The sequence below is a fragment of the Chelonus insularis genome, unplaced genomic scaffold (genome assembly GCF_013357705.1).
Source record: "Chelonus insularis isolate UGA/USDA-ARS -01 unplaced genomic scaffold, ASM1335770v1 contig_334_pilon, whole genome shotgun sequence".
Lineage (NCBI taxonomy): Eukaryota > Metazoa > Arthropoda > Insecta > Hymenoptera > Braconidae > Chelonus > Chelonus insularis.
Window position 1 is genome coordinate 1 of NW_023276502.1, and position 115,231 is coordinate 115,231.

At 29.6% G+C, this 115,231-nt stretch overlaps 10 protein-coding genes across 25 annotated transcripts; 5 read left to right on the forward strand and 5 right to left on the reverse strand.

Annotated features, from left to right (window-relative positions):
- Positions 1-13,924: 13,924 nt before the first annotated feature.
- On the forward strand, positions 13,925-14,984 carry LOC118066179 (uncharacterized). Of its 2 annotated transcripts, none has more exons than XM_035082014.1 (3): positions 13,925-14,221; positions 14,364-14,707; positions 14,829-14,984. In XM_035082014.1, the coding sequence occupies exons 2-3, from the start codon at positions 14,365-14,367 to the stop codon at positions 14,921-14,923; spliced, it is 438 nt and encodes a 145-aa protein (XP_034937905.1). In that variant the 5' UTR covers positions 13,925-14,221; position 14,364; the 3' UTR covers positions 14,924-14,984. The 2 variants fall into 2 exon arrangements, with proteins under 2 accessions (XP_034937905.1, XP_034937904.1); XM_035082013.1 differs by having other exon boundaries at positions 13,926-14,226.
- Positions 14,985-16,127: 1,143 nt separating this feature from the next.
- Positions 16,128-21,918, reverse strand: su(f) (cleavage stimulation factor subunit su(f)). Its single transcript, XM_035082031.1, has 13 exons — positions 21,639-21,918; positions 21,331-21,522; positions 21,168-21,200; positions 19,508-19,605; positions 19,110-19,263; positions 18,757-18,990; positions 18,261-18,644; positions 17,928-18,174; positions 17,719-17,788; positions 17,534-17,630; positions 17,186-17,444; positions 16,914-17,048; positions 16,128-16,742 (listed from the first exon to the last, which is right to left on the reverse strand). The coding sequence occupies exons 1-13, from the start codon at positions 21,660-21,662 to the stop codon at positions 16,528-16,530; spliced, it is 2,142 nt and encodes a 713-aa protein (XP_034937922.1). The 5' UTR covers positions 21,663-21,918; the 3' UTR covers positions 16,128-16,527.
- Positions 21,919-22,181: 263 nt separating this feature from the next.
- On the forward strand, positions 22,182-23,974 carry EMC6 (ER membrane protein complex subunit 6). Its single transcript, XM_035082017.1, has 5 exons — positions 22,182-22,349; positions 22,500-22,660; positions 23,108-23,200; positions 23,327-23,346; positions 23,519-23,974. The coding sequence occupies exons 1-5, from the start codon at positions 22,310-22,312 to the stop codon at positions 23,547-23,549; spliced, it is 345 nt and encodes a 114-aa protein (XP_034937908.1). The 5' UTR covers positions 22,182-22,309; the 3' UTR covers positions 23,550-23,974.
- On the reverse strand, positions 23,468-27,225 carry LOC118066180 (excitatory amino acid transporter-like). Its single transcript, XM_035082015.1, has 10 exons — positions 27,037-27,225; positions 26,763-26,957; positions 26,609-26,690; positions 26,320-26,518; positions 25,695-25,917; positions 25,348-25,629; positions 25,029-25,262; positions 24,778-24,972; positions 24,375-24,509; positions 23,468-24,299 (listed from the first exon to the last, which is right to left on the reverse strand). The coding sequence occupies exons 2-10, from the start codon at positions 26,840-26,842 to the stop codon at positions 24,074-24,076; spliced, it is 1,656 nt and encodes a 551-aa protein (XP_034937906.1). The 5' UTR covers positions 26,843-26,957; positions 27,037-27,225; the 3' UTR covers positions 23,468-24,073.
- A 679-nt stretch (positions 27,226-27,904) lies between these two features.
- On the reverse strand, positions 27,905-31,685 carry LOC118066183 (uncharacterized). Of its 2 annotated transcripts, XM_035082029.1 has the most exons (7): positions 31,662-31,685; positions 29,600-29,769; positions 29,088-29,201; positions 28,892-28,955; positions 28,556-28,824; positions 28,307-28,464; positions 27,905-28,224 (listed from the first exon to the last, which is right to left on the reverse strand). In XM_035082029.1, the coding sequence occupies exons 2-7, from the start codon at positions 29,628-29,630 to the stop codon at positions 27,961-27,963; spliced, it is 900 nt and encodes a 299-aa protein (XP_034937920.1). In that variant the 5' UTR covers positions 29,631-29,769; positions 31,662-31,685; the 3' UTR covers positions 27,905-27,960. The 2 variants fall into 2 exon arrangements, with proteins under 2 accessions (XP_034937920.1, XP_034937919.1); XM_035082028.1 differs by lacking the exon at positions 31,662-31,685 and having other exon boundaries at positions 29,600-30,079.
- Positions 30,231-71,776, forward strand: RyR (Ryanodine receptor). 9 transcript variants are annotated; one of them, XM_035082021.1, is made up of 54 exons: positions 30,231-30,465; positions 31,686-31,848; positions 31,955-32,271; positions 39,338-39,442; positions 39,917-40,015; positions 40,773-40,787; positions 41,285-41,362; positions 41,832-41,907; positions 41,976-42,088; positions 42,175-42,374; positions 42,734-42,916; positions 43,108-43,279; positions 44,842-45,011; positions 45,098-45,222; positions 45,366-45,736; positions 45,824-46,155; positions 46,333-47,441; positions 47,523-47,731; positions 48,027-48,126; positions 50,415-50,613; positions 50,687-51,060; positions 51,143-51,368; positions 51,687-51,813; positions 51,911-52,209; positions 52,282-52,815; positions 53,085-53,317; positions 53,411-53,513; positions 53,571-53,744; positions 53,873-53,988; positions 54,082-55,443; positions 55,535-55,689; positions 56,149-56,317; positions 56,444-56,942; positions 57,031-57,121; positions 57,228-58,797; positions 60,552-61,573; positions 61,654-62,025; positions 62,211-62,323; positions 62,803-62,896; positions 63,020-63,268; positions 63,448-63,468; positions 63,745-63,765; positions 64,352-64,763; positions 64,889-65,293; positions 65,442-65,658; positions 65,777-66,632; positions 66,712-66,911; positions 66,996-67,242; positions 67,309-67,877; positions 67,985-68,045; positions 68,123-68,401; positions 68,494-68,650; positions 68,728-68,893; positions 70,503-71,776. In XM_035082021.1, exons 3-54 carry the CDS (start codon positions 32,218-32,220, stop codon positions 70,666-70,668), a joined length of 15,369 nt encoding a protein of 5,122 aa, XP_034937912.1. In that variant the 5' UTR covers positions 30,231-30,465; positions 31,686-31,848; positions 31,955-32,217; the 3' UTR covers positions 70,669-71,776. The 9 variants fall into 9 exon arrangements, with proteins under 9 accessions (XP_034937912.1, XP_034937909.1, XP_034937910.1 ...); XM_035082018.1 differs by lacking the exons at positions 48,027-48,126; positions 63,448-63,468; positions 63,745-63,765 and adding exons at positions 48,642-48,741; positions 51,486-51,515 and having other exon boundaries at positions 67,967-68,045; XM_035082019.1 differs by lacking the exons at positions 48,027-48,126; positions 63,448-63,468; positions 63,745-63,765 and adding exons at positions 48,642-48,741; positions 51,486-51,515 and having other exon boundaries at positions 53,586-53,744; positions 67,967-68,045; positions 70,503-71,775.
- On the reverse strand, positions 34,012-37,498 carry LOC118066184 (high mobility group protein B3-like). Its single transcript, XM_035082030.1, has 2 exons — positions 37,013-37,498; positions 34,012-35,620 (listed from the first exon to the last, which is right to left on the reverse strand). The coding sequence occupies exons 1-2, from the start codon at positions 37,045-37,047 to the stop codon at positions 35,131-35,133; spliced, it is 525 nt and encodes a 174-aa protein (XP_034937921.1). The 5' UTR covers positions 37,048-37,498; the 3' UTR covers positions 34,012-35,130.
- Positions 71,777-72,758: 982 nt separating the features above from the next.
- LOC118066177 (solute carrier family 35 member F2-like) lies at positions 72,759-77,660 on the forward strand. Of its 4 annotated transcripts, none has more exons than XM_035082008.1 (8): positions 72,759-73,145; positions 74,226-74,341; positions 74,488-74,681; positions 74,804-74,966; positions 75,550-75,706; positions 75,888-76,104; positions 76,266-76,408; positions 77,116-77,660. In XM_035082008.1, exons 1-8 carry the CDS (start codon positions 73,027-73,029, stop codon positions 77,324-77,326), a joined length of 1,320 nt encoding a protein of 439 aa, XP_034937899.1. In that variant the 5' UTR covers positions 72,759-73,026; the 3' UTR covers positions 77,327-77,660. The 4 variants fall into 4 exon arrangements, with proteins under 4 accessions (XP_034937899.1, XP_034937900.1, XP_034937901.1 ...); XM_035082009.1 differs by having other exon boundaries at positions 76,266-76,396; XM_035082010.1 differs by having other exon boundaries at positions 76,266-76,396; positions 77,131-77,660.
- Positions 77,661-79,992: 2,332 nt separating this feature from the next.
- Positions 79,993-84,763, forward strand: LOC118066176 (uncharacterized). Of its 3 annotated transcripts, none has more exons than XM_035082005.1 (6): positions 79,993-80,176; positions 80,694-80,981; positions 81,290-82,047; positions 82,587-82,709; positions 83,259-83,394; positions 83,535-84,763. In XM_035082005.1, the coding sequence occupies exons 2-6, from the start codon at positions 80,695-80,697 to the stop codon at positions 83,587-83,589; spliced, it is 1,359 nt and encodes a 452-aa protein (XP_034937896.1). In that variant the 5' UTR covers positions 79,993-80,176; position 80,694; the 3' UTR covers positions 83,590-84,763. The 3 variants fall into 3 exon arrangements, with proteins under 3 accessions (XP_034937896.1, XP_034937895.1, XP_034937897.1); XM_035082004.1 differs by lacking the exon at positions 79,993-80,176 and adding an exon at positions 80,239-80,527; XM_035082006.1 differs by lacking the exon at positions 79,993-80,176 and adding an exon at positions 80,239-80,527 and having other exon boundaries at positions 83,541-84,763.
- LOC118066178 (methyltransferase-like protein 9) lies at positions 82,903-112,919 on the reverse strand. Its single transcript, XM_035082012.1, has 6 exons — positions 112,514-112,919; positions 101,306-101,517; positions 86,544-86,756; positions 85,731-86,121; positions 85,547-85,660; positions 82,903-83,331 (listed from the first exon to the last, which is right to left on the reverse strand). Exons 1-5 carry the CDS (start codon positions 112,736-112,738, stop codon positions 85,574-85,576), a joined length of 1,128 nt encoding a protein of 375 aa, XP_034937903.1. The 5' UTR covers positions 112,739-112,919; the 3' UTR covers positions 82,903-83,331; positions 85,547-85,573.
- Between the last annotated feature and the right edge of the window lie 2,312 nt (positions 112,920-115,231).

Below are 115,231 nucleotides of genomic sequence, written 5' to 3' on the forward strand. Positions count from 1 at the left end.
AATATTGCACTAAAGCAAGTAACTCAAAAAATAAACATATCTCTCTGATAATACTTGCTCCAAGAAAGAATTTAATACGTTTCATTTTCCTGCTAACTTTTGTAAACAATGTCTATACCTTAGCGATAAATATGACTCATAACAGTATTCTTCTTCACACCATGCAGACCTTTCAATTCCACAATGAGAAATTATTTGTGTAATTTTTTGTGTCTGCTGACGCTGTGGATTTCAAGAAAACAGTTATAGATAATGCTTTGTAATAAGAGATTTAGTGCAGCATTATGTAGAATATTAGTAAAAGTGAAAATAAAGTAGGTGCTAGTATTATTTTGAATGAGTGTTGACCTGGAAGCAATGTCAACTGTTGACTACATATTTTCGAGTGCCCCCACATTAGCACTTTGTTTTGAGTTCAGTAGCTGATAGCAGTCAATTTTACTTCCAGGTATACGAACATAACAGTCGTCATCAATAGCACCATTGTATGCCACATATATTTATGCTTTTTCTGGTGTAGTTAAAATTTTAGCTCTTCCAATTATTCTGCCTATTCTTTAAAATTATTCACCCCTAATAAATTCAGGTTGACCACATGACACCTTCAAATTCTAGCATATTGTAAAAACCATATGGGTGAGTTTTTAAAAAGCAGAGAATTATACAAAACAAAAAAAAATCTTCTAGGAAGCAGATTTTATGTAAGCATTTAATAACTAGAACTCTGTGACTGAGATGCTGTTTTATGATTCTGAAAAACATATCGAATTTGTTTTACATATTTTTATATTCTTAATCTGTTTAATCTAATCTATCATCTAAGTCGGTGTGTTTATGTAACAAAAAACTAATTTTTCACATGGGTGCTTTTATTTTAATCAATTATTTTATCTAAAATACAGTAGTGTCGTCCATCTTTACTAATTTTTTCACACCTTGTATAATTAAAAATTTTTTTCTTAAACTTAATAATTTTTTAATTATTAAAATGAATGATTATATATTAAATGAATTATTTATAAATATTTAAAATAATTTTTCTTAGAAATTAGGGTTGTGTTACTAGAAAGCTATAAGCCATAAAAATGATTACAAATATATTTGAAAGTGCTCGCAATTATAAAAGAGATAGGCTAAACTTTTTAATAGTCGTTTTTGTTTCAAACGATAGTATGCATAATCTGTGAATGAGAAACAGGAAAAAAGTCAAGACTTTATTGCTTTAAAGTGGCGAGAAGAAAAAAATCCTGTGGGTTATGACCAGAGAGCATATATTTTCCATTTCAACGGGAAGATTCATACTCGAAGCTGAACATCGATTTCCCGTCTACAGAAATGATATACCGGTATGAAAACCGGCTGCAGGCAGAGAAAAGAATAAAAGCATAATGCTAGGAGGAGAGTATACATACTGGAGAAATCTTCAACTTTGCGATAAGAACCTCCAGTCAGAAAAATAAGATAACTCTCGTCTATTATTATTATAAAAAAAAAATTAATTTTCTACAAAGTGGGAAGTATTGTTGAAGTTTATAGAAGCGAATAAATTGAATTTAAAAATAGTAGTTTGTGTCAACAATGCATTTGAAGATTTTTTAATTTAAAAAAAGGTTTATTTCAACCTCTTTTTTTAATTACTCTATTGGGGGAAAAATTAACGGTGAATATGTAATATTTTTTGAACTAATCAAATCAAATGAATTGGAAAAATACATTTTCATTGGTTGATTCTAGTGTTTCATTAAATTGATTATTTTTTTTTTTAAGAGCCTCAAAAAATAAGAACATTAATCCACTGCCACATTGCATTTAAATTTAACGAAATCCCGAATCAAATATCAAAATACATTTTATTAAATTCAACAAAATCTTTTATTGCGAATATTTCAAATTCTTTTTATTGATTACATGAACATTTTTTAGCATAGCAAAAAATTTTTCTCAATGTTATGTTTTTTTTTTTATTTAAAATTAAATAAATTTATTTGAAAATCATCAATTTAAATAATTTCTCTTCATTATTCTAATATAGCAAATTTGTTTAATTTTATAAATTTTTATTCCAAATTGTTAATAACTGCCGAAAAAAGATAATTGTTGTTACCTAAAAAAGTGCAAAGCATTGAAAAGCTTCGATGAGAAAAAAGCTAGCCTGATCAACAACACATTTCACAATGACATTTTCGAAATAATTCCATCAATTTAACGATCAAATAAAAAACCTATTATTTCCTTTACATCAAATCAAATGTTTTGTGTAATTACAATCATTAACAAATTCTATATTTAGAGAATTGGAGATGGTGAATTCCACTTTTTCACTGTTGTGAGAACTTTTACACGAACATTGTTGTTAATTGAAGAAAAGTCACATCGGAAAAAAATTGAAAGTGAGGTAATATCAACTTAACTTTCGCAATAAGAGTGTATGTAGCAATGATTCTACGAATGACTATCTGACAAACGTTAAAATGACCATGCATAGAGTTATGAATCTAAAGAATTGTGATGACAGTGAAGAGATCAGATACTACAAAAAATACAATATATGTACAAAAGTACACGGTGAATAAAATACTGAAGTGTCGGTAGAGTGTTTGGTAAACTCGTCGTTACCATCGAAACCGTAAGTAGGTATAGAGCTCGGTCATTGACTACGATGTCTCTATAGCCAGCTAGGGGACGTGAAACGTTGGTTCGTTTATAAGTCGCCTTCTCGAGAAGCCCTGAGTACTCTTACCGTGCCACTGTAACGAGCGCGTAAAAGTCAGCTCCAATACCCACCAGAGTAGAGCACAGAAAGTGCCGCAAAGCAAAAGGGTCGAGTCGAAAAAGTCAAAATAAAAATAAACAAAAAGAAAGGAGAGAAAAAAAGGCAAATAATTGAATAGGGAAAAAGAAGTAGAGAAAAAGACTTGATGAATTTTTTACATTCTCTTCTCGTTGAAAAGTTGTCATTCTCGGTTGGTCGACACTTCAAAATATGTCGCATCTACCTGATAAACTAACGATTGCCACTCAACTAAGAACCTCTTAGATAACTTTTCATATTTTTATCTTACCCTCAATGAGTGCTACTGACATCATCTAATCGAAAACATACTTTTAATTTGCATTTTTTATTCTCGAGAAAAAAATTGAAGCAGGTGGTTAAAAAAGTTTATATGTTTTTGAAAAATAACATGTAAAAAAATATAAAATGCAATTTATAAACTGTCATTTTTCTTAAAAGCGTAACTGAATTGTTTCGCCAAAATTGCATGGAAAAAGAAAACAAAAGGAAAAATGGTTTATATTGTTACCATAGTATAAGCGCCATTTTTTTTCATTTTTATTATTTATAACATATGTTGAATATATTTTTATATTGTTGTTATGGAAAAATGACAATTTATTTTTTATTTGAAATATTTTTTAATTTACATTCACTACCATGCATTTTTTTTTTGTAAAACATTCTTTATTGAACATAAAACAACAGATACAACAAATTAACGATTTATTTAGTTAGTCTTCAATTTGTTATTTGAGAGGAGGAGCAAGTCTTGGCTGAGTAGAGCTTACTTTCTAGCACAGGTGTGCAACGTCTGCTCAATTGACTCACCAATCTCTGGACTAAAAAAATTATCCTTAGATGAAAAACTTAGATTTTAAATAAAGACAATAGACAGGCTGTCTGCAGGGCATGTGTCGAGGACTAAAGTTTTATAACTAGAAAAACCACTTTTTTTTCTTTGCTCATAAAAATTCATCTGTTTAGGCTTAAATTGAAATCAATATTGAGTTATAAATCCTTAAGTTCCCTACCAACTAAAGATTATCTCTAGACTTTACAACAGCATTTAATCGTATTGTTCTCATGAAATTAAAAAAATTTGCAATATTACTTAATATAACTTGTAAAATATTTTATTCTTGTAGGAAAAAAAGGTAATATAGTTAAGTGAGTATTACCACAAAGCTATTTCACATCATAAACTTGTTAAAGTTTTTTAACAAAATTTTTATATTATAATTAAGTTTGGACTGAATTTTGTTGAAAAAACAAAATGGTTGTTCAAACTCATCTTTAACTTAGCTGATCAGCTAAACGTCTTTTAGGATGTTCACTCTGCAAATTTCTAATTTGTAAGCGTTTTTTCAATGCACTTAAAGTGTTTTAAAATGACGTCATCTATCTAATTAGCATTATAGTCACTTCTAATGCACTTGAATATATTCAAAAAGTGACTACAATGCTTATAAGCTTTGCTTATTGTATTGGAACATGGTCAAATAAACAAGAAGTTCAATTATATTCAATTAATAAATAGAATTGATTATTTATTCATTTTAAAAAATTTTAAAAATGCTATTTCTCTCTGTTCTAACATTGATGATACAGCCAGTTCATTAGGATGATGTTCAAATCTGTCAATATACCTATTTCTCACTACTTGAGACAACTTTTTATTTTAAATCTCGAATTTCGTTCAATAATTAAAATTTTTTAAAACACAGACCATTTTGTATTTTCTCATTTCTCTCAATTCGTCATCATATGATCGACAATGCATATCAACCAGCGAAAAAATATTTTTCTCATCATTGAGAAGTCTATAGAGTGATGGTAAAAGTAAATTTATAGCGACGCGAAAATCCCGAGAATGCAGTTTTATTGAAAAATTGATGGATATTTATTTTTATATTCAATTTTATGTAGGACGTAAATTTTTTGCTGTACCTATTCAATAGAGAAACAGTGGTCCATCAAGAGCTTATTCACTGAGTCATGGTTTTATTTCAAGCGTGGTATTAGGTATTACAACCAAGAAGCAATGAAAAAAATTAAAACTTAATTCCAAAAAAAGGACTGAAAAATTAAAAAAAATATATATATTCTTATAGACTTCCTCATATAAAATTAAAAGCGAGAGATTAATTAATTACTTGTTCTGGCCTAGTAGATGTAACCTTCATTATAGTCCATCATATCATCTATGTATAGTCAGAGAGAAAACCTTCATCTCTTCAGAGATCGCTAAAAGAAAATTTTTCAAGGGGCGTCATCATTGGCGCGCCTTTTCAAAACGTAAATCAAAAGATTAGAAAGACGAAGGTGCGGTGAATATCATGCATGCAGACATAAGAAAATACCTGGATCAACCTGTTTCAAAACCTGTTGAGATACAGACAATACTTCCCGCCACATCATCTACCCATCAACCGACGTTTGATTTTCACTCTGCTCCTCCTATATATATATTATACATTCCTAAAATCTCATACTAATTTTCTTTTTGAACCATCATTTATAAACGCTTAGAAATATCGTGAATGTTTATTTTCACACCCTTTAATTTTAATAAATTTTAATGGACTTTTAGGAATCATAAAACATGATTTATTCTACTAGATTAATTTTCATAATTCATTCATTGCTTTTTTTTTTCTTTTCATAAAAAATTTTTTTAAATATAATATGTTCCCCAACCACCATATGACTGAAAAGAATAAATTTTTATGTAATTTATTCCCTTTGTATATTTATTAGCCTCAAAATTATAATTAAATGTGAAATTTGATTCAAGTGTAAACAGATAAATTTTATTACTAGTTTTTTTTTAATCCCACAAAAAATAAAATGGTTTTTCTAGTCATATTGACTTGCAGACAGGCTGTCTATTGTCCTCAGTTAAATCATTTCCCTCATGAATCAATCGTTTACTTTACTTCATTTGTTCGTACCTTTTTAGTAATAAGGACAACTTTTAATTTTACAAGGGGAAAATATTCCTCTCAGTACAGAGAAAAAATACCCCCATAAATGGAAACGAGTTTTTGCTTTCTTCTATTTTTTTCTCGTATTTTTCTGTTGTCATGTATCTGAGTGAGACAGTGCTACACGCAACGCAACGCGTGAGAAAAGGACATAACTAGTCAAAATGAAAGCAATACATTTTTTATGGGAAAATCTGATTTTTTTTCACTGACTAATTAATAATTTATTCAAGTTAAGAATATAATATATTGTTTATTTAATGTTAAAATAAATAGTTGCATATTGACTGGACTAATAATTTTTTTCATGTCTAAAAATAGTTCTGACAGAATAAAAACTTTCTCTTTTTCTTGAGAGGTAATATTTAAATGAACAAAAGCATGCTTTCAATTTTTTGAAGCTTAACAATTGATCATTAAAAGGCCAAAGTTACTAGGATGGGCCACTTAATCGATTGGCCAGTGTAATAATTGAGTACATTAGCTATCGAACTTTATGAGATCAAGTGGTAATTGAGATTATGATTATTCAATACAATAGTATGTAGAACGGATTACTTCAGGCAGAGAAAATGCACATATATATATATATTCAGATTATAGTACACTCAGTGATAGAGACCTTCGCTCAAATAATTCTTCGTGAGAAGCTTAGCTAATGCAGAACTAGAATGAAATTGATCGTTTGGTGTATAGTTATGATATATACATGACATCTAAGTTGCTTCAGTGTGGTAGCAATTATTACACACGACATAGAAATGAAATACCTGTATTTACAAATACATTTATCATATTAAAACTGTTTTACTCGTGCATTCTATTCATTTTATCTATATTATGCTTGTAACAATTAGGTCATGACTTGATATTCACACACTAACGAATCAACATTCCTAGGCATCGATATTTTCTCATAAAAACTTTAATGTGCATGGAAAATCATTCCAATTAGAGTAAATAGTTGAGATATGCAGGGGTATAGTTAGTATAGGCCAGTTAAAAATACAGCAAAACAAATTTGTTAATTTTCTTTATGCTTGTTTAGTTAAAATTAAATGACAAATTATTTTGTCTTACATTGCAAATATTTTTTACCTTTATTTTTGAATATATTGGTTGTCAAAATATTAATCCGCCATTTTATGAGATAAATATTATTATTTTTTATAAATGGGAAAATTTATTATTTATCAATTTTATATTGTTAATTACAATCATTATATTTTTACTAAAGACTTTGGGCAGTTCAATCAATAAAAAAGAATATACATTACTATTATTACACTCATTCCAAAAAACTTTTTTTAGTCCCAATTATTATTGATTTTTTTTTAAAAGGCCGAATAGACTTGATATAAAATTAATGCTTAATATTTCAGTAGCTTGGAATTAATGATGTACTGTCAATCTCAGTTTATTTGTCAGTTAAAATGAAAAATATTGATTAGGTTTACTAATGATAAAAACTAACTAAAGTCATTCTTTTCCTGTCAGTACTGATTCAATTGACGACTAATGATTATTTCAACACATAAATAATCAGAGAAATGAATTTAATGATATTAAAAATAAATCTCTCGTGCAAGAAGATAAGATGTACACACTAATGATACACATAAATATCACTGAATTTATTTATAGAAATTTTTGATATTTAGTTTAATAAATAAAAAGCCACTGTCATTGACATTTATCTAAAAATATTCAAAGTACTTAAGTGTCATGACAACTATAGATATCAAATTTTCTATTATAAAATATAAACTATCAATCAATAATACATTTAATTTTGAAAAAATAAAACTTTCTATCTCATCATCACAAAATCTTTGAATGATGAAACATTTATTGGTAAACTTAATATTTTTGTTGAAAGAAATAGAAAAAACTTTGTCATATATTTATCACATTTTAAAATGTACGTTTTAGTTTTATTAATTTACCTAGATGACAAAAGATCTACTATGAATGCATAACTAATAACATAAAGTTGAGCATAATACATAAACTTTCTGCAATAAAGTAACTTCAATCCTATTTGAAGTTTAATCATTCCCACCAAACATTCAATAAACTGACAGTGGGAAATTGAAACTATAAGTCAAATATAATTTAGAGTTTTCAGCGATGTAAATAGAAACGAAGAAAATAAATAAATAAAATATATACGAGAGAGTACGAGTTGAGCACAGAAAATCGACTGGTTACCAAAAACGTCTATTTTCTACCAAGTTTCTTGCAATACTCAAGGCGCAGTTTTTATTTATACATGTTTTCCTCTACTAAAGCTACGCAAAAGCTACTCGAAATGGCAAAGAGTATTTACCAAATATAAATCTATCTATCCACGTGCTCAGCTTGTAGTAAATTTCCTTGAGACATTTTCACTTTTTTTTCATTTTAAATATTTTTTTTATTTCATAAAATAATAATAAATTTGCAGCTAATAATTATAAAATAAAATTTAAAATTAACAAAAAATTAAATTTAAAATAACTCAACATCAAAATTTTATAAAATTTCACTAAAGTATTAATTGAATATTTATTAAATTTCTAATTTTTAAAAAAAAAATTAAAACTCGAACCGGTAAAAATGTTAAGAATAGTAAAAAGAATGTATTTTTCATTCCTCAGTAATGACTACAACATTTATTTTTATGATGATCTAATATTTGAGTTTGAGGTGATAAAATATGATCCATAAAAAAAAGCATTTATTAGTTTACTTAAATTTAAATTTCTCTTGAAATGCAACGGTTAAACATGGTTTCATTATTTCTTGTAGCTAAAGAAGCAACACACTTGCACCTGCTGAAGGTGAACATATAATTAAGTTCTTAAGTTCTTAAAGCCATTCCCTAACAGAAAATTAGACTCACAATGCGAGAAAAGAAGGTATAAAAAGTCAAGTCGATCTAGTCGGTATGTTTACGAAGGAATTAGGTGGTTTTGGTCGACTTTTTAAGTTTCATCTACTTCATGTTCTGTGGTCAGGTGCACCACCTTTCTTTCCAGATGACCCACAAAATTGAAAAAAAGAATACCTGAACCTCTTATAATATTCTAAGGGATCTTATGACAGGTGCTGGATGGATAGACTAGAATATTAGATGCGTCGATGATAAATGGTAGAATGTAGATGATGGTTGAGAAAGATGCAGGTATATGGGATTTACTAGACGTAGGAGTACGGTTTAGTTCCGGCTAAGAGTATTTGGTTTCGAGTGTTTGTTTCGCTTCATCAGAGCTAAAGAAAAAAACTACTACGGTCGTAGATCCCAACTCTTAACTTCTGGCACTTGCGCTTATTTAAAAAAAATATTTAGTACAAAATAGTCCAATCAATATGCAATTATTTATTCCATAGAAAACATTCCTTTAACATTGAAAACACCAAGTGTTTTATTTTAAACACACTTAGATTTGAAGTGATTACAAAGTTATTTATTAACAATGTCGAGGAATTCTTATCAATTTACATAGTTTCCATTTTGGAAATCCTACGAGAACGAAGCTGGAACATAAATAATTTTACATAACCTAGAAACTACTCGAATGAGATTTATAGCAAATAGAAAAAAAATACTTTGAGAGAATAATGCATAAATTGTCTTGGAAGAGAAAAAAAATGTATATGAATTTTGATTCTGTAGCTAAACAATCGAGAATGCAAACTACAAAAGCAGCAAGGTCGTTGACTGCTGGCTCAGCTCTTGCAGTGGGCCTGAAACCATGGCACAGCAGACGCGACTTCCACGACTATTCTGGTTCCTTTCTCTTCAAGACGATACCACGCTTGCCGATACCATTGGAGTGGCCACGTCACAAACTAACCACTCGTTTTAACATCACCAGTATCACTATGTATACTGACTAATACTACTACGAACGGCTACGTCATGAAGACAACTTGTTATCTATAAGGTCGTGAAAATCAAACTTGACTTTTACAATATTTATAAACTTGATTGTCAGTTTATAAATATAAATACTATCATTTATTCAAGGCTTGTTTTTTTTTTTTTTTAATAAAATAAATTTCCTGGAATGAATAAATAATTGAAATGTAAGAAAAGAACATGCTGTAGTGATATAACGGTAAAGAGTGTACGAACCGTGAGACCAAGAAGAAATAGAGCTTTACAATTTAAATTATCCTGTTATTGTTATATTTATGATTAGGATTAGTTTAAAAGAAAATTATTCAATATTGAGTACAAATTAATTCAATTATTTTTCAATTATTAATTTTTTTAATTTAAATAAAATGAATAAATAAATAAAGTTAATTTATTTTTGTTAGAAGTAATATTAGCTAATTAAAAAATAGATTTCTATTTGATAGATAATTATAAAAAATATTATCTGAATAAAATTGCGAATAGAAAAAATTTGATTCAAATATAAATAAATACGTGATAGAAATCGGTATAGTCACTTTATTTTAACACCACCACTTGACATTTTAATTATAACTTTTCCTACATAACTCTAATTTGAGTTGCTAGTATGAATTTACGTGAGATGAAACTGTACGCGCGTTCATCTGTCACAATACCCACAGTAAAATAATCAGCCGTGAATTTTTGATTCAACAATCACCACCATTTACTAGCTATATTATATACATGCAATAAGACAGCTGTCATATCCACTTGACAAATGCTACTTTATTATTTTTAATTTTATAAAAATAATTTTCCTTACTTTTTAAGTATTAATTAATTAATTTTTATTCAAAGCCTTTTGAATTTCATTTTTTCTGTTAAATAGCTAATTAAATGATAAATATACCTTCCTATTCAAATTTATTTTAAAAAAATATTAAATAATAAATATTTATTATTATAAAAATATGCTCAAATATTTAATTAGCAAATAAATTAAGTTTAAATAACTTTTGATAAAATAAGATGACTTATTTTTTTAACATTTATTAAAAATAAAATATTTAATTGTTGAGTCTTTAATAAAATAATCCTATACAAATACTGCCATTGAATGTATGTATATAAATATGTATAACGAATTTCATTAAATTCAAGAGAATCGAGTTTACATATCCAAATCTCCGGTTTATTATTAATTATCATCGTTGATGATCATTATTTCTCATTAACAAAACGACAAAAGTAGTATCATCCATGTCTCTTTCATTTTATCCTCTGATATGATGAGTGTAATTCGAAATATTGCTTAAATTGAATCACCACATTTTATCCGATAAAAATGTCTCTATTCAACACCATACGTAATGATAAAATTATAGGATAATGTAAACAAATTCTCTTTAATGAATATTTGTTGCATTAAATGCATGAATTAATCTCTATAACACAAAAAATTATTCAAACACGTTTTTTCAGGATTTCAAACAAATTTACCACATTAATTTTACTATTGTGAAAGTTGAATTAATGATTATTATTTTACTCGAGATACAATTTAATGAAAATAATTAATTTCGTGTTATAATACTTGGTTAAGTTGGTTTTTTATTTATTAATAATTGATCATTTGTAAAATAAATGAATGAACAGATATTTTTAATTGTTGATAAACATTTCGTAATAATAATTTACTGCTATAAACTTATCTAATTTTGTCGAGAAATAAAAAAGACTATCTCAACGGTTTTTATCTTGACATCAGACTGTCGATCTATGCCGCAGGTGTTTGTGCTAATGTGTATGTAGTAGATTCAAATTTATATTTTTGTATCAAGAATTCTTATAAAAACAACTAAAATCGAATAAATTTTTTATAAAATTCCCAATAAACTGATTATTTTCAATGCAAATAATTTTTTTATTACATAAAACTTCTTTTTTAGCTTCATTATTCAAATGTGAATAAACTAAAAAATAAAGTGTCTCACAAATTATTAGGAGCAAGTTAATAAGGTGTTATTCAATTTTAAAGATTATAAGTAAACAACTGATATGGAATTATTACTCATTTATAATCATTAATATGCTTTATGTTCATTTAATATGATAAGCACCTTCTAATTTTCGAGTCTAATCGTAATCGAAATATTTAAAAAATTTTTAACGTTTATATCCTTTTCAGAATCTACGAGATAGCATTTTATTAAAGGATACTTCATTGTCTAATAATTTAACGAAGAAAATATTTTGAATGTTGGTAAGGAAAAAAAAATTGGAATGTCATAAATAAACACCATTTCGATAACGAGAAATAAATTTTTTTAATTTCGCATCATGTTGGTCACAGTGTTTATAGCGTTCTCCAGCTTGTTTTGTATACTATCGCTCGTTTCATCACCTTTCTTCGAACTGCCATCTTTATAGAGCTCATTGTTTTACTAATTTTACTTTTTCACAACATGGCTTCCCTTTTATTGTCTTTCTTTTTTTATCTTTTCGTTCAATCTAAACCAAATACAAACATTCACTATAAACCTCATCAAACTACCTCAATTTTACCGGAAAATTAATCGGCTGTTTTTTTTTTCGGTAACATAGATAGTCACTAAACTTTTATTCAAACACGATACGAGACACATGGGACCAAAACAATCGAGATAGCTAAAATAACGATAAAATATACAAATATAAACACAAGCACTCACCTTGAACAGATGCGATAATTAAAATCAAGCAGGTCCATAGCATCATCCTCATGGTACCCATTTGAAGAGAAGTTGTATTGAAACACATCACTGTTGAATATAAAAAAAACACTTAGTGAACAACAAACTCACAAAATTATTTGATTGACTTAAAAAGTTTTTTTTCGCAATTAATAATATCAATACTGTTTATTTTAAACTGCTATTTGTTTTTTTTTTACGATTCGTCAAATAATGCGGCAATGTTTAATCTTTTCACTAGACAAATACACGATTACGACAAAAGCCGACTGTCTGGAACACGAAAGCCAACTAGTTAGGTCGACGCGCGAACACCGTCTGACGCGCGCTTTACTTTCGAGACAGTTCGTGCGAGCTCGGATAAGCCGAACTTTGCCGAGTCTGATTCTCTGATTGTGGCCGACCAACGGCCCTTTTACCAATCTGTATATCTCATCACACGTAGATACTCGCGCCCCCTGTCGTGTTATAACACGTTGTGGGATACACTCACGCACGTGTATTATATTATCGTGACCTTTTTACGTCTCCATTTATTTCGAATAAATAAAAGTACAAGAATCTCAATCACTCTAATCGATTTTAATGTTCCATACTCATACGTCACTTGTCTTTGACTATTTTATTTAATTTGATGAGTGGACAAAAAATTATTGAATCCTACCTTCTATTGTACAACAAATTTGTGATCGTATCTCGTTGAATTACATCGATTAAAATTATTTTGATAAGTCTAATCTTTCTGTTGTTTTAGAGTATCTTATAATTTATTATAATTTTATTAACTGAACTACTTTTTTTATTTAATTTCTAATTAAAATGTTAAACCACTTGACTACATGTAATTTTAATTTTTGCAGGTAACATTGGAATTTATTTTCACACATGAATGATGAATGTTTTATTACATACTCTATAAAAATAATGAACTTATGAGAACAAAAAAATCATGAAATTTGAGTGGAAAATTTGTAATATTAGAAGAGACGTTGGATAGATTAATTCAACACGTTTAGCAATAAGGCCAAAGCCTATCTGATCTGATTGTATTACTTGCTGAAGATTAATGATGATGAACAAGTGAATTAGATAAAATTTTTTCAGGAAAATAATATTTACTCATATTTTCATTAAAAATAGCATCTCTTAGACATACTATATACATCTAACTCAATATTAAACTTGCCAAGTACTAACGATTACTATTTTTATTATTTTTATATATTAAAAAAAATATGTAATATAAATTCTCAAGTATTTGAAGTAAATGAAGAGATTTTTTTTTACATCTCAATTGAATTGAATCTAAAATTGAATTTACTTCTTATACTTATCAACATGAAAGCAATATCAAGTTGGCCTGATTAAAATACATTATAAATACTTATGTTCATGGAATATAAAAAAAATTAATCAGTAAATCTTCACTAGTAAAATGGGATAAGAATTTTTAAAAGTATTAAAACATTTTTTCATTAAAAATAAATCTTTATATCACATTCGTATGAACACAAATACATAATTTAAAATTACATAAAATTGAAAAATAAATCAATTGAATTTACTTGTAAAAAGAAGTTAGTCAATTTATATACAAACTAGAAAAAGCTGAAATAAGATGAGCAAAAAAGAAAGCGGCATAAAAATATCTGGTATTACACAAGCTTACAAGTAGATAAAAATGAAACTTATCAAAAATTAATTCAACACATTCACATATCGCTGATGAAATGGAATTCTAGATCCAACGAAATTCAACTCGTAAAAAAGATGTGTGTGGAGTTTTAGTAATCAGTACAATTCACAGCATTGACGTGTCACTTGACCAATCACTATTCAAGTAAGGTATTACGATAATAATTATAGTATTAGTAATTTAAGATATGTGAAAAATAGAAAAAAAAATCCATTTACTTGAGATATTGTTCCGCATTATCGATAATTTCCTCGATTAACATTGATTGAGATTCATATAATTGCAGAATGTGGAAACGACTGTGGATTATAATTGCACTTGTTATAATAGCCGTAACCGCAGAACCTGCGGTTGACAACGAAGAACATGCTGATGATACCAGAGAAGTAAATAGAGATCAGATGGATATAAATATTCCAGGAATTGACAAAGAATTACCTTCTCCAGAAGAATTCCTTAAAATGTTAGACTCAATGTCTAATTTATCAGATGAAGAGAAAGAGAGTTTACGAGAATATATTTCTAAAACTCCTGAAGGTTTAAAAAATATCACTGCTGGTGGAGAAAAAAGTTTTATGTATCAAATGTTACTACTCTTTTCAATGCTTACAGTAATTTCAGTGATTTTTGGTAATTAAACATTTTATTATTGACTTTATTTATATTAATTCAACAAAATTAAAATATCATATTATATAACTAATCATTTATACTATACATATGCTTTAATAAATGCTAAATTGATTTCCAGTTTTCTTTGGATATAAATTATACAAGAATCTAATTGAACGAGACATACGTCGTGAGATGAAGAAAAAACAGAAGGAATTGAAGAAAAAGAAATGAAAATAGCTGAATCATTGAACAGATTATTGCAATTTTATTAATAAAGTTTGTTAATAATTGAGTTGGATCAAATTCATTTATAGTTCAAAAGTATGTCTATATATATATGTTTACAATTAATTTAATAGAAGAAGAAGCGTTATTGCAGTTTACTTATATTAATTTTATTATATAGACGTTTTTTATCAGAACCACAAAGTAAACTTAATCTTAAAGATTTTTTCTCAAGCTACCTTGTACATAGTTATTCGCTCCACAAAGCTAACAGAGTTCCCTCTTAACCGTTCATCTTATCGAAATTAATAATGAAGCAGTGGCTAGAAATTCGTAAGCACTAAATAATTGTTATTATACTCATCGGTACGTATCAACATGTTGAAACTTTTTAATAAATATTGAAACTGCTGACTTCATAGAACACTGATAGCAATCATTCTTTTTAATGCTCAGAGAAATATTTGCAAATATTTAGAAATGATTTATGTTCATCACAAGTATTTTTAAATTAAATATTTAAACTCTTAAGATTTGAAATAATAGGAAAAAAATGTTTTATACGGTATTGATCAACATTCACTAATTGTTCTAAGTGACAAGAAGAGTTTTACATTGACTATGAAACCTCATCTTTAAATAACACGTAGACTACACATTTCGAGTGGTATAATGGCCAATCGATTGGTAGAGTTCGAGAATTCTACTGTAAATGGTGTTCAAAGTTTAATTGCACCCTTATCCAGTCGTTATAATTGGCGACAAACTTGCAGTTGTCGCCGAATAGAATTACTGAGCTTGCATCAATTGCTCGCTTACGTGTTCAAACCTAACAGTAAGTGTCGACACAATTATTTGTCCGATAGATAAATTTGACAAAAATATAGAAGTTATTATGCTCTGGTTAATTTTTATTGTTCATTTCCGTAAAGTGCAATAGAAAAATTAAGAATTTTATTATTTTTCATCACAACAAAGTAGAATATCCGATGAGTTTCTAATAAAAAATAAAACATTTCACAGAGATATGTTATAAATAACTTTTTAAATGGAATATTATAAGTTTTTAACTAAGAAAATCATCAACTTTGTATTGAGAACATTCGAACATGAAAAAAAAATTCTTATTATAGATGTCTTTAGGAAAAATTCAACTCAGGGATTCATCAGTATTAATTTATTTGAAAATTGAGAAAAAATTTACAAAATGAAAAAGTATGGTCAACATTTGCATTTCTATTCAATTAAAGTTTAAGTTTACAAAAAAATAGTTTTAATCCATTCAAGCACACACCACTGAAATACTTGTCTCCATCAAAATTAATTTTATGGTTTATAAAAAATTTTCGGGCAAGTATTCAAAGAAATTCATCACATTTTCTATTTTTTCAATGTTCTTAATATTATTATCATCACTGTTATCAGCTTAATTATTATCATTTCCACTATTATACCGTTTTTTTCACAATTACTATTAACAAATTGAAGCTCAAACTTATACATAGTTCTCAGTAGTCCAGCTTTTATCGAACAATTTTTGTGTTTTAGAACTACGTTATAAGTTTTTTTGTATAGAAAATTCATTGTCGATAATTAACACCGATAGTTTATTATTTAACACGTTTTTGCTGTCTTTGACGGTAAATGTCATTCACAGGTGGTGGTGGTAAGTCTTCATCTTCACTATCTTCACCACCTAAACGAGTTCGTCGTCTTTTTGATCCAATTCCAGTACCATCATGACTTTCATCGACAATCCAGTGTACGGATTTAGCCAAATCAAATAGTTTTGTGTCACATCCATTATCAGCAACTGGCAAAGGTGCTGCAAAGAAATTTCAATTTTATAGTGTTTATTGAGAGATAGCTTTTGTAAGTTGAATGTGACGAAAATACTATTTATCTTATTAAATAAATATTTAAAAAATATATTTTATCTTCGACTATTCAGAATATTAATAAATTAAAATAAAATATTAGATTAATAATATATTACCATGATCGGGAAGTTGAATTCGACTGAACACATCCATTAACATGTCGACAGCAACGAAAGGACCTCGAAAACATCCTGGAGGTGGGAGCATCGTACACAACTGAGCTGCAGCTGGTGGTAAAGGAAATGTACCTCCTGAACACAACAAAAATTTGAATACTTTAACATCTTTCCGATCACTTATTGTTATGAATTTTACCGATTTCAAGTTGTTTCTTATGAATATAAAAATTATTGATGCTCAGATTATGAACTAAATTTTTATAACAAACCTGAAACAGGATGCTCTCCAGGTAATGGATTAACCTTTGGCTTATATGGAATCATTTGAGAAATATCTGGTTTTGGTAGAGCTGCTATAACTTCTTCAGTGTCTGCAGGTCTTGGTAATGGACCTACGTTACTTCTGCTTAAGCTTGAAACTGCGATATATCCAATTGACCTCAACTCCATTGGTGAACAAGGATAAAGATCCAGAAATTTATATCTATCAACTAACTGAGCAGTTTCCTTGCCTTCGAATTCTTTAATCTGTCATGAATGATTTCAAAGTTCCAATATTATTATTTGATTATGTAACTTTTTTTTATCGATTAAAGAAAAAAATATAACATATTTACCTTTTCTAATACTGCACTCCGTCTTTTTTCCACTTTAACAATACTTGCTAAGTCACCTATATTTGATTCAAACTCCAAAAAACGGTTCCAAATATCACTATAATAAATTTTAGTATTAATTAATATTGGTGTAAAAAAATAAAAACTATATATCCTCCAGAACAAATTGATCCTTGAACACTTACACTGATTTTTCCGGTTCTAGACTGCCGGAAGATAAAACTCTCTCGAATAATACTCGGGTATTGTTGTCTTCTGCAATGAAGATATAATTTTTTAATAATCTAATGTTACAAATATTACATTTTTTTTCATTCCTCAGTATTCCTTTATTTAATTAAAAGATCTAAATACGATTGAAATGAATAATTTATTGTCATGTCATAATTTTTACCATTTAAATGCGATAAATAGTCAATATAGCATAGAATATAGTCAGGATTATCGCCAAATTTTTTCAACCCCAACTCAAAAATACGAAATGCAATATTTTTATCTTTGGTACAATAATATTCCATTAATGCTGCTGCTACATAAACATGATGTCGACATCGTGAATCTTCTCTTGCTCGTTTAAATACTGTTCTTGCTGATTTTATTCCTTCTGCTCTTCTAGCAAATTTCATGTATTGTACATAAGCCTAAAATGAAATTTATAAATTATTTATGCTTAAAATAATCTTTTATCATATTATTAACAATCCATGCTACATAAAAACTTCTTTACCAATGTAGGATCAATATCAGGGATGTCAAGAAATTTTTTATAAATTTGATGGACTTTTTCGTATTTCACTCGCCCTTCTTCAAAATCCGCATGAGCAAAATAAAGCAACATATTTTTTGATAGAAGAGTATTAGTAGCTCGTTCAAACATCGTAGCTGCTTCATCACTCAAATTTTTAGCAGCGTTCACATCTCCTTTCTCTGTAAGAATTTTTGAACTCAATTCTAAAAAGTGAGCTGCTTGATGCCAAACAGCTGGATGATGACCAAGGCATAATAAACACTGTTCAATCGCAAACATGACTCTTTTAGCAACTAGAGATGTGTCTTCAGTTCTCAACGGATTACTCCGTTCCCACGCAATGTATTTTTTCCACAATTCAACCTGTTAATATAATAAATAATAAGCTAAATTAATAATTTCTGTTTTATAATGATAAAAATATATTGTGCCATATCATAAATATATTTCAGCAAAATCAGCTGGATTTTTTAACCTGTTTGATTTCTTCTGGATGTCCAGTTGGTGGTACACTAGGTGCACTCCTATTTAATCCTCGTGTAACTGCCTCTAACTCTTTAGCAACTCGCCTCGCATTCATGTAATCTCGAGACCTTTCGATGGCCATTTTCTCTGCAATTATTGGATTAATATTTTGTTCAAAAGCCATATAATCTTTCCAAAGTTGTTCCATATTAATCATTGGATTAATAACTCCTCGTTGGTATACCTAAAATATGAAACAGTTACAACTCTCACTGAATTATTGCCAAATTTTGTTCTGAATGTTTAATTGTATTTTCTAGTCAATAATCAAGAACCTAATATTGATCTTGAATAAAAATATACCTTACGGACGGCGCTAATTTTCTGGTTCTCTGCATATGAACCTACAGCTTCTACACTTTTTAAGAAAGTAACATAATCATTCCAAATACTGTAAGAATGAATATCCATCCCGATTTTATCCAAAGCAAAATCGTAGGCTTGAGCCATCTTCTCTCTATAAAAATATTATTACCATTGTAGTTATAAATAATTAAAAAAATATTAGGGAAAATGATTTAGATGTATGGAGTTAGGCTTTTTTTTAATTAAAATTTAACAATGTCTTTATAAAAATTTACGATAATGATGGAGAGTTTCACAATGCATTCGGAAATATAAGCTTAATTAATTTAGAAAATATTTTTGAATAAATAATTGATCAATTCTAGATCGTACAATCAACTTTTGAATGAACTTACTTATAAGTTGTAAGGCTGGCTTTGGTTTCTTTTACGTAAGAAAGATACAATTTCCACAATTCTATATTCAAGATTTTCATTAGGCATCTTTGGAAAAGCTGTTAGGAAACAAAAAAATATACAAAATTGCAAAAGTTCTAGAAATTTATTTTATTACTACGGTAAAGTAAATTTGTTTACTATAAAATAAAGTACTATCGAAACTTTTATTGTGCTTCCAAATCATCAGAAATTGAAGTACAACATTCTTACTTATTTACTTACGTTTAGAATGAAATTGAAAGAAAAAATTTGATTGAATAACCAAATAACTATAATAAAAATTATTTATATGATAAATAAATAAGACCATTCTAGAAAGATAATAAATATATTTGAATTTATTTATTTTTAATTGTAACAATATACAAAATAAAATTATTTTTTATTATTGATAATAAAAATAATTCGGGTGAAATAATGATGCACAAAAGCATTGAAAAAATGTATTTATTTCATAAAATAATTATGTAAATAAATTCGCTTTTAGAACTTTAGTATTTCATTCAAATATACGTTAGTAAAAATTTAATTCATCAATTTCGATGTAGAGGTAAATAATTTGATTCTCTTTAAATTGAACAAGTTTTTATTTGATTTTTTAATTATCAATGAATATGTTTCAATTCAAAAAAAAAAGAATGTGATTTAAATAATTTGAGTAAAATTACATAATTAATTAGTTGTCAAAATAATAAAAAATTTATGCAAAATATATAAATATTACGGAATTGGGTTTGATCTAAAATAACTGTTGATGACAAAAATCACCAGACTCTTGATAGTACGATGAAAAAGAGTAATTAAAATTCTTCGACCACGATGATAAAGATGTAATACACTCATATACAAATCAAATAAAAAAAACTATATATTGAAATGAAACCAAGATAGGAACTTAGTTTTCTTTATTAATAATTGAATCCTATTGATAAACCAGTATCCACACGCAAATGAAATGGAAAGATTGAAAAATTGATTTTCATATGACCAATCACTTTATTCTAGGAAGGAATACAAGGCTGAAACATTCAGAAAGTTATCTTCTTTGGAATTTAAAAATCACGTTTGATATTTCTATAATGTTCAAATGTTTTTATCAAAAAATATACGTTTAATTTAAAAGTATTCATCAAGTAACAACTCCAAAGAAATTAACCTCCCAAATGCATTAAAAGATTATCAACAATCAATGAAATAAGTGGCTTGTGGTCAAGATAAATTTTTTATTCACCTTACACAGAATGTAAAGTGCTTAAAATCACAAATACGGTTGTTCTATAATCAATGCTAGGAATAGCTGTAAACTATGATTTATATTTTTATTTATTTATAATTTTAATATGAACTTCGAGCATTTATTTATTAATAAATAAATTATTTTATAGTCTTTATTGTTTAATTAAAGAAAATAAAATAGTTGAAAGATTTATTTAATCAATCAACCATCTATCAATTAAGTTTGCTATTCGCATAAATAATTATTTGAAATCGTAGTAAATATTTAATTTGAGAAAAATATCTTTAATTAAACAATAACTGAACTAAACATACATATCACTAAAATTTATTAAAACTCTATGGATTTCATTAGTAATTTGTATTTATAGAGTAAACATACCTTCTCCACTTTTTCAAAGTTGCGCATTTTCATCTGAAAAAATCGTAGAAAAGTAGAAAAAAACTATTAATACTTTTTTTGAAATGATAGTTTGGAATTTATAAATAAAATAATCATTTATGTGTTTAATATTTTTATTTTCGGTGTTTAGTAATTGAAATACCTCTTGTTCAATGTAAATTTTCCAATAACGTCCAGCGGAAGGAAAAACCGTTACAAGTTGTTCAAAGACCGGTCGAACTTCGGTAATAGGTCTGTTTTGTGCTTCTCTGATTAGAATACTCCATGCTTCTAAATCGTAAGGTGATTCATCAACAGTCTTCTGTGCACGTTGGAGTTTTTCATTACCCCAATCCTATTGAAAGTAATACAATTTTATTGACGCTTATTTTTTATAAAAAAGAATAACGATAATCATTGATTATTAAATAAATATCAACATCTGTACACAGATGAATAACATCAACTTACAAATTCTGTTTTCTCTTCTGCCATTGTGTATTTTGTGAGTTTAATAACAGTCAAAAACTATTTTATATCCTATCACAACACCTATTGAATGGATAAAATAGATAAAATTAAATGAACACAACTGAAAATTAAGTAAAATCCTATTTAGAAGCACATTTGTATGAAAATAAGGGATACTAGAAAATGAGAAAAGTATCAAAAACTTGATACATAGTAAATAAGCCTCTCAACAAAGAAATAGCCTAAAATTTTACAAAACTTGTGAATACTAACGACGTGTAGCAATTGCAATTCTATAGTTCGCCCCTTCAAGTACAGTTTATCTGCACATATAAATTCTGTGATAGTGTAGAATTCTACTTCAGCGCCCTCTGATCAAACGCCATGCATTGTTAGTCAAAATATGCGTGTCTTATAGTATTTTTTGCTCGGGCGTTGTAGGCAGTGTCCACAACTTACACACTGTCGATAACTTACCCATAAACTCTGGTGATACATTTAAAACAAAATATCGACTTTATCGATACGTTTTGACCTACATTCTCATCAACCAGCTGATTTTCGACGGAAGTTGTAAAACTTTGCGGGTCCACTGTCAAAACTGTTTATAATCATTAAATTACAAATACAAGCTGCGGTTTTATTATAACCTGAATAATTAGAAGATAATAATGTCTGGAAAAAATCTAAGTAAACAGGAAAAGAACGGAGGTAGGAATAATCAATAGATATATTCTTTTATTCTATTAAAATTTTTATAATGTTTGAAGGTTAGAATTCATGAAGTATCAGTCAATGTAAAAAAATATAAATAATGAATTAAATAATTAATAATATGGTAATTCATTATGATTTTTTTAGACGTTGTGGCGTACAGTGAAGCAGCAGTCAGAAATAATGCAGCAGTGGTAGAATATTGTAGAATATCAATGGCAGCATTATCCGGTAGTACTGCAGGTTTACTTGGATTGACTGGATTTTATGGTTTTGGATTCTATATTTTTGCTGTCATAAGTTTATGGGTATATTTTTGATATTTATATTATGATTTATTTTTTAATTCTGATATCTCAGAAATATTTAACTTAATACTAAAAATACTCAACAAATATTCAACAGAAAAACATAAGCAATAGGCTGTAGAATATTTTTGGCAACTTTTTCCCTAATTATTACAATGAATGACTAGTTATTTTGCAATTAGTAAGATGATTTTAAAAAAAAATTGAAATTCATCAGACATGCATGAACTTTTCTATCACTTTTTTTCAATTGTTCACTGCTGATTCATCTTTACATTATTTATTCTATCATGCCACATTGATTATTCTATTATTCATTCATTCGGTTTAGTATACTTTCCTTGATAAACATAATTCATAAAAAAAAATTAACTCTTCACTTAATTTGGCGGAATTGCTTATCATTTTTATTTGTAGAATATTTTTAATAATTATTATTATTTTTAGGCAATGCTATTACTCAAAGCAAGTGGTAATTGGAGGCAATACTTCATTAGTCGATATAGTTTACTGACTAATGGTTTCTTTGGTGGTTTATTTGTATCCTTATCAAAATTTATAGTTTCACTTAATTACTGCTCAAATATGCTAATTATATTTAAAATGTGAAATTTTTTATCAAAAATTTTTCCTTGACACAAAGTATTTGTGATGGTAATAATGCAGACATATGTTCTATTCTGGACGTATCCTTTTTAAAAATTAATTAATTATTTTAAATAAAAAGAAACTTTCGAGGTTTCAACAGTTTATAATATAATTTTCAAATTTTGAATGAAAATGAAGAGAATTAACACACAACTAAAATTATTTTTTCGATAATATTAAACAATTTTTATTCCTTAATTATGAAAATAGATTCCTGTACGGTATGGTACATGTTTATTGAGTGTTGGGAATTTTGTAGTTAGTTAATTCACCCGAATGAAGAGGAGAAAACGAACACAATATTTGCTGTGAGTGATTTTGAAATTTCCCATGTTTTTAATTACAAATTTTAAATGGATTATACTAGAAGACTATCAACTCTATTTACAAACTGTTTGAAAAATTCAAGTGGTCACTGTTTTCCTATTCTAAACTAAAAGTTGATTCAATGAAAAATTAGGTTATAGATGTATATCATAAAAATATAACTATAAATAATTTATTATTAGATTTAAAAAAAGAGCTGAAAAGTATCGTCAAAGCATTTAAAGAATTATTTTATATCTAGATAGATTAGTATCATTCGCGTTGAAAGTTTGTACTTTACATGCTCCTGTATCTAAGACATAAACTAAATGAATAAATATTATTGTTTGGATAAGTGAACATGGCAGCTTCATTATTGAATACATCAATAAAAAAATACAAATTTTTTGTATTACATAACTTGGATCCGCGTAAGCGACTAAACTTATAGGAATATAATTACATGTTGGTTTCTGATATATCTGATAGTTGAACTAAACATGAGTCTTTACGCTTTGGACTACCCTCAATATCCTCAGAATATTTATTTTGAGACTGACCTGTCTCTAAAACATCAATTCTTTGCATTTCGTCTAACTTATCAAGTTCACGTTTACTGAGGTGATATACTATTCCAGCTCCAAATCCATCACCAAGTACATTTACAGAAGTTCTTAATCGATCTCTGTCAATAACAAAATGAATTTTAAAAATAACATCATGAATGAAAATGAAAAAAGAAAGAATTTAAAACACTCACAGTAACCAATCAACTGCAAAGAGAAGAGGAACATTATCAGTTGGTAACCCTAAAGCAGCTAGGACTAATAATATTGTAACTAAAGCAGAACTAGGAATGCTAGCTGCTCCAATACTTGCTAAAGTAGCAGTCAAGCTAGAAAATTGAATGAAATTGATAAATTAAACATTTTTGAATATTAAATAAATTTATAAAGAAAATTAGTATGCACTTTTTGTGACATTTTATATCATTCAAGTCAATTTAGACAAATGAAATCAACAAAAAGTGGTTTTAAATAATGTAAGAAAATATTTTGGTATAGAAATAGATGTATGGTTTTCGTGAAATTATGATTAAACGTTAATTTTTAGCTCAAAATGTCTTTTATTATTATAACTATTGAAAATATTAATAAATTTACCTGACTGTTATAACGTCACCAAATCCCAAATTTATTCCATTCATTTGAGCAATAAAAATAGCTGCAATAGCTTCATACAAAGCAGTTCCGTCCATATTAACTGTAGCCCCCACAGACACAACGAACCTTGTAACTCGGGGATCAACTTTATTATTTTCTTCTAAACATCGGAAAGTAATCGGCAACGTAACCGCACTGTAATCATTCAATTTTTGTATTCTTCCAGATATTTTTTAGCAATGAAATTGTACCTGGAAGCCGTGGCAGCTGCTGTAATCCAAGCTGGAAGCATTCCTTTGAAATATGTCGCTGGATTACGTCGAGTTATTACCCAAAAAATCGTAGGAAGAGTAATCACACCATGTATTAATAATCCTAAAGTCACTGTTATTATATAAAAACCTAACATTTTTGCTGTTATCATTATATCAGCAATAGACATGACTTTGCCAGCAATAAGACACATTAAACCAAATGGAGAATACCTAGAACAAGAAATTAACTATTGGATTATTTAAATGTTTTATGAAGCTTATTTCAATTTATGCAATTTTTAAAAAATAATATTACCAAAGAATAACAATACTAAGAATTTTCATAGTTATTTCATTGAGTGCATTGAAAAATTCAACCATGATCTGCGCTTTTGGACCTAATTGACCAACAATGATTCCAAAAGATATGCAGAAAACAATTAATCCCATAACATTCGTTCCATCTCTGTAAATTAATGAATGCTCAAAAATATAGTCGACTTTATTTTTTTTTGCAACGGAAACGACTGGCTTCTTCACGTAGGTTGTTTGAACTGATTGAAAACTAGCTTGGACCAGATTATCCGGCACCATGTTTCTAAAAAGTAAATAAAAAATTTTGAGTTGAATAGTTAAAAAATTAAAAGTAATTCGTTTAAACACCTTCCAATATCTAAAATAGCATCTAAAGTAGAAACTCTTGATGCCTCTGGAGGTGATGCTGGTACTGGAACAGCGACAGAATTTTTAATTCTTGGATCTCCTGGATGAATCAATAGAACTACAGCGATTCCAACAATGGCAGCTAAAAGTGTTGTGACAATGTAGAAGGAAAAGGCTCTAAATCCCATCTTTCCTGAACTTTTTGCATCCATTTGGGCCATACCTTCAATTTGAAAATGAATAATTATTTATTGCTAATTATTATTTTTAGATTAAATCAAATCTGAATATAAAATTCATTTAGTGTTGGATGTTTTTGTTATAATAAAATTTGTTTTGACGCTAATTTTTAATTTAACCACATTAATACACAAGTCTTAAAAGTAGGACAGAGCTTCATGTAAGTACAATAAATAATAGCCCGACAGAATTAGTACTTTTAATTAGTAGGTTCACCCTAGATGTTGAATTACATCGATCTAGATTTCACAATATTTATCACTTTTATTTAAATTCGCTCTAAGTTATATAAACAATTTAAAGTCTAAGTTGAAATAACATTCTTTTGGAAAAATTTGATATGTTGGTATATTTTAGAATGATACAGTAGAATCAAGATACTTACCACTGATTAAAGAAGAAATAATCAGAGGAAGAATAAACATTTTCAATAGACGCATCAAAATCTCTCCAGGATAGCTTATGAGCATGATACTTTGCGATGAAAAATCACCCAAACGTCCAAGTAAACCTAGACCAACTCCTGCCATAACTCCACCAATTGTCAGAAACAATAACGTATTTGATTTTATCCAATTAGGAAGCTAAAAAAAATTATAAATTAAATTTTAATAATTGAGTTATTTAAATTTTAATCAATCAATTTAATAACATAAATAAGTATCAAAATGTACCCTTATATTTTTCTGCGATTTTGACCTTTTAGATGATACATTTTCTGGAGTCATTTTATATTCTACAGCATCAGTTTTTAAGCTGAAAGCAATTTCCGATGTAATTAATTTTTTTTTTTAAATATATAGTTTGTTAGATTAAGATAGTATTTACATATCATCTGGCTTAGAACTTGGAACCGCATTACCACGAAGAACGGCTACTGCTCCAGATATTCTTTCTTTCAACGACATTCTGGTATTTCTTGACGAAGTTCTTATTATGATATAAAAAAAGGTAAATTGATACGTGTCATTTACTATCAAATAATCATACCAGAACTGTAAATCATCAGTTTGCGATCACACTCTGTAACACAAAATTGAAGAAATTTATTTTTCTTAATAGTTAAGCAAACGTTGCAACAATAAATTCAGCATACACTCACTCATGATTGAAATTAATTATTCTTAGTATCACAAGACGCAATTTAAAGATACACCACAATTTAGCATTATCAAATTATCAAGAAACAATTAAATAAGTAATCAAGTGACAGATTTAAGTTAGACTTTGGTAGACAAAAATATCACACTGTTTGGGTCTTCCATCAACTAACTAATGTTCTTCACGCAGGAAGCTGATGTGAGTGAAGAGAATAGGGAGTTATTTAGATTCCATGATGAGGTCAACGAAGAAGAGAAGGGACTCACAGGAAGAGGTCACTCATCAGATTACTTTATCAATCAGGGCTAGTGTCCAACATTTAAATAAAAAAGTCGACCTTGCTTAAATCATATGTATGTACTCTACATGTCATTAAATAATTACCAATCATTTCAATCGAACTGGTTGCATTTTTCATGGACACTATTCATAAATTCAGAGGCATAGTGTTAGTCTCTTGTTGTTGAGGTGTAACTTTAAATGGCATGATTTTGTGTAATTGAATGATTGCAGACAATAACTAAATATAATAGACTTGTTCAACCTATTGAAAATTAGCATTGAGTAAATTATGTTGAATATTTTAATCAAATATTCCACTAAGAGCTTCACAGAATATTGCAGAATATTGTATTGGAAAATAGGATGGCATTACAGACAGTGTAGATTGAGGAATCATTTATTTAAAGTAGGAATAATCATAAAATAATTTAACTTCTGTTTATAAATGATAGACTGGTATGAATTGAACAAGAGGAATGATATTAAAAAAGATCACGTCACTTCTGTTTATACAGATTTATTATTATACAACAAATCTTCATTGACGTAATTCACATATGTTATTTAAATAAATAATTCCCATTTATTATACTTGTAATACTTCATTTATCATATCAAAATAAGAATAAAAGAAATCGACCTCTCAGAAGGTATATATTGTAGGTTTACTTGAATTAGTAGCTAATGAAAGATTTTTATGACTGATATATTCTTCAATTCCCTTAGAATAATTAATAATATTAATTAGTGATCCTTCTTGAGTAACATTCTTTTCGCCAATTGAAAGAATTATCTCTATTATATAAGATAATATAATAATTCTTAAATTAAAAGTTCCTATCCCAGCTAAAAGGTATTTCTCAGGATTCGTTTGATCTTGACAAATCAAAGGACTTCCCATGAAATCCTGAAATTGAGATAAACAAAAAATCTGAATTAAAAAACAATCATTTTTTTAAAAAGATGAATTAAATAAAACGATGACTTACCAAAAAATTTTGATCCTTAATTTTATCAGTTATTATTTGGGAATGAAACTTTCGTGAAATAATAAAATCTCTGTCAGTTATTAATTGTTTTGGATTTAAGCTATTCACATTTAGATGTCCATTATTAAATGACGTATCATATTTAACTGTTACTAATTCTAAAATTCAAGCATGAATATAAATAATGGTCAGTATTAAGCCTTAAAAAATTAAATTTTATGAAAACAAAAGATTTTTGATTTAACTTACCCCTTACTGGGAAATCTCTGCTTACTTCCCGCATCCATCTGAGTAAAGAACAATTGTTTTGATTGATGTTATTAACGTCACTCGCTATTTTAATAACATCCACCAGAAAAGGGTTCTCTAAAATTAAAAAAACATAATCATTTTTTCCATAATTGTGAATTGAATGTTCATTTCCAATTTCTATAACTCTTCTTTCAATACAATTTGATAGGACCCATGAATTAGCGATAGAACAGTTTGTTTGAATCACTAAATCTTGTGAAGAAAATCTGAAATAGAGGACCTTTAAATAACTATTTTAAAATAACTCATATTTCTATAATTTTTTGTCCATACCCTTGAATCGTTAATGCCGAGGTGATTACAATTCGTGGATGAATGAGAGCTCCATAGCCTAACTCTGTCGAAAAATTCCACTATTTTATTGACATCAATTATTAAGACATATTTTAATTGATGAGACAATATTTATTATTACGATTGGTAAAATTTTTCATGCAAAATAAAAGTAATGATATCAAATTATACTCACTAAAAACAGGTTCATCTATATTTTTGATCACCACTAGCCATGAAAATATTTGTAGATTGTCTGAAGGATAAGTATCCATGTATTTGAAAGTGTAAGGTGAAGAATTACAACATTCTGACCATTGAAAAAGAAATAACATTAAAAAAAAATTACAAAGCATATTTAGTTACTAATTTAACGAACTTATCGAACATTCTCATATGACACTAGTTAACTGAATGTTTTTTACTAGATCGAGCAGGTTTTATTCTTTTCAAAATAGAAAATAAATTTATATTCTAAAATGTATAAATTACAATATTTATACAACTGTACCATATTCTATTAATGATTGAGTTTTGCTGTATAATGTACATAAAAAGCAGATAATAATAAGATATAATGTTAATAATATGTCTATACTTGCTGAATAAACGACTTTAATATGATTAAAATTTTATTTTTTCAACACATTATCACAATTTGAGAATGAACATTTAGTTCACATGGTTAAATTTAAGAATTATACTTACTGTACGTGCAATCAGTCACATCCATCCGCATTTATTGAGGTCTTGTCATTTAGCCGATAAATCTTGTCTCGATGCATTTGAACTACTTATTTCATTTTTAATCATCCACATGATTGTATTGTTTCATTGTATCATGTCTTGAATTTCCAAGTAATGAGACTCTGAATAAACTTTTCAAGAGTAAATTATAATATAATAAATATCTAATGAACACAATCATCTAATAAATTTGTAACTGTGCGTAAAACCTGTACAGATGTGTCAGTCAAAAAGTAAATAAGAGAGAATATTTCATGTACTTAAAAAATACTTTGAACTATAAATACTTTCATCGTGGGATTTTATCCTTCAAATAACTTTACTTTATAATGTCTCTAGTGTGTTACAAATAACTCTACTGAGTTTGCTTCATTTGATGATAAAACACATGCAGTAGCCATTTTTTTTTTGGTTATAACTTGATAAGACCATTGAATTATAGACAGCAGTATACATATATTTCATTAATTTGAATGAACTCGATCAGGGCCAAGGAAAAACCAGGGTGGGTGAAATACCCTGCTTACTGTCTTCAGACCGACAAACGTGCGGCTCGATTGCTCGAAATAGCTGAGAGCCACTTGGTCTACAACTCCCGTCTTTCTTCTCTCATGCTTCCATGCTAGAGACACCTCCGTGGTATCCGCGGAAATTTTGGTTGGGCTATTTTTCGGCCAGGCAGAGAACTCTCACAATCATTGTTTTCATTAGAAGACGTTTAAATTATTAAAAAAAAAAGATAAAAAAATGAATTGAAACAGAATTATCGAGAGATAGTAGTGAAAATGTCTTTTAGAACAAATTAGTGCTATATAAGTGTTGAAAAGGTATTTTGGTTAAGTTAAAAAGATTTTAAAAATTCCTCAGGCAAAAAATGAGTGTTGTGTGTGGTTTCATTAACTTTGAAGTTATTTTTTTAAAAAAAAAACGTGATGAGAGAACAAATTAAATGTGTTTTAATGAAGTAAATAAATTTATTACACTGTGCAAATTTTTTGTTCACTAATGATTGAGCTTTTTATTATTTTTTTTAAATGTTTTTTTTATTTCATAATGTGATTTTCTGATTAATCATAACATAATTAAAAGTTTGTTTGCCTGAGAGAATTCTAGTCGTTTTGAAACTCTGACGAGAGCTTCGGAAGTACCGAAAATAGATTTGTTACAGACCCACATCAGTGATTCATTTCATTTAATACCTCAGTATGAACGTTGTAAATATATTAACAATTTATTAACTAATTTTCAATGACTGCTTATTAAAATAATCTTCAGTAATTCTGGTTTTTCATTTTATTAATAGTCCATTCTCAGCTAAAATAATATCAATTATTGAAGAGTTAACTCAATAATCAGAATTAATTTTCGACTCTAAATATATAACTAACGGAGATTGGTTCTAAATTGATGAGATTCTTAATTAATTACTACAAGTTTGCTGACAATCTATCAGCAATTAAGCTGAATTCATTATAAAAAAAATTTTAATGTACAAAGATTTGTTTTTAAAAAATCCATTGTTCGAAATAAAATAAACAGTTGAACATGTGACTTTGACTTTGTCTCAATATAAATGGAAATAGTTATGTCTACCATCACATGTTATCGCTCTATTAAAAAGCACCATCTACAACTTAATACATAGTTGATGTTTGTTAATTGGAGTAGCAGGAAAATGTTCCAAGTGTTTTAGTAATTAAAAAAACATGAAAAATGTTTAAAAATAAATTAATCTGATCATTAAGTTTTTCTGAAGCTGATCAAGAGATTTTTCATTATAAATTATTATTTTTATATCAACGACTATTGTTTACTTAGTATTTTTAATTCAATTGACATTTTGAATTTCATTAAATATTCAAAGTAACCTGCTATCTATAATTATTCATAATCATTTAATATTTACAACTGAGTACATACTAAAAACACAAGGCAAGTAAAAGAATGCTCTTTTTTTTTTTTTAATTGCATGCTTGCACTTAACTTTGGCAGAATGCCAACAAGTCGATATAATAGTTCTCACGTTGCGTTTTATTGCGTAAAACAGGAAGTGTCAGCAAAGAAGAAGCCGGTGGGTCGGTGTGTAAGCGAAGGAAATTGGCTACAAGTGAGAATATCTACATAGTGTATTCGATTTTCCGACAATTTTCTTTATCCACTTCAGAGGAAGTTTTGGTGACTACCAACAAACCGAGTGAACGAATAAAAGGGTAAGAATATATAACATTGAAACGCCTGCGCAGGAATAGTGGAGTAAAGAAGGGGTAGAATTTGCAAGAGAAAATTTACAACGATCTCATTCCTCCTATCCAATAGAAACCCTATTCACTGGGAAATTCCGCAGCATATCTCGTCAGTCGGTCAAAAGACGTCTAAACGCGAGCAAGGCTTCGCACAAGTGGCTGCAAAACATGCGGACATGCGGTTGGTTTACGTGACTCGTGTCCAGTAGTGTTATTGTAATTATTGGATATCATACGCTGAAGATTTTAAAATAATTGTGAACAGTGGAGGGAGATCAAGGAGAAGGAAATAAAGTTAGACGTCGGCAGTTCCTGAAGGATTTTTAAACTCCAAGGATGGCTGACAGTGAGGGTGGATCCGAGCAGGATGATGTATCATTTCTTCGTACGGTAAGTTGTTTATATAAATGTTGATTTCATTTTCTATCATTGTTGTAACCTTTCACACTAACTCCCGTTTCTTTTTACAGTTTTTTAAATGAATAAAACAATGAGAGATTATTTTGATTGGATTTATGTAACAAATTAATCAACACTAAAAGGATACTCATTTTTAGAATGAAAAATATTTTTAAATAGCATTTAGGTTACATAGAGCTTTTTTTTTCGAAAAGCATTACTATTTATATTTTATGGAATTTTTTTTATAACTTTCCATTTAAAAATAAAAAATAGGGCTCATCGGGTATTTACTCACATCATAATTTCTACTGTTTTATTTCTATCTTTGAGCAGATAGTGAATTAAATTAGAACTATTTAAAATATCTAGAGTAGTTTTTTAGTCAAAGAAGAAAAGAAACCCAGTTGAAATTTTCATGAAAAATAAAGTCGATGAGTACTTTTAAAGCAAATAATTTTTTATTCTAGTTTAAAATGATAAAATAAAACGTGAGGTCTGTCAGTTCACCGAAAGTTGAATAAAGTAAACAAAACTGAGCATGAATTGAATGACTGTTAAACAAAAGTAAATAATTAAAATTATAATCACAAAATGACAACTAATTACACTGAAATCAATGAATAATAATAACAAAAATATAATCAATATTATTGTATGAATTCAACGTTGCAACTACGTTTGAAAAACACAAGAATGTTTACTAAACTCACATAACTGTTTCTCAAAACATAAGTCAATTTATAATAAACACAAAATTTATTAAATTCAAATAGTTTAGTACTCTTTAATAAGAATTATTTAATAATACTATTTGTTCATGAGAAATCAAAAATCAATATAACAACTCATAATATTTATACACATTGTTTCATTCAATACTGTTTTTTCATAATTTATTTATTTCATGCTGATATTTAAATTTGATTAACTCCTCACACGATAGAAGGTCTAGACAATTCAATCATTGTGATAATGACATATTCAACAAAAGGAAGATTAAAAGTGAAGATGTCATGATAAAATTCATAAATATAAACAAAATGCAAAAAACTGATCAGTATTAATGTGAAAATACGCGGAAGCCTTTCAGCGTATTGTGATGACCGTGACCCTTGGTGTAAAAAAGAGAATTATCAGCTCGACCCAGTCTTTCATTTTTTTCAAGGTGCAATATGGGACAATGCACACAATCATGTGTAATCATTTCTATTTGTGGCTCTTTTGTCTTATTTTTGTGTTACTGACAGATCCTGTATCACCCTTAGTTTGGTTTTTGCTCAAGATAGAATAGGGAAAATATATATCGACCCTTAAAGAAAGATGATATGGAGGTACATGCATGACAGGAGTAGAGAGAGCGATGTATACATCATTGATTATGAGGGCTAACTTTTTATAGAAGACAGATATTTTTTATCTGACGTAAACATATCGGAGATTTTATATAAACTGTATTTTATTTATTTTATTTTACTCTTTCTACATTATATTTTACATGTTCTCCATTTTATTTTTTTATCCATGTAGCTTACGTGGTATTTTTTATTATCGCAATTAGTCTTTTAATACATTTTTTATTTAATAATGTCCAAATAAAAATATACCAATGCTTGTTTCATTTATATAACATATTTTTGATGATTTTTTAAAGCCAAAATTAACTAAAGTCACCAAAATTAATTACAATGATCACAACCAGTTAATTAATTAACTTAATTATGCGTCTGGATGATAAAAAATAATTGGAGTAATTTGGATGTTAAAGAATTGGTAGTTGTAACATTTTTCTACTCTTTACTTGTTGTGTCTGTTTATGGACTCACTTATCTTGCGTATGTAGGATCGTAAATAGCATTAAAAGGGCTATAAAGTGTAACACACTAGTTACTACAGAGCTTCTTTAGCTTGATTCATTATCTTCTTAACAATATAAGTAATTACTATTTTTACAATTGATACAAATTTTTAAAATTTTAAATTACAATCGAATCTAATATGTTTACCAATTAAAAATTAAATTTCGGTTATGTAAAATGCTTTTTAATTTATTCATAAACAAATCTTATTACACTCTTTTATTGGATCTCGATGGAAACTCTCGTTTTAGATATGAAAAAAACTCACATAAAATATTCAAGCACGTACACACGCTTTAACTTTTCTATTGATGTGCTTCGAAAGTTACTGAACTGTTTTTTCAAAGAGTTATGACTATTCAAAGATAAAAATTCGATTTCTACAAGTCAATAACTCATAAAGCAATGAATAAAAAAGCAAATTAAAGAGGAAAGTTTATTATTCAGTATATTTTTACATTGGCTTTGTGATTTGACTTTAATCCAATACTGTGCTTCAACACAGAAAACATTCCATCTGAAGCTTCAACAAATACTTCAATGATTACTTTTGAAATGTGATTTAAATTTGAACTATGAAAACCTGATCCTATGAGCTTCTATTCAATTTATCATAATAAAATATAAAATTAACAAAAAAGTAGACAATCCAGTTTGTTAAATTCAATACAGAATAAATTGATCGCGTCAATTACGTTCAACTTCATCAACACTACCTTTGCAGTCTATTTTCAATATTTAATTTTGTCTATTTGTCTATGAAATTATTTATTAGAATTCTTTATACTAGTTTCTATGATGATAAATAATAAATAAGAAGAATAATCCTACCAATTTATAACTTTCATTTTACTATTCAATGAGTTATAGAACATGCATAGCCAATTTACCTACATCAATATCTAGACCAGCACCCTGTTTTGCTAATGATATACGTTATCCAATAAATTCATGAATGAAATATTTATATTCAAGAGATGCTCCATTATTTTTACTCCGTCTTTTTTCCCTTTTTTTTATTTTTCGCCAACATTCTTGTGCTTTGACTCCTCCTTGCTTTGTTGACATATTCTTCTTTCTCTTTAGCTGACATATTCTTCCAGATTTTTCCTGCTTTTTGAGCCACTTCAGCAACACATAACGTTCGATTTTTAGAATACATTTCCAGATAAAATATGATAAAAGGATTGGTCAGACGTCGTTCTTTCTTCTTTCTTCCTCTTTTTCCTCCTCCTGTTGATACTTTCAATTCCTTTTCTTTTTTCATCTTTTTATTCCGCCGTCGTTGTTTTGGTTCTGAAGCAGGTTTACATGTACATCTTCCTGAACTTGAAAGTGTTGAAGATTTTTCCGGCTGTTGCTTCTTAGATTCTTTTTTCTTTTGCTCCTGTTTGTTAGAATCTTGCTTTTTTGAATCTGGCTTTGATGAAGAAAAAAAACCTTCAGTTTCTACATTTGTTGGACCTTCATCTATAATTTCCCTGCGCAAAAATAAACCGTCAAAATGTTAAAATGAAATAATATTGCTTTTATTTATAATGAAATTATTTTAATAATTAATTATAAATAATAAATTCTTTAGAAAGACTAAATATTTATGCATTTAATTAAAATTAATTAAAAATTAATTATTGGAAATTATTGATGCCAAATTAATGAACATTATGAATGATTGCCAGCTCGTTAAAGCTTCTATTGTATCTGGAATATTGTCGATATTAATTACAATTGTTCTTACGGTTTAGAACAAATTTTTTTTAAACTTTTATAAAACCAAGCTTTTGAGCTCTAGTTTAGAATATTTTTTTATGACTGGCTCAGTGCCAAAATTCGTTTCGCTTCAAACACATTGTCTCTTGATTTATTCGTGTCTGTCGTCGTCGTTGCTGTAAGCTCGGTTGATTGATCGATCCTATCGGAATGCACTTTCAACATGACCTTGCTTGTTTATTTTTGATCAATTTGAATCCACCGAAGAAGAAAGAATTTAATGTTGTCAATATTAAATAAGGATGATTGATTTGGAAAATCTCGTACGTTTTGCCAATAATTTCTATTGTTATAAATAAACTTGTCATTCTGTAAGCAATCAACTCTACGTTGTTTAAATACTTGACATCATTCATTCTTCATCAATTTGAAAAAATCAATTTCTTTTTCTCTAACTTTTTAAGACTTACTTTAAAAAAAAACTTATCAGTAAATTTTATGTTTTATTAAAGTGATTAGTATATCAATAGATAAATAGATATTATATTGAGTCATTGAATTCATGTATATATTTATGTATGACGATCAAAACTTCGGTGTTCATAGCTAGTTGGAAACTATATAGAAGTAAATAACGTTGCATATTTATCAACAGAACAATAGAATAAGTTTTATACAGCAAAGTAACACGTGTACGTCAGGCTATTTTAAAAGACCTGTGAGTTAAATACTTTCAATATATACAACACCAAGTGCTACATAAAAAGCATGTAAATTTTTCCACCAACGATTAAAAATTGATTGATCAAACAGAAAAGCTTTTATTAGTTTTTAATCCTACATTTAAATGTTTAGATAAACATCTGTGGAGTTAGATTGAATTTTAAAAGAGTTTTCTATCGACTTAATCTACTTTTATAACTTGCAAGAGATTAAGTTAATTAAATAATCTAGTTTCTTTGCATCAACAACTCTTTGCTGAAAAAAATTCTTTAATATTTGAAAATATATAAAAACAAAAAAAAACTAATGATTTTTATAATACTAATAATTTATTTATTTATTTATTTTATTATATATATTAGAAGGTTATAAAAATGACATAATGATAAAGAGATCAATAAAGCAAATAAAAAAGTGAGAAAAAGTTGTAATGAACTTACCCATAATCTCGTCCATCATTTTCATAATCGTTCATTTTAATTTTTTTTCTACAAATTTAGGTAATAAAAGTTCATTAAAAAATACTTGAAAATTTCATCGAGATAGATGTTTGATCTGTACACTCATTGATTTAACGAAACAACTGAACCTTCAAGCTTTTGTATAACCTTGACTCAGATGCATTAATATTATTCACACCCATATTTTAAATAAAATAGAAACATCGATTTTGCATTGGTATTAATATACTAGCCGAGATGAATTAATAGCATCAATGATAAAGATGATATTGATTAATAGTGAATCCATTTTAATTTTCCATTTATTTTTGTGTGATAAATTTTTTAATTAAATGAATTGAAGGTAGCAGTGGACTATTAATGCGTTGAACCTATTGAACATTGTATGAATGAGTGAAACAATGCATCAGTTATTAATCCTTCTATTTTATGTATGTATGTGCAGACAGATTGTCATGTCTTTATTCATATATCCATGTGTGAGTTTGAAATACACACGACATTTTCTAGGAATCTAGGTCAATGCTCGCTCGGACGATTGCTCTTAACCAATGCTCAACATCCATCCCCTTGAGCCTTTTTATCATCGATCACCTATTCACAATGTAATATTTCAATTTTAATATAATTAACTCATCCATTTTCTTTTATCTTTTAATTTACATATTAATTATCATTATCACATGTTTTATAGCGATTATATTATTGGTAGTCCAGAGTGTTGATGATGTTTCATTAGCTTAGAGATACTTTATATTCATCAATTTATGTAAAAATTTAAAAAATCATTTAAATGATTGCTAATTTATTTATTCACCTTATAAATTTTATTGTGAGATAAAACTTCTTAAGTCAATTAATTAATTTTCCTCAAGATGTGAGGTCAGTTACCCTAACTTGGATGGAACTTTACTCATTAACACTCTGAACTACAAGTGGTACATTTAGTTAACTAGAATCAAACAGAATAAGTAAAGTGTCAATGACTAAAAGATTATATGAAATGATAATAAACTACTAACATGATTTATCACACTGTCAGAGCTTCTTACTTACTGAAAATGATCATATTTTAAAACGAATATCACAGTTTTACTTTCGTCTTCCACAAAAGTTTTTCACTTTTTTATGATAGTCATTCTTTATCGTTGACAGCATTATTCTTACTATAGAGAATGCGAAAAAGTCTGTTTTTCTCTTGTACGTCCTTGACCTGCATTTGTATAATCTCGGAAGTTCTCATGTGTTTCATCGCTTCTTACCCTGGTCTCTTTTACCCTGTGTCGTCAATTGAATTATTCACGTTTCACTGTACTCGTTCAGTAGCTCTAACAATCGACCGATATAAATCTTCGTGCATTTTTGAGACAAAGCACATTAATGTCGAGTATAAGTTTTAGCAAATAATTTATGTATTCATTTCGAAACATTCATTTTCATGGCTTCTCTATTAACTTTTATTTCCATTGAAATTTTACGTCGTTCACTCATCATATTTCTGCCATAAACCTAAAAAATAAAAAAAGATGGTATTAAGAAAGTTTTGATTGCATCAGATTAAAAGCTTTTAGATCATTATAGGTTTGATGAAAGAGAAAAGAGAAAGTCTAAGTAGCATAAGCTGCCAAGAAGTCGCGTGTCATCTACGATTTAATAATCTGCTTTCTCTATCATAATGTTCTTTTTCTCTACAAATTATTTATATATGCTGATTTTTCTATGTTAATAATTCAGTAGAAAACTCTTTAAAATTTTTTATACCAATTTCATAACAGTACTTGATAGTTTAATTTATTCACTGATTAAAAATCACATTATATCATTATTACATAAATGTCTACTTATTTTTTGCAGATTAATAATCATGTTATTACATTAAAAAAATTATTTTAAAATTACCAAATGTTGTAATTTTTTCTTTCTTTTTGGAAACAATGAATCAATTAAAGTCAATAATAAGAATAATGCTAGTAAAATAAGTTGTCCATTTTTCTAGACCACCTTACACAAGCTGGCTAAATTCCTTTTGGCACAAGATACTCACACATACCACAAGATTCATTTAAATCTAGATCATATTCATGAAATTTCGCAAGTTCCGTTGTTGTGAATTGCTATGAAACTTACAATAACACAAAGAACAGAATTTCAACATAATATGATTCATATTTTTTCGTTAAATAATCATCTTACATATTCATTGTTATCTAACAATAAAATTTTATAACAAACTTGTAATATTTACGTAAGAGTCAAAAAAAAAGAAAAAAAATAAACAAACCTTTCTTTTAATCTATTTTACAGGAAGATATGGTATGTTTATCCTGCACGGCCACAGGGGAAAGGGTTTGTCTCGCAGCAGAAGGATTTGGTAACCGACACTGCTTCCTCGAAAATATTGCTGACAAGGTAAGTACAATTAATTCCGTTAAAACATCGGTTGCTTTGTAAGCATACCTTTAATTAGCAGATTCGTAGGTAAATAAATAAATTTTACTATGTAGACTTAACAAAAAAAATATAATTACAAATTACGAACACGTGTTGAATAATAATATTTACAGTCACACTCCTCTAATTTCTAAAGCTCGAGAAACGAAGTTCCAAAAACGGTTATTTTCAAAATATCATAATCACTAGCGTCCTGTAGAGGTCATATCAATCAGAAATTCTAACCTACTGGCGTAAAAATGGAAAGGTCAAGATGCTGAATTTGATATTGATGGAAAATTATTTGCTAGATTTTTTTAATAATGAAGAAAAATAGCTTTGAACCGATTTATCATAAAAATGAGATGAATGAATAAAAAACAGATATCTTACATCAAATTCCCATTCAATATGTGTTCTAGGTTACTATATTTATTGATTTATTTGTTGCAGAACATACCACCTGACCTTTCACAATGTGTTTTCGTGATAGAACAAGCTTTATCAGTGCGAGCCCTCCAAGAGTTAGTCACAGCTGCAGGTTCAGAGACGGTAACGTAAATAAATTTCTACCAGTACTATTCGACCATTTTCAACAATGATATATACAATACAATATAATAATTATTTAATTTATACACAATTCTTTATCAATATCGAAGGCTTTTCGGGATGTGGTTATTGTAATAATTGTTTATAATCATAATAATGATTGTCTAAGCTTACATGGTATTGTTATATGAAGCTCACATGGCCTTGTTATTGATACAGTTGTCTAATACTGTGTACGAAATACTTCTGGTTTAATAAATACCATTTTCATTAATTTAATTCAATAATATCAAGTAGTATATGTGATGAAACAGTTACAAGACAATATAGTGCATCGGCGTGTTGCATCCACCCTTTTATACAATCGCATGTGTCAATGTCACCATCTATAGGTCAATGGGACGTACACAATTTGCATCAACACTCCCTTACAAGCCATTCACTTGAGATCCACTTAATTTTTTTTGTTATTTACATGTACATAGAATATTGACAACTATTTAATTAACACTGAGATCAAAATTATACTAATTTATAACTTTCAAAATAAATAAATTCTACAGTTTAATTTTCACAAAACATTATCAATCTTATTGTCTAAGGAAGCTTCTTTTTGCTTCATTGATGTCTTGATTGGTTAATAATTATTTACCTCAGTGTTAATTAATTGAATCATTGAACCCCAAAATCCTGATGACTAAATTAATGATTGCATCTATCAGTAATTTATTTCGATATGTGTTTTTTTCATTTCCAGCAGCAAGACACCTTAGTAAGTATTTGATATGCACGAATTGTATCGTTCCTACTTAAACTCAGCTTGTGTATTTTACGTCTGTTGGTTGTATCTTGTATAATTCAATTTTATCTACCTAATTCCTTTAATTTTTTCTAGTCTATTAGCGCAACTTACCAGACACCTCTGCTTACACACTGTTAGAAGTAGATTATTCTAAATAAAAAATCTACTGATGACATCAATAAAATAATAGACTTATTTTTATATAAAAAATTGATTTTCATTATTCCATTAATCTCTTTTCTTATTGGTAGTACTAATCGACATTAGTCGACATTTTTTGAACTCTATAACGTTTCAAATCGACAAGTAAATTTATCAAGTATTGGGCGAGTATCAGTTATATAATATGAGTACGTCCAATATTTAATTTAAAGCAAACAAGGTGTATTGATTTGATCAATGTCGGATTGGTTATAAGTTAATTGTAGAGGTTATTCACTTTTATTGATTGTTAATAACATTTTTAGGGAAAAGGCACTGGATCAGGTCACCGAACTTTGTTATATGGAAATGCAATTTTACTTAGGCACCAAAACAGTGATATGGTAAATATGAAGTCATTATTAAAGTATTTTTATTTATACTCATGGTACTGTGAATAATAATTATTGAAATTTACAATAATGAAGATTGAATGCAAAATATATTTTTGTATGTCTAATTAATTTGTTTAGTCAATCTATCAATCAATATCTAATAAATTTTTTTCCTAGCTTATTAAAGTTATCATTGAAATATTTCTATTGTTAGTTTGAAATACTTCAACGTCGAACAAGAGCTTTATTTTTTTAAATATATTTTACTCTAATCTATTATATTGAGTCTACAATAAATAAAAAAATATTCGCATCTCTGTTCTATAGAAAAAATAAATAGGTTCTTTCGGTCAGAATAAATTAAACAAAATTAAGTTTATCCAAGCAATATTTGTTATAAATTGAAAAATTCGAGCTTTAAAAAGCTAGTGATCTATTCTTTATGTATTTTATTAATTATCATTTTTGAACTTTTTAGTATCTTGCGTGTTTGTCAACAAGCTCATCAAATGACAAATTATCATTTGATGTTGGTCTACAAGAGCACTCTCAAGGTTAGTAAATTTACAACTTATTATCATATTAAGTCGATCGATTTTCAACTAATTCTCTTTCTGTTCAGGAGAGGCTTGTTGGTGGACAGTTCATCCTGCATCGAAACAAAGATCTGAGGGAGAAAAGGTGAGAGTTGGAGATGACCTCATTCTTGTTTCTGTGGCTACTGAAAGATACCTAGTAAGTGTTTCCAAATTAACATCATTCTCTCTCTTTTTGTTTCTCTATACCTTGATGCTATGGTTTTTTTGCATTAAATTTTTTAGCACACAACGAAAGAGAACAATCTCTCAGTAGTAAATGCCTCCTTTCATGTTACTCATTGGTCGGTTCAACCTTACGGAACTGGAATAAGCAGAATGAAATATGTGGGGTATGTTTTTGGTGGTGATGTCCTGAGATTTTTTCACGGAGGCGATGAATGTTTAACAATTCCATCTTCTTGGAGTCCTTTGCCTGGGCAAAAGTATGTATATTATTTTATTTAAATATTTATTCAAATTTGGTTAGAAAGGAAGTTGATAGAAGTCTTCTTTTGACTTACTGGTCTATCTAATTTAACCAAGCTTTTATATAATAAGTCTAGCTTCATAAAAACTAATAGTTCTAAAGTTGAAAATAATCGTATTCAAATTTACAGTTTTAATAAAAGTAAAATTGCTAAAGTGTATTTTATTTTATTTATTGCTATTCAAAAATTCAAGCATAAAAAAGCTACAGAAGAATTATTGAGTTCTCTTGATTCGGATGTAAAATAATACTCTCTCAACCTATTTATTGATTCGGTTCGAGGTCAACTTCTTTACCCCTATCGAAAATTTACAGCATCGTCATTTATGAAGGAGGCAGTGTGATGAGTCAAGCAAGATCTCTTTGGCGTTTAGAATTAGCTAGAACTAAATGGGCAGGTGGATTTATCAATTGGTTACATCCAATGCGAATAAGACATCTCACTACTGGACGTTATCTCGGAGTTAAAGAGAATAACGAACTCTATCTGGTCGATAGGTAAGATTTAATTCAAGATAAAAAAGTAAATAGTCTCATTCTAAAAGTGTATTTTTGTAAACCAATATTCCAAGTACTTTCGAACCTCTTGAGTTATCACTGATTGAAATTCAAATCGAACCCAGTGTAGAATGTCATTGAGGGATCAACGACAATAGAATAAATGTAGATATAGTTATTTTAATTTATAGGGATGAAGCAACGACCGAGACTTCGACCTTCTGGCTACGTCAGGAGAAGGACGACCAGAAAATAATACTTGAAGATAAGGATCTTGAAGTAATTGGTTTACCGATTATCAAATACGGAGATTCAACTGTTATTATGCAACATGCAACCACCTGTCTTTGGGTTTCATATAAGGTAAGAATGCTATCATTTTTTTATTATAAAGCTATTGGGCTCAATGACACACATAAGAAATGTTTATAAATAACTATCTTCTAAAATATTTATTAAATTAATAAATTAAGCCTAATTAGTTGAATATTTTATTATCCTGATAAAATAGACCAAGTAAAATAAATTCTAGATTTAATTCATTCTTAATGAGCTTCTAAGGGTTTTTCTTTTTTTATCTGTACTTACTTTTTTATTATATTTAATTCCTATAAAAGATAGACTCATTCATTATTTTTTAATGTAATATATTATTATTTTATAATATTCAATAAGGTTATATTCAATTGGTGTATTGCCAATTGAAACATTCACATGCTAACCCAGATATGTTATTTCCAATTTCCTTCTTTTTCATCAGGGCTACACGTTGCGCCCTAATGAACTTTCTGCTTCGGAAATTTAGTTTATCTCCATGATCGATTTACCGCAAGCTCATAACGTATCTATCCATAATTTCAAACGAAATTTATTCTTCAAAATTTCTTCAATACAACATTTATTGTTATTGAATTTATTTCATGTTTTTAGCTATTTTTTTTACCATATCAGCCAATTTTTTCAATAGAATTTAAAAAAAAAAACGTATTACATTTGGCCATGACTGAATTTTAACATCAATAATAAATCATTGCAGTTCATGTAAAGCAAAAATCTTCACAGGAGTACGAAGTCATTATTCCACAAAGGCTAGCATTGATCTTCAATAGACAAAGCTCGGCAATATCCTCTCCTAGATTTTCTAGAGTTTACGTGTTTAGCTTTGTGACATTGTCTCTGTTTTAGAGTCTGTTGGTGAACATGCTAGACATCGAGCACACTTGTTTCTTCAATAATCTAAGCTTAAGTCAATCCCTTTACTGTACATAGTCTCTAGCTCAGTGGAGAATCTAATAGCTTTATCTTCTTTCTGCGTACAAACTTCTTGAAGTTGAATGAATATAAATTGTGTTTCCTTCCAATAGCTTTGAGGGTATGTTTTCAGTAAAGAAGTGGCACATCTTGGGAAAATTACTGCTTTTCTTTGTGAGTTGATGTGGTAAAGATTTCATTGAGCTTAATAGAAGTTGGGTCATCTACTAGAGTATTTTTCTAGACTTAGCTTTAAATCCGATTTTGACTTATTAAAGGATGCAAATTCAGAATTCCTGTTCAAGTTATTTACTTCAATGCATAGCTATCTGATAGCAATTTTGACTCATTTGAAGTTTTCTCATTAATTATCAAGTTTTAATGTCAATTCTCTGAAATCATGATTTATAATTGTATTTTCGACCTTCTTTGCTTCATCAGCATATGTTAAAGTACTCATAATTTGTTCTTTATTGTTTCTGAAGAATTAAGATGTAGATATTACATGCTTTCAACTACTTTGATCGTTCAAAGCAACAGCACTTGAGGCTCTATTGTTTAATTTTGGTGTCAATTATTTTAATATGTTTTTTAGTATCCATTATTTCCTTCTTAATTATTTTAATAATTTTTACGTATTAATGCTCTTCAAATTTGCATTATTTTAATTTCAGTCTTATGAAACAAAGAAAAAAGGCGTAGGAAAAGTAGAAGAAAAACAAGCAGTCCTGCACGAAGAAGGTAAAATGGATGATGGTTTAGATTTTTCAAGATCTCAAGAAGAAGAATCGAGAACTGCACGAGTTATTAGAAAATGTAGCAGTCTTTTTACTCAGTTCATCACGTGAGTTATTTAGAAAATTTATTATACCTTTAAAATAAAGTTGATTAAGTATTTTTATAAAGTTAGAGCTGATTAAATATATTTAGAGGCCTAGAAACGCTACAGATGGACAGAAGAGCATCTCTTTTTTTCCAAAATGTTAATCTCAATGAAATGGTCATGTGCTTAGAAGATTTAATCAATTATTTTGCTCAACCTGAAGATGATATGGGTAAGTAGTTTGTTTAATATTCGCTAAAAATTAGTTTAGTAGTAATGTTTTAGAATAAAGGAATACCTGAAAAATAACGAATCAATCAAACTAGTTATTAAGTCATGAAGGAAAATTAACTTTTTTTTTATTTCATAATTTAGAGCATGAAGAAAAACAAAATCGATTTCGAGCTTTAAGAAATCGTCAGGATTTGTTCCAAGAAGAGGGAATTTTAAATTTGATTCTCGAAGCAATCGACAAAATAAATGTAATAACGTCACAAGGTTTTTTAGTCGCTTTATCTGGTGATGAAAGTGGACAAGCATGGGATCAGATATCTGGTTATCTTTATCAACTTTTAGCAGCTATAATTAAAGGCAACCACACTAACTGTGCCCAGTTTGCTAATAGCAATCGATTAAATTGGTTATTTAGCAGACTAGGATCTCAAGCTTCCAGTGAAGGTACCGGTATGTTGGACGTACTCCATTGTGTTCTTATCGATTCTCCTGAAGCTTTAAACATGATGAGGGTAAGTTAATATTAACGAAAGTTTAAATTAGTATCTTGGAAACATAACAATTTATTAACATGATAAAATAAAAATTTTGACGTTTAGGATGAACATATCAAAGTAATTATTTCTCTTTTGGAAAAACACGGAAGGGATCCTAAAGTATTAGATGTTCTTTGTTCTCTCTGTGTCGGTAATGGAGTAGCAGTACGTTCATCACAAAATAATATATGTGACTTTTTACTCCCTGGAAAAAATCTCCTACTTCAAACGCAATTAGTTGATCATGTAGCTAGTGTGAGACCAAATATTTTTGTGGGAAGAGTAGAAGGATCAGCAGTATATCAAAAATGGTATTTTGAAGTAACAGTGGATCACATCGAGCAGACCACACATATGGTACCACACCTGAGGATTGGATGGGCAAATACTTCCGGGTAAAAATTAATTTCAATAAAGCTTTGATTAATTTTATTTACGAAGTTCTAGTACTACATTGTAATTAATACAAATAAACATAAATCGAATGATTAAAATTAAATCTGTATTATGTTACCTTAATTATCTTAACTTGATACAGACTTCCATTAGTTAATTAATGTAATTTAATTTAGATATGTTCCATATCCCGGAGGAGGTGAAAAATGGGGTGGAAATGGCGTAGGAGATGATTTATATTCTTTTGGATTCGATGGATCGTTTCTGTGGACCGGTGGACGCAAAACTCAAGTTATCCATGATGCAACGGAACCTTATATCAAAAAAGGAGATGTTATAGGATGTGCACTAGACCTTACAGTTCCAGTAATTACTTTTTCCTTCAACGGTGCACACATTTCAGGTTCCTTTAGGAACTTTAATCTCGACGGAATGTTTTTTCCGGTCATCAGTTGTTCTTCCAAGCTTTCCTGTAGATTTCTTTTAGGTGGAGACCACGGAAGAATGAAGTTTCAACCTCCAGAAGAATTTTCTCCATTAGTAGAAAGTCTCCTACCTCAACAAATCTTATCTTTAGATCCTTGTTTCTACTTTGGAAATATGAACAAAGTTGTTTTAGCTGGTCCGTGGCTGGTTGAAGATGATACTGCCTTTGTCCCTAAACCAGTTGATACAAGTATGGTTAATTTACCAGCATACGTTGAACAGATTCGTGATAAATTGGCAGAAAATATACATGAAATGTGGGCAATGAATAAAATAGAAGCTGGTTGGATTTATGGAGAACAGAGAGATGATATGAGAAAAATTCATCCATGCATTGTACAATTTGAAAAGCTTCCAGCTGCTGAAAAACGTTATGATACTCAATTAGCAGTGCAAACATTAAAAACAATTCTAGCTTTGGGATATTATATTACAATGGACAAACCTCCTTCTAGAATAAAAACTTTAAGGCTTCCAAATGAACCCTTTTTACAGAGCAGTGGTTATAAACCAGCTCCTTTAGATCTTAGTGCCATAACACTCACTCCAAAAATGGAAGAGCTGGTTGATCAGCTTGCTGAAAATACACATAATCTTTGGGCAAAGGAGAGAATAAGTCAAGGATGGACATATGGATTAAATGAAGATTCCGAGATGAGAAGAAGCCCGCATTTAGTGCCTTATCCGAAGGTTGATGAAGCCATTAAAAAAGCGAATAGAGATACCGCTAGTGAAACTGTAAGGACGCTTCTGGTTTATGGATACATGTTAGAGCCTCCCACTGGTGAACAGCATGAAGGTAATTATTTTTAATTTATTACTTCTCCTATTCGTTTTATTTTTTTTTTTACGTTTATTTATACTTCACAATGAATTTCAGCTCTTCTTCTTGAAGCTAGTAGACTTCGACAGCTATTTTTCCGAACATACCGCGCTGAAAGAAATTACGCCGTAAGCAGTGGCAAATGGTACTTTGAATTCGAAGTTCTCACCGCAGGACCAATGAGAGTAGGTTGGGCTAAAGCTGATTGCATGCCAGGAAGTATGCTAGGAAATGATGACAACACTTGGGCCTTTGATGGGTACAACGTATGTTAAAATGATAATTATCTTACTCTTTTAGATTCATGTTATCATAAATTCACGCTATCAGTTGCATTTGTTTACCAGCAAAGTAAATTGGTGAAAAAAAAACTAGTTAATAATTCGGCCAAATTTTTCATTTAGATCGCAATTTATATTGTGAATTATTAGCTTTTTTCCGAAGAAGCAATAAACGAAATAAATTGCAAAAATAAACCAATCAATAAGTACGAAAATTGAAATGAAATATTAAATTAGCTGATAGTATGTTATCAAGGTTTAATCACGTGGTAAATGATAGGTGACCAAAGTACACGGTGGTAGCTGCGAATCTTTTGGTCACAGATACCAAGTGGGTGATGTAGTTGGCTGTTTCTTTGACGCTACGGACAGAACGATCAGTAAGAGTCCCCTGAAATTTGTCAATAAGACAAATGTTTTTATTTAATTGAAAACATTTATTTTTTCATTTTTTTCATTTTTACATAAAAATGATGTTTTTTCATTTTTCTTTCAATGTTAATTCACGTTATTTTCATAATTTATCATCACTACTGTACATTTATTTCGCTTTCTGTTCATAATTACCTTTGGATTGAATTTTTGCACCTGCCTTTCAAAAGAAAAGTGAAACATAACGATCAGACTTGATCATCATTATTTGTTTATCTTACATTGATTGATTAATTTGAAGTGTCTTTTGAAAATAAAAAATGATATTGAGTAAATAGAAAAAAGACTGAACAATGAGACCAACAGTTTAATTTACCGGTGAATAGATGATAATTATCATAATTTTTATTATTCTTATTATTATAATTATTGTTATTATTATGATTATTATTGTTATTATGATTATCGTGGAGGCAAAATTGTTGGACACCGGTTGAATTGCTTTTAAATTTTTATTTTAAAGGAGGAAAAAGTATACTCGGGAACTGCCGAAACATTTGGTAAACAATGGCAGGTTGGAGACGTTGTCGGTGTATTCCTGGATCTTATTGACCGAACAATTAGTAAGACGGAGTCTTTAAACCAACGCTTCAGCTGCCATTACAAGCTACATTACAATATGAGTGTAGAGATAGATTACTGGATATCGAGTTTACTGTTTTTTTTTTCTATCAAACTTTTCATAATATTTCCAAGATAGTTGAAACAAAATTTTATATTTAATTATTTCTTAAAATTATTCCGATCAAAATTAATTTTTCATATTTTTACATCTATCTGACACTATGTATATATTTAATAATACTTCTAACACTCTTTTTGTTTTTTGCATGTTTTCATCTGTTCATTAATACAGAAAAAACTCAGTATTTTATTATAAATAAGTTGAAATAATAAAGTAGAATATACATTGTTGCAAATAATTATGTTATTTATTTTAAATCGTTTTAACTTGTTGAGAATTAAAAAAAAACAATTAAGAGAATTCATATAAATATTATTTGTAAATTATCATTAAATAGGACTAAAGTTTATTTTAATTTAAGTATATTCAAATAGTATTCATGAAATTTTGTATTAAACATAGTTCCATTTAATTATTCTCTCTAAATACAAAGATTGATTCAGTTTAATGTAATTAATAAAAGTCAGTTAAGTTTAAATCAATTTAATTCATATCAAATGTTTTTAATGATTTTAATGAAAATAAATATTTATTTATAAGAAATTATTCAACTTATTTACGATAAAGTAAATTTTTCTGTAAGAATAACTACTTTTGAAATTATATCAATGAAATCATATAAATATATTTGAAAGTTTAATAATATGTACTGTTATTGTTCTTATCAAGAATGATTAATAAACTAATCGATTCATGAATGAAAGTTGATTAATATTAATAATAATATTAAAAAGTCAATTCATGGAATCATTATTCATTTGTTTTTAAAAACTTTTAATCATCAGATATCCAGTATTCTACTCGCTTTTACTCTATTCAGTATAATTAACTATTAATTAATGAGTGGACCTCAATTTTCATTGTAAAAATATAATATTCGATTAATTAACTATCATTAACAATTTATCATTAATACACGTTAATCATTATCATAAAATTTCATATATTTTAAATTATGGAAGTCTATATCTATTTATACATAATTATACTCCTACAATTTTTCTCCTTTTCTTTTTGTTTAGATCAGATTTCTGTAGATTCTTAGATATTCCTCCGATTTTTTTATATTTTTATTGCTATTAATGTTCTGCATGCTAAAATATGACTTCATTTACTTTTATTCTTAGATTATTCATAATATTACAAAGAGAATGCATGCATTGATTTTATCCTTTAAAAATGATTTTATAAACTCCTAGCTATAGTTGCACTGTTTCCATCAACGTAAATAGTCGTGATGCCTGTTTTAATTTACTTCTTTTAGAATTAATTTCTATTTTTTTACGCAGATGTAGCCTTATTGTGATGTTTATTATCATAATTATTTGTTGTTTCTTAATAAATCATCAAAGACTTGGCTTTTTTAATTTACAAACAATTATCAAGACTATCTAAAATATTCAATTAAATCAATAAAAATAAAAATACATTGTTAGATTTGTTTAAAATGTGCTAAAATCAATTTTAAAACAGCCAAGTTGTGTGATATATCAATGAAATTACAAGTAACTATGTTATTCAAAATAATAATTAATATTTATCTGTAATTAGGCTTTTCTCTTAACGGAGAACTACTTATGGATGCTTTGGGTGGAGAAACTTCCTTTGCAGATGTTCAAGGAGATTCTTTTGTTCCTGCTTTTACTCTTGGTGTAGGTCAAAAGGCAAAACTTACTTTTGGGCAGGATGTCAACACTCTTCGATACTTTACTACTTGTGGTCTTCAAGAAGGATATGAACCTTTCTGCGTGTAAGTATTATTAAAAAGTGCATTTTAAATAATAGAATAATTATTTAATCATTATTTATTTATTTATTTTTAGCAATATGAATCGACCAATGACATTTTGGTTCACTAAAGATCAGCCAATATTCGAAAATACTGATGACATGGTTGACACAAGAATAGACGTGGCAAGAATTCCAGCTGGTTCTGATAGTCCTCCATGTCTTAAAATTTCGCATAATACTTTTGAAACTATGGAAAAAGCCAATTGGGAATTCTTAAGATTATCATTGCCAGTTATTTGCCAGTCAACATTTATCACTGAAGCCGAAAAGAAGCAACGATTGCATGAAATTAAAATTCGTCAAGAGCATTTATTAGCTGAACAGCATGAACAGATGCAAGCCGCTGCTCCATCAGCTCATATGGAACAAATTATGAAATCTGGATTCAGCATGAGTGACATTAAAGGTATAATTACATAAATAAAAACTATTATAAAAAATAAACAAGTTACTGTCAAGTCATTGATTTTATTAAATTTATCTAATAGGTTTACAAAGAAATTATTCAGAAGATGCTGTTGAAGAAGCAGAAATGATGAAAGAATCCCCTATTCCACAAAGAAATAAACCTTCAAGGCCACCTCGAAAGAATTCGCTTTATGAGTCTAGGACTTTAAATAATATCAACGATACAGAAATTATGAATGGTTATGATGAAATGAATGGAGATCTTAAAGACGACAAAAAATTAAAGCGAGGAAGGTCGCCATTCCGGTTAGTTATCAATGTTATAAATAATTTAGTCATAATTTAAATTAGTATATATTAAATATAATTATTAACATTTATAAATAAAGCAACAATTATTTAACAATGTAATTATATTATTAGTGGGCAAAACGAAGGCACGGAAAAGGCTTCGTAAGTGACTTTTTTAACCTGAATGTTATCAGAATATTTTTGTTATTGAATGACGGTGCTTATTATGATTATTATATTTTATTATTTATTGTTTTAATAGTGTCGTTTAAGTTTTGAAAGCTTTTCATAAATCTTTGTATATCATTTTACTTAAAAAATCTTTTTTTACAGGTTCTTCTCTCGAAAAGCTAAATCTCCAGATGCAAAATCGAGGACTCCAGAACCCCCTCTAGATATGTCCAAAAGAGGCGTATCAGTCAGCCAGCTATCGAAATCTCCACAAATCCGAGTATCAACTGTAAGTTTATGCTAATGTTTTCTCTTTCAATAATCTCTGTTTACTTGGTAAATATTTAATTCAAATAATAATAATGATGATATTTTTATTGAAACAGACGGATCTAAAAGTAGTTCCACCGCAAATACCAGAGCGAAATGCTCCAAAAGCCATGTCAGTGAATTTAACAGGAACTGGAGTGGAATCTATTGGAAATGAAATTTACGATCCGGAATGTTTGAAACTTATGAATGAATATTTTTACGGAGTTCGAATATTTCCTGGTCAAGATCCTACTCACGTTTATATTGGATGGGTTACATCACAATATCATCTTCACACAAAGGATTTCAACCTTTCACGAGTGAGGAAAGCTTCAGTGGTGATTGTTGATGATTATGAGCGACCTGTAGATCAGTAAGTACGCAATATTTATTTTATAATGATCAATAGAATTCTATCATGAAATTATTTTAATAAATTAAATAGGGTAGACCGGCAAAGCTGTTATATGGTTCGAGCAGATGAACTTTACAACGAAGTAACACAAGATGCTTCAGGAAAAGGAGCATCTCAAGGAATGTTCGTCGGTTGTTTCGTCGATACATCAACAGGAATGGTTTCTTTTACCTGCGAAGGCAAGGAAACAAGTCATAAGTTCAGGATGGAACCAGATACCAAACTCTTCCCAGCAATTTTCGTTGAAGCCACAAGCAAGGAAATCCTACAGATTGAACTTGGAAGAACTTCCAATACCCTCCCACTATCAGCTGCAGTTCTACAGAATTCAGAACGTCACGTAATTCCACAATTCCCACCCAGATTGAAAGTTCAATGTTTAAAGCCACATCAATGGGCACGAGTTCCTAATCAGTCTCTCCAAGTTCATGCATTGAAATTGTCAGATATTAGAGGATGGTCTATGCTTTGTGAAGATGCGATTTCAATGCTTGCTCTCCATATTCCCGAAGAAGATAGATGTATTGATATTTTGGAGTTGATTGAAATGGACAAGCTTTTAAGGTAAATTATTGTTTGAAAGTTCGTTTAAGTACTTTTATTCAATTTATTCATTATTATGTCGAAGTTAAAAAATATTAAATTATTTCCATCGAGGACAAAAAAAATTGGATTAAGTTCAACAAATAATTTACTGCTTGTGAATGAAGTATATTCTATTAAGAACATACTTTATAAAAGTATAAAGACGTAAAAAAATATAAAAACTTTTTTATAAAGAAATTAAAAATGAATTTTTTACTCAACAGAAGATAAATTATATTTTCTTACAGTTTTCATGCGCATACATTAACGCTGTATGCTGCTTTATGTTATCAATCGAACTATCGAGCAGCCCATGCCCTTTGTCTCCATGTCGATCAAAAACAACTGCTTTACGCTATTCGAGCAGAATATATGTCAGGACCTCTTCGTCAAGGATTTTATGATCTTTTAATTGCTCTGCATCTTGAGTCTCACGCGACAACAATGGAAGTCTGTAAAAATGAATACATTATACCCTTAGGTAATGTTTTAATTAAAAATACAAAAATGATAACTTTGCGATTATATTTATTTATAAATTTCTTATTAATATATATATAATAAAATTTTGTAGGTCAAGAACTGAAGGATCTTTATGAAAATCCAGAAATGAGGCATAGTTTACGATACTTAGAAACAGAATCCGTTCGGCCACAGATGAAAATGACTGAAATCAGGTAAATATATAATCCTCTGTGTAGTAGAAACCCCTTTACTAATAAGATGGCATCAAGGCATTTTTCTTGCAGTGAAAATCAAAATATTGAGAATATAAGAAACCTCTACAGCCCATTCTTCCCCCTGGATATTGTTCGAGATTATGTCATGATGGCACTTAATGAAGCAGTAGAAGTCAATCAAGTTCACAATAGAGATCCAATTGGTGGCAGTAATGAAAATTTATTTTTGTATGTATTTTAATTTTTTTTTTTTTTTTCACTAAAACATTCTTCTAAACAACGTTAAAGACTCATGTCTATTTTTTCATTTAAAATAAAAATAATATAAATACTGATTGATAATCTAATTTTTTCAGACCTTTAATTAAACTAGTTGATAGACTTCTTCTTGTTGGAATGCTGAGGAATGAAGATATTGAAAAGCTTCTGATTATGATCAATCCTGAAACCTGGGATGCAACGTTTGATAAAGGTATGGTCATTTTTTTTTTTTTTTAAATTCTTATTAGATAACTAATCAATAGAAACTGTAAACTATTAACTGGAATTTTCTATCTAATTTTAGAAGGCAAAGATGAACACAGAAAAGGTTTGCTCCACATGAAAATGGCTGAAGGAGCTAAACTTCAAATGTGTTATCTTCTTCATCATCTTTGTGATATTCAACTTCGTCACAGAGTTGAATCAATCATCTCCTTCAGCCACGACTTCGTGGGAGAGCTTCAAGCAGACCAACTTCGTCGTTATATCGACATCAAACAATCAGATTTACCATCTGCAGTAGCAGCCAAGAAAACACGAGAATATCGTTGTCCTCCTCGCGAGCAGATGAATGCTATTTTAAGCTTTAAAAATCTAGAAGATGATGATCCTGAGAATATTCCTTGTGGAGAAGAATTAATTACCAAAATGAATGAGTTTCATAATGAGTTAATGTCTTATGTGTCACTTCATGCGCTTCAAGAAGCCGCAGATGCTGCCAATGAACCAGTGGAAATTGAAAAACCTGGTGCAATTCGTAGATTATTTAATTTCATTAATGCTGTGAAAGAATTAGAAGAAGAACCTAAAACAGAACCAGAACCTGTCAAGAAAACACCTGAAGAAGTATTCAGAAAAGTTCTAATATCAACAATTGTCTCTTGGGCAGAGGAAACGCAAATAGAAACACCTAAACTTGTGCGAGAAATGTTCAGTCTCCTAGTACGTCAATATGACACGGTAGGGGAGTTAATAAGAGCTTTAGAAAAAACTTATGTAACAAATAGCAAGACAAGAGACGATGTTGCTGGAATGTGGATTGGATTAAGTCAAATTCGAGCTCTCCTTCCTGTCCAGATGTCTCAAGAGGAAGAAGAATTAGTTAGAGAAAGACTTTGGAAACTTGTTAATAATCACACGTTCTTCCAGCATCCTGATTTAATCAGAGTTCTTAGGATTCACGAGAATGTCATGGCGATTATGATCAATACCCTTGGTAGAAGATCGCAAGCTCAATCTGATGCTCAAACTCAAGCACAAGCGGCTGAAGGAGGAGAGGTGCCAGCAAAAGAGAAAGACACGTCACATGAAATGGTTGTAGCTTGTTGTAGATTTTTGTGTTACTTCTGTCGAACTTCAAGACAGAACCAGAAAGCAATGTTCGATCATTTTGATTTCTTACTAGAGAACAGTAATATTTTACTGTCAAGACCTTCTTTGAGAGGTTCTACACCTTTGGACGTTGCTTATTCATCATTAATGGAAAATACAGAACTTGCTTTAGCATTGAGGGAACATTATCTAGAAAAAATAGCAGTTTATCTTTCAAGGTGTGGATTGCAATCGAATTCAGAACTTGTGGAAAAAGGATATCCAGATCTTGGATGGGATCCAGTTGAAGGCGAGCGTTATCTTGACTTTTTAAGATTCTGCGTTTGGGTTAACGGTATGTAAATAAATTCAAAATAAAATTAAATGTTTTTTAGTAAAAGACATCATTAAAAATATCTAATTTAATTGTTATTTAATTTGTCTAGGTGAAAGTGTTGAAGAAAATGCGAATTTAGTAATTAGATTACTAATTCGTCGCCCAGAGTGTTTGGGTCCAGCTCTCCGTGGTGAAGGAGAAGGTCTCTTACGAGCAATTATTGATGCTAATAAAATGTCTGAACGTATTGCGGATCGTAGAAAGGTAAGATCATTTAATAGAGAAAAAAAAAGATGAATTATCTACTCAAGATCATACACAGTTAAAGGATTGAGTTCATAAATTCAAACGTAAGAATGTCCTTTATTTTATTTTTGTATGTTTTTTTTCCCCTGTGCAATTAAAATTCCACATAAATTGTATAGTGAATTAGAATAGATTATCTTCGTATCTTCATAGGATCTAGTATTGTAGAGAATGCACGAAGCACGGTTGCAAAAATTTGTAGATTCGTAATTAAAACAATGTCATTAGCCCTAGAGTATAATGTCAAATCCTTATGTAAATAATTAAAATTATAAACCCTACATTTAATTGGAAATAGTAAACAGTAAACAAATCCTGAATGATCAATCCTCATGTATGTAGAGTCTTTACAAAATACACCGATCCAAGCATGGTAGACTTGCAACTAATTGATTATCAATGTAGCAATTCAAACAGGTTCATGATGAAGTTGAGGGCAATTCGGTCGCACAGTTCGAGCATCCACTTCCTGAATCTGATGATGATGAAGATTATATAGATACTGGAGCAGCTATTTTGAATTTCTATTGTACATTAGTCGATTTATTGGGCCGTTGCGCACCTGACTCATCTGTTATTGAACAAGGTAAAATATTATTATTCAATTTGTACCCATAATACAATCCCAATAAATTCCTTGCTCAAAATATCAGTGATACATAATTTAATCATTTATCCAGTCAATTTGATAAATGGTAATTGTCATTCACAGGTAAAAATGAATCCCTACGAGCAAGAGCTATTTTAAGATCACTTGTTCCTCTGGATGATCTCCAAGGTGTTCTGTCTTTACGATTCACTCTACTGAATCCGGCTGCTGGTCAAGAAAGACCTAAAAGTGATACTCCTTCAGGTTTAATACCTGGACACAAACAAAGCGTAGTTCTTTTCTTGGAGCGAGTATATGGAATTGAGACAAAAGAATTATTCTTCAAAATACTCGAAGAAGCTTTTCTTCCTGATCTCCGAGCAGCAACAATGCTTGATAGGAATGATGGATATGAATCAGACATGGCCTTAGCAATGAACCGATATATTGGAAATAGTATTCTTCCTTTGTTGATCAAACACTCCAAATTTTATAATGAAGCTGATAATTATGCGAGTCTTCTTGATGCTACACTTCATACAGTATATCGTCTCAGTAAAAATAGAATGTTAACCAAAGGACAACGTGAAGCAGTTTCTGATTTTCTTGTCGCTCTAACTAGGTAAGAACGATTAGTTTTCGATTTATTGAAATTTAGATTAATTATACTACAGAAATATATTTATTCAAATTATTGATCACTTTTACAGCCAAATGCAGCCAAGTATGCTGCTTAAACTCCTTCGCAAGCTTACAGTAGATGTTTCTAAGCTGTCAGAATACACAACTGTTGCTTTAAGAGTAAGTATTTATCTAATAATAAATTTAGATGAAACAAAATTCGTTCTAAAAATTTTTTTAATAATAAAAAAATATGCTTATCAACTGATTCTGTATCAATTTTTAGCTGTTAACCCTGCATTATGACCGTTGTGCTAAATATTACGGTTCAACTGGAGGCCAAGGTACCTACGGAGCATCGAGTGATGAAGAAAAGCGCCTTACTATGGTGTTATTCAGTAACATCTTCGATTCCTTGTCAAAAATGGATTACGATCCAGAGTTATTCGGAAAAGCTTTACCATGTCTTACTGCTATCGGTTGTGCTCTCCCACCTGACTATTCTTTATCAAAGAATTATGATGATGAGTGGTACAGCAGTAAATCCGCATCTACTCAGTCTCCAGATGGTCCTTATAATCCTCAACCTATCAATACATCGAATGTTGTGCTCAATAATGATCTTAACCAAATCGTTCAAAAGTTTTCTGAACATTATCATGATGCGTGGGCAAGTAGAAAACTTGAAAATGGATGGACTTTTGGAGAATCATGGTCTGATGCTAATAAAACTCATCCAAGATTGAAGCCTTACAGTGTCTTGAATGACTATGAAAAGGAACGTTACAAAGAACCTGTAAGAGAAAGTTTAAAAGCTTTATTGGCGATTGGATGGAGTGTGGAGCATGCTGAAGTAGATATGGCCTCAACAAATCGTAGCTCATTACGGAGATCATCTAAAAGTCAGACTGATGCAGCGAATCCGTTTAATTATAATCCTCATCCGGTTGACATGACTAATTTGACCCTTAGCAGAGAAATGCAGAATATGGCTGAAAGATTAGCTGACAATGCTCATGATATTTGGGCGAAGAAGAAAAAGGAAGAATTAATTACCACTGGAGGAGGAATTCATCCGCAACTAGTACCTTACGATCTCCTGACTGATAAAGAGAAGCGTAAGGATCGAGAACGATCTCAAGAATTCTTGAAATACCTTCAATATCAAGGCTACAAACTTCATAAACCAAACCGTGGTGGAGCAGAGACTGAAGTCGGCGGAACTGGGGCATCAGTAGAACTTCGATTTGCATACTCACTTTTGGAGAAATTAATCGCATATTTAGACAAAGCTACAATTAACATGAAACTTCTGAAACCTTCTGATACATTCAGTCGTCGTAATTCTTTCAAAACGTCTACTCGCGACATCAAGTTCTTCAGCAAAGTAGTTTTACCACTGATGGAAAAATATTTCAGCACTCATCGAAACTATTTCATCGCCGTAGCCACAGCAACAAACAATGTTGGAGCAGCTTCATTGAAAGAAAAAGAAATGGTTGCTGCTTTATTCTGTAAATTAGCAAGTTTACTTCGATCAAGACTTGCAGCTTTTGGTGCTGATGTGAGAATAACTGTTCGTTGTCTCCAAGTGTTAGTGAAAGGAATCGATGCCAAATCTTTGGTGAAAAATTGCCCGGAATTTATACGTACATCTATGTTGACATTCTTCAACAATACAGCAGATGATTTGGGACATACTATTTTAAACTTACAAGAAGGGAAATATAGCCATCTACGAGGAACACATTTGAAGACTTCGACATCACTTTTCTACATCAACAGTGTAGTTTTACCGACACTAACAGCTATGTTCGATCACTTAGCAGCTTGCGAGTATGGCAGTGATCTTTTACGTAAGTTGAAGATTTACTTTATTTCTTCACCTTTTCACTACTTTTTTTTTCATAAATCTCAAAATGGTTTTTTGATATCTTATGCATATACATTAAATTGAATAATTAACAAAATTACAAATTAAACATTTTCATTCACTTTTTGAATGATTTCACTGTATAAAGAAATAATGTTGATCATTGTTCCTGTTTTGTTTACTTCTATTTCACTATTTTTCGTCTTTATTTTCAAATAAAAGGCTGCTATCCCAACTTGTATGTATCGATCATCAATTGGTTGTTTGAGTTTGCAAACTAGAGGACTTCCGATGAAACTCTAAAAATTGAAATTTTTCCGTTAACTACAAACTATATGAAAATAAATTAACAAAAAATATTAATTGAATGTTTACTAGTAAATGTTTATCTGTAACATTGACAAATGGCAAATGATATGATCTTGAAATAAGCCAATCCTTATCAAATGCTAATTGATTGAAATCCAAGTTTTGAGCATCAAATTGTCCGTCATTGAAAGGTGTAGGATATGCAACAGTTACTAAACCTATTAATCATTATCACTTACAGTTAGTTGTATTTTTGAAAGAAATAATTTTGATTATAATATAATTACCTGTACTATTGGAAGTAGTACTGTACTCTCGCATCCATCGAGTATACAAACAATGATTTCCAACAAAAATTTTGGTATTGCTAGCTAAATTTATTGGTTTTATTTTATCTGTAAGATCGAAACTAGTTTCCAAAATTAACAAATTATAACTAATATCAATATCATGAAGATCTTCCGGATCATTTTGATGAATAATTTTTGCAACTTTTCTTACTACACAGTTCTCTAAGATTGCCAGAAATCCGTGTTCTTCACAATTAGTTTCAACAACTATGTCATTTTCTGTATGTCTATGAAAAATATTAATTAATACTGACACAACTGAATTTTATGTCAATAATTTTTCATTCAATCATACCCAACAAGTCCTAGTGAAGAAGTAAGAACTACTTTAGGATGAATAAGTGAACCATAACTTAATCCTAAAGTTTAAAAAAAAATAACTTGAATAATTTTGGAAGGTAGATGTGTAATTAAAACAATCATAAAGGCAATTAAAATATTAAAAAAATATTTGAAAGTTAAAATTTTCGATACTTACTAAAGAGTGAATCTCTAACATTTCTAATTACAACAAGCCATGGATATCTGATTAAACTATTTTTATCAATATCACGATTTACTTCTTTATAAAAAGGCCCACAACTTTGTACAAAATGAACAATAGTTAGTATTAATAAATACTTTGATAATGTGTACATTGTTATAAGCTGCATGAATAAAATAGCGCGAGATTAGATAGTATTTGAAGAATAAAAAATAACTCTTGATTTCTTGAATTTATACAGCGAAGACGGTATTTCTTGCAAGTTTTTTTTTCTTTTTATTAAACAAGCTATGTAAATACCAACCATCTGGATGATGAAAAAATATTTGAACTATTCTATCATCAATACCTATTCTAATTGTAATGATAAAAAAATTAACATTGATAATCGAAATTATCAAATAATTTGCAATTAATTCCAATATAAAATCACAAAAACAGATTAATGCCAGATCCACAGGTTTTTTAAGTGTTTAGTTTAAAGTTGATTGAGCTGAAATATTGAATTAAAATTTGTCAGTATAAATATTCTTATCCGTGCATAAATAATTCATAAAAAATTTTTATAAATATATTTGCTTTTTTTGGTTTCAGTTGATGAAATTCAAGTGGCGTCATACAAAATGCTAGCATCTCTGTACACACTAGGAATTGATTCTACTCTAACTCACGATCGCAAATATCTTAAAACTGAAATAGAAAGAAATAAACCGAACTTAGGTTCTTGCTTGGGTGCATTTTCTAGTTGTTTTCCAGTAGCCTTTCTCGAGCCTCATCTCAACAAACACAATCAATTTTCACTTTTGAACCGAATTGCTGATCATTCCTTAGAAGCTCAAGATATAATGACCAGAATGGAATCCAGTATGCCAACATTAGAAACAATTTTATCAGAAGTAGATCAATTTGTTGAGTCAGATAAAACGTACAATGATGCACCTCATGTTGTGGATGTTATATTACCTCTATTATGTTCTTATCTACCGTTTTGGTGGGCTCAAGGTCCCGATAACGTCAATCCCACTGAAGGAACTTATGTTAGTATGGTTACAAGTGATCACATGAATCAATTGCTGAAAAATGTTTTAAAATTAATTAAGAAAAATATTGGAAATGAAAATGCACCTTGGATGACACGAATTGCTGCGTATACTCAGCAAATTATTATTAACTCATCAGAGGAGCTCTTGAAAGATCCATTTTTGCCGCTTGCTGAAAGAGTAAGAAAGAGGACTGATAATATGTTCCATAAAGAAGAATCGCTTCGAGGATTCATTAAATCTTCGAGCGATGATACTTCACAAGTTGAAGCACAGATACAAGAAGATTGGCAATTACTTGTACGGGACATTTATGCTTTCTACCCATTGTTGATTAAATATGTTGATCTCCAGAGAAATCACTGGCTGAGAAATAATATACCAGAAGCAGAAGACTTGTATAATCATGTTGCTGCGATATTTAACATTTGGTCCAAGTCACAATATTTCCTCAAAGAAGAACAAAACTTTATTTCTGCTAATGAAATTGATAATATGGTGCTCATCATGCCTACAGCTATTAGAAGAACAGCAACAGTTACTGATGGTTCTGCTCCTATTGGCGGTGGGAAAGTGGTTTGTATCTAATTCTGAAAGTAATATAAAATAATGATAAGAACGCTGTTATAAATTAAGATTATTTTTTTTTTTTACAGAAAAAGAAAAAACATCGTGACAAGAAACGAGATAAGGACAAAGAAGTGCAAGCATCACTCATGGTAGCTTGTCTGAAACGTCTTCTTCCTGTTGGTCTAAACTTGTTTGCTGGTCGTGAACAAGAATTAGTCCAGCATTGTAAAGACCGTTTCTTAAAAAAAATGACCGAGGCAGATATTGCAGAGTTTGCCAAGACACAGCTGACATTACCAGATAAAATTGATCCTGCTGATGAAATGTCATGGCAACATTATTTATATTCCAAATTGGGACAAAAGAAGGATACAATGGAACCGGTAAAGGCTCAACAGCTTGATGAAGTTGTGACAAGAATTACTGACATGGCTAAAGTACTTTATGGGCTACATATGGTAAGTAAATATAGTTTATTACTTTTCTTATGCTTCTATCAAATTAGATGTATCAGATCATTCCTCACTGATTGTTTTATCTTTTGAACATTTATTTATTTCAATTATTCATTATGTTTAAGTATTTTTCATTATTATATATTTGTATTCACATTTTTATTTTTTTCATGTTCTCTGTCGAGTAGATTGATCATCCTCAGCAGCAAAGCAAGAGTAGTTACAGATCTGTGGTCTCAATTCAACGGAAACGAGCAGTTATAGCTTGTTTCCGTCAAACTTCCTTACATTCCTTACCCAGGTATCCTAACTTTTTGTTTTGTTCGATTTATTTGCAGTGATTTTTTTTAATTTACTTCATTACTTGTTTGTGAATAAATTATGTTTTCATTCATTATACAGGATTTGCGCACAATTCTAAAAAATATTTCAATTAAATTCAACAATGACAGAAATAACGTTTATTATTAAAAGTTGTTTAATTCTAAACTATATTTAAATCAAATTATAATATTGATAAATTTCAAAGCAGTAATATGTAATTGATAGTAACATTGTAAGTTGTGTGTGCATGATTACTAACAGGCTACTAAACCACCACCGTTGAAAGACGGATGGAAGCGTGTGTTGTGTGCGGCAAGAAAAAGAGCTGCTGTTGCATGCCTACGTAGTGAACCTTTATATAAATTGAGAAGGTAAGGAATTTTTTATATTAGTTTAATTTAATTAACTACAAATAAAGTATGACAGTCTTAATTTGAGATTTTTTATTTTTGATAGACATCGAGCAATAAACATTTTTGCCAGAACATATTATGAATTATGGCTTCAAGATGAAAATGTTGGACAAGAAGTGATGATTGAAGACCTTACGGTAAGTTTTATAAAATAAAATATTTTAATGATTATTCACATAAATTATCATTATAATATTCTAGGAATGAATGTTAAAAAAAATGATGGAGTATTTTTTTAAAGAAAAGATTTGTTTTTTTAGCAATCATTTGAGGATGCAGAATTGAAGAAAATGGATATAACACAAGAAGAAGGTAAACCGGATCCTTTAACCCAATTAGTAACAACATTCTGCCGCGGAGCCATGACAGAACGTTCAGGAGCACTTCAAGAAGATCCATTATACATGAGCTATGCTGAAATTATTTCGAAATCCTGTGGAGAAGAAGAAGAAGAAGGTGAAGATGAAGAAGGCGGAGGCGGTGAAGAAGAGAGTGGTGCATCGATTCATGTGAGTGAAGAAATTGCTAAAATATTTATGAAGATCAAAGTACCGAAATCAGTTTGACAATTTAATTTGTTGAAAAAAAAAATTATATATTTATCCTGAAAATAAGTACAGAAAGTTTGAGAGGCAAAATATCATTAATGCATGTCTTCTCTTTTTTAAACTTACTGATCGGCCAGCAGCCGACGCATAAACTTATATTGGTAAGATTAGATTAAAGTAGATAGTCCCTATATCAGGTTGCATCGTTACATTATTAGATTTGAAAGTAATCATATTTGCATTTTTATGATACATTAATTCAATGGTTCAATCAAAAAACTTTATATTATTTATTGATCATTCCATTTGTACCAATTTATTTTAGTAATAATGTTGACAATAAATATATTAGTTATTAGTTAGAGTTATGGAATAAGTCATTATAATAATTCGTTAATTATTTATTAATATTAAAATTATTTTTATGCATTCTTAAGAGACCGATGCATAAACTGATGGTAAGAGCTTCAATATTTTATTGGTAATTAATAATATTTTATTAACTTGAAAGTTTAAGTATCTTCTTAAGAAAAGAGATATAAAAAATGCCCAAGACACGATTTCGAAACGAAAAGTTATGTGAACTCTTGTGGAATATCTTTAGTATTTTTTAAATAATGTTCTGCATAAAAATAAAAAAAGATTTTGTTAGGTACTCTGAGAGTATTTTACACGAGTACAATGTCTGTGAAATCCATTCAGAATCACAAGTGGTAATTCTTGGACATTTTTATGGGCTATTCCCTTGTCAAGGATGCTCTAAAGCACTTTCAAGTGCTTTGTGTGCATTTTCTGCGGAAACGATGTCTTACAAAATGTCTTAAATCCTCCACTCGTGATTTTTGGTTGATTTTTACATTTTTCTTCATGTATTGAAACCACAACATCTTTCCCCAGAAGTTTATCTATCAGACAAATCTTTATTAGAAAATCTAAATAAAATAAATATTTATTTAGGATTAAAACAAGATGAATTTGATAATTTATTAAATACATTAACTTAATAAAATTGGTGATTAATTTCAAATATTTGGTTTAACGTAGGAACAAGAAATGGAAAAGCAGAAGCTATTATTTCATCAAGCTCGTCTAGCAAATCGTGGAGTAGCTGAGATGGTATTACTACATATTTCTGCCTGCAAAGGAGTACCAAGTGAAATGGTGATGAAAACACTACAACTTGGAATTTCAATTCTCCGTGGAGGAAATATTGAAATTCAACGAGGAATGTTAAATCATCTTAAAGAGAAGAAAGATGTTGGATTTTTTACATCAATTGCAGGATTAATGAACTCTTGTAGTGTTTTGGATCTTGATGCATTTGAAAGAAATACAAAAGCTGAGGGACTTGGGGTCGGATCTGAAGGTGCTGCTGGTGAAAAAAATATGCATGATGCTGAGTTTACCTGTGCGTTATTCAGATTTATTCAATTGACTTGTGAGGGTCACAATCTAGGTGAGAAATTCTTGTGAATACTAATCAATATCTTACAAATTCAATTACGTTAAAAAATAAAAAAAATCCGAATAAAACTACGACATAATTTGATATAAACAATTAATATTTTTTTTTACTTACAGATTGGCAGAATTATTTAAGAACCCAAGCGGGAAATACAACAACGGTGAACGTGGTAATTTGTACGGTAGATTACCTACTAAGACTTCAAGAATCGATTATGGATTTCTATTGGCATTACTCAAGTAAAGAACTAATTGATCCAGCTGGAAAAGCTAATTTTTTTAAAGCTATTGGAGTAGCTAGTCAGGTTTTTAATACCTTGACTGAAGTTATTCAAGGTCCATGTGCTCAGAATCAACAAGCACTAGCGCACTCACGTTTATGGGATGCCGTTGGTGGTTTTCTCTTCCTTTTTTCTCACATGCAGGATAAGCTGTCCAAACACTCAAGTCAAGTGGACTTATTAAAAGAATTGTTGAATTTACAGAAAGATATGATTACTATGATGCTCTCCATGCTTGAAGGTATAATTATTCATACTTTTTAATCCAATAGAATAATCATTTATGCAATGATTCATATATTTATTTTTTTATTTGTTTCGTATGAATTCTTGTGCTTTGTCATTTGAATTATTTATATATAAGTTCTAATCAATTATTCATTATGCAGGAAATGTTGTGAATGGTACAATTGGAAAACAGATGGTAGATACTTTGGTCGAGTCTGCAAGTAATGTTGAATTAATTCTTAAGTACTTCGACATGTTCTTGAAGCTTAAAGATCTCGTATCTTCTGCGAGCTTCCTTGAAGTTGACCTTAATAACGATGGTTGGGTATATCCCAAAGACTTTAAGGAAAAAATGGAGCAGCAAAAAAGTTACACCTCGTAAGGAAAATTTTTAAAAAATAAATTTCATTTTTATAATTCATTATGTTTTAATCTTCTTCCAGTTTTTAATCCGTTAATCAATAGCTAATGTATCTTGTTATTTCTCAATTTCTAGAGAGGAAATTGAATTTTTACTGGCATGCTGTGAAACCAATCACGATGGAAAAATAAACTACATCGCTTTTATGGACCGATTCCATGAGCCAGCTAAAGAAATTGGTTTTAATTTAGCAGTTTTATTGACAAACTTATCTGAGCACATGCCAAATGAACCGCGACTTGCAAGATTTTTGGAGACGGCTGGTTCTGTTCTTAATTACTTTGAACCGTTCCTTGGTAGGATAGAAATCTTGGGTGGAAATAGGAAGATTGAACGTGTGTACTTTGAAATTAAAGAATCAAATATTGAACAGTGGGAGAAGCCACAGATTAAAGAGTCCAAGAGATCTTACTTTTACAGTACGGTAGTTGAAGCTGGAGACAAAGAGAAGCTAGAGACTTTTATTAATTTCTGTGAAGATGCTATTTTTGAGATGCAACATGCAAGTGCATTGATGGCCGTTGAAGAAAGCGGAGGAATGGGCAAGGCTCGAGAGTCTTCTTATACTTATTTGGGAGAAGATGATGAAGAAAGGAAAGATCCAATAAGAAGAGGAATTCAAGCATTTAAAGATGGAATTTACTTCTTCTTTTCAATGTTTTCGCCAACAAATATCAAAAACAAAATTGTTGAAATGCAGCAAATGTCAATTCCTGAATTATTTATTGGCTTTTTCAAAATGTTATTTTACGCATTTTATTATTCCGGGTTTGGAGTTGGAATTGTTATTAATTACTTCCTCAAACTTTTACTAACTTTAATGAGAGGTCCACATGTAGAAGAACCTGTTGTTGAAGTGAAGGAAGAGGAAGAAAAACATTCAAGACACTTACCTGCATTGCCAGCAACTCCTGATGAATCTAATTTACAAGTAAGTCATCAATAATAATATAATCTCCAGTTTCTATTGATCTACTTATTTTTAAACATTGATTTTAATCTCTCAAAAGGTTCAAGCATTTGGAATGGATATAACAAAAGAAGAGGGAGGACAAATAAAAATTGCAGCTCATGAATCGAATGCATCAACTCCGCAATCTAGTATAGAAGAGGCAGGAGAAAGTACTCCTGAAGAAGGCACTTTCGAAGATGGAGCTCGAGCAGAGTCCGGTGAAGCAGAAGCACCGGTATCTTTAGCAGATCTTCTTGGGTAAATATAATAATTTATGCATTAATAATAATAACAAAGAAAGAAGTACAATGCATATTAAGTTTCTTGGTCTACTGATTTCAGAGGAGAACAGGCAAGAGCTCAAGCGGCAGCAGCTGCCGAAGCAGCAGCAGCTCAACAAGCTGCTATGGCTGCAGTAGAAGCTGAAGCAAAACAAGAAACCACTGCTGAAACATCAACAGGATCAAGTATTGACTTTTCTGAGTACACTCACAGAATTGTTTCTTTTCTGGCTAGAAATTTCTACAATCTCAAATATGTTGCATTGGTTCTTGCCTTTTTCATCAACTTTATGTTGTTATTTTATCGGGTAAGTATTTTATTATTTAGGTAGGTCACTCAGGACGTTAATGTTTTCAATATTTTGATTATTCAGGTAACGTCTATAGTTGATATTTCGAAGGAAGGTAGTGGTGATGCATTGGCCGATTTGATGGTAGACATGTCTGGTGAAAGTGGCTCTGGATCGGGTGGAGGTAGCGGTGGTATAATGGGAAGTGGAGCTGAAGGTGAAGGTTCTGAAGAGGACGAAGAAGAATTACCAGAATATGTTGCAGTACCTGAAGACTATTATTATATGGCTCATGCAATGCGATTAATGGCTGCACTTCATTCTATCGTTTCACTTGCAATGCTTGTTGCTTACTATCATCTTAAAGTTCCTTTAGCTATCTTTAAACGCGAAAAAGAAATAGCTCGTAGAGTGGAGTTTGATGGATTATATATAGCGGAAACTCCTTCTGAAGATGACATCAAAGCCCATTGGGATAAAATGGTTATATCTGCAAAAACTTTTCCGGTTAATTATTGGGATAAGTTTGTAAAGAAAAAAGTAAGACAAAAGTACAGTGAAACCTATGACTTTGATTACATTAGTAATCTCTTGGGAATGGAAAAGACATCATTTAGTCAGCAAGAAGAAGAAGGGTCAGGACTTATTCACTTGTACGTAGATAAAGCGTTATTATTATTTAATACTGGTTAATAATATTGAATTTGAATAATGAAAAAATATTGATTGATTTATTCAAAAGGAACTTATTAATTTTTAGCATCATGAACATTGATTGGAGGTATAATATTTGGAAGGCTGGCGTTACTATCACAGATAAGGTAAAAAAATGTTAATGGTCATATCATGAACAGTAGAAGATAGAACGACAGAAATAATAAGAAAGTAATGTTTTCAGGCTTTCTTATACAGCTTATGGTATTTTACCTTCTCTATCCTCGGAAATTACAACAATTTCTTCTTCGCTGCTCATCTCCTTGATGTAGCTGTTGGATTCAAAACTTTGAAAACCATCTTGGAATCAGTAACGCACAATGGCAAACAGTTGGTTTTAACTGTAATGCTTCTTACTATTATTGTATATATCTATACTGTCGTAGCTTTCAATTTCTTCCGGAAGTTTTATATTCAAGAAGAAGATGATGAAGTCGATAAAAAATGTCACGACATGATGACGGTTTGTTGCATTTATTTAATTACTTAAAAATATTTTATTAGTCAACTTATTCATGCAGTTTTAATTAATAATATTTTTTTTTCATTTATTAGTGTTTCGTTTTCCATCTATACAAAGGAGTGAGAGCAGGAGGTGGTATTGGAGATGAGATCGGAGAGCCTGATGGAGATGAGTACGAATTTTGGCGAATCCTATTCGATATTACATTTTTCTTCTTCGTCATTGTCATTCTTCTCGCCATTATTCAAGGTAAATATCAGTGATAATGATTGATATTTTTCAAAACAATTTATTGATCAAACAAACTTGTTGTTTCATTGTTTTAGGTTTGATCATTGATGCTTTTGGAGAGCTTCGTGATCAACTGGAGAACGTAAAAACAAATATGGAGAGTAATTGCTTCATTTGTGGTCTTGGGAAAGAATACTTCGATACTGTGCCTCACGGATTTGATACACACGTTCAACAAGAACACAACTTAGCAAATTACATGTATGTATACTCTTCTTTTTCATTAATATTTTCAACGGATATTTAAAAGAAAAACATAAAATTTCGAAGATCAATGTTTAGTAAACATTTGAGTATACTTGTAGACTTTGCCATTATCGTCTTCAATATTATTTCGTAAAATCCAAGTGAAAATCTAATCTTAGGTCAAACAACTCTTGAACTACTAACTAGAAATCTTGAAGTTTGTTCATCTTGTGAATAATAGATGTTATCAATTGATAAATAAGATAAATAATGAGCCATTTAATCTTTAAAACTAAAGGTAGAATTTTTTTTTTCTTCATAAATTTTTTAAAATTTCATTTTATTGACATTATTCTTATGCAAAAAAAAATTCTGTAAGTAATATTTTTATTATGAAACTTATAGATACTTTACTTTGTAGTTTATATTCAAAGCACATTTCCTTCAAATTGAGCCTACATAAAAAGTTTATAGATATAAATAAAAAAATTGAAATATTGATCTGAATTCAAAAGTAGGCCCAATTCTAGTTCTGCCAATAAAATTTAAATCGATCGAGATCATTTTAAATTCTAAAATGCATAAAAAAATTTAATGTAAGTTTATAATGACATTTTTTTAATTAAAAAAAAAATACTTCAATTTTTCTATTCGTAATTTTGATGACAATTTTTTAATTAAACTTCTTTAATCTGATGAACTTTTTAATAGTTTTTATTACTGTACAAATAAAGTTCTCAAGAGCTAGAATGATTATATTTCTTTTAGATTATTAGAAATTTAAATATTTGCCCAGAAAATTTATAAAATAAGTGTCTATAAAAAGACAAAAAATATGAACTTAAACCATTGACAGTATATCTCGCATTTAAATCGATTCTGACACCAAGAACTTTAACTTGTAATATCTCAGCTTTAAGAAAACTTAAGAAGGTTCTTCTCTCCAATCTGAGGTTTAACTTCGGAGAACGTAAATTTATTCTCTGCAACTAAAGCATGGAAAGAATATGTCAAAATTTCAATCGCAAAGAGAATTTTTTTCTGCAACACAAGCTTTGAATACTTGTATTACTGATTCTCAAAGAAATATTTGAATAAAAAAAAAGCAAATGAAGGGCTTGAATAGTACCTTTATACCATGTAAGCATCATTATCATTCTTTTCACTTTAAAAAATATTGTAATTAAAATGAAAGTATGCATGTAATAATTAAAATTTATGTCAAACGTGAGACTTTTTTTTGGCAGTTTGACTTTTTTATCATATTAAATTATTTTGAAATAATTTATCATTATTACTACCTGTACAAAGTTAAAATAATATTATTTTTAATATAAAAATTCTTTTCTTTGATATCTAGGAAAGTTTTAATTGAAAAAAGGTTCCAACCTTTTCAGAAAAATAGCTGATGCTATTGGATACGTAATATCATTAGAGGTCTGAGGTTAATACCGTGAAAATTGAAGTTCTTAATCTGTTGAAATATTTCATGTAGTTTGACCTTCTATATTCTTTCAATGAAATTTTTGTCTCCCAACTAAGTTATCAATTTTATTTCATTATTGTACTTGCTAGTTTATGTAATGAATAGCACATAGTTACAGAGAACATGTTTCTGTTATAGGTTTTTCCTCATGCATCTTATCAACAAACCCGATACTGAATACACAGGTCAAGAAACTTACGTTTGGAACATGTACCAGCAGAGAATGTGGGACTTCTTCCCTGTAGGAGACTGTTTCAGGAAGCAGAATGAAGCAGCAGTTGAGGAAGACGTCAAAAAGAAATAATGATAAGTTTTTTTTATTGAATATTATATTAATGATAAATATATATATACTTGATGGTTTGGATGGGAAGACTTGATGTTTTTCATCAATAAAAGAAACATTTTAATGGAGACAATTCTTTAAATGACAATCTCATGTCGTAGCGAGCTTCGAGCCAATAAAAGCTCGTCTGTCGCACTGGAATCGAAATTTTCTTACTATTTTTTATTATTGCACAGTAATTAATTAATTAATGCGGACTAGATTAAAGATTATATTAAGTAAGAAATTAAAATGCTTACTTAGTAAAGCTTTTTGAATTATAATTAATCAAAATGACCTCTAGAACAAATTAAATAATCAAAAAAAATTTTAAATTATTCATAATGATTATATAAAAAAATTAATAAAATTATAAAAAAAATTTATGAATTTTATCGCTAGTGGAACAATTATTGTTCTTAATTACTGCAATTAAATTCACCTATTTTTTCAACTTTGTAATAGTATTCATAATACAATGGTCGATTAAATATTTTAAATAATACAAATATTGTATGGTAAATTAGTCTTGAATTACTATTGAGTACAAGAAAGATAGTTATATTGAATGCACAAATTCATAGAAAGTTCATTGATCAGGTAGTTCATGTTTAGATCATTTTAATGTTTTTTTTTCATATCGTAAGTGCGGCATGATACATAGTGTCTTTCTAAGAGAAGAATATCGAAGTATATTAAATTTGTTATGTATTTAAATAAGTTATTGTATATCTACATCAAAGATTTATACAAATGTGAGTGTGATTGAAGATTATTCTTATTGGGAAGACAGTTATTTTTGAAAGATTGGAAAAAAGTACTATGAAATAATTTTATTATTAAAAAATTTTAATAAAATATTCTCTTTAACGATTTTAATGACGACCTTAATAGAAATGATAAAAATAAATTTTAAAAAGACATTATAGCTAAAGTAATGATTGATTTTGGATCCATTTTCACGATTGAATAATTTCAAGTTAAATTATTCATGATTTAAAATACTTTGTTGTACAATTGTAAATTATCTTAGTAAAGTAATATTGTTGTAATTATACATGAATCATTATTCGAAAATTAGTTATTTGAAACATATTTCATTTCATTTAAATAAATTATTTTTCTCTCATAAAAAAATAATTTTCTTCTCTCAGCGTATAGATAATTTATTATAAAAATTATTTTATGATTATTATCGACGACTGAACTCATAAATCTTTATAAATATTATAAATGAGATTGTCAATATTGTAAATAAAAAATCTTCGGCAGGGCTATCCGAAAAATAAAACCAATTATCACAAATCAATTATTTTTTCGAGTGATTTGTTAATTATGATCTAAGATTTTTTTTTGTCAATTAAAATTTTAATTCATTTATTGGTAATCTATGTATCAATAGCAGAGTAGGTTTCTATCTTGGAATAATATTGACGTTATAAAGGTCAGCTGGCCGGTAAATGAACAATTAAGATCACTTAATGACCATATATCAATAAACAATGGAATATTGGGTACTGCTGAAATTAATACAGAACTGAGTAATACTTTATGTGATGGTATAAATTATCATATCAATAAGCTGTACTTATTATATTGAATTAAATTTAGCTGTTAATTAAAAGTTGATCGGAAAAACAAAAATTATACAAATGTCTTTTTTTTATTCTTAATGAACAAATGAAGTTTTGAGAAATGTTTTAAGTTAAGACAAGAAATAAAGTTGAATTGTGCTAATGAGGTAATTTTTTTAAAGCAATAAATTTCTTAATTCAAGTTATATACTAGAATACTATCAACCACTCTGCTACTGATCCATTTACTTTAGTTTAAAAAAAATAATTGCATGTCTAGATAAAGTAATTATTATTTTTAACTCTATAAGACTTTTTAACTCCTTTCGACTTCCCAGTTTATTTTAAATCTTTAGAAACTCCCTCATTACAGTTTTTTAAAAAAAAGTAACGAATTTCAAAGCATTTTTCAACAGAAAAAAAATAATTTTTACTTTATTTTTCTCATTAAAGAGTATGGTTTGTTTTTTTTTTAGTGTTTAAGAAAGAAGCTAACATAAATAAATAAGATAAAAAAGAATGGGAAGTGAACTAGTGGTTTAAGAGTGATTTATATTCCTAAGACGTGATCAAGCATAGTTCAATCTACGCAAAAGGTCACGTAAAATTGGGAGGTATTCTCCAAGGTAATGTCAGGTGATAGATTTTACTCTTTACGATGTCGAAATGGAAAAGGGGTAACGGAGAGGGTGGAATAGTAGTGCGAAATGGGGTCGCGCAGGCGTGAGAAAGCATAGTCGGTAGTGTACAGGACAGAGAGGAAATGTACTCTTGCATGGGAGTGTCAATGGGCGCTCGAAGCTGTAATCAAAACTTAAACATGCAGCCCCGAAATGGGATCTGCGATAAAATTGAGAGTTACATATCCGAATTAAGCCAGTGGTGAGTGAGTGTTTTATAAATTGAGTGATTTATTTATTTAGTTGTGAATATTAGAAGTTATTGTGATAGATATTCCGGCCTTACTTTGGGTGGTTGCCGGGTTAAAGTGGCGGGCATTTACTACGCGTTGCACTCTTGTTAACGTGCCGGCTTTAACGTAGTCCTATACTACTAGTTTATCAAATTTTTATACATTTTACAACTTTTTTATTTTTTTGTTTATTTTTTTTAGAAAAAAATTATTGTTTGTCTCTTAAAGAACAAATATTATAAATAATGAAATTCATAAAAATTTATTAAACATTAATTATATTTAGCAACAATAAAAAAATTGATTGCTCATCATTAGTATTATTTTTATTTTTAACGTAAAGTGATTAAAAAAATTAAATTGAATTTTTTCAATAACTAATAAAGTTTTCACTTGTGTAATCTATTCAAACTTTCATGAAATTAAAAATTTTTTTATCGAATTATTAATAGTTATAATTGATTTTAAATATCTTATAAATTGAATTTTCTTGAACAACTTTATTTTATTATTCAATAGAATAATAATGGAAGTATTGCTGGGTGCTTCTCATTTATCTGAAATATTTTATCAAAAGGATTTCATAACAAAAAATGAATTATTGAATTTACAAACTAATTAATTGGTATTTCTTTAGAGTAAATAAATTGATTGAAATTGCTTTTTAAAATCGCAGCATTTTCTTTCATTCGTTTTTAATCATTTCATTAATTATAAACTTTTCTGTCGAAGATTAACTCCAGTTTTTCTTTCGTAATCTATTTATTCTAAAATCAAAAACACCCCGACAGTTGAAGTTATCCTTTAATTTATTTTCAAAGCAAAATAGATAAAAGTTTCTCTTTACTCTATCACGTAATTAATTAACTCAATTCAAATTGTTTATTCTCTGTAATTAAACATTGGTAAGTTCAGAACGTACTTGTTAATTAACATTTATTTGCGACGAAGTAGTGGAGATTATCAAAATTTAATTATTTATTATCAAGTGATTTTTTTTTTTATTCCTGTGGAAACAATTTAAATAAAATTGATGATAATATTGACAGGTCAGTCTGGAGGACTATCATACTTGGTCAATTTTTATCAATAGTCCTCTACTGGATGACACAATTAAACCATCATATAAATACAGTTTCTTTACCAAAGCTTTCAATTCCAACAGGTAAACACTGGACATTTTATCAAACAATAAAATTATAACAAAGTCTATTGAAAAAATAGCTTCATCAAAACTCTTTGTAAAAGATAAGAAATAATAACTGTTTACTAATTGAATTTTTTTAATACAATTTTTTCGTTTACCAATAGGACAAAATCTGCCTCACTATGCAATGATGTGTCTAGTTTATACAACTTGGATGTCATGTCGAGGAGCTGGAAATGGTTTAATTTCAGTTTTAAAAGCTCGTGGATGGCGATATTTACTTCTAGCTCTTATTGACGTTGAAGCAAATACTCTAGTAACTTCTTCGCATCAATTTACGAGTTTGGCGAGTATTCAGGTACACTTGAAACTTTTAAAACTTACTTTTCACTTTACAATTGTCTATTACATAAATTAGACAATTTAACATTGATTTAATGTTTGTCTAATCTTGTTTTATCATTTATTATTTTAATAAAGTTACTTGACTGTGTTGCAATTCCGGTTGCACTTTCATTGTCTTGTCTTGTACTTGGAGTGAGATATAGAATGGTTCATATTGTGGGCATATCGGTATGCCTAATGGGTGTTGGATGCCTGGTGTGGGCTGGAATAGATAATAGCAAGGATCTTGGAATCAATAGTAAGACAGTTATTCTATTTATATGTTAATTCATAATATTCATGTTATTTAAGTTCATCTATTATTTATATATTATTTACTAAAATATTGAAATCGTATTTTCATTAATCTTTAGATAAAGCAACCATTTTTTTCCAATATAATATTTAACTTAATGATCTTCTCTATACTTGAATATTTTTGAACAGTATTCCCCACAAGTTTGCATAAAAAAACTAGAAGAGAAAGTGGGTTTGATAGAACTAAGTCTCTAGAAAAGCTAGTTCAATTTTTCAAAAGTTTTCAAATACACGCTATGAATATTTTACATTTGTAAGAGAAATTCTAGATATCTATTGCCAATGAATATTGGATAATCAAAATACATTTTCGAAGAAAAAACTTTATCCAATTATTTGGATTCTACATTCTTATACAAGTGAAAATATTTCTTTAAAAGAAGTAACATCTATTTTACTAGAGTCATTTAGTCAGTCTTAAAGATAATATTGACATAAAAAAATTCTACTTTTATGTTCTTATTACTACTTGGATGAACAATGTTTCACTCTTACTGTTGACTTACTAACATTATTTTTACCAGGTAAAAATCAACTAGTGGGTGACATGTTATGCCTCGGAGGAGCAGTGCTATTTTCTGTAATAACAGTACTTCAAGAATTAGCAGTGAAAACAGTGGACATCATTGAATATCTAGGAATGATTGGATTCTTTGGCACAATCCTTAGTTGCATACAAATGTAATAAAAATGTTTTAATATTCACCTAATATTTAGCTAAAATTTAATATAATTGGATAATAAGCTATAATTAATTAGATTTTAATTTTTAATAAACTTGAAAAACTTTTTATTAAGTTCATTGAATCAGCTCTGCTATTCATTCATTAATCAGCTACTCTGTGTTCATATTCTTTTTCAGAGCCGTGTTAGAGAGACTACAAATAGAATCAGCCTCGTGGAGTACACTAACTCCAGTCGCAATAACTGCATTAGTATTCTACTGTATTACTCAGTTTGTATTCTTTTCTCTTGTGCCTGTAGTCCTCTTCGAATCAGGTGCAACTGCCTTGCAATTATTTCTTTTGACTGCAGACTTTTTCAATGTACTGTTAGGGATGTTGACTCATCAGTATAAGGTAAATATGACTGATATGAAATAGAAGATTAAAAATTATGTCACCAAGATAAAATGGAGCTTGAAAAATAGATTCAATTATTGTAGTTTCGAAAAACTCACTCTCCATCATCACAATGAATAAAATGTCATCGTTAGATAATATTTTTTTTTATATTTCAGTTCCACACTTTATATTTCCTGTCATATACACTCTCAATGACTGGGATAATCATTTATGCGATAAAAAGAACTCCAATGTCTACCAATTCTCGAAGACAACAACAATTGGAGGCACCTGCTCCAGATTACAGGTATAACAAAGTGTAAGATTTTACTTCTGTTTTCTATTTTTTATTCTAAATAAAAGTTCTTCAATAAAGCAGTCATTTGGTTGTGCGGAAATATTTTGTATTATTTATTTTAATTGAATAAATAAAAAATCTAATAACTGTAATTGTTTTAAATGGAAAAACTTGCTTTATTGAAGAAAAATGATTAACTTTAATGAATGTTGACTTATTTTAAAGCTTGTTCTCTTTCAACGAGATGCTTTTTAAATAAACGTGTATGAGTTGTTCTAACTGAGTTATAAGTTGTTGAAAAACATACGTCACTTCAACTTTGGACTTCAATAACTTCCAAGGAAAACATCATACAATGTACACTAGAGAGAGCATTTTCTAGACAAAAGAATTAACTTCAAAATGCTTTTTCAGATTTCTCTAAATAATTTTTTCCACTTCAAGAATGTTCTTGAAATTGTAGGAAAATAAAAAGTCCATCATTTTTTATTTCTAATGTTCAGAGAGCAGTGGAATGCCCTAATGAATTTTAAATAATATCTAAGAAATTGAGTCTAAGTTATTGTTGATTAATATAATAATAATTTTGCTGAGCAATTCCATTTATTTTATCACCATAAACTTTACTGTATGAATAAATAATTGGAATTACTCATGCATCTTAAAAATAAATTGTAGTATAAGTTTTTATTAGTGTAAGAATTCATATTATATTAATGAATTTAAAGTGATGTCATTTTAAGACGTATGTCACATCCAACTGGCGGTGAAGTGGAAATGTTATCACCCACAGTGATTGGACAAGAAATCTTGGATCTAGATGCGAAGACATCGACAGTCGGAAGTGAGAGAGAAACTGTGGATGCAACGAGTCTACCACTCAGTGTCAGCTCCGACACGGCCTTCACATCTTTTTATGGCAGCCAAGCCAACTTGTAAAATACACATGACTCTTTTAGAAAAAGTGCAATTTTTTTCCAGATAAATTTTTTATTTTAACAAAATACAAGTGTCAAAAACTTCAACATTCGAAGAAATTGAATAATAAAAGACACAATTAATTCAATAATAAAAAAGAACGTTGGAAAGAATAATCAAACAGCGATTATTTATCTTAAGGGAACATGAAAATTATACCGGTAATTAGGATTGATAGAGAAAATTAATTAATGGATAATAAACTGAGTCATTACTCAATTTATTTTTTTTTTAAATAAATAAAGTGAAAACTTTTCGTTAAATTGTGATTATAAATGGATAACGTAAGATAATAAAAAACAGAATTAGAAATCTCATTAAAAATGAGAATAATATACAAGTATAATATAAAAATATATTTAGAATTAGGAATAAATATGACTGGTTATTTATTTTATTATTTTTTACATAATAGAAATAAGTTGTCGGAGAATTTTCATTTTATCTAATATTCTATTCCAATACACTCATAAAAATTCAAAATTAGTGGAGAATGTTTCTTTTTCAATGAAAATTTATAATTGGTATAGGCTATATTTTATTACAATTATTTGTTTAGAATAAATAATAAAGCTTTCTCGGTTATTTGTTTCATAGATAAATTCGAATAATAAATTAAAACACAGCTCTATGGAATAATTTTTTTCTGCAATAATTATTTAAAGTGAGCATGATGTTTCCACACTTTACAAATATTCTAAATTTTATAATTATTAAATATTTGTACATTATTTTGTGTAAATGTTTATTACACAAAGACTCTTTTGTAATTCAGATAAATAGTAATCATAACACTAAACTTCGAACTAGCTTAAGGTAACTCACGATAACAGTAGTCTACATGGCCAAAGTAAATTTCAAGATGTGACAATCTCATGTAAAAAAATAAATTAGATATCTTGCATAAAAAATTCTGAAAAAGATGAAAGAATTTGATTAAACAAAACATTAAAATCTTCAAATATTGTTGAAAAGAAAACAGTAAGTAAATGTCTATTGTCTATTCATTTGGGCTGTGCTAAAGAGATCTCTTCGAGTTTGAAGCTCTAAGGGAGTCAAGTGATGTAGAAAAGACAAATACAAATACTTATACAATATAAAGTGTGCCAAAGATTTAAGTTAATCATACAATGATCAATACATTTTTTTATCAATTACTTTTCAATTATCTTTTAAACAATCTGACAAATATTAATCACTTTATAATAAAATAAGTTCAACGAATAAATAAATTCCTTGAAGTTGAAATACGTAAAATAATGGGAATAATACAAATGATTCCAAGAAAAAAATACATGTAATCATAAAATAATACCACATTTATACATCTACTGCTCAATGATATATTTATGCAAATATCTGGTGGTTTAGAACATTTTTTAAACATACTTTGTTACACACTTTCTGTATCAATAAAAAACTTTACTGTAAATGAATAAAAACTAGTAATAGGAATACAAAGAAATGCAGTTAAGTAATTTATTCATTGCAGACTTTAATAGCAATGCATATTTATTTTAAACGAATTATTCCTAATCGCCTACTGTTTTAATGTTTATGTTCGATATTTGCACAAATAGCTGATGAACCTAGTAGAATATTTAAAATTCAATAATTAAAATAAAGATAAATTCTTTTATCAACTAAATTGCCAGCAATGAATAAAAGCATTTCTTGCTCGTATCATTAATGATTTCACATTTAATAATTATTTTATAATTAACATTTTTTCTTAATTTAAATAGTAAATAATTGCCAACGCTAGGGCCATTATGTTGATTTTATTTTGACTGTGAATAAAAAAAATATATTCTTCATGTCTATCATTCATAGAATATCTTTAGATTAGAGCATTTTTTATTATCAAGAATCTTCATTTATCACTATTACTGATTTATAAAATGTTGATTAAATAATTCGATGGTAAAAATTAAACTTCATAATTACCCATGCAAAGATCTATGTGACAGCATCGTACATTCAGCTTCATTATTGCCTGGTTTATTTACATAAACAATTATTTATTTTTCTTCACTTCAATTATGAAAAAAATTATTGTTTGTCTTCAACCATAATATTTAGGCTGTAATAAATAATTTTATGATGTTTTTTGATATCGTATTTTTATATTTTTTCCCCATTTTCTTGAAGGTTTTGCACCAGGAATCAACGAAGCCGAATGTTTTTATTTAATTCAGTCTTATCTTAAAAAATTCTAGAGTGGAAACTCAGTATGAAATAAAAAATTATTCCTGCGGTCGGTAATTGCTCATTGGATATAAACGCTCAGAAGATACGAACCAGGCACAAATAAAGTTTACGTTGAATATCAAACCCAACACCGTGTTGATCAAACCCGTATCTAGACCAGCTCCAACCTGCGTTCATTTTTTATTACGAATAATTGCTCGTAAGTTATAAAACTATCCCTCTAATTGGGATGTTAGATTTATCCAGCTCATAATGTCGGATCAAATATTGATTTTTATGTGACTAAATAAAATTGATGTAGTGTGGTATACTCCAACTCCATGTGGAAAAGCGCTGATGTTTGTGACCAAAGTTTGGATTGCAATTTTTTGGCCATTCTTTTCGCAGTATCCCCTTTCGTAAAAAAGACGAAATTATAACTTTTGGTAGCTGGCGTTCTCACATTCATCAGTAGTGGAAATGATTTTTGCATTTAGTATTTTATTTTTAATTGGAAATAGAAAATTTAATTACCAATTAAGCTGAAAATAACGGATGTCGTCAATTAAAGACGTTCAACATCTTATTTCCATTACTTAATAATAAAAAATTTTGATTCAGGTAAAGTGTAATTTCTATTCAATTTATATATTCTTTGTATAATTTTCAAAGGGGGCGGTGGCTCACATAAATGTTTTCTTTTTTTCATTTCTTTTATTTCTTTCTTTTTTTTTGTTACTTCACTGAATCCCGTGGTTTCGCGAATTCGCTCAGAAAACAACAATGGCTGAAATCGAATCTGTATAAAATGTTTTCTAAATTATTTAGATCAATTTTAAAATTAAAACTCATCAGTGTTAACAATTAACTTGTGTTGAAAACTTTTCTCAAGCTGTAATTGAAAGAATAAAATACTACATTGAAGATAAATTATGGAATTTACACAGGTTGACTAAAAAATTCGGCAAAATGGTGATTACGAGTGCACATTATTTTCTATTTAATTTAAAATTTAATTTATTAGACATAAAATGTTTTTACAGAATAAATTTTTTCCAACAATACATACAACTTAACATAAATATATGGTGTATTCCTTCATATTAAGAAGTAATTAATAATATTTAAAAACTTTCAGAATGGATTTAGCAGAAACAATGAAAAATATTGTTGCTAAAGGAATGCAAACAGAGATGGGCCCACCAGGATCAGGAACTGGAGGAGGTGGCGGAGGTGCTGGAGCTGCTGGAGGCAGTAGTTCTGGGTACCCAAGCTCTCCAAGTGGAGCTGGTTACATTACTGAAAAAATGTATATGCTGTTGCAATTGTATCTCCAAAACAAAGGTTGGAGTCCAAGCATGGAATTGCTTCAATGTTTCTCGGAATTGAAAGAAGCCTCAATGCTTCCTAGTGCAGCTTATTTACAGTAAGTCTTAGCTAGCATTTTAATTAAAATAATATCCATATATTTACCTAGTCCTTTTCATTATCTTTAATTAGCTATAATTAAATTATTATGATGATAGATTGAGTAATTATATTTTCAAGTAGTAATTACTAATTTTTTTAAATAATTGATTGTGAGAAATTGTGAGTGTATTTAAATACTTGGTTCAATGCAGCAAAGCAATAGAGACCTTTGTCATATATTGAGTAAATTACAGTTCATTATCATTAGCTCTAATATTGGAATTTTTCAATTTATTTATCAACTAATTATAAACTCTTTTGCAGAATGATGGCATCTAGAGTTGCTTTAGATGCTCATGGACGCCTAATTCTTCGCGAGAATGGAAAAATAATTCTCCCATACGAACATTTTGCAAATGCTGTGATGCTGAAGCACATGAATGGTCATACAGGATTACATCTGGGTTTGGAAGGTACAGTGAGAGCAGTCATGGAATCATATACAATTGGAAGAGAGTGTTTTGGAATGGAAAAGGAGTTTATAATAGAAGTGGTTCAAAATTGTCCAAACCCTGCCTGTCGTTACTACAAAAATCAATTAGAATTAACGCAGAAAATGGGTCATATGGGGCCTACTTACATTCAAGATAATGAAGCAGCTACGTCGCTTTTGCGTTCGAGTTTTTCTCATAATACAGACTTTGCGTCTCTCAGTAATTCAGCATCGAATACTCACATGTCAGCTTCGTCGAGTGATCTGCCAGAAATACGTGCAAACGCCAATATGAATCTCCAACGTCCACCCAGTCGTCCATCATTGAATATTCCACATAGACCTTCATCTCAAGAAAGAAAACCTATTGCAAAACATCATTATGAGCCTCACCTTTCAAATAACTCGTTATCAGATCATAAAATATCAGATTTCTTGCGATCGAATATCGATAGTTTGGAGGGATTAAGTAGTTTAGGATTGGGAAATTTACAAGGATTAGGAAATGCTAATAAAGATCTCCTAGCTTTACATAATGGTGCTTGGGCTACTGAAGATAAGAACTCACGATCATCCAATAACTCTGAAAGTAAGTATTTTTTTGAAATAAAATCTCTTCGATAAAATTCTTGCCAAAATTATCAGTATCAAAACTATTTTTAAACGAGAAGTTTATTAATTATTTAAAATTATTTCTTCCTGAATGATTCAGAATATTTGCTAATTTTAAACTACAAATTGATTATTAAAATATTTCTGCTATTGGAACTGTTACGATGTTAAATTAAGTTTCTAGTGATTTTTACTCATTAAAATACTTCAAACTAAAATCTATTAATAGCTCTACTCCGTCATGTCAGTAACTTATGATAAATAAACAGATATTTCAAGAGACGTCTTAAATTTGTTCACTCAACATGTTAAAAGCATAAGCTAACATAAGGCAAGACAGCTAAATTTTGTAGTTTTAATTAAGGATTTAAAATTCACAAAATTTATTTTTATCAATAAATGTTTTCATGTCTTGTAGATTTTTATAAATGATTAGTTAGTTTTCGACGACTATTCATTTTAGTGTGAGTTATATAAATAAATATTTGTATTTAATTTTTTTATAATATTTCATAGGTGGTGGGGGAAAAATAGTACGAGCTTTTGCTGAAGTAATGAAAAACATGTCAAGAATGAAGGCTTGCGTACGTCCAGCAATGTGTAAGCCTTATGGTAAGCAGTCGGAAGCTTTACAAAAAAGTAAGTATATTTATAATATTTTATTTATCTAAATAATATTTATTTATTTATTACATTTAATTTTATTATTAATCATTCATTATTTAAAATTGAAGTACAATCATGATTAACAATAAGATTTACAGAAGAAAACTAAATATATAGCATTTTATTGAAAAAATAGCAACATACTGTTAAAATGGTATCATGAAAATACTTTTTTATCTCTTTATAATTTGATTAAATGTTAATTGAAATTGTATAGATATAAAATATTTATCAATGTAAATAATTGTAAATCAGTCTGTTAAAACGTAAAAGTTAATATTTTTTGAGAAATGCGATTTCGATAGATTTGTAGAGATTTGGAAAGACTTAAGTTTCTAACGTAATCTATCTTAATAAGTAATTGTTAGTTCGTTGATATCATTATTCATTGTCATATGTTTTCTAGAGATTTAAAATTCATTGATAACATTTATTAAAATTTGAAATCGAAGTCAAAACTAGTTATTCGATATCGTTAATGAATGATATAATTATTTACATCTTCCTTATTGTTATTTTCAGCACTTGTCGATACAATACAATTGGTACAATCTCTTAGAAGTTTTTTGCCACCACCACACTTCCCAGTTTCAAGCTGGAAAAATGAAGATAAACACAGATTAGATCATACTAGTGCGGCATATTTACCTCCTTCGTTGTAAGGATTAATAATTAATTTTCTTTTAAAACAATTCTTTAACACCAAAAAGTAATTCTTTTTCGTTGAAGAAATGATTTATTGTCATTTATTACCAACTTAATAAAGGTAAAAATAGTCAAAAAAATTTTCTATTACGGTTTTAGGAAAGCCAGTGCATTAGAGGAACTCTGTGAAGCCCGCAAACTGGATTGAGCTTTTGAATAATCATCAAAAATAAGTACATAAGGGTACTAAAGTGTTCTAGTCACAAGGAGTCAATGAAAAAGGAATGTGAAAGGATGGCTGATGAGCCAGAACTGTTTTGCTCAAAAGTGTTGGCGTTTAGGACTTTTGATGAAGTGGGTGGCAAAAATAAGTCATGCGTGGACTGTGATAAAAGTGGGTAGTCGAAAAAAATTTATCTAGGTCTGAAATCGAATTTTGATTGTAAAAAAATTTGAACTCTCGTTTTTAATATCAAAGATATTATTTTAATTTTAATACTAATGCCCTGCCAGTGGTGCTTATTGAGTACGAGTGCAAGATGTTGGACAAAACCTGGATAATCTTGCTACTGGCAATGTACTGATAAATTTTAACAGTATTTATAATTATAACTTTATTGTTATCTGATTAAGTCTTTTTCAATCCAAATAGTCTGGAAAACTAGTAGGATGTTTAAAAAAAAATATCTCAAAATTGTCTCCGAATTATATAAACTCGGAATCATTCCTGAGGTTCTTATTATATTCAATTTATATAACATTAATAATAAATCAATAATTTTATAAGAAAGATAATTTTTTATTGTAGTTTACACTTGATAATGATGATTAATTTTATTAAAATGTTATGTAATTGATTTTGGAAAATTTAATAGAAGTACTATGACTATTTGGATCGAAAAAGACTTCATCAGATAATGATAAAATAAAAATATTATTAAACCAATCTTGAGGAATTTTAATTAAAGTATTTGTAATATATATTTTTAGAAAAAGAAATAATGAAAAAAAGTCCTAAGAATTTTTAACTAAACGAGGTTGATATTTTGGCATTAAAAATTAATATAACGTATTATTATGAACCTCGTATACTCTATGACTGAACTATCAAAGTTCTACATAATTTATTTATTTAAATAATTAATAATTAATGATGATAATAGGAGGATTATAATAATCCAACTGATTTTTGTTATAAAATATAAAGTTTTATTATTTATACTTTCTTATAGTTAAAAAAAAATGTTTTCAACAAATTTTAAATGAAAATAATTATAAAAGTAATATTAAACATATGTAAGCTCCACAGGCAGGTCTTTGAATTGATACGAATGAATAAGTCGACTAAACAATTAAATAACTAATGAGTTATTGATTTTAAATATACTGTGCTATTTACTTTTTTTATTTGTACTTTATAGGCAATTATTAGATAAATCTGGCAGCTTATCAAAGAAATATTAAAAAGAATATTTTGTTAAACTTTTTTTTTTGTTGGAAATATATATCAAAATAACATGTTTGTAATTTTATCTTTTTTGGAATATATAAATGGCAATTTTTCTAATAAGTATGTTACTTCGTTAAAAATTTTATGTAAATATAGTTATCATAATTATTTGAGATGTTTTTTTGTGCGTTAAGTTTTGATAAAACTTTGAATCGTAAAAATATTTGTTGATTATTCAATTATCGAGCTGCTGCAATATTTAATGGTTGACTTGCATTATTATAATTTTATTATTATTATTATAATTATATTTTAATATGCATTACTCTGTATTCACCATAATGACGATAACGATAGAATCAACTCATAATCTTCATGTGTCACATAAAAAATTATTATCTGTCTCGTTATCGAAGAATATAATTTCAATAACAATAACCAGTAATATTACTTAATGATGTATTAAACAGTCTTAGATATAAATTTTAAGATTTTGTTGAAGAATTTGATTTCTTTTATAATCTTGGACAATGAGACATTTAATAAAAATCCGTTGTTCAATCAGTCTTAAGAATAATGAATATTATCATACACCAATGCTACTGATGTGTCCGCACTGCTAAAACTTGACGTCGCTTGCCAGTATTACTCTCTTGTATTCTTGCACAGTTAATTCATTGTATCAATTATTAAAATTTTTACAAGTGTGACTTGCCTTATCATTTTTTTCATTACTCAATAATTAAGGACAATCGTTTCGAGCTCTGAATCCTGATGATATGACTTCTTTACATGTTTCTATCCCACAAGTTTTACAGTAGAATCCCTCCTAAAAATATAAACATTTTTCAGTTAATTATTCCTATTAATAATTAGATAACTTCAAAAAACTTGACTACCTCTTCTTGAGTTTTGAGCACAAAAATCACATCATCTAAAAAGTAATAAGCTTGCCCTAGATCTCCTTCACAGAGATAAGGTAGTTTGCTCCAAGCCAGACATTTTAACCCAAGAGGACTAAAAACTCTGTCAATGAGTCCAGCAATTTGACCTTCCAGGCCTTTTCCTTTCACGGGTAAATACTCTGCAGGTTTGTGATCACCTCGCTCACCTACTTCGACGTAAGGACTAAAAGGTAACACCAATGCCACTACCAATCGACCACCTGGTGCCAGAGATTCTTTTAATAGTCTCAATAGTGTATTTGGACGGTCACATCGGTCCAGGAGATTGAGGCAAAGGATAACGTTGAAAGGACCTGTTTTGTACCACTTATCTACATCCAGTACTCTGTAAATAAATTATATTCATTAAAATTTTGCAATTAATGTCAAGTGTGAAAACTAAGATTAATTAATTTAATTAAAAAATTTCTTATGATATTTTTTGTGATATTTCAGATCATCTGAAACCTTGCAATTAATTTCTTAAGGACTCATGGATATGTTGGATGTAGTAAAAATTTGATAATTATCAAAACATCGACAAGGAAAAATAGAGCATCAGAAAATTATTTGATGAAGGGCCGTGAGAAATAAAACTGTCATTTAAAATTTCACGAAAATTCATTAATCAGCTACATGCATCTTCAACTTTTATTCCACACTGTTTATTTCTTTTCATTAATTATTTGCTCATAAATTGATAAGTATCAAATTGAAGTAATAAATGAGTTTGTTTAAAATAAGGAGAAGTGTAAATAAATAACGTACGTAAACTTGCGTTTAGCAAGAGCCCATCTCATAGGCGTGGACACATCGGTAGCATAAACCTTATTGAAAAGATGTGCAACGTGAGCAGTGGTAGCACCATCTCCTGCTCCAAGATCTATCACACTATTCCAGGGCCCATTGAAACCACTAGCGTCCATGAGCTTCTGGAATTGTTCGGTTGAGAAAACATGCATCGAGCCGCGTCCAAGTAAGCTGAAATACAAATGGAATTTTATTAAAACTTAAACAATGAATTATATATTCGAAATGAGACTATATAATGGATGGCGAGAGCATAAGTTTATGCTTTCGTTTGAGATGTAATTTTTTTGAGAGTTGCCGCTGAATTCGTTTCAATTCAAAGCTTCTATCGGGCCGATTGAACACATGGATCTGAGGGAAGGAGGGAGAATACGAGGGTGTCCCCGATGAAAAAGGCGGTTCATTTGAAAATACCTTGGAGAGCGGCGTTACCAGGTCCACGGTGATCCATCAATGCCGCGGTATTTTGATCGTGAATTCAGTTAGCTTCGTGATATAAATAAGGCTGAGGACTTTGGGTATAGGTGGTACAGGGAGGTCCACCCTAAAGGACTTCACCATCGTCCCCTCTTGTTGGGGAATAGCCGGTGCCATCAATTAACGAGCACCTCCCGGCCTCATTGAATAATAAATAAAAACAAGAAAACAACCAAGTCGATGTTGGGGAAGAAGAGAACAAGAAGACCGAGAATGAACAGTAAAAGGATGAGGAAGAGCAAAAAGGAGAATAAAGAGCATGTAAGTAGAGAAAAGTATGGCAAAAAATTGTGTTGAAATGTTTGAAATTTTCATGGCTCGTTCTAATACGATGTGTTTATCAGTTCATCAAATTTATACGCCAGCAGGAATCCTGGACGATTTGTGGTTGTCAGGAATTTGTTATTAACTTTCAATAAAAAGTCTACTCTACAATGTAAATCTAACTATAGATTGATGAAGTTGATTAGCTAGTTAACATTGAATATCTTGATGTAGTTATTGATGACTTCATGCTGAAAAACATCAAGTCTTTTAAACCAAGAAGAGTTGGAATATTTTGTTAGTGCAAAATAATTTAAATCACTTAGTGAAAACTGGGTTCAAGCTTAAATTGATGATCAATCTTTCATTCCTTGGTTAAAATTACTTTCTGAAGTAAGTAGTGGTTTTTTTTCATTATTTAGATGCATTGTAATTATGCTTGAATCATCCACAAGTATGTAAGGTATCCTAAGCTGGTGCTAATTTTCAGCTTCTTATAATTTAATAGCAGTAGAGTTTTATTTATACTCAATTATCATCACCATTATCATCATGAACAATGTTGATAAAACATTTCTATTCACTCAAACGAATAGTTTTAATGTAATTGCAAAAGAATCTTATTTATGTCAAGATCATTCTGCTCCTATTAACGTTCATTATGAGTAGCATCTGAACCAAAGTTGGGCAATGTTGTATGAAATATTTTCAGTTCTTAAGAAGAACCTTTCTTAATAATTAAAAAAATATTTAAAAGGAAAAAATTAATTACGTACAGTCTGATTGAAGGATAAAAAAGATACTTTTTGAGTCAGCGAAATTTTTTACAGTACAAGCGAGAGTAAGGAAAATAAGACAAGGATATCCCTGGATAAGAAGAGCACGACTACTCTTTCATTGTTCGCGCTCGACTCGCCCATGGTCTTTGACTTGTCCTTTTCCTTTCATTCTCGTTCCTTATTCCATTCCAGATCCTTATTTTCATCCTGCTCGCCTCTTCACCTGGGGCCCCACTGACAGACTATGTAAGTCGTTTTATTCTTACTATCATCCAACTTGTTTACTTGCTCTTTCCCTCTTCCTTCCTCTTACTCGCACTTATCCTTGCATTATTCTGTTTCCTTTTCTACCTAGGGACCAAGTAAAAGCACTATAAAGGACAGAGAAGGGAAAAAGAAGAAGAAAGATACACGTGCGGCCCACAAATCAGATGTGCGGATCGCAGTCGTCCCTGGCGGCGCGAGCGACAATTAATTCACCGCTTTTGCTCTTGGCTAACCATCCTCAAAGACTCCTTCCCTCCATTGTGTACTCGAGCATCTATAAGACTCCCTCGGCCTCGTCTCTCTTCACCCTTATAGCGTACGTGCAGTTGTTTCTACCGCGCATCCTTTAATTTGGAGAACCTTCATGGCGGCACGCGGTCTGGAGAAGGCGATCTTAACATCCGCTAAGATCTTAAACTCGATATAGATTTTTTTTTCCTGTCTTTTTGTTGTATTTTTAAACGGATAAATATTTGCTTGGTTGGCTTTATTAATAATCAACCGATCGTTGCTGATTTTTGCTCACTTTCTTGCTGGAAATTTATCCAGTATCATTTTCTACAGTCTCATTTATAATCTTTTTATTTTAAATATTCATCCTCATCTCATTAAAAATAATTAAAATCCACCAACTATTATTTTAATTAAACCAAAAATATGCACCTTTGCCAGAATTCTTTGATTTATTTAAATAAACATTATTCTAATTTTAATTTAAACAATTAGCTATTTATTGTTGATGATTAATTGGTAATATTTTTTATTGATAGTAAAGATAAAAGTCTTTATGTACTGAAAAAAAAAATTATTCTAGAGCTCATTTTATTTATTTAAATATTTAAATTTACTCTCTTTGTTGATCAATAAAAATTTGCTTCTCGTATAAAAAATTTCATTCATGTTTATAATACTCAATGTCACGTAAGAAATTTTTTAAAAGCCTTGATTTACGATATTATTATTATATACATAAACTTCCTGACGATGACAGGATGATAATAAAAAAAAAGGTAAAATAAAGATCAAAGGTAAGGGTAAATTAAATATTCAGAGTTTTAATGGAATGCCCAAGCTAATCTAACGCGAGCGACGGGATCAACTGGCTTGTATATCCTAGAGTGCACACGGACACTTTTTCACAACCTAAACACGTACAGTGCTGACTCTGCAGTTTACCAGGGCGGCACGCTGTCTGGCGATTACGCTCACGTTCCACTAGCATCGCGATCTACCTTGGAGATGCCGCTCTTCTTGCTCCACGATGGATCTCAAAGTACGGATGCTTATTTTTTTTTATATTTACTTTTATTATTTCCTTTTTTATTTTTACTGTTATCATTATTATGTTTGTCATTTATATACACTTTACTGAATCAATGGAAATGAAATGGTTTTTATTATAATTTTTTAATATTTAATTAATTAAATAAATTATAAGATAAAAATTAAATAGTCTAGTATTTTTAAAAATTTTTATCACATTAAAGTATCACAAAAATGCATATTAATAAATAATTTTAATTTACATGGAAATTAATTTTTTAATCAACATTTTATTATAAAAATAATCATATTGATGAATTTATATAAAGTGTGAGTTGGAAAAATTGCGAGATTTTTTTTAAGTGATTGAGAAGAAATAGAAACGAAAACATAAAAAAATAGAGAGCAAGTTTTTATCGATATGATTAAAAGAAAAAAAAGGATAACTCAATGGTGCATTTAAAGTCAGACCACAATAATACTAATGATGACGATTATGCTAACACGAATCTACCTTCAAAATCCAACATAACAAATTTTATTTTTTGAATAATTTATTTCTTTTTTGCACAAGACTACATCATTATGTGAGGATCACATAACGAAGAGTCTTTCACGCGTAACAGGATATATCCTCGGTACTTTTACCTAGCGAAATCGATACTTATCGCCTTTTCTTTCTTATTTTATATACATTTAGTGTATATATACGTGTATATTCCACCCTTAAAGCCGAATCTCAACATCAGATCACTTGTGATTCTGCTTATACCACCCACTCGCAATGATGCACAGTGTAGTTGTGCTATATAATCTTATCCTTTCAACCTCATCCCTAAAGAAAAGCCTTAGTAGTAAGTACTAGGACATTATATTTGACTCGAGGGTGCTCGTAAAGTAGCTGGACCAAAACGACTTATAGACGATCGTACGCTTCTCTGTAGTGTTAAAGAGCAGGCGCTCGGAGAACCGTTTACCTAATAATAGCAATAATATGTTAATGGGATGCGTATCGAACCGCCATCTAAAGAATTCAAACCTGGTCCCGTGGCTATTGTTTGCAAATCCTGTTTAACCGTGTGCGCACCGATCCGAACGATCAGGAGGATGGGCAGAAGGACAAGAGCCAGCACACAAGTTCATTCTATGTAATTGTAAGGGTATAAAGGCTTTTACTACATCTTCGACAACCACCTCGTGATAATGTAAGTGTATATTTTACTTTTAAGTCAATATATATCATTGTGTTTTTATTTAACGGCTGCACCACTGTTTATACGATTTGTAGTTTACACGGCTTGCATTGTGCACTCACACAATCATTTATTTATTTTCTTAACAAATGTAGTTGTTTCTTAATTTTTCGAAATTTTCTTTCTGACTATGTTAAAAGACTTTTCTTATACGGCTAATACACATTTTTCCTTTATTAATAAAAAAAAATCGTTAGAATAAGTTTATTGATATATTTTATTCGAATTTACTTATTTCCTGCTTTAGAATTTTTTTATATAATTATTGTAATCGTAAATAATACGACAATGAAATAAAAAAAATTACTTCAATTAATAAAACATCTTATCAAATAGACTGAATGTATTCGTTACACTAATGTATATAATATAAGTCTGTATTCAAGTATCCAATGTTTAAATAATAATTTAAATTTTTTAATTATTGAATAAATAAAAAAGTATTTTAATCAGTAAATTATTGTTTAAATTATGTGAATAATTAATTGTATAAAATTAATATCAAGAACGAATTGTGAATAAATGTTATGATGAGTTATTGGTTAGTGTTTAGCAACAACAATGATTAATTTGAGATGGAATTAGTTATCGATGCAAATGAATAATCCTCAGCGTCTTAATACTGATGACGAAGAGAGGATGTAATATATAATAGCCATTATATCTAGTGTAGCTTTTAATTTTGGTTATGGCAAATGTTCTAGTTCATTTAGCACGTGTGCAGTCAAGTGCATCGAGCATTTTGCCTAGATGATACGATGAGAAAAAAAAAAACTGTACGAGTTATTGGTCTCCAAAGAACACCTGGGTGCGCTGTTACTCTGGCTTAATGAACCGAGTGACACAGGATCGAGCCAACGCCTAAGGAATGTGTCTAGTCACCCTCTCAGTTGTTACTCTGCCGTGACGTATATAAGAGTATCCGTTCTCCTTCTTTATCAAACCATCTCTCCTTTCTTCCTTCATTGTCGATCTATATGCCCACGAAAACAATCTCTTGCTAATGTTCTGAATAACAATTTGCATAGAGACAATGTCTCATTAAGGTAAAAAATTAATTAATTTATCATCTACTCTTTTGCTGATGTCGATAAACACGCTTTTTAACTATTTATTTTTTTATAAATTATTGCAAGAATAAATAAATATTTAGAGATGATTTATTTTGTTTGCTTGAAGGTAATTGTTTTAAATTATATAGATTAAGTTGATGTGGAGTTTGAAGAGAAAAAAATAATTCAGACGAAAATTTATGATAGTGAAGAGTGATGTTGAATAAAAAAATTAATTCATTGATGAAGGGTTTAAAAAATCAATCATTCTATAAAGAGAGTCCTTTTTGGAGTAAAAAATGGCGCAGACTGGCATTGAATCAAAGATTGATAAAAGATTATATTTTAAGTATTCTTTGAAGTTGGTTGATGAATAAAAAAATTTTTACAACACTTTAGACGAATTCAGAATCATCATTAATGATGAATAAATTTACACACATTGTTAAAAATACTTATTATCATATATGGTAATTTTTATTAAAGTGTTGAATAATTTTTATCATTGAGTAGACAATTTGATGTCATAAAATAATTAATTATGTAATTTTTAATATCAGAAGAAAGATACTAACATCAATCTTCAATAAAACTGTTTTCATATTTATCAGTCTAAATCCACATTTAGATATTAATCTTCGAATTGAATTTGTTAATTAGATTTTCGATTAAATAAAGTCAATATTCTGATTTATTTATCAATAAATTTTTGTACTCCAAAAAAAAATTTATTATTAGAATTTTTTGTTCTGTTATTAATAATTATTTTAATCAAACATAAAAGCTTTTATTGTAATTCAAATATTTTAAACTGCCTTGTGTCTCTAAAGCATACCTTATCAATTCAATCTAGCCGCTTTTTTCGTAAATTTATATTGAAGTACTTCGTGAGAATAATTATAGATATACAATCAAAAAAAAACAAATAGTTATTACATCTGCGACAGTTAATTTCCATTGTTGATAAAAAACAAATTCATCAGTAGATGAATCAAGAAATTAAATTTCTACGAAAAATGATTAACTCTTCCAATTATCAACATATATCTCATTGGATAAGAAGGCATTTTATGAGGCTTAATTGAGATTAAAAATCATGATTAATCGTTGAGATAAATAAATATTCAAGGATGATTAATTTTGTTGTAGTACAGAGCAGTTATATAATCGATCTCCACATATACATATCCAGCTGGGTGAATGTATAGCAGCTATACGTTGGGGATGTGTGGGTGGTTGGGTGTGTGTCATGGAAGCGACGATATATGAGCACCCTCTTGCACCATATATGGAGGAAGAAGGAAGATATAGAAAGGAATAGCTGGGGGTAGCTTATTTTGCGCGAGGACGTTGAACGACTTGAAGAAGCAGCAGGTGAGGGGAGAAAAGAGTGAGTAGTAGGTGGTGGGAAAGACGTCTTGTATTTAGCATTCCCCCTACCGGGCGGTGGCGTCTCGTTAGCCACTCTCTCGAGTTTCATCTTCACGAGGGGAGAAAACGTACAAGCGACAAGATTGACGGAGGGGATAGGAGAGAGAGATATGGTAGTGGGAGTTGGAGATGTGGGTCCACGAGAGGATGCTGGGCAGGCGTGTCTGATGGACCAGTAGGTGAGGAAGTGGTAGGGAAAAAGCCACTCCCCCGCGAGTGTGTGCACTTGTGTGCAGGGGGGGTTAAGTATGTTGAGGGGGGTAGGGAGAATGAGAGTGTGGAGAGAGGGTAAAGCTACGACGAGGATCGGACAATTATCCACGCGAGTTTACAAATGCTATCAAGAGGGAAAAGAGAAGGGGCGGCAAAGTGGATATAAGGCGGTGGCCATAGGAGGGGTTGACTTGGACTTGCGGGTGCTCTTTGTAGTGGGGGTCTTTAAACGGGATCGTTATATGCGAATCTTTCGTATTCTGTCTCTGTACTTGTTCCACTTTTATCCTTTCTCATTCTGTCTAAAGACACTACACACTTTCCTCCTCCCCTCACCACCACACTTGGCCTCCCTCTCACCTCCTCCCCAGCCGCCCTTCAAACCTTCTTTTTTTCTTCTCTACTTTCTATTATATCTTTAGTTTTTCTCGTGTGCTATATCACGACGACACATGAGATAGAATGCACGTTGGTATGTGTCCATGGACGCGAGCACAAACGTAATCACACATCGCCTATCCGTCTTGAGACATCTCAGGGGAGTTAAGGAATGGATGGAGATCGACACAGAGTGTAGTTGTGTATAGAGAATAGGGGGATGCATCTCTTTGCAGGGTGATGAAATCCCACACGTTCCTGACGTTTTATCTATCTTGCATACTCGGCTGGTATTAAAAAAGAGTCCTATGCTTTAAGCAAAAATCGCCCATGAGTTTTTTTTTCACTGATGGCTCATGATAATGGGATCTTTGAGAGGGGATTAGGAAGATGTACGTCTTGCTTGAAAACCTGATTCATCGGATTTTGTCGGCTTTTCTTTTTTCCTTTTTTCCCTTTCTCTTTCTTTCTCTGTAGGATTTATTTCAAATCTTTAACAATAATCAAATATTTTTCATAAGGATATCTTTTTTTTTTCGTTGTTTTTATTCTCTAATTCTTTGATAAATAATAAAAATTGCTAGGCTCGAGAATGTAAAATATTTTTCATACAAATTTTATTGTATAGAAGAGTTGATATGATCAGCCTCAAGTTTGTAGGTATATAACCTCTGCCGTAGAAGTCATAGCAAAATTCCGCTGCTAACATGCTAGAGTTTGCTCGACAATTTTCTTCCCACGTGGGTTGTGCAGGTACGTGAAGCCACGACGATGCCAGTAGCTTCACCACAAACGTGCATCCAAGCATACTTATACACTTTGCTTCATATCAAAAATAGTATGCACCTCGCTCGTTTTCTAGTTATGACGTTTCCAATGTTTGCTATTCTCCGGTAGTTGCACTTGTATGCACACGCTAAGGTATACGAAATTAGAACTGCTCCTACGTCTTAGGGAAATATCAAAGAGTTCTACTGAGTGAATAAGCCAACTTCTTGTAAATATTTCAAAACTTTTAACTATGCTTTTTTATCTCTTCATTTTAAAATGTTTACATCCAATCCTTCTTATCATATTCAAAATTAATTAAAAATGAATAATAATAAAAAATTATGTTTATTATTAGTTTAATTAATTATTAATAATATTGGAAAAAAATTAGTTAAAGATGATTTTTGGAGTAATTAAGGTATTTTTTTTTAGATTGATTTAGAATAATTGTAAAAAGTAAATTTATTCAAGATTTTGAAGAGATATTTTTTTTAAATTAATTTTAGAATATTAAAAATAACAAAACAAAAATTCTAGAAAAATGTTTGAATGCTAAAAGAAGCAAAGAATCTTCAACAATGATTTAATTTTTTTCCTAATACACGCATTGTAAAAAATACAATAAGGAAATAAGTGACTCAATAGAATTTTCAAATATAACTTCTGTGCAAGCCTCTCACAACTCCAACCTATTGCATGTTATCAAAGATATTTTCATATCTTGTATAACTATTGTACGTACTCTTTTACAATTTCTTCCTCAAATTTTTCACTCTGATAATAAAAAAATAAATAAAATAAACCATCTCAACAACAGATAACATAATAAAAATTCATCCCTACAATAAAAAAAAATATCAACTCCTAACATTCACATTTAAAATCAATACCAGAAAGAAATGGCGAATTAATTATTTGCACGCTTGAGATGTCTAATAATAAAACATAAATCTGCCAACATGGCTGACTGAGGGGCGTGTTCCTAACGAGTTAATGAGTATAATTAACAAAGCGCAAGCTCACAAACATAAGCGTTGATTGGGTCACCGCCTTCTCGTAATAATTACTAAACAAAGATAGTCAAAAGGAGGGTCGAGAGTTAGGGGTAGTTGGCAAGGGGGTGAATATGTATTGAATTTTTGATGTCTTTGTCTTCATACACGTATCTTACATAGCCGGATAGTGTGAGAAATTTTGCGCTTGCGCGTGTTGTGTTTAATTACACCAGGAGACGGTTGCCAATCGAAGAAACACCCTTGCCTTGGCGTGGCCTGGTTCGCGCAAACGCGCTAATGATAATTACTGACCGTCGAGTCGATCGACGAGCCAATCGGGAGTGGCTCCAAGGAAACGCGGTCGAGGGACGTGCTCCTTATATATATAAGATGAGGAGAAAGACGCCGAGGGAAAAAGAGAAGCTGCAGAAGAAAAGGAAAAATAAAATGAGGAAAGACGAAAAAAAGGAGTGGAAAGAAAGAAAATTCTAGCTGGGGGTTGGTTGAGGCGAGAAAGTAAGAGAACCCTCGTGATAAGTATATATGTCCTTTTCTATCCTTATCTATCCTCATGTGTAGCTCGAGCTATGCACATATACACATAGATATATATTATGTATATGTAAGGATTCGAATATCCCCTCCGCGAGTTGCAGAAAGGATGGCCACTGCCTCTCTGAGCCTGCACACGTAAGACGGCTAAAGAATCTATATATGTACATATATATACATATATGTTCCCTTGCGTTCACTTGCTTCGTTCGTATGCGCGTGAATATATAACAGGGGGTGGAAAAGACCCGGGCGTCGCACACTATCATCAAGTGTGTGTGAGAATAATGGCCGTCCGATATCGAACTTCTGCACATACGACACCATTGCCGCCCCTGTTAAAGTGATTGCTTTGAATTGAGCCGAATATTTATTATTTACTCCTTTTTTAATGACATTTTTAATTGTTTTTACTTCGTTACTTCTTTATTAACATTAAGATTAATTGAAAATTAATTTTTAATTTATTTCTATTTTAAAATGTGAGGTCGTTGGAGAATTATTAATGAGGGTGAGAATTATCAACTGATCTCTGGAATAGGCTATTATGTTTGGAGATGGAATTCCATCAGCTTTCGAAGCTTGTCGAGAATGAATGCAATTGATTATTTTGTGTTTACATGATATTGGGATTTTTCTCTTTTTTTTTTTTTTAGGAGAATTGGAAAGTAATTTTTGCCCTTGTTAATAATGTCCTTGATCTCCCCTAATTTACATGAATAAATCTTGAATTGGATTTTTTTGTAGTGGAAAAGAACCTCTGGAATTTTTATTTGGATTTATTACGATTTTCGTTCGAAGAATGAACTATGACAATTATTTTTCAGCATTTATGATAATAATATTGTACAATATAATTTTTTTTAATAATAAAATGTATTAAAATATTAGAATTTTTTTGTAATATTAATGTGCAATAAATACTCGTAATAATTAAAAAGAATCAGAAGAATTCCAATTAAGAACTTTCATTTTTTCATTTTTACTTCAAAAATAATTTAAAATAATTTTTTGCTAATTTTTGTAAATAATTCCCAAAGATAATTATTAACAATAAAAAATAATAATACTACAATTAAAAAATGTATATTTATTTATTCATAATTTTTATTGTCAAGCATTTATGTTCATTCTCCATTACTTTAAACTCTCAACCATAACTATTAGCAATTTTATATTCCCAGTAGTCTTATGTACTTTTTATGCATTTATTTTTCACTACACTCAGTCCATTTTCTGCACTCATCGACACAGTAAACCCATAATGTTTTCGCTTTCAGGAAGCTTAATGTCACTTTGCCTTTTATTGTTATTGCTAGGTATAATAATGTTCTCAGAAACTTGGGGTGTTTTACTGAAATTACCAATTTCAAGTTGTAATTACAGTAATAGGCAAGTGCGTGCATAAATAGGTTCAACTTAGAATTACACTAATGAGACAAGTTACACGATGATGGTAACTAGACTTACAATTTAACTTCAGCTTTAGCTTTATCTCTACAAAAAGACTTGTATATAATATTAATAAATTGCTACTCTCAGTAATATATTATTTTATATGCTACGTCCATTCATGCTATATATTTAAATGAGTATCTTTTCGTTAAACAATTTATTTAATTTTATTAAATAACCATTTTGTGATACATTTGCAGTGAAGATAGTTATTATTCACGAATAAAAGAGTAATGAGTTTGAGATTAGACTTGAAAATTTTTAAGATAAAATTCTGACTAAGGAAGAGGAGTTGAATAAAATATTAATAGGAATAGTTAAGAAGTTCTTTTATACTATAAAAAAAATTGCATCAAGTTGCATTTAAATTAAAAGCTAGCAAGAAATATTTTTTACTTTATTTTTGATCAACTAAATTATTTAAATACTTGCAGTAATTGGAGAAAAATTAAGTCAATTCAAAATATTCTGCTTTTTAAAGTAATAGTAAATATTAAAATATTTTTCTAGGACTCGATTAATCTATTGCATAAGTGAAATAAATTTTTTGTTCAATAAAAAATTATTTATAAAAACTAAAAAATCTATTTATTATTATACTGATATCAAAAAAAATATATATCATACATTGTTAAACAATATAAATTTTTTAAATTTATCTTTTAATCATGAACATGGCATAATCATATTTTACTTATAAAAAATTGTCATGCAAATTTTTTACAGCCTTTCATTTAAATATCTAGTAAAACCATACATTGTAATAGATAATAAATAACAAATTCATTGAATAAATTTTTTAATGAGCTTTAAAAATAGTTTTTCAATATTATTCAGTTATTTGTAGTGATTTAATAATTTTATTGTTCTTTCTGCAAATTGTAAAACATCATTTTTCATATGATTATTTTAAAAAAATCAATCATCCATATTGGTAATGTACCATATTATAAATTAATGCTGCAAATAAAACAAACCAGGTAATGAAAAAAAATAAATAAATGAGACATATCTAAGTAGCCCTTTTTCCAGTCTCATCACGAAGAAAGAGGAGACATAAGGGAGGTAACAGGTGGCGCGCGGAACTAAACACTCCTTATTTTCCCCCCCTGAATTACTCGGCTTGATAATACTTTTATTTTCTTGAGAATCAATGTATTTGATGGAGACTCGTGGACGTAAAGATTATATAAAAACTGGTGCTTCAACTGTCTGGACTTGTCTTGATGGCAACTTGTGCGCATCATCACCGACTTTATAGTGGATTCCGTGCACCATTTTACACCCTATTTGTGAATCCACAAGATTCCTGTGTCCCCGGAGCTTATTTCCTTTGCAACATTTGAGTGATTGTCCGAAGAAGATGTAGAAACTGATTTGAAACTGTCAAGATAGCGAAACGAAGAGTAATAATGCCTTCAAGTAATGATACAATTCAAATTTTTTTTTCAAACTCTCAGCAGAATGGAGAATAATGGAAGGAGACCGAAATCAATTTTAATTGACTGAAAAAGTGAGTGGCAATGGCCCTCGAACGTCACCTGCGCGTCAATCTGTCGAAATTGCGCGTGAAGTTGTGATGACGAGAACTTGCCGAGAAAAGGAAGAGAAAAAAAAAATACAAAATGTTAAAAAAAAAGTGTAGAGAGAAGTCTAAGAGTGAGACAACAAAGAAAGAAACGAATGTGAAGGGGTGGCTGTAAAGAGACAACCTAGAAGTAAAGCACATCATGGATCAAGAAACGGATGCACGCTTGGAGTGATCCTTACTCCCTTTTCTCTCAACGTATTTCACTCTGCCGGCACTTTGATGAAGGACATCTCACCGCTAATTATGATTAATTTGCGAGACGAACGTGCGAGCCTCCTGTGTATAGCCACTGTAGACATCTCGAGGATTATTTCTATCATCCTCATACTCAGGAGGAACGTAATTAATATTCTCAGCAGGACAGCATCTGTATATAACCCCATGAATACGTCATTTAAGACGCTATAAGACTATACTAATTACTAGTATGATCAACTCTACTCAACTGTAATGTGAATATATTTGTTATTGTCACTACCACAAAGAGATACTTAGGGTTATTTTTTTTATTTTTCCATTTCTCTGATTATTATTAATTATTAAGGTACTTTAATTGAGAATAATAAATAATATATCGTTGTTATTTATACTTTGGTGTTGTTGATGATTGTGGTTGAAAGCTAGGCTTTTGATAGTGTCATTAAATGGTATAGAAATGTGAGCAATTTATCTAATAGTGAAAAGAAAAATGACGGATGTTGGAATAAAATACTTGGTCATCATTTTTAATAATAAGGAAATATTAGGTTTTGTAGATTATTCTTATCATCAAAGTGATAAATAAATCTTCAAGTGAAAATGTTTTTATGCAATTATTTTTCATTTATGTGAACAATAATACCATGAAGTGAATTATTTTAAAGTTCAACCTTTTATAACAAACAATAGGATATTGAAGATTTCTCTTCTCTACAAAATAAGTATTTAGGTTTTTATATTAATCTGGCCCAAGTCGAAATATAGGTATTTGTTGAATACTTTTAAGTCCTGATTTTTGAGTATTTAATATTACTCAGTTATTACTTTTTTATTTTTATTAATAAATTCTGAAGAAAGTTATTTTGATGAATATCTGAGAGACAATGAGTTTGAATTAATTAAATATTATTTTTCTTCATTGAAAAAATGTCAAGTATTAAAACACACTTTGAAAGCGGCAAAAATGATTTAAAAGGACCTATATTTCGACTAGGGTGACTATTTCAATTCCAGAATGATAAATAATGATGCAATCAACAACTCTACTAGGGGTTTTGGTACCAAATTGCAGCATTCAAAGTCAAAGATTCTACTAAAAATAAAGGAATTAATAAACATGTAACTAAGTAGAGGTAGAGGTACTGTCAGCTAGTATTTAAATGAAAATAAATAATTGAATGTAGCTCGAGGATACACGAGCCTTTTCGGTAGCAAACAGTTAGATTTAAGTTTGAGTGTGAGTAAGGTTAATCGGTTGAGTTGGATTTTAATAAACGGTTTTGGGGGAGGCGAGAGAACTGCTCTCTCTAGGGTGATGCATAGCGTAGAAAAGGTCATCCTTTTGCGCCAAGACGGCGAGGCAAACAAAACTGGCCATCAATAACACCCATTCGCCTACCTTATGCCTTTTAGTCGGGTGTTGCAGCATTAGCAGAAGCACTGTGGCTGCGCCTTTGCCATCAGCTTGTCGAGCCGCGGACAGTGAGATAGGCGGAGATCGTATCTCCTTGGTTATTAATTAACTGGCAAGAAGGGAAGACCTCTTTTCATCACCTTGCCAAACGATCTTGGCAAGTCTGCAGGAATATTCAACTTAAAGACCTTTTCCTATCTCCCTCTCTTCTCATCTTTGTTTATTTATCATTTTAGATTTTTGACACACCTATTATTTCATATTTTTCATTGTCACTTGCCATCTTTAACTCATTTATCCCTGACTATGGGTATAAATAACAGTAATAGATGATGGTAATCATTGTAATAGGAACGAAAATGCTCACCCATTGATTGAAGTTCGACTTATGAACCAGGATAATGCTGATTTCGCTAATGAATGCCAGGCTTGGAGAGGAAGAGAGTCAGACCTTTCTAATGATCGAGATAGAAACTCTTGAGCACTTTTATCTGGCTGATCATGACATTCTCCTACTCCTAGGGGAATCCATAGTTTTAGAATGTCTTCTCGTATTTTGCTTTTGTCTACTCGGTACCACTGAAATAGAACATTATTTTTATTAATACAATCATCACAACAATTATTTAATTCACTAATAAAACAATACTGATTAATTCATAAAATAATAAACACTCCTATTTATTAACTATTTTCAAAATAAATCCTACACTAAGAAAAAAATTTTTTCTGTATAAAAAAATGTTTATTTAATGAATAAAAATAATTTTAAATATTGACAATCAAATATTGAATTCAATTATTAAATATTATGAGTAGATTAAATTTTGTTTGATTGTAGTGAGCAAAAATTTGCAATTAAATTGATGAAATTCATTTGAAAAAAAATCAGTAAAAATAATTTCCTGCCAATTAATTATTTTATAACTAGAAAATCCTTGATAATAGATGAAAATGTATTGAAAAGTTAATTAAATTTCCTTATTGAATGTATCTATAAAATGGAATTCATAACTGATAAGAAAATATAGAAATGGTTTCAAAAATCGATTTAATGAACCGCTGAATATAATAGCCTTAACTCCGGTACGAATTCGATGAGGTTATACGAAAATGCAATCACCATCAGCCTTTTTGTCTCGTTTCGCTTGGGGGACAAAAGAGAGGTGGAGGATAATTAGGGATGCTTTAGAATCTCGCGACGGGGAACACTTGTTGCTGTCCCTTTCTCTCACTCTCATTTCTTCTTAACCCTTTTTGTCCGCGTTCCCGTCTCGGTGTGCTCTCGGTTCGAGTGCAAAAGCGAGCCGGGAGCAAAAAATACTACAAGTCAAGTCCCAAGTGAAGGTTTTAGATTGTAGTGGAAGAGTAATTAACACTGCCACCAAGGTATATACTAACTTTGTAAGTTAAGTAATATATCCATCTGTACATCATTTATTTTTTTATTGTAATAAGTAATTACAAAAGAGTTGAATAAAAAATTGAGCAAAAAAAATTATCAAGTATCAAGCGACGACCATTTGAGACTCGAGTGACGTTAATGAAATTTTTTAATTAGATAAAAAATTAAAGAATAGAGAAATGATGAAATTTAGCCTGAAGACGAAAGACATTTGACGAGAATTAGCTGGAGGGGAAAGAGAGAAATCAATTTGATGCGAATTCTTAGTATCCCGTGACGTTAATTGATTTTTCTAATTAAAGCTATGACATTTTAAAAAATACTAAATTGATATTCATCAAGTAAACATACGTCTAGGATATGAGGAATAAAAAATTAAGTATACTTCAAGTCTAGAATGTTAAAACACTAATTGAATTGTAATCCAATAGAATTATACAGAAATATTGCAATGATTTAATTTATGGATACTTTAATAGTATGGACACATTTATGATTGATTTAAATGGCGATTACGTGAGTAAAGGTCGATAGCGGTAAAATAAAAACATGACTAAAATATACAATATAGACGACAACATGTCAAGCATATCACTTTACCTGACTTTGCGATTGACAGTTCCATATAATAGACTTAGTCAATAATTTTTCTTGTAAACTTGCTTTAAATTTATAAGTGAAAAAATTATCTTTACATTTTTTTTTTATTGTTATGATCGATTTATAATCATTATGTAATTATAATTAATCTTACATAAAATGTCATTACATTGTATTAATTAATTGAAACGATTACAAAGTTGTATCATTTTTTTTGTTCAGGACAATAAATTATTTTTATCAAATACTAAGTTGATTTTTTTTCTTTAATAGAGTTAATAAAAATTAATAAGACTTTTATTAAATTAAAAAAAATTTTCCCAACTCTGTGTTTAAAAGAGTAAATTGTTTCTTATAAATAATTATTTAATGAATAACCAAGCAAGTAGCTTTTCACATGAAATGACAACCTGAATGAAAAATAAAAAGATATATTCAAAAGAAAACCTTCTTCCACAAAAAAGGATCCAATCAATATATTTTAAGTTTTTAAATAAATTATAATGATCATTTCATGGAAGCATAAATATTAATTACAGAGTGATTATTTAAAAATAAAAATATACTAGCAATAATGACTGTAATTAAAGCACGACAGTAATTATTCTGATAGTATTTAAATTGAAGAGCATGGACTAACAGACATCAATTTAAATGACAATAACCACTTAAAAATGCATCTCGTCCTGTAGACCTCTGTACTGTGTGACGATTGTAAAGACACTTGTAAGCTTCGTCAGCACGATACCACAGCTGAAAGAAAGAAGGAGAAGAAGAAGTATTAAAAGAAGCCAGGGGGTGTACGTGTAACTGGTGTAGAGACCTTCAAGCACCACAGAAGTCACCACTAATGACACGAAGAGGAATGCTGTCCGGCAGCGCACAACCGCACTCTATGTCGGTAGCCATTTGTAATTCTCTGAGCACAAAAAGTCAAGAAAAAGGGGAATCAAAGTGTGATGATGAGAAGAGAAAAACTGAATAAATGATCCATAAAAAGAATATCAAGATAATTAATACTTGGTGTAGGCTAATTACTCTTTAAAGGTCTTTGGATCTTTGTTAAAAAATTGTTGCACTTTAAATAAATATATTTTAATAAAATATTATTGCAATTACATTCTCGAAAGATTAGCAAAAATAACTGAAGATGTTAATTAAAAGAGGTCGTTGCATGACTAATAGTATAAGGAAAACCTATGTTAACATTTAATTTAAAGATAAATGATAATATTTGATATTAAATGAAACTTGATAATTATAATTAATTTATTACATTTATTATTGCTAAACTAAACGGTGAAATTTATTGATAAAGTAAACTTGATTTCTTTTAATTATTAGTTATCATTTTGAAAAATTTTATAAATTAATCTTCAATTTTGCTTAATACAGCACTTTGTTCTTCATCATCATCAAGCATTAGAAATGATATTAAAAAATTCAATTTAAAATTAATTAATGATTAGATTAATTTTTTTTAACGTAATTACTATTGAAACAACTTTCAAATGGTAAATAAAAAAATTTTGAAACACCAGCATCAATAGATTCAATTAATTTTTAATATAAATCAACGACTGCTCAAAATAAATCGTCCTCATCACAATTAAATTAAACACAAACATCAAATTATCAAAAAAAAGTAATTAATAATAAATATGAAAGTTAATTATTTATAATCACTGCTTAAAAATTAATTCATGACATAATCTTAATCATTATTTCTTTGTGTTCAAGTTCATTATACAATTAAAATAATTAAATCAATAAATTAAACAATTTTTCGAGAAAAAAAAAATCAATTTAAATGAAATAATATGTTTATTAATGGAATGTAGATTTGTAAACACTCCTATAACGGTTAAATGTAAAATTTTTTACCTTTCTCCGCTTCAGGACACAAATAAAATAATTATTTCGAAATATTCCATCATTCAAAAAGTCAGCCATCATTCAATAAATATATTTGTATCCATGACTATTAAAAGAATTGCTATGTAAAATGTATTATTATCGGTAAAATCTAAAAACGATAATAATGTAATATGCGTGACAAATAGCACACAAAATAACTGTATCAAAAAGTAGTAATCATAACTCGATCTAGTGATATGATCGGCAATGGGACCTTAAGTGAGAGAAAGATATCAGCACGCACAAGAATCGTCACGATATACCATGTATTTGTTCAAATAGGTGCGAAGAATTATGTTGCACAGACTTCCCAAAGACTCGACGAGTACACGATAACAGCCAACTTGTCCACGATGACGTGCCAGTCACGCATACGCGTTTTGCACATGGCATCAGCCGGAGATGGAACGAAAGAATCGGCCCAGGACATCACGGCAATAACATACTTAATAGCACAGGAAGAGAATGCGTTTGTCTTGCGATCCAACACGCTTCAGGAATTCCAAGAATGTATACGACCGGAACGTGTAACAGCCAGAATCGTCAAGTCAACTATATAAAATTTATTCTTCTTTTCTTTCTCTTTATTCCCTTCTCCTTTCCTCGCACACTACTTCTATTTACATGTTATTATTTTATGCAACTCTTTCTATCGTGTCGATTCATTTTATTCTTCTATTAAAGATTATTTAATTTATTTTATTTATGCTGTAGAAAGTTATCAAGCTGCAGTTGCTAAATAAATTTGATAACATTACCATTGGATAACAAAGATCAGAAGCTTTAATAAAAATTTACTTTATTTAAATTAATTCAATTTAATTTATATTTTATATATTTAATATTCTTTAAGGATGAATAACATTTTTATAAAAATATATTGACTAGATAACTTTGGTTATTTTTATAGATTCTTGATTTTATTATTAAAATCAATGTTTATTGATAAATAAAATATTAATAAAAGCTTTAAGAAAATTGTATCAATTGTTAGATTGTCAAAAAATAAATTTATTATTATATGAAATGCACTTTACTTTAGAAATAAATGAAAAGATTTACTACTCATCAATGAAATATTTTGTATTTTGATCTATGACTTGTTGCCAATGTTTAGCCAAAGCATGAATGCTATGCACGTAGAACTGTTGGATTTTTGCTGAAGATGTTGGACAGTTGAATTAAAAAGAGTTAGAAAGAATGGTGAAGTTACAATTGGGCAACACAATAATTAATTAAAAGTAAATAAAATCTTGTGTGATTTTGCAAATTCCAAATTTTGGCATATTTTCACGTTTCAAGGTCTCCAGATTTTTTTTCAAATTTATTTATTGTGGGTTCCATTAAAGATAAGAAAAAATGTACTTTAAAATTATTATATCAACAAAATTACCTCAAAAAAAAAATTTTTTTTTCCAGCTATTTGAAAATATCATTTTCCTTGATCCAACTATAGAATTTTCCATTAATAATTTCGATATTTCCATAAAAAACATTTATCAATTTCTCGGAAAATTGGACGAATATTTCTGTCTCATAAATGTCTATACAATCAAGCGCCAGATATTCGCCCAAGGGATCATTCTGGGTGTTGAAGAGTGCGGGGGAGTGTAAAAGTATGAGGTTGATTGGAAAAGCAACCGGTTTAACTAACCGTGAGCGCTTTTAACCCAAAGCGATCAACTAACGAATGCGTTCACACTGAACAGAATATCGAGCCGGATGCATTATCGCATTGCCAAATGCACCAAATACCTTTATCCACCATCATCATTCCGCCTCTACTTAAATTTATTATTCTTTTTCTTTTATTACTTTATCAGATCCACCCGCGTATATTTATTCCACCTTCTCAGATAGATTCGCTACTTTGGATCGTTATCGGTTCTCTTCATCGTTATATGCTCTGTACTATACATATAGTCAACGAGGTAGCTGGTGCTTCTGATGGTGAAGCTGCAGGTAGAGGTGAGAGATTGATCATGCGTGAAACTCTTCTCGTTAAGATCAACCTTAAACTCTACCATTTCTCTACATAATAGTATTTTTGTATCAACTGATACGCCTGTTCCTTGGACTTTGAATCCTATAGATTTTTTTCAAGTATTCAATAACGATTACTATCAACTGATTTTTCATCTAAACGTTTCCGTATGTTCAAACTATGCGTTAACATAAGTGCAATCAATTATACGATAAATAAAAAATTCATTCGTTTTTTATTAAAAATTTTTCTGAGTTAAAAATGTAAATGATAAAACGCAGTTATATTGTATGTAGTTTTGTAAAAAGGAATTTAATGAAATTATTAAATTTTGTTTAGACAAAAGAAGTCAAAGGTTTTTTTTCTGCAGTTTTGCTTCTTTTTTTCTTTCTTGTAAGACTTCTGGCTTTCAACTATTTTGACTTCTTTTTCTTCAGGCAGAGCAAAGAAGTTAAAGTGAAGAGCAAAAAACGAACAAATAAAGTTACATGATGTACTGAATTTTTGAACGATGGTAATAGTCAATAAAATGGATACATATTTTCAAACAAAAACAAGTAATTTAAAATTGGTATTCTCGTTTAGATTTATCTGCATGTTCAATTGACGTGGCCATTATTTTTCCAAAAACTATCGTGGCATTATTCAAACGCATGAAATAAAGTCAAAGTAAAGGAAAAGAATCTAAGGAAAAATTTGTACGAAGGGTCGTGTCTGAGCAAGTCGACCCCTACACCTAATATCCCTAAGCAAAGTCGAAGTATAAGTAGTGGAACTTTACTTTCAGAACCGAGTGGCAGCCGAGCTCGGTATGTTTTAAGGTTTTAAAAAGGGTGACTCGGACCAGCACCCGCGGGGACACGAAAGTAGCTCTTGAGCGAGTGGAAGTGCAAAAGAAAGATAGAAAAGGCAAAACTGAAAAAGACAGGAGCGCTTTGAAATATTAAGTGACTGATGGATGGGGCTCTTGAGGGCAGAGAGAGACTGGAGGAGGAGGAAGAGGGATACAGGAGGTTCCAGGCTGATCAGCAGCAACAGAGAAGAGGAAGAACAAAGAGTACGAAAAATAACAAAACAAAGATTAGAGAAAGATGACAACAAGGGTATTTATGTCTTTCTTTTCATATTCTATCATTGAGTTCATGTGGTTTTTCATGAAGCATTTTCTTTAGAATCTCAAAACACCACAAACATCACGCGAAGCACTTACTTCTTTCGCCGAATACTCGGTTCTCGTGTCGAGCATATGGAAAGATTATAATGATAAAAATGCAAATGGTTAGTGGTGGCGAGCGATATAATTGTCGCACCACAACGTTGAGGACAAAGCACCATTGAAGGCATGTCGTTCACCTGCAGCGTCATTACGTGAATCTGTGGGTAATATTACATTGCCGAATATAACGGTATAATAGCAAGCCCAGCCGGGCCTGTGATTAATAACAATAGTCTTACTATTATGATTATATTGTTTCCCATCACGCGATAGCCATTGGAAAGTGTTAGGAGAGAAAATTGTTTCACGACCACAATCATTATACGAAAATTATTTGAAACAATTTCAAGTACACGTAATGATCCAACAGTAATTAGGTTTTTTTCTATTACTTATACTATTTTATTCGTCGGACAATTTTTTGGTAATAAAATAATAATTGTTTTATCAATAATAAATATCGTGGGTATTTCCTTTTTTTTTTATTTAGATTGTTTGTTGATGGTGGATTAAAAATTCATTTTTAAATTAATAGCCGAGTATTTGTGGGTATGGAGAGAGAGAGAGAAGATTTCTGTACGATCAATAAACTTGACAATTTGAAGAAGCATACTGGTTATTATGTGATTGAGTTATGGTTAGGATAGGATACAATGTGGTTTTGACGCATTGTATCCGGTATTTAAGAGCAAAGGCTAAAAGAGCAGGATATTGGAAGAATAATTAGATTGAAACAAAAAAATTAGCTCAAGGGTAAATGAAGAAAAAATTATAACTGGTTTATACTTTGGAAACTGAGATAATTTTGACAGGGAATATTTCAAAAATTATGCATCATTCTGGAGCTTGAAGTTGAAGCTTTGGAAATTAAATGAGTACTCGAAATTAAATTAAAAATACCTAGTCATCTTGAACACTAGTAAGTAGAAAATAAAATTAATTATAATACCCTTAAATTATTCAGATTTTCTTCAACTAATTTTTGAAATTTTCAATACTTTTTTAATTTTAAAGAAATCGTAGGAAAACCAAAAGAAAACAACTTTTAATAATAATCATTAACCTGGATCCTTGAATTTTTTTTATCATTCATTTTTAACTTTGCTTAAAATAAATTCAATAATTATTTGGAGAAATTAAAATACACACAAATATTAGAATTGTTTAAAAATATTGTTCATTCTAAAAGTGGTAACATTTCTTGATGATTTATTACTTCTTTTATTTATGATAAAAAATCATCTGATAAAAAGAATTCTTCAATTTAAATTGCAATAAAAATACAAAAGAAAAATTAAACTGATAACACTTACATCATTAAATCACTTGGCCAAGATAAAATTAAAGCCTCTTTCAAGCATAACACAATACAAAAAAATTTTTTTCTCATTAAAATACCAACATTACCACCCCCCGAAATAAAAAAAATTAAACAATTCTTCCATACTAATTATCAACTATAAACCTAGTTATTATACAAAAATTTGAAAAAAGTAAGGACATTGTTCCTACCGGAACTGTATTCATTGATACCTGGCATTTTTATTTGAATTCAAGAGCGAAACAAGTATTGCTTGCAGTAATTATAACTAACTGAAAGAATAAAGGTTCACGTGAGAAAATTACTCGTAGAGTTCGGAGGTCTCGAGTCAGATAAAAAGAAAGAAGGAGCGAAGAAGCTAGGATAAGAGGTAGGAAGTGAGAAGGAGAGTGAAAAGAAGAAGAAAGAATAAAGAACGCAGGCCACCGCGCGGGCGATGTTTTCAGGAATATCGAGGACGTAATTATCCATAATTACCAAGCACAGGCTTGAATCTTGAGCAGAGAGTTGAGCCCGGGCCGGTGGGGGGTATAGCCTGCAGTGGTTGGCCTTGCGTGGTAATTGTACTAATTATTACTGGCCCTCTCCTCGTCTCTCGTTTCTCTCTTATCCCTCTGATGGGCCTCTCAACTCAGAGGATAACAGATACCTTGCTAGAGTACTCTTCATGTAGACTGATTTTAGTATTCTACTAAAAATAAAATGTATCAATAATTCAAACATGTACCTCTTCACGCCACAGCTTTGAATAATTGTGCTAATTGGAGATTTGGTATGATTTTTAGCTTTGAAAAAACACCTTGTGTTTTGCAAATTATGGAGTGATAACATGATTTCTGTCTTAAGAGATAATTTGAGATGAAAAATTTAAGAGATATTTGAAATTGTAATTTTGGAATTATTCCTTGGAGTTGGTGGTTTAAATAATTGGAAATATGCATGAATTTTCTCCAGTAATTGTTGGATCATGACACATGTTTTAGTGAGCAGAAAAAAATTCTGATGGAGATTGAAGGTTTGTTCTTGGAATGATTTTAATTTTTGTAAGAATTTTAAAAACTCTTAAGTGATAGCAAATAATACTTTAATTATTCATAAAAAGAAAATAACATTCAATAAAAAAGTTCTGTGAAATTTAATATTTTTGCTTAGTTGAATGTTTTTTGCTATCAATAAAAACCTCTAAGATCTTCTACTATCAAAGTTTATTGATATCATTATTTATTCATGCAGTACAATTTAAAAAAATTTATGCATCATAACTCTTTACTAGTAAAATGTTTCATTTAATTCAAAGCAAAAGTCTTTTCATTGTTATTAAAAGTGTAACTATTTACTAACTTAATTTAATAAGTTTAAGCCAAATCAATAATCATTAAACTAAGCTGGTTATTAGACCCTAAGTACAAACTCATAATAATTCTCAACATTTAAAAATCCATACTTCTGTCTATTTTCCAAGAATCTAAATATTCTATCCTCCTCATTAATACAACTGATCAAAAAATAATCTATGAATTATCTAGGTTTATCAACATTTTATTATTTCCTCTTGAAAAAAACTTCACCAACAAATATCAGAATCCAAAGATGAAAATACACTTTAGGTTTCATTCTCATTTTTTTTTATTATTATTTGAACGAGTACAGATTCTTGGCGCCACGACTATTGTCGAGAATTTAATTGGTTCTCGGCATTAATTTAGCAGGGGTAATGAAGTATGGACGATTGGCAACACTCTATATGGATATCAATTACTTGCATCAAACGATTAATTGTGACAATCAATTGTAAATTGACGCTGCGAGTAATATATGTATAATGTTTCATTTTACGCATCTTATAATTATTGAGGTCATGGCTGAAACAACATTAAATAACTGCAGGGATGTATACATCCATTTCTTAACCCTCTTTAAAAAAATCAGAGCACACATTCACTGCTCTTCTTTGATCCTTCTTAATTAAACCGCATCGATCACTGCAATAATCCACCATTTAAATCAATAATTTAACCATTAGTCATTTGCTTTGTTTTTTATCATTAAGGGTGTTAATTATTTAACCTTTCATTTGGGCCAATTAAAAATCCTAAATGTTCAGCTCTACAGTGCATTGGAGTTGAATTAAATTATTATTTATATGCTGGGTGTACTCAAAGAGTTATGAAAACAATAAATTTACTTTTATTCAAATAAAGAGGACGAGGAAATAATGAAATTATTTAAAAGAATAATATTTCATCAGAAATGATATAAATATTCTTCCCAGTTTGATTAATTTTTTTCAAGATATCTATTTTTATTGAACGAATGATCTAGTTCAGCATTAAACCTAACTAATGAATCTTCAGTAATAACAGTATGAGTTTTTTGCAATTTGCTAGATTAAACGTGGAAGTTTTCAGCTTAATTAAAAGCTTGCTCCGCTATCGTAATAATAGTAGTTTCAATTGTTTTGTTTTTAATCATCATGTTTATATATTTTATCTTAATGATCATAAACAAGACATACAGCTTTCAATTATCAATCATGACATCATTAATAGTTTTTAATAAAACATGTTTTTGAAATTATTTATGAAAGTCTTCTTCTCAATCATCTATCAACAAGGACATCCACAATTAATCATTATTATTTATAGATTTTTCAGAGATTAATTTTCAATTTGTTTTACGACAACTTTGAAAATAGCTCAGAATTATCAGTTTCTTTTAAAATTGATATGTTAGATATATCACACAATGTATTGTAGGATAAATATTATTTACGACAGATTATGTTTAGATAAAAACTGATCACATATAGAGCTGACAAGGAATCTTTTATTCAGGTAAATATTTTGTAAAAAATTGAAATCGTTTTATCAGCTTAATATTATTCATTATTTGGAGACACACACATGAGCATGAATGTATACATGTGCACGATATTTACTTGACTCTGCTATCATTAAGCCAACTGATAAGTATAGAAAAATATACATGGCCTCAGGCAAAGATTCTCTAATGTGTGAATTCATTCGTACTTTTTCACTCGACCTATTTGCACCCCAGACCATTGCAAATCTCAATCTCGCGTCTGCGTTCTATAAAATAATGTCATTTCTATTTCCAGATGCTTTACTTTACCCTGGTCTTGTCATAAGATTCTAAACGTTCATCAGCTCTTTGTTTTTCCCATAAAACACGTGCTAGATTTCCATGTGGTCGATAACTCCTGACAGAACATTCTGTTGCACTTATTCCTCCAGATATCGTTGGCAAACAAATGTCATCAACATTACGACCTTGACAACAACACTTTGATGCTCCTGATTTCGACAATGATGACGAGGAAGAAGAGCAAGAGGTCATTGTTACGTGTCACTACACGATTAATCACTGAATTTCATAGTACACTCATGTCACGTCACTCACCACTTACTGACGTTTTTATTTATCATGACAATCTCTATTATACACGTTGTTATCGGAATTTCCCAATTAATTTTTAGCAACGTATGAGTTCCGTAAACACATTCCGCACGTGGCCATGTTGGCGAAATCGGCGCGCCCTTGCGGCTGGAATGAGAAGCTTTCTGTCAATCCAAGCAGTCGGTATAAAAGATTTTCAAGGCTGTAGGTAACAAAGGATAGCTATATCCTGGCGCAATAAATTCAATTAAATTTTCTTTTTAACTTTTTTTGTTTCTTCACAATTTCAATTAATTATTTGCTATATCTAACAAATAAAAAAATAATTAAATAGTTAGAAACCTTCAGCAACATTTAAAAATATTTCCTCAATGGTTTTATATTTATTTAATATGTTGGTTTATTCTTAATTGTATTTTAGACAAGAATTATTTAAATTTTTTATAAATAAATTATTTATTAATAAATGAAGCCATCTTATTTATTTTCCGTCGATCTTTTGTTTTTAATTGACTTAAACTTCTTTAAATTCACAAACTATTTTTTTTGCCATGATAATTCCATTTCGTAATTTTTATCTTCTGAAACTTGGCAAAATATTTTTCTTATGGCATCGTCCAGTATTTTAGCCAAAGTCTCAAATAACATAGAAGTTATAAGTTAATCAAAAGAAAATAACCCAAAACTTTTGCTGGACTTTGGATACGACAAAAATGTTTGAGAAATTTAGCTAAAGCCAAGTTTATTTAAAAAACTATCTCGCATAAAAAATTATCCCAGTGGTTATACAGAAAACATTTAACCAACTTTTCTTATTGGATACATTAAAAAATCCATTTAATCGAGCGAGTACAATCATCGCTTATAATTAACAACCTGGACTGCGTGAAATTGATTAAAGGTGACGGGTATACTGTTTCAAGGTTCCTTTTCAATACATCATGAGTATTTGGTTTAATTACCACTGGTATCCCACGGAGTTCCAATATAACATTTTATGCCAAAGTTCTTTGTGTGGCAAATTGTATAAATTTTATTTGAAACTTAAATAGTATGCATAGAAGAAAATATTTTAATGCTGCAGCTGATCAGGAGACTGGTCTTTCCAAATTCTTGGTAGCAGTTGGTATCTGCTTGCAGGAGTCTCTAAAAATAAAAGCTGAAACACACAGTAAATAACAATTATAAGCTTTGCTTTTCATTAAGAATAAGTAAACATTTCTTTTTCAATTCAAAGTTGTTGATGATGACTTTTAGTTTATTTGGTCTATTTGGAGATTTTTTCCAGGATGAACTTTACTCACATTGAGAAAAAAAAATTAATTGTGAACAATTAATATTTTTTTTTAATAATGAAATAAAAATTTTGAATTGATCATATATTTTAAGATCCATTGATGATAAAATTTTTCTAGAATAAATGAGAGAATGAAAACAAAATCTTTCTTAATGTGAGTACATGTTAAGAATCATTGCTCAAATGAGTTGATTAGCCACGGCGAACCCTCTCCTCTCACTGAAACAAAAGTCGCTGAGTGCTAATGTTTAGACTCCGAAAACAGAAGTCTAAACACGCTCGCAAAATACAATCACCAACCAGTAAATTCATCAGCACCAATCCGACACTCAAAATATTTCGAGCACAATATCGACAAGTGTAGTGTAGATAAAAAGAATTTTTAAAGATCAATACATCACCTCGAGTCGATTACTCTCAAGGGAGACCGTGAAAAATTTTTATTCATCTACTGCGTTCTTAGCTCGTAGCTACTTGAAGAGAGTATGCGAAAAAGAGATGGGCAGGAACGGATAGCCCCCCTTTAGAGAGAAAGAGAGGAATGAAGAAGTGTAGAGATGGTGAAAGGGAGAAAGGTGTCGTAGTGTCAGCGACAGTGAAAAATTCACCAATTAAAAAAATCTCATTTCTTCGGGTAACGAGGGGTGGCGTGCAATTAACGTCAAGACTGAAAATGATTTATAGGCGGGGCGGGTGTTTGGCGTATGCTCGCCTCTGGGGTAGCTTATCATAAATTAATGAATTATCAGAACGTTATACTCTAGAGCCCGCGGCATAAGGGAAAAGAAGAGGAGAGAAAAAAATACGAGCCGCGAAACCATCAATATGGGCTTTCAAATATTCATAGACGAGCCTGGTGTACTCTCAAGGTGTTAACAGCCATGGATCTCAGTTTCTTGTTAACTAAATTTGAATTTATAAAATATTTAATCCCTCTCAGCATTAATAATGTTACATGGAAAATATATTCCACCGCCGCAACAGATCGGTGCTATGTTCCTCCCACGCCGTTCATTTTTGTTGGATGGATAAAAAAATTAGCAAATACTACAAATTGAGTATTTCGATGCTCTCGAGTGCACTGAGAGAAAAATAAAATTTATTAAAAAGTAATTGTTAGGAAATAAAAATAAAAT

Bases quoted from the DNA above. Each gene is read 5' to 3' on its own strand.
- RyR (XM_035082018.1), top strand. From the start codon at position 32,218: ATGGCTGACAGTGAGGGTGGATCCGAGCAGGATGATGTATCATTTCTT. The intron at 41,908-41,975 runs GTTAGTAAATTT...CTTTCTGTTCAG, and splicing joins TCTACAAGAGCACTCTCAAG to GAGAGGCTTGTTGGTGGACA. The intron at 68,894-70,502 runs GTATGTATACTC...TTTCTGTTATAG, and splicing joins CACAACTTAGCAAATTACAT to GTTTTTCCTCATGCATCTTA.
- LOC118066183 (XM_035082029.1), bottom strand. From the start codon at position 29,630: ATGCGGATGGATGTGACTGATTGCACGTACA. The intron at 28,825-28,891 runs GTATGGACAAAA...CCTCTATTTCAG, and splicing joins TCGGCATTAACGATTCAAGG to ATTTTCTTCACAAGATTTAG. The intron at 28,465-28,555 runs GTAAGTTAAATC...CTTGAATTTTAG, and splicing joins CAGAGATTTCCCAGTAAGGG to AATTAGTAACAGTTAAATAT.
- LOC118066180 (XM_035082015.1), bottom strand. From the start codon at position 26,842: ATGTCGTTGAAAGAAAGAATATCTGGAGCAGTAGCCGTTCTTCGTGGT. The intron at 26,691-26,762 runs GTAAATACTATC...AATTGCTTTCAG, and splicing joins AGTTCTAAGCCAGATGATAT to CTTAAAAACTGATGCTGTAG. The intron at 25,630-25,694 runs GTGTTTAAACGA...TTTACTTTTTAG, and splicing joins GCTATTTTAGATATTGGAAG to AAACATGGTGCCGGATAATC.
- LOC118066179 (XM_035082014.1), top strand. From the start codon at position 14,365: ATGTGGAAACGACTGTGGATTATAATTGCACTTGTTATAATAGCCGTA. The intron at 14,708-14,828 runs GTAATTAAACAT...ATTGATTTCCAG, and splicing joins AGTAATTTCAGTGATTTTTG to TTTTCTTTGGATATAAATTA.
- EMC6 (XM_035082017.1), top strand. From the start codon at position 22,310: ATGTCTGGAAAAAATCTAAGTAAACAGGAAAAGAACGGAG. The intron at 22,350-22,499 runs GTAGGAATAATC...TGATTTTTTTAG, and splicing joins TAAACAGGAAAAGAACGGAG to ACGTTGTGGCGTACAGTGAA. The intron at 22,661-23,107 runs GTATATTTTTGA...TATTATTTTTAG, and splicing joins TTGCTGTCATAAGTTTATGG to GCAATGCTATTACTCAAAGC.
- LOC118066176 (XM_035082005.1), top strand. From the start codon at position 80,695: ATGGATTTAGCAGAAACAATGAAAAATATTGTTGCTAAAGGAATGCAA. The intron at 80,982-81,289 runs GTAAGTCTTAGC...ACTCTTTTGCAG, and splicing joins CCTAGTGCAGCTTATTTACA to AATGATGGCATCTAGAGTTG. The intron at 82,710-83,258 runs GTAAGTATATTT...TGTTATTTTCAG, and splicing joins GTCGGAAGCTTTACAAAAAA to CACTTGTCGATACAATACAA.
- LOC118066177 (XM_035082008.1), top strand. From the start codon at position 73,027: ATGTACTCTTGCATGGGAGTGTCAATGGGCGCTCGAAGCTGTAATCAA. The intron at 75,707-75,887 runs GTAATAAAAATG...ATTCTTTTTCAG, and splicing joins ATCCTTAGTTGCATACAAAT to AGCCGTGTTAGAGAGACTAC. The intron at 76,105-76,265 runs GTAAATATGACT...TTTATATTTCAG, and splicing joins TGTTGACTCATCAGTATAAG to TTCCACACTTTATATTTCCT.
- LOC118066178 (XM_035082012.1), bottom strand. From the start codon at position 112,738: ATGACCTCTTGCTCTTCTTCCTCGTCATCATTGTCGAAATCAGGAGCA. The intron at 86,757-101,305 runs GTGAGCATTTTC...TTTGTATTTCAG, and splicing joins AGTCGAACTTCAATCAATGG to CTTACTTGGACGCGGCTCGA. The intron at 86,122-86,543 runs GTACGTTATTTA...ATTTATTTACAG, and splicing joins CTTGCTAAACGCAAGTTTAC to AGTACTGGATGTAGATAAGT.
- LOC118066184 (XM_035082030.1), bottom strand. From the start codon at position 37,047: ATGAACGATTATGAAAATGATGGACGAGATTATGG. The intron at 35,621-37,012 runs GTAAGTTCATTA...ATTTTTGCGCAG, and splicing joins AATGATGGACGAGATTATGG to GGAAATTATAGATGAAGGTC.